The sequence below is a fragment of the Suricata suricatta genome, chromosome 7 (genome assembly GCF_006229205.1).
Source record: "Suricata suricatta isolate VVHF042 chromosome 7, meerkat_22Aug2017_6uvM2_HiC, whole genome shotgun sequence".
NCBI lineage: Eukaryota > Metazoa > Chordata > Mammalia > Carnivora > Herpestidae > Suricata > Suricata suricatta.
This window is the reverse complement of record NC_043706.1, coordinates 112,114,757-112,248,642: the sequence shown is the minus strand read 5'-3', so window position 1 is coordinate 112,248,642 and position 133,886 is coordinate 112,114,757. Positions and strand designations below refer to the sequence as shown.

Here is a 133,886-nt window from a genome sequence, read left to right as displayed (position 1 = left end):
CATTGCCACCAACAGTGTAGGAGGGTGCCCATCTCTCCACACCCTCGCCTTGTTTAACTTTTAATGTTTAATTTATTTTTGAGAGAGAGAGAGAGAGAGAGAGAGAGCGCGAGCTTGAGCAGGGGAGAGTCCTCCGACTCTTCGGATACAGAATCCGAAGCAGGCTCCAGGCTATGAGCTGTCAGCACAGAGCCCGACGCGGGGCTCGAACCCACGAATCACGGGATCATGACCTGAGCCGAAGCAAGACGCTCAACCGACTGAGCCACCCAGCGGCCCCTCATCCTTGTCTTCTGAAGTTACCAGCAGATGCCACAGGGCAGCTGGTGTCCTACCTGAGAACAATGGTGTCCACATTAGGATGCCTACTTTTCCCGGCTCTTGACTCCATTAGCCTCAAGGAGCAGTGCTGTGTTTCCTTTCCTAGAGACTAGGTCAACTTTTGCCTCTAGAAGTACCTACCAGGCTCTGTTTGTCCCTACTCCTTCCCCATTCGCTATTTTTACTTGCGTCGTGGAGCCCTTTAGAAAAACAGCTTCTCTAGCTTCTGCCTGCTGCTCCTTTCTCCACAAGACTCAACAATTAGTGCAGATAATCACCAAAATGGAAGCACTCTCTGGAGCACCACCTGCACCCACACCCTGGCTATGACACTTAGGGCTGTGTGATCTTAGTTAAATTAATTAAACTCTCTGTGCTTCTGTTTCCTCATCGGCAAAATCGAAATGGGAGTTGCAGTGCCCACTCCAGTGCTCCTTGTTGGGATGGGCTCTTATGAAAAGTGAATTACAGACAACGTCCCTAGTACCGTGTCCGTACTCAGGCAAACACTTGATGAATGTTAATTATTGTTTAAAAAGACAAAGAGAAAAAAAGCTTGTGGCCAGGGACAAGACGCCAGGCTGTCCCAGTTCTCACCTACCCCATTCGATGTGTACCTGCGCACAACACGTTGTCATGACAGGCTCCATTATATAAACCTTACATAACCAGACATCGAGCCAAATCCAGGTCTTACATTCTCCACTGCTCAGGCAGGACCATCCTGCTACATTATTCAGTCTCTTTTTATTCCTCCCCTGCTATTCCCTGAAAGCATGAATTTGTCTTTCCTTTCCATGTGTTGCCAGCACTGTGACGGCAGTGAACACAGAGCAGTGTTGATAAGTGGGTGAATGAATGAATGGATGGACGTAGTAGTGTTTATCTCAAAGACTTCCATTCAAGACTGCTTGGTTCCTGAATTATATTTGAATGAATTTCACTTTACAAAAATTGTACTGAGTCTAGAGTAAAATTAAAATAAAACATACAGGGAACCATTTTTTAAATAGGAAATTGGAAGTAAGAATGCAGGAAAGATAAAGAATAAAAATGTACATGTTTTCCACAGAAACGCTGAACATCAAATGAATGCCTTTTCTTCTATAGATTTTTGTTTCGGCATCATTATCCCACCATTTAGAGGATATGATGACTTATGGTCTGAAAATGAAACACTATATCATTAAAGCCTTATTTTCATGAAGATATTTTCTTCTAATTAAATTCAATACCATCCAGTGGAAGAATAGCTTATTCAACATGATACATCGCAATGCTTTTCCATGTAATAGAGAGCTCAAATAAAGAGTTCATGCTTTACTGTGAATCAAGGAAAAACACAGTCCAGTTTTATAGGCTTTCTATGGGCAAGCGTTTTCTCTTAACTGAACAGTTTGGGGTTTATGTTGTAAGTGGAAAAGAAGCCTAAACCTGATTAATTTACCATGGCTCATGATGAAACATTAAAAGTGGGGATAAAATAGTTTCCACCAAAAAACTGTAAGAGTGACCGCTATTCTTTTAATTAGCAGCACAGAAGCCCTCCCCCCCCAAAAAAGCAAGCACATAAAGAACAACAAACACAAATAAAAAGTGAAAAAAAATGCAGACACATTTAAATTATTGATGATAAGTTTCACCATGTTCTAGGAGCCTCTGCAATTTATTCAGCAAATGTTTAGGAAACCCCTGGATCGTGTCAAGCAAGGCTAAGCCCTGAAAACGTAAAGATGATAGAGAGAACACACAGGTGGTACTTTCAAGTGAATCACAGTCTAGTAATTTTGGCACATTTCTTCCAGAAATGTGATCCAATAAGAAGCCTAAAGGGAAACACCTGTATGCATATATACACGTTAACTCTGTTTATTCACTACGGAAACATATTTGTTGGCTGCTGATTTAGTGAAAAGTAAGGTAGTGAAAAAAAGTACATACATGATTTATGATTTCCCTCCAAAAAGCTTTTATCCTGAATTCATACATAAGAGTGACAAACTTTACAAATAGTGATGGAGTAGTGTTAATAGTAGTAATAATCAAAAGCAATAGTTAATAAGAGTGAATCAAATCTTGCTAACCAAACCATTCTTTAAATTTTCAAAGCTATTTAAAAATCATCTCAACTTTGAGATGATGAAGACATGGAAAGGAAAACATTTATGCAAAAACCTACAGAGGAAATATTCAAAGTAACCAAAAATCACACCTAATGCCCAAACCTTGGCTTCTAATACCATTCTCCAGTGAAAAGAACCAGAGCTCCTTTGAAAAATGGTGAAATCTAAGACTGGGCAAGAAATATACAAGATGAGCTCAGAGCACGTATTAGCTTCAGAAAGTAAGGAAGTGTTCCCAAAACAAAATGGTGGAGCATATCAAAGGGATGCAGAAGCCAACATGAAGGAGACTCTAATGGCCAAAGCTAGAAGAATTTGAGCATTAGAATAAATAACATAGTATGAGATTGTAACTAAAAGTATAAAATAAATATCCATGAGTCCATATAATATAAATAAATGACTGATAAATAAACAAATGAGGGAGAAGAGACAAGCTTCTCACACAGAATTCCAAATAATTTATGTGCATAATTCCTGCTCGAGAAGGTAAGTATAACTCCTGACCCCTTAAATGTGGACTCTGCACAGATTCTTCCTTCCAAAGAGTACAGTACAGACAGAAAAGAAAAAAAATGGAGAAACCTGGCAAACACCACTTTGGCCAGATGATCAAGGTTAACATGGACAGTGATAAATCATGTAGATAGTATTACCCTTTAGAATACTGATAAGTCCCCTGATAATACTGATAAGTGATAAGAACGGCACTTACCACCCGTGGTCTTCCTCACAAACAAAACAAAACAAAAAAACCCTATAACCCCAGTCTAATCATGAGAAAAAAAGTCATTGGACAAACCCATATTGAAAAACAGGTTACAAAATACCTAACCACCACTCTTCAAAATTGTCAAAGTCTTCAAAAATGAAGAAGATAGGAGAAATGATCACAGCCAGGAGACTCATAGGAGACATAATTACTAAATGCAATATGGTATCCTGAGTGGGACCCTGGAAAAACAACCAAAAATAAAAAGGATAGTAGGTGAAAACTCAAGAAATTTGAGTAAAATATGGACTTCAGTTAATAATAATGCACCAATGTTTTTGTTTTTCGGTTCTGACAAATGTCCCATAACAATGTAAAATATTAATGGAGGAAACCGAGTACAAAGCACCTGAGAAATCTCTTCTTTGCAAGTTTTCTCAGAATCTAAAATTTAAAACTACTTAAAAATAAGCAGAAATAAAATTCCTGAAACCAGTAAACAACGGACACAATTATTTTCATAAATAATAATAGATTTACAAATGCTTGAATAAATAATAAAAATTGAGATTGTACTTTAATGCTATCTGCCATCTCATTATGGGATTGTGCGATGGACTTCAGTTTAGTGTATGTCCAAACTTTTGAAGACTAAAAAATAATACAGAGTTCTAATACACTGCTTTGTACCTTTGTACCCAACTCTGCCCCCCCCCAGTTTCTTTGATCCCTCTCATCTCATGAGTCTAGGGACTGTAGACATTTTGAAAAAATTTCTAGCCATTTGGCTGATAAAGCTGCTGTATATTTTTATTAAAATACACTTCCATAGCTTGAGTAATTTTCTCTGATTATTGTAGTTTTTCCCATTTTTCGTGTGATTGACTACCACCATATGGTAGAGAAACAATGTTAGAGGTCAAAATCACTCTGATTGTAGACTGTGGTCATATTTTATGCAAACTTGGAATAGTGCAAAACAAACAGGTTAAAAAAGTCCCAATTTATGTACCAAATTCAAAATATTGTTAATTCTTCAAATGAAAAATTGATGAAGAATCATAATTTGAAAACTGATGGTTCAATGCATTTAAAAACTGTTTACTCTATTACCACATGGTGGCACCACATCAGCTGGTGACCAGCAAACCTTGGCAAACCTTGGATTAGTCTTGAATTGAATGACTCTTGAATTACATGACTTCATACAGAGCACCACCTGTATTTGAATTCTATCCTTCATTTTACAAATGATGTCAGTGGAGTCGAGAGAGCTAAATCATTCCCCCAAGTCCACACAAGGGTCTACTACTGAGCCTGGTATAGAATAAAATATACTTTCTTTTACTTGGTTCTGTGCTGTAATACATCTATATGTCTATAATAACAACATTTCATAGGGGGAAATAGACCTCTTAATGTCATTTTAAAATTCATGCATATAAGTATATGCCCAAAATATATTAAAATCTCAATTAAGTCTATTATCTTTCTTTAGGTTCCTGAGAGTTTCAGTATTTTGGGTTTTTGCTTTGCAAATTTTTTTCCGATGCAAGACAATTTAAAAGCTATTGAATTAGAACCATATAATGACTTAGATTTTTCACAAAGTACTGTTAAGTGAAAACATAGTAAGGAAAAAAGGATTATATTATCTCAGTCTCATGTTTATAGACTTAATAATAATAAAATTAAAATATTCTGGATAGTACGCATACAAATGTAAATGTCTATATATCTATGTCTGTATAGAATTATTTCTTTAAACTTTTTTAAAAATTTTTTTTGAGGGAGAGAGAGACAGAGCACAAGCCAGGGAGGAGCAGAGAGAGAGGGATACACAGAATCTGAAGCAGGCTCCTAGCTCTGAGCTGTCAGTACAAGCCCTATGCAGGGTTCGAACTCATGAACTGCAAGATCATGATCTGAGCCAAAGTCAGATGCTTAACCAATGGAGTGACCCAAGTGCTGTTAGAATTATTTAAATACAGTAAAATATATAGATGATATATAAATTCTTTAATATAAGTTACTTTTGCAAGGAAAAGAAAGAGATTCACATAAGAGGAAAAGTAGAAGAAAATGAAGAGAAAGCCAAACAAAATAGGAAAAGAACTGCACACACACAAAATTCCTATCTAGGGTCATATTTAGGCATTTATGTAAAATTTTAATTGTATGAATATATGTATTTATACATTTAAATACTGTGTTTTACAAAATAAAATTTACCATAAATAAGGATGAGTAAATAAAATTCACCACATATCAAAAGAAAAGGAAAATGAAAATCTAGAAAAATTAGCCTAGCGTCGGGTTCTGTGCTGACAGCTTAGAGCCTGGAGCCTGCTTCAGATTCTATGTCTCCCTTTCTCTCTGCCCCTCCCCTGCTTGTGTTCTGTCTCTCTCTCTCAAAAATAAACATTAAAAAAAACCTTTAAAAAATAAAGGAAATAACCCACCTACAAAGCAGTTAAAAATAAAACACAAACAATAGTTTAATAGAAAAGGTAACAGCCTAAAAGTTAAGTCCATTGAAGGGCCATTTACATATAAGAAAAATATACATACTTCTACATAAAGATGCTTATTCCCATTTGTAATCAGGAGAATGCAAATTAAAATCACAATGAAATTCTATTTCAATTTTGTAATATTGGCAAAATATTAATGTATCCTAACACCAAGGTTTGGCACAATCACTTTCAAAAGCAACTTTGCAATATGTAGTGAAGTTGAAGATGTTCAATCCTTATGGTAGATCTCCTCCCAGGTATACGTCCACCTGCATGTTGATGAAGAGACATTTACAAGAATGATCACAATAGCATTGCCTAAAAGAATAACAACTGGAAAAAACCAAAAAGGACGAAAATAGTATAAATTGTGATATACTTATTCAGTGGGGTATAAGAAGTAAATGAATATAGGATATATGTATCATATACATTTGAACTAATATGTATCATGAATAAATTTCCACAAAATAATGTTGAGAATAAAGAGCACACTGCAGAGAAATACATGCAAATGACACTATTTACATAAAGTTTAAAAACATACAAACGAATTATACATATATACATATCATTTGGGAGTACATATGTGTGTTACAAATTGGGGCAGCCACTATAGAAAACAATGTGGCGGCTCTTCAGAGAACAAACAATAGAGGGGCACCTGAGTGGCCCAGGTGGTTGAGCGTCTGTCTTCAGCTCAGGTCATGATCTCAGGGTTCATGGGTTCGAGCCCCACGTCGGGTTCTGTGCTGACAGCTCAGAGCCTGGAGTCTGCTTCAGATTCTGTGTCTCCCTCTCTATCTGCCCCTCCCCCATTCATATTCTGTCTCTATCTCAAACATAAATAAACTATAAAAAATTTAAAACAAACAAACAATAGAAGTACCATATGATCCAGTAATTCTACTTCTGGGTATTTGCCTGAATAAAATGAAAACACTGACTCCAAAAGATTCATGCACCCCTATGTTTATTGCAGAATTATTTACAATAGCCAAGATATGGAAGCAGTGCAAGTGTCCATCCATAAATGACTGGATAAAAAAGAAGTGTTTCATATACGATGAAAACTTGCTCAGCCTTAAAAAAGAATGAGATCTTACCATTCGCAACAACATGGATGCACCTAGAGGGTATTATATTAAGTGAAATAAGTCAGAGAGAAAAAGACCAATACCATATGATTTCACTTACATGTGGCATCTGAAAAACAAATCAAATGAACAAACAACAACAAAATAGAAACAAACTCCTAAATACAGAGTTTCTGGGGGACATGGGGTTGGGCAAAATACGTGAAGAGGGCTAAGAGGTACAAACTTCCAGTCATAAATAAGTCACAAGGATGAAAAGTACAGCAAAAAACATATGATATTATATAGTCAATAATATTTAATAACTTTGTAGGGTGTCTAATGGTAACTATGCTACTGTGGGTAAGCTTTTCATGATGTATAAAATTGTCAAATCACTATGTTATACACCAGAAACCAGTATAATATTATATGTCAACGATACTATATTTTAAAATAAAAACAAAGATGTCTAGGAATGATAAATATTAAATTTAAGGCAGCAAATACTTCTGAAAGAAGAAATGGGAAAATTCAACCAGAAAGCAGCAAGTAGCATCTGCATCTGATTTGTGAGCCGTGTGGTGTGTGCTTATATTTTTCATTATCATTACATCTTAAAATATCTTTTTGCTTATAATTATTACAATACTATACTTATTACATAGTCATATTGTTTGTTAATATTATTTCATAATACTCTTTACAAAGATACTGAACTCCCTCATAAGAGGAGTACTTATTAATGGGCACCTAGGTAGCTCAGTTGGTTAAGCATCTGACTTGATTTTAGATCAGGTCCCGAGCTCGAGGTTCATGGGATTGAGCCGTACCTTGGGCTATGTGCTGCCAGTGTAGGGGCTGCTTGGGGTTCTCTCTCTCTTTCTCTCTCTGCCTCTCCCCTCCTCATGCTCTCTTTCTCAAAATAAACAATAAATAAATTTTTAAAAATGAGTACTTATTAAGATGACAGTGAGAAACTATTTCTCACCCACCACAACAGTAAAGACATACATTTTGCTCGTACATGTTCTGGTAATGATGTAGGGGCACATGTACTTTCAGGAATTGCTGGAAGACTACATTTGTAGAACTTCTGTTTTTATTTTAAAATATAGTATCGTTGACATATAATATTATACTGGTTTCTGGTGTATAACATAGTGATTTTATACATCATGAAAAGCTTACCCACAGTAGCATAGACACTCGCAATGGTTAGCAAAATTAAATGCATACATACACTTACACACACACACTAGCTTACATTTAATCATATACACATCGCTTTAGGGGTGTAGTTTTCAGAAATACTCATGCAAGTACACAAGGACACATACACAAAGTTATTCACTGTCACGTTGTCGATGATACCAAATGACGAGGAACAACCCAACACAACCTTCAGAAGGGGCTGGTTAGAAAAACATGGTTCCTCTATACAATGGATTTTATGCAGGAGATGAAAAAGAATGAGCTACCACTGTATAAAGTAGCCCTTAGGATAAATAGTCAAGAGGGGGGAAAGTGAGGAAAGGACACTTATCTGATAATCACATTTGGCCGAGCAAGTGGCCTCTACTACTTGGGGCTGGGGTTTGGGGGACAGTCAGGAGAGGTGGGTTTTGTCAGCATTTCCATTTGGATGTCTTGAATCTTGTATGCGTGCATTACCATTAAACTAGACGGGTGAAGAAGCAAGTAAATAAAAGAATAAATACTACGATTAAAAGATTACCACCTCATTGGATGATTTTCATTTGCTCGCCTGTTTTATGTTTGTAGTTTTCCTTGTTTCTTGAATTCCGGAGATAAACCCCACTTGGTCATAATGTATTACCCTTTAGATATATTTCAGGATTTGGTTTACCGATATTTGTTCAAGAATGTTGTGTCTCTGCAAATGAGGAATATTCATCTGTAATCTCTTTCTTTTTCTTTATAGTTTTCCCTCCCTCCCTTCTTGCATCTTTCCTCCTTTTTCTCCTTCAAACTCTGTCAGATTTTAATACAAGAGTTTGGTAGCCCAGGGAATCTGCCTGGCACACTCAGAAAAGCATGTGACTCTTGACCTTAGGGTCATGAATTCAAGCCCCACATTAGCAATTGAGATTACTTAAAAATAAGTAAGCTTTAAAAATATTTTAAAAATATTTTCATAGCCTCATAAAACAAGTCAGAAAGTATTGCCTCTTCCTTTATTTTCTTAAATAGTTTGTGTAAGTGTTGTTATTTCTTCCTTAAGTGTTTGATAGAATTCATCAATAAAACTCTCCAGGCTTTGTGATTAGATGCATTGATAAGTCAAATCATTTTTTCTTTGTACTATTTGAAGTCTTAGCCAGATTGAGAAAGCTCTGTGCTTTAATTGCTATGTTCATTGTATTGAATTACAGATTTTAATCCCAAGAGGTGTAAATACACCAAATTTGTTTCTGATAATTAAAAATTTTAATAGATACAGGACTATTCAGATTTTGTGTTTACAATTATTGTAACATTTATATTTATCACTATATATGTTGTTTATTAATGTTATTTCACAGTATTTTGTAAAAGATTCTATTTCATCTTGTAGCAGTTTTGGTAAGCTTTTTATTTTCTTTAAGGTATTAATCCATTCCATCTAAACTGTTGAATTTATTGGCTAAGGTTGTCCATACTATTCCTTTATCATCCTTGATGTTTGTGGAACTAAAATAGTATCACCTCTTTACTTACCAACACTGGTAATCTCTCTTCTTTCTTTTTTCTTTCTTTCTTTTTTTAATGTTTTATTTATTTTTGAGAGAGAGAGCATGAGTGGCAAGGGGTGAAGAGAGAGGGAGACAGAGGATCCTAAGTGGGCTCTGAGCTAACAGTAGTGATCCTGATGCAAGGCTAGAACTCATGAACTGTGAGACAGTGGCCTGAGCTAAAGTCGGATGCCCAACTGACTGAGCCACCCAGGTGCCCCTCTCTTTCTTTTTTCTTTAAGTACTATGGCTACAGCTTTATCAATTTTACTTGTCCTTTTAAAGTACTAAATTTTACCATTCTTGATTTTCTCTGTTTGTTTTCTGTTTTGTTGATTTGGCTTGTTATTATTTCCTTGCACTATATACTTAGGGTTCACTGTGCCATTCTTTTATTTTAAATGTACCTATATCTTTATGCTTAAAGGGACGGTGAAGCCATAGCTACATAGAACGTGGGTCTCTAAAAGACTACACGGAACATTGTCTAACCTCCCCCCCTTCCAACCCATACCCTGCATTAAACTGCAATTTGAAGAAATAAACCTTTATTGTGTTACACTCCTGAGATTTGCAAGTTGTTTTGCAACAACTTATCCTGCTGGAGGCAGGATGGGTGGTAGAAGACTACCACAGGAATCTGGGCATGAGATGGTGAAATCTTAACTCAGAAGGAGGCCCTTGGAAATAACACGGTGAGAAAGATGTGAGAAACATTTTGAATTCAGAATCAGTAGGCTAGTGTCTAGTTGGATGTAAGGGAGGGAGAAGCCTAATATACAGTTATAAAGATCAAATAAAGAAAAGTACATCAAGTTTTTAATGCAAGATGGTGGTCACACATCAGGAGGAGATAATGCAGTGCAGTGGTAAGCAAGACTTTACTTTCACCTTAGGGAGTCTTGGGCTGTCATGGGTGGTCACCTCTGGATGAATAAAATGGCCTGACTCGGAGTTTCAGTAGTGAGATATGGGCCTCTCCATGAACCAATTTTCTTGATTTTTCTTTCTTTATGCTATTAAGAAACAAAAAGGATCATGTCTTACATTTCATAATTTATGTAACTGATTTAATTGTTGTTTACTTAAGCACTTTCCCAATAGGTACTGATTTAATTTTTCCCCTGGAACATCAAGCCATTACTGATGATGTTAGAAGGACACATTCTAATGTATGTGTATGGGACACATGTTGTGACATGGAAGGCATATGTCTTCCCACATTCCCTGAAACTATGCATACTTGTTGTCACCCTCTTTCCTTACGACTCAAGTAATTGCTTTATTAAAACTCTCCCTTTTCTTAGCTTCAGAGAAAAAGTCTGAAACTCACTTATTCTGGGAAATAAATAATTATTAACAGTTTAAGTAGGACTCCAGAAATATTTTTAATGTAAGCTTTATGCCCAACGTGGGGATTGAACTCATGACCCCAAGACCAAGAATCACATGTTCTACTGAGACAGCCGGGTACCCCTCAAAAATATTATTCACATTAATGAGAATAATAGCTTTAGGATAAAAAGGATAAAGATTTAGAAGTAAGTGCATTTGAAAATAGAAAGAAATAATAGATACACTAAGCAAATCTAAGAGTTGATTATTTGAAAACAATAAAATAGAGATGAAATTAGCTAAAGCCATCAAGGTAAGAGGAGAGAAATATTCCAATTAGGGAAGAAAATGAAAAAGTAAATCAATAAAAAGTGATTTAAATAATTGTAAGGGGTTATTTTGTTCAACTGTATAAAAAATAATTTGAAAACCTTTTTTGAGCTAAAACAAATTATAGGAAAACATAAATTGTCAAAACCAACCTCCAATGAGATAGAAAATATAAATAAAAACAAGAAAATTGCACAAAAAGCCATCTTGTTCTTTCTTCCCCTACAAAGTCCAGGCATTTCATCAGGATATTTTCTGAAACTTTAAAGAACAGAGAAATCTAGTCTAATTAAACTGTTCCAGAACATAGAGAAGTAGGTAAAGTTTCAAAATTCTTTTTAAGGAGTTAGAATAAATATCATGACCAAATCTGACAGAAATATTATAAAATTTTTTAAATGTTTATTCATTTTTGAGAGACAAAGCAAAAGAAGTGGAGGGACAGAGAGAAAGAAGTGGAGACACAGAATCTGAAGCAGACTTCAGGCTCTGAGCTGTCAGCACAGAGCCCAACGTGGGGCTTGAACTTTCAAACCATGAGATCATGACCTGAGCCAAAGTTGGTCACCTAACCCATTGAGCCATGCAGGCACCCCCTGACAGAGATATTATAAAGACAGAAAACAGAACTATTCACTTATAAGAATTTATTTTTTAATTAAAAAATAGTAAGTAAAATTGATCATATTTTAAAATAATAATAGATCTTGACTAGATAAGGATCATATCAGAAACTCAAGAGTGTTTCGGTATTAACAAACCTAATAAATAATATAGTTCACTACATTAGTAAATCAGATGAAAAAAGTAATATACTCATCTTCACAAATGCTGAAAAAAATTGATAAAATATTAACATTTACTTGTGATGAAAGTTCTTAACCCTTAAAAAAGACTAAAACCATTAAATTTTTTTTTACTTAGTAATAGCTAACTCAGTAGTCATTAGGTCATATCCTTTCTATTAACAAAGAGTAACCAGATTTAAAATCTTAAATGAAAAAGAAAAATGTAATAGCAACAAAAAGAATATCTGAGGACAAACTTCATAAGAAATGTGCAAAACTCTTAGGAGGCCAAGTTAAAATTCCTACTAAAGGACAAAAGAGACATAAATATGCACAATGTATACCCTATTCTTTTTTTAAATATTTTTTTATTTATTTTTGATACAGAGCATGAGAGGGGGAGAAGCACAGAGAGAAGGAGACACAGAATCTGAAGCAGGCTCCAGGCTCTGAGCCAGCTGTCAGCACAGAGCCTGATGCGGGGCTTGAACCCAGGAACATGGGATCTGACCTGAGCCGAAGTCGGAGCCTTAACCGACTGAGCCACCCAGGCGCCCCTACCCTATTCTTAAAGGGAAATGTACAGTTCAAATATCTCTATTTTGTCTAAAGTAATCTATCATTTTTTCATGGTCCAAATAATATACAAATAGATCTTTTTCACTAAATAAGACTGTAAATTTCATATGGGAAAATAAGCCTACAAGAACAGTTAGAGGGCGCTTAGGTGGCTCAGAAGGCTGATCTCATCTCAGGTCATGATCTCACAGTTCGTGATATTGAGCCCACATGTGGCTTTGTGCTGACAGCATGGAGCCTGTTTGGAATTCTCTCTCTCCTCTCTCTGTTCCTCCTCTGCTCGTGAGCATATGCCCTCTCTCTCAATATAAATAAATAAACATTAAAAAAAATAAGTAGGAAAACTTTGTAGGAAAAAAATCAGGGGCAAGATTAGCCTTAATGTGAAATAAGTAAACTGAACTCAAAATTGGAGTCAGGAAGCCATGAAGGAAGAGCTCTCACAAATGTACCACTCACTGCGGCTTCTCCCAGCGAGAAGAAGCAAGATTTCCTCTTCGTGCTGCAACAGCCAGCCGTAGGCACCTGACTTGTGCAAGTTGCCCATGCCTGCTGCCTGTGAGAAAGTACCGCCATTTTGAACTCTCATTTTTGTCCAGTGAACTTTTGGTTAAAACAACCTGTCTCAACTTCCTTCTTTTCTGTATAAAAGGACGCTCTCTGGACTTGCCTATGGTTCTACTATTCTGGAATAAACTCGACTTTGCTGGCCACTTACCTTTTACTTTTAAATGGTTTAATTAAGGCAATTGAAATAGAGTTGTACCAGCATGTGTACATACAAACAGACCAATGAAATAACAGAAGAGTTTTATTTATTTCTTTTTAAACTTTTTTTATTTTAGAGAAAGAGGTGGGGGAAGGGGAAGACAGAGGGGGACAGAGGATCCAAAGTGGGCTCAGTGCTGACAGCAGTAAGCCCTATGCAAGGCTAAAATTCAGAAACTGCAGGATCATGACCTGAATCCAAGTTGGATGCTTAACCAACTGAGCCAACCAGATGCTCCCAGATGGGTTTATAAATAGAATCCCCAAATAAAATTTAGCAATGCTGAAGTTGGAATTTCACATCAATGGGGGAAATAGAATGTTTAATAATCCTGGGATAATTGAATATTTGAAAAAATAAAATTGAATTTTCACCCGACCCTTACATCAATATAAACTCCAGATGGATCAAATATTCATAAATTAAAATAAAACTGTAACATTATGAGAAGATGTGAGGCATTTTATGTAAATTCAAAGAGGACAAAACTTTTCTAACTTTAAATATATTTTTAAAACATGCATGTCAAAAATTCTTTAGCCAAAATTCAAGGAAATATACAATCTGAGAGAAAATATCTGTGTCATGTTACAGACTGGATGTTAAAGTTGCTACAAAAGAATCTTTAAAAATTAAGACCAGGGACACCTGGGTGGCTCAGTCGGTTAAGTGAGGACTCATGATTTCAGCTCACGTCATGAACTCATGGTTTGTGAGATCAAGCCCCGCATTGGGCTCCGTGCTGACAGTGCAGAGCCTGCTTGGGATTCTCTCTTCCCCTCTCGCTCTGCCTCTCCCACACTCATGTGCTCTCTCTATCTCCAAATAAATAGACAAACTTCAAAAATAAAAGTAAGGGGTGCCCAGATGGCTCAGTCAGTTAAGTGTCCAGCTTTGGCTTAAGTCATGATCTCATGGTTCGTGGGTTTGAGCCCTGCATCAGGCTACGTGCTGACAGCTAGCTCAGAGCCTGGAGCCTGCTTCGGATTCTGTGTCTCCCTCTCTCTCTGACCCTCCCCTGCTCATGCTCTCTCTCTCTGTCTCTCAAAAAATAAAAATAAAAAAATCATAAAGAAAAACTTTTAAAAATAAATAAAAATAAAAATTAAGACCATAAAGCACAAAAGGAAACAGATACAAATAGTCCAGTAATGAAAAAACAAATACAACTATCAAACATTTGAAAAGACTTTCAACATTACACTAAGAAAATTGCCAGTTAAAATGCATCTCACCATATTTCACCCTTATTCTGTCTAAGATCCCTGGATTTGGTATACATGTTTTGGCGAGGGTGTGGAGTAACTCAGACATGGTTGTACAGACCTTCTGGAATCTCTAGCATCCAGTAAAATGAAACATGTAGAAACTCTGGCACATCATTTTCACTTCCAGTAATTAATTTTACAGGTATGCTTGCATATCTGGACAAAAAAATATGTATGAGGATATTTATTGCAGCATTGTTTTTACTAACAAGTGACTGGAAATATCCAATATGTCTGAGTGAGCTGTTAAGTGACTTGTGGTGTCAGAGTACAATGGACAATTTTAACAGAACCAGGCAATGCTATATTCTGTCACAAATGGTCTCCAAAATATATTGTTATAATTTGTGTACCAAAAAAGTTTCACATATGCAAATAAACTTCCATATGCATGCTCATAGAATATCTCTGGAAGTCTACAAAAAAAACTGGTTTCAGTCAAAGCTCTTAGGGGAATGCCGGGAGGTTGGGGGTTGAGGTAGGAGGGAGAATTACTGCCTATTGTCTGTTACTTGGTATCTTCTGAATGTTGTACTATGTGTACTGATTACACATTCAAAAATTAACTAACAGTAGATTTTTTAAATATTCAAGAACACATCAGATGAGTATTGTTACATAGAAGGTTATTATCTGTTCTTCTATCAAAGCACACATAGTTATTGTCTACTTTTCTTTGGGTCCTGAGTTCATTCTGGAGTAAAACTATCATGGCTAATACAAATAGCGATTGAAAAGAAATGTCAACCAAGACAGGACTTTGAAAACTCTGGAGATCTATGACACATGTGTTAGTTGTTATTATCACCATTATAATTCTTTTATAAACTATCTTATGGTTTTTATTATATAACTTTAAAAAAGAAAACCTGTTCCTAAGTTTTCTTAACTCCTGAGTTGTCTGATTCTAGGCCATTGTGTTTGTAAATGCTTTTTGAATCTTCTTCTTCACACCACACTAAGAAATCAGTAAGACCAGTAATCAGTGTATTCAGAAGGGCAAGAAGATGGTGGGGCATCTAAAAATCATGTGAGATGAGAAATTATTGATAAAGTTACTTTTATTCTGTGAACCTTTAGAGGAGAAAGATCAGTGAATCTAATCTCGTTACAGGAGGCCGAAAGACTTACTGTAAGAGAGACACTTCCAGTGATGAGAACAACTTGAACACTTACTGGGCTCTTTTATTATTTGAGTGTTCCCTCTCTAGAAATGCTCAGTCAAACCACATTATAGCAAGAAATAGCCATGCACATTAAAAGAATCATCAGTCCACAATATGAGTGTGCCTTTGGCAACCCTTTAAAAATAAAGTCTACTCCCAAAGTTTCTTATTCTATTACCTCATCTTCCAGGACAAGGTATCCAGAATTATGACAGCTCAGCAATGAAGCAAATGTTTATCTCTTGTAAATTTAATTTATTCTTTGACCTAAAAGATGCCTGGATAATGCTATTATTGACACACTAGAAGTTCAGAGATATGACCAACACAATTTGTCATTTTTGTGCTATGACCAAACATTCTGAGGTTAATGGGCTTAGAAGACAGGACATAATTTATCAAAAGTTATTTAGCAGTGAAAGGGATTTTATTTATTCAAAGTTGAAATTTATTTGATAAGTAACTTTTTAATCTACAGTTTAATTCAAAAAGGAAGAATTTCCCGAAGATCCATTTATAATTTAGTCTTGCCTCAGGAATTCTCTCTATTTATTTACAAGAAAATACACAGAATATCTTGACATCATTTTCTAACGATCAATAAACGAACTCCCCATATCTTACAAAAGTGGCTGCTCCACGCACTTTCCTTATTTGGATAATGATACCACTTTTCATCCAGATATCTAGGCTCTAATTCTGAATTTCCATATAGTCAGCTGTCAAGCTGACAATAAACCCTAAATGGTAAGATATATTTGGAGGCATCTGATTCTTCTCCCCCAATCCATCACTATCTCTGAAGAAAGGGACAGGTCTATACTATCCATGCTCCATATCTTGTACCTGTTACTCTTCTCTGAAACTGCCCTGGCACTGGCCTCAGCTGCTTGGAGACATGTGGTCCATCTGCATCAAGCATAGCCCATCCAGAGATTGGCCAGCGAACTGGGGAGAAAGGACCAATCCAGCTGTCACTCTCAGGAATGTTAGAATTGGAGAGCTTAGAGATTATCGACAATTAGTCAGGAAGTCGCAGCTCAGGGCTCATATCGCTGTGTCGGACCCAAAGAACTCTGAGGCAAGCACGCAGGTAAAGTTATGGACTGGAAACTTCTGGGCAACTATAGAAAGAGGATCAGAAGAGCTGAAGAAGGGAGCAGGCCTGCAGAGAGACATAGAGGCAATGCTGTGTGCCTTTGGCACACATGTGAGCCACGCATGTGGCTTTTGCTTACTCATGTGAGCAGCTGTGGGACAAAATATGGGTTTCCAGCTCTGATTGCTAGAAGGCCCACCTGAATTATAGCTCCCTTGAATTCTCATCAAAGGCCCCTATGCCTTAAAATGCTCCCACCCACTTGTGTTTTAGCTAGCTTGAATGTCTCTTCCCTGCTTGCAACACTAAGTCCTCATTAAAACAGTATCTTTCACAGTATCACCAACATTCCGTGTTGGTGGCCAGCACCCTAGTTGAAGGATCTTTCATCTCCTTACCAAAAATATTATAACCTCAAAGGTATTCTCCTGAAGACTCTAAACCTCCATGTGACCATTTTCCTCCATGCCACCACCAAACACATCTTCAGAAAGCTCAATTAAAATCACATCATTCCCTTGGTCAGAAACTTCTTCCCTATTGTCTAGCAAATAAAGCACAAAATATTGCCATCCATTGTCATATCTGCAGTTTTGTCTTTCACTACGTGTAAATATTCTCTCTCTCTCTCTCTCTCTCTCTCTCTCTCTATATATATATATATATATATATATACACATATGTGTGCTATTTTTGCTATGTGGATAATTGTCAAAGTACATTATTGTGGGTCTGTTCCACTTTCTAGGACATACATGTGTTCCATTGCTTACAGAAGCCACTCACATTGTACTTCATTTTCCATGAGTATCGTGACATACTTCATTATTTCAAGAGGCATAGATATTTATAAGTCTTTTCTCCCAGGCATTACTCTTAAAGAGAAGTGCCCAAGATTTGTAAGTAATACTTGGTTAGAAAATAATAAAGCCTTATTCAAATTAGCTATTTGAAGGTTATCTACCTGTGAAATGCATCCTAAAATTTGCATTTTCTTTCAGACTTTCCTGATTCCTGAATTTATTTCTGATTTCTCTATCTGCTAAATCCCCGTGTTTCTTTTCCTCTTATGACAGTTATTTTATTCTTCCTTAGCATACGCATATTTTCACAGGTGTCCTAGCTCTGCTCATAGACTGTAACCCCTTTGAAGGAAAGTTTTTTGTTTTATTCACACTGATGGCCCTTGAAGTACCTAACATAGTTCTCTGTCCATAATAGTAGTTCAATAAATATTCTGCCTTTAATTTTTTTAGACTCACATTGATCAAATTGATATGAGATTGGGTGGCATATTGCTAGTTAAGAAAACTGATGCAGCTACATCTCTGGGAATTAAAATCTTAATGGGGCGCCTGGGTGGTTCAGTTGGTTGACTGTCCCACTTCAGCTCAGGTCATGATCTCCTAGTTCGTGGGTTGGAGCCACGCATTGGGCTCCATGCTGACAGCTCAGAAGCTACTGTGTCAGTCAGTTCTGTGACACCCTCTCTCTCTGCCCCTCCCTTACTCACTCTCTGTCTCTCTCTCTCTCAAGCATTAAAAAAATTTAATCTTTATAGCACCAATGCAGGTCAGTTATAACACAGAGCTTTCCTTTTTATTTTTAAACATTTTATTTTCTAAAAAAAAGTGATCTCTGCACCCAACATGAGACCCAAACCCACAACCCAGGGATCAGGAGTCACATGCTCCCCCAACTGAGCCAGCCAATATGACTAAGACTTCAAATGGCAATGAGAAAAAGTATTTGGCTTATCAGTGCACTTTAATTGTATCCTTCAAAGTGTGTGTAACTGTCAGAAAATAAACATAGATTCCAAAGAATATGATCTGGTCAACAGGGCTAAAGAAAAACTCCACATTTCCTCTCAAACCTTTGCAGAACGTGCTCTCTTTCACTGACTCCAGAATTATTTGCATTTTGCATGCCAACAGGCCTTTTTCTTTTGTGCTTCCCAATCAGGATGGTGATACTTTGCAATAGAAATATCTGTAAACTTGCATTCTTCAAGAAATATTTATTCCCTAGCAACTGTTTACAAAGCGTTGGGTTGGATCCTGCGTAGAATATAAAACATTCGAGATATCTGCTGTGTGCTGAAGAAATGTGGAATCTAATTATCCAAACAAAATACAGATACCTGCAAAGATTGCAGTGTAGCGTAGCTGTATGATTGTTTTACTTATCTACTATGACATAATAAACCACCTGTTGTATAAATTAACCAAAGATGGCCCTGCATATTGGCCCTTTTGTTGTTGTTGCTTCTCTGTTGTTAGCTCAAAGCCTGTTGGCGCCAGACTCAAATTTTACATATCAAATTTTTAAAAATACAGCCCATATGAACATATTTTTAGCCACTGAGAACCTACCTCTTTTGCATAACCCATAAGGTATACCAAATATCTTCCAACCATGTATAAGACAAAGCCAGGCGTTTTGCAATGCTTCACGCTATTACTGCCCTTTGGAACAGCTAAAAGTATCACCTAAATGCTTTCCAATTCCCCTGTCTCCTGAAAATGCCTTTGTTCTCTTCCCCTTCTGGGTGGTGGCCCCACCCCAGCTGTCTCTTGGAAGGTCTCATGCCATAAGGGACTTCCCCTTCAACTTGTCAAAGCTCCACCCAAATAAAGCTCGTGGCTGCTATTGTCCTCGAATGCTCTTGGTTATTTTCCTTGACGAGCCCTGAAATTCTAAAACTCACTACACCACCCCAAACATAATGGCTTAGAAGAAATGACAGCCTTTATTTGAGTCAATTTGGAATTTGCAGTTCGGGGCGGCTTGTCTCATCTATTTGGCACGAGGTAAAGACACTCAACCAGAGATCCCCTTCTAAGATGGCTTCTTAATTCACATGCTCTTGCACTTCCCTCCCTCTCTACGTGGTGTCTCATCCTTCAGAGCCTTGACCCATGGCTTGGACTTCTCAGGGTTGTCAGTTGGCAATCTCAGCGTTGTCCGTTTTATTCCATGGTAACTGGCCTCCCGAAAACGAGCATTCCAAGAGGCCCAGGAGGCTTCTTATGACCCAGCCTCAGAATTCCCAGGATGACCCTCAAGCACATTCTGTTGGTCAAAGAAATCACTAAAAAGCAGTGCCTCCCCCAAAATTAACTTTCAATGGAAGAAGTAGCAAAGAATTTACTGCCATCTTTAATCTATCACAGTGATTTTGAAATTTTTCAATATACACTGACTAATACAAACTAGAATTGCTTATACTTCTACACAGGGCTTGGCAAACTACAGCCTGTGGTCCAAATCTGGCCCACTGCTTATTTTTGTAAATAAAGCTTTATTGAAACAGAGCTATAGCCATTTGTTTATATATTGCCTGTGGCAGTTTTTGTGCTGCAACCTGATACTTGCACAGTCTAAAATATTTATTATCTGGTCCTTTATAGGATAAATTTGCTAACTCGTGGTTTAACCTATAATTATGTTCTGTCAATGCTTGATTTGAATTGCTTTTTCAAAGTATACTTGTTAACCTCTGACTCCTTAGGAAAGTTTAACTTACAAACCTCCCATTTCCACATTGCTACAGGTGCACACAGAGCTATTCTCTGGAGCTGTAGTAAGTCAGTTTTGCCTGTTGCCAACAGATGATGTCAATAGTTATGCTGTTCACTTTAGCCTTTACTGTCCTTGTGTGTTTGCTGTGTTTGCTGAATGCGTGTTTAGTTTTAAAATGTTTCCAATAGTAGTTACCCTACTGTGACCAAGAAGTACAAAAAAGCAATTAATATGTTAAAAGTGTCAGTTACAAAAGGCAGCGTGTTTATGACAAAAAGTAAAAATAATTTAAAAAAGTGAAAGTGATATAAAAAGACACTTATTATTTGTGTATATAGGATAATTCATGAAAAAGGTCAATTCTGGGGGCACCTGGGTGGCTCAGTAAGTTAAGCAACTGATTTCGGCCTCACGGTTCATAGGTTCAAGCCCCGCATTGGCTCACTGCTGTCAATCGCGAGCCTGCTTCAAATCTGTCCCCCTCTACTCTCTGCCCCTCCACAACTCAGACGTGTGCTCCTTCTCTCCCCAAAACATAATACACTTTAAACAGGGGGGGAGTCAATAATGAGGAAGTAAAAGCTAATCATGTAACATAGGAAAAGTGCTTTGCTTCTGTGATTGGCAATAATTAGCAGGCAAAGCATAAAAATGACACATTTATAAAACATATGCGAAGCGAAAGGAGCAATCTCAGAGCCTTCTATCTGTTATTCTAACATCTGACCAGGAGACAACTGCCAGAGTTTGCAAATCCGAAGGCCAAGTAAGCATAGTAAAAACGATGGTCTTGCAACTTGTAATAGAAGAAAGATATATGTCCAGAGGAGCAAGGCCGCACTGAAGTCTGCGCGATATCAAAGTGGGGAGAGTGTGAACCCCACCAGGATCATCCCCTACATTTGCAGATGCCAACAAGGGAGAAAGTATTCCACCTCAGCGGAGTGTCAGAGTAGACAAAACTGGTCTTTTCGGTGGGTTAGAAAATGATGTGCGACAGTGTGCATGGGACCAAAGATGGGGAAAATGGCCTACTTCCAAGCTGCAAAGAACCAATCGACTCTCATTTGGTATAAGTCCTACCATGAACTAAAAAAATTTTACAGCAAATATGATCTCCAGTATTTTAGAACTATATTTTCTGGGGCGCCTGGGTGGCTCAGTCAGTTAAGCATCTGACTTCAGTTCAGATCATGATTTCACAGTCCATGAGTTTGAGCCCCGTGTCGGGCTTTGTACGGTCAGTTCAGAGCCTGGAGCCTGCTTTAGATTCTGTGTGTCTCTCTCTGCCTCTCTCTAGCTCATGAACACACACACACTCTCTCTCTCTCTCAAAAATAAATAAATGTTAAAATTAAAAATTTTTTATAAATATGTTTTCTGAATTTCGAGTCCTGTAGTTGAAAAAAATAAGGAAACAGACAAGCAAGACACCCCTCCCCCCCCACACACTCTCAAATGGGTGATATATCACTTTCAATCCAGTGACTGCCACTAACGCATTAGCTTACATTGCAAAGCATGGAATGAACTTTTTTTCTTGTCATTTTTTAAAGCAGTTTCTTGTCAAATTAGTTTCCATACAACACCCAGTGCTCTTCCCCACAAGTGCCCTTCTTCATCACCACCACCTCTTTTCCCCCCTCCCCCTTCCCCTTCAACTCTCAGTTCATTTTCAGCATTCAATAGTCTCTCAAGTTTTGCATCCCTCTCTCTCCCCAACTCTCTCTCCCTCCTCTGCTCCCCCTGGTTCTCCATTAGGTTTCTCCTGTTTTCCTGTTAGAACTATGAGTGCAAACATATGGTTTCTGTCTTTCTCTGCCTGGCTTACTTCGCTCAGCATGACACCCTCAAGGTCCATCCACTTTCCTACAAATGGCCATATATCATTCTTTCTCATTGCCATGTAGTACTCCATTGTGTATATATACCACCTCTTCTTGATCCACTCATCAGGTGATGGACATTTAGGCTCTTTCCATGTTTCGGCTATTGTTGACATTGCTGCTATGAACATTGGGGTACATGTGCTCCTATGCATCGGCACTTCTGTATCCCTTGGGTAAATCCCTAGCAGTGCTATAAGGAGTGCATAAGGGAGTTCTATGGATAGTTTTTTGAGGAACCTCCACACTGTTTTGGAATAAACTTTTGATGCAATTTGTGATTCATTGTGATTGTAAACTCGGCTCTTAAAAAGACTTTTATTAATTGGGATTTTTCTCAGATCTATGAAACCAAAATAAGACACAGGAATATTTTGAAAGCTGAAGACTTCCAGTGTAAACAGTAATATTCAATTCCCTTTCTTTTTGTGTGCATCAAAATAGCCTCATGGTTTTTATTAATTTACTTTATCATATGTTCTCATAAAAGACTAGTTTCACTGTTTTTTTTTTTACATGGGGATTCCACATAAAGTTTCCTTTGGGGAAAAAGTCTTCTCCTGTTTAAACGCTTGAAAATCATGACTATAAATAACAGAAAGTATTGAAGATTTTTGAGCAGGAATGTTACATAATGTAAGTGGTGTTTCAGGAATATATTAATCTGGCTGTATGTCATATGGATTGCCCAGAGACCAGTTAAAAAGATACTGTGAACAGTGTCCTGTGAAAATAACCATTAGAATAGAATAGAAAATGGAACTAAGACCTATTATATCTGTTGGAAATCATGAGAGGCATAAAACAAAGTGGTTGAAAAATTATGTTTACATACCTAATAGGCATACAGAGAGGCTTTTTCACCTTCAAGCTCTATGATTTCTTCTATTTTGTTTCAAATAAAAAATGTAAAACAAGGACAGAATGATACTGCAGAAAGTGTTCGGCTAGCTCCCTAATAAAGGAAAAAAGCACTTAGCAATTGTTACTCTACTTCATCTAAAATGCCTTTGATTGGTTTAAGAGCATTGACTAGATATGAAAGCTTCTTTGAGTCAAGTTTTAACAATAAAAGTCTCCCCCGGCTCCATTTTTAACCTCAAAAGCATTTTTTTCTTGATTACAGAAAATTATTGTCAAAGATTATAAAAACTCATCATAGAAATATTATAGAAATGCATATAAGCAAAAATAGAATTACCTGTAATTCTACAACCTAGATAGAGTGGGTTTGGAAGGCTATATGCTTTTTAGAGTATAGTCTCTCCAAAATTATTCTATACAAATATATACCAATATGCAAATAAAGCTTCAAATAAAATAGCATTATTCTCTATATTCAGCTAAATGTTTCAGAAATGGGTCTCATAGATTATTAGTTAAATATTTGACAATCAAGGAATCATTATTTAATAACTATCAATTGCCAGAATTCTAACATGCAATTTTAAGCCAACTGTCTTGGAATTTAAATTTAACTGAAATTATGGTCATCAAATATGCATGATCTGTAAAATAAAATAAATTTCATTTGTATCCAATCATAGGTTTTGAAGTTAAGTGTTACAAACACCAGCCCCTTTTTAACTTCAAAACATCTTGGCCTCATTATAGGCAGAATTTGGTATCCCATGAGTTCATTTGAGCATCTCACCACACTGGAGCCCAAATGGACTTTAGAATATGTCTATTTCATTCCAACAGATCATCAGCAGGATATTTCTGCTGTCTCAAATTGATATCTTTTCCCATACTGCTCCTTCCTCAGCAACAATCATCAAGCCTTTGTTTTTCTCTCAAAACATATGAACAAAGGAGAAAATAAAGGGGGGGGCAAACCAAGAAGTAGACTTTTTCTTTCTTTCTTTCTCCTTCTCCTCCTCCTCCTCCTCCTCTTCCTCCTCCTTCTTCATCTCTACCTCCTGTGTGGGGCTTGAACTCATAACCCTGAGATCAAGAGTCCATGCTATACTGACTGAGCTAGCCAAGATCCCTACAGACTTTGGACTATAGAGAAGACCCTGATGGTTACCAGAGGAGAGGTAGCAGGGAATGGGGGTTAAGGAATGCACTGATGATGAGCACCAGGGGTCATATGAAAGTGTTGAATCACTATATTACATATGAAGCTAATATTACACTAAGTTAACTCACTGGAATTTAAATAAAAACTATTTTAAAACCTCCAAAACTTTGCTTCTCTCCTTTTCTGTTATTCTTCTTACTGACACTCCTACCATATGTGGCTATTCAAGTCCTAGTGATTCAATGATTGGCCCAAAACACACAATCAGTTATTGGCAAATCCAGGGCTTGACTCTTTGCTCCTACATCTCCCTCCTGGCCCAAGTTTAAGGGCTCATTCCACAACACATATTACCTCATACTAAAGAGCTAACAATACAATCCGGGGAACCTGCGTTAACACAGCTCCATGTATAGCCCTGACTTCGTGATAGGAGACCTGAGGACTCTGTGTGGCAAAGACACAGATTACACTTAGAAAACAACAACAACCCAACAATAAACCTCTTCTGCATGTCTCAAAATAGCACATTTTTTTCTGTGAATTCAATAAAATCAGACTCTAGTAACTAGTATCACTTTTTCAATTATCATCTTGGCAATAATCAAAAGTTGAGCAACATTCTGCTTCCAAGGCTAATGGGCAGTAAGTAGTCTCATACACCGCTCACTGGAGGACACAAAGATATGACTCCCATGAAGGACATTTTGGCAATATTTTTAATAGTTACAAATGTGTTTACTCTTTGACCCAGCAATCTTACTTCTGGAAATGTATCTTACTGACAGATTTGCACACATCAAAATGATTTATGTCCAAGGTTATTCACTATTGCTTTGTTTGTCAAAGCAAAAGATGGGAAGCATTCCAAGTACCTATCAGCAGAGGTGTGGTTAAATAGACTATGGTACATGCACATGATGGAATATTAGGTAGCTGTAAAAAAAAAAAAAAAAACAATGAGAAAGCATGAGATGCACTGGTAAGGAAAGATCTCCAGGAGATATTGTTAAGTGAGAAATTCAAGGTGCAAAAGAGGATAACTGATATGCCACAGTTTATACCAGAAACAGAGGAAGTAGGGGCTCCTGGGTGGCTGAGCCAGTTTAACATACAACTTCAGCTCAGGTCATGATTTCATGGTTTGTGGTTTTGAGCTCTGCATCGGGCTCTGTGCTGACAACTCAGAGCCTGGAGCCTTCTCTGGATTGTGTGCCTCCCTCTCTTTGCCCCTCCCCTGCTCATGCTCTGTCTCTCAAAAACAAATAAATGTTTAAAAAAAATTCAAAACAAAAAACAGAGGAAATAATAGCAACAATTAATACAAGTTGCTAACCGTAGGGGTGTTGAGAGTGAGGTAGATAGTGACAAGGTGGTAGTAAATCTTCTCAATGTATACTTCTTTAAGCCTTATTTTCCTTAGTTTAAAAAAAAATAATTTGAATGTATTATCTATTAAAAGTAAAACACTAAATAAATTTTTAGTTTCATTGTTTTAGTTAAACAGAAGATCAAGAGGAGTGCCATAATCCATTCTAGTTTAATGACATTGAATAAGAACACTGAAGGGCGCCTAGGTGGCTCAGTTGTTTGAACGTCTGACTTCGGCTCAGGACATGATCTCACAGTCCAGGGGTTCAAGCCCCACATCAGGTTCTGTGCTGACAGCTCAGAGCCTGGAGCCTGCTTCAGTCTCAGTGTCTCCCTCTCTCTTTGCCTCTCCCCCCTCCCCCCGCTCATTCTCTGTCTCTCTCTCTCAAAATAAAATAAAAACATAAGAAAACATTTTAAAAAATTATAAAAAAGAACATTGAGGTATCTTCTTAGATGAGCTTTTTTGTTACAAGAAAAAAGATGAATAAAAACATTAAAGTAATGTACTGATATATTCCTATGATGATCATTTAGTAATTTGCCATTTTATGGCATTATGAATCTTAGACTGTCCTAAGCAACACTGACCTTGTCGACGTTCTCATTTTTTTAACTCTGCATTTTTTGAAAAGAGTGGTAATCATCAAACCCTCCATTCTCCAAATAGATTTGTGTTATGTCTTAAAAAGAGATGGTAAAACAAGTTGAACCTTGGTATGACTAATCATTATTTTAATAAATACTATAAAATAGAACAGGAAAATGACATGATTAAGCCAAGATATAGAGAATTGCCAAATAAATAGGCTTTTTTAAAAAAGCTTTTTATGCATCAGAGTAATGTAGCAATTTGATTACAATAGATGGTCTAGTTGGATGAAACAGACATAATTCAGTAACTTTACAGGATAATTTTCAAGTCATCATTTTATATGTGACCACATGGACATGTTTTGCCTCACAAAAATACTTCTCCAGTGGAATTATGAATCCTACTTCAAAATAAGATTACTATAAAAAAGGTAAGGGACCTAACAGAGGACCATAGGGAGGAGAAGAGGGAAAGAGAGTTGGGGAGAGGGACGCAAATCATGAGAGACTATTGAATACTGAAAAGGAACTGAGGGCTGAAGGGAAGGGGAGAGGGAAGGGAAGAGGGTGATGGTCATGGAGGGGGGCACTTGTGGGGAGAAACACTGGGTGTTATATGGAAACCATTTTGACAATAAACTATTAAAAATGTAAAATAAAATTAAAATTAAAAAATTAAAGAAAGGTAAGGGAGGGAAATACAAAGATGTTAGAACTGGAGATAAACTTTGCATTGATGTTGCATTATCACAAATACACATCATTATTTCAAAAATGAAATGAACACCAGCTTCATAAAAGCTGTGGGCTTTTATAAAGGTTACTCAGCCATATCTGAGCCTCAGTTGCCTTATTTGTTCATGGGAATGATAATAATACCTTGTACACAGGGGGGTTGTGAGGAATAAATGAGGGAATGTATTCGCAAGTGTGCTCAAACCATGCCTCAGGGGAGCTCAATGCTCACTAAGTGGTGTCTATTATTTCTTTTCTTTTTTTTTAAAGGTTTAGTTTTGAGATAGCCCGAGCAGGGGAGGGGCAGAAAGAGAAGGAGACATAGGATCCAAAGTGGGCTCCACACTGACAGCAGCAAGGCCGACGCAGGGCTTGAACTCATGAACTGTGAGATCATGACCTGAGCAGAAGTTGGACGCTCAAGCGACTGAGCCACACAGGTGCCCCTGGCTATTATTTCAATATTATATGAACACTCTTATAGGATTAAATGCATAGGTGTTTAACATTTAGTCATATATTTATGACTACATATATAATTTATGATATAATGACATTCTTGTTGTAATAACATAGAAGAATGCCTATGATTTGTTCATTGTAAAACTGCAACATAAAATTCGGTGGATACTTTGATTAAAAAAAAGTCTCTGGTAAAATAACAGTAAGAAATATAGAAGCATGTTAACAGTGGAGGAATTTGAGTAGCAGAACTATTAGCGATTATCCTTTTGTTTTCCTAAATATTTTTGTTTAGATTTTGTAATTTTATGACAGTAAAGATAATAAAATACACTTGGCTGAGGGAAGAAATAAATAAAATAAATGGCCAGAAATAATAAACTACCTTGATTCAGATTAGAATTGAGAGTCTAGCCCCACGCTTTCCCAACGCACAAATACCCTGCATTTACCTAGAGTAAATCCTCCAGCTTTGGGTACGTAAGATGTGCATCTAGGGGAAGACCGTGACTACATGAGGAGATGGAAGGAAATATATAATGAGGAAAATGAAAATTGCTTCCATGTGTCAGACACTGCTAGTTGCCTTTCCAGTCTCTTCTGGTTTTTAGCAGCTTAATTATGAACCCCAGTCACGTCATGATAGCCACGTCCTCTGTTACAAATAACTTCTTCCTAGATTCCTTTGCAGCTAGGGCTGGCCACATGACACAGTTCTAGCCAATGAAGCATAGTCAGAAACCACTTGGGGGCTGCAGGTGGTCTGCTCTTTTGGCCTTCTGCCCCTTCCTCCTTCCTGCCGGGAATGCAGGTAGGTTGCCTGATCATAGCAGTCATTTTGCAATTGTGTTTATTGAAGTTAAAAGCTTAAGCATGGCAGGACAGAAATGTAGGAGGCTGGGTCCCTGCCAGGTTCGTCAAGTAGCTGCCCCTTCCTGGACCAGTCTTCTGGTTAGGGGACACCCAAACAGACACTGATACACAAAAAGTTCCAGTAGTGCCAAAAGCTGATCAGAGGGAAAGACTTCTTTTTTTGAACCTTGGCTTACAACAGGCAGAGTCAGAGTTCAGGCGAGAACTGAAACAGGTCACATGGACTCTACTGATGGCCTATGCAGCCTTTTAGTTGCTAGCTGTGTTTAGCTCTGTGGGCTCTGTTCTGGAATGTTATCCACGATCCACTGCACTTGTGACATCTTTTTTAATGTGGAAAACTATACATTAAAAAGGCCCATATGTGACATACATTCTATAACACCCCGAGTCTCTGCCTAAATATAGCCCTTGGATCGTGTGTATGAATGTTAATTGGCTATGACTTGGGTTGCTTCAGGCAGAAGATGTTGTTCCACAGGGTTACACACGAGTGACAAGCAGTCAGTGATTTCTGCCAATAGGAGGATACATTTTCAAAGAATATTCTACCTGGAAGCTGTTTTCTCTCCCAGCCCCCTGGCCCCAAATTCACACTGACCTATAAAACCCCTCCCATTATTATAGCAGAACAGATACAGCCCAAAGGAAACCCCAAAAGAGAGAAGATATTCCTGAATATAAGGTAGCTGTGACCTACCTGTCACAGAGTGGCTGTCCTTCTGTTTCAGCAGCGGTGGCATTAGTCCTGGTAAGAAGCTGTTGTTAGCATATTGTGGCGAGAGGCAGGGCTTACACCCAGGTGTCTCTGGCTCCCATGGTCCCACCACTACACCGAATGGCCTCCTTCTTTAACCGATGACTATATTCAGCATGAACCTTAAGCTGTTATAGATAAGAAAGGAGGATTTTCAGTATAACAACAGGAAATGGCCCTCCAACACAGACCTGTGGGCTACAACAACCTTGAACCCTGCCTTCAGCACAGCCCAGCAGGTAGAGCACCAAGCTGTCACACAGAGTTCTACAGAGATCAGTGGCTATTGAAAGACCAGAACCTGCATTAGGAGACATCCCATGCGAGTCAAAGCTGCCCTATCTCTCCCTTCTGCCCACAGGTATGTGTTCCTTGCGTTTGACCCAGTCACTATTGCTTAGCAAGAGAGAAAAGAATGAGAATAACAAGCACAGTGCTTTCTACTGAGTAAGTTAATATGCATAGACAGCTCAACAGGAGAGGCATCATCTGATGTGGTCATGGGGGAGCCTCTCATCATTTACCAGTCAGAGTCCTGGCAGGTAACATATGGCACTATTAAATTGAGTAATTTGAAGAGAGTTTAATAAAGGGACTATATGCAAAGATGTGGGCAAGGTTTAGGAAAAACAAGGAGGAACAGAATAACACCCTGCAACTTGTAGCAGCACAGAGCCTTCCACACCTCTAAGTCTCAAGAGACAAGAGAGAACGTACATTCTGGGTGTAAGAATGAACCTTCTGAAGGAATAAAGTTCTTTTGGGGGGTGGTGGTAGAGGGGAAGGCCTTCATTTTGACAGCTAGAGGGAGATTATAAATACCCTGGCTTCCTTTCTCTCCCACATTTGATTTGCTGCTGATATCTCTCTTTAGCTGAACTTAACTGGACGCCTTTGGTCAAAGACTCCAAAGGACTCCAAAGAGATCCCTTTGGAAAAGTCTATATGGTTCAACTTTCTGGGGCACAAAACATGGTGGGAAAAGGTGGAGAGTGGTCTTGAAGGGCAGGCAGAAGAAATCCAGCATGTTCCAAAAGGTTCTAATGAAGAGATTTTTAATGAGACCACTTAGATAAATTTTACCGGGGTTAAGAGATAGAAGATACGGTAGAGTGTGGAACAAGAAGTGGAAATAGTGTTCCTGGAGCTCAGTGAGTGTTGTAGTCATTGTGGTTGAGTAGGGGATGAACTACCATCTTAGGAAAATTCAGTTCTTGTCAAGGATGTGGCCCTGAAGCAACCATGAAATAGAGAGGGAATACTCTGGCCCCTCATATTCTCCAATCTCTTGCCAGTGCTCCCCACTGACCCAACTCAACCAGAAACCAACCAGGAAGGGACCTGCATGTAGAAGTCCCACAAGTGTCAGCTTCCCAAGACACAGAGCAGTGCCAGGAAGATTGGACAATGCATCTGAGGAAGAACAACTAGTATAACACCTGATAATATAAATTATTCTCTCTATAGTATCATCTATCTTTTATTTTCTTTGGAAAGTATTCATTCACTTGTACTGAAAAAATAATCACTTAGTACCTATTATGTGCCAGCCACTCTTCTTAGCTCTAGAGATAGAACATGAAAAAGACAAGCGGGGTCTTAGATTTTGGGGAGTTTATCATACAGTGGAAGAGAGAAAGAAAATGAACAAATAATAAAACAATACATATAAGGTGATTTTAGATGGTGGTAGGTGTTAGGAAGGCAACAGATGATGCATCAGGAGTGAAATGATGCTTTAGATGGGAAGAGGGCATGTCTTGGAGAAGGTCATTTGAGCTGATACTAGATGATAAAAAAGAGCCATGTAAGGAGCCATAGGGGGAAAAACATTCCAGGCAGAGTGAAGGGCAAGTGCAAAGACTGAGGAGGGTGGGTTAAGTTTTATATGTTTAAGGACCAGAGAAAAAGGTGCTAGCTGGAGTACAAAAGTAGAATTTACTGTTGATAAGGTAGACAGGGGCCAGATCAAGGAATGCTTTGTAGGCCATGGTAGGTAAACAAAGCAAAGCTACTAGGAGACATACTGTATTATAGAGACATGTTCTGATTTAGATCCTAAAAGATCTCTCTCCTCTGTGGAGAATGGACCGTGGGGAGGGCATGAAGGATGGGGAGAAGAGCAGCAAGAATGGAAGCAAGGAAACAAGTTAGGAAGCTATTACATTAGTCCACATGAAGAATGGTAAGTGGAAGTAATAAAATGTGATTGTATTTGGGTTTATTTTGGAGGGGCAGACATCAGGGCGGACTGATAGATTGTCTATAAGGGGTAAAAGAAAGGAAGTACATTTGAATTAGTCTTAAGCTTCTGGTTTGAATAAATAGTGCCTGGCTCTGAACTTACTGAGCTGGGAGAGATACCAAGAGTCCCCACTTAGAAACATCTACACAGACATAAACATACATTCCAATTTCCCTTCATCTCACATCTCTATAGCTATGTCTGTCTCCTTTTGCTCCTTCCCATTTAACTTTTTAATAAAACATGTTTTCTATATCCACTATTTTCATTCTCTTTGTCTCCTCTCACTCCTTAATGCCTCCACCCATGATGATTGATCAATATTCTTTCTGCTGATATCTTTGTGCCACTAATGCAGAGGACACAAATTAATTTTAGAGTTTTGGATTACTGAATGGCTGTGGTGACTGATCTTCACTATCAAGGATTACTATTATACCACGAGGGGTTGGAACAAGTATGTCTTGGATGTAGGAGATCTTCAAAGGGTGCCTCTGAGTATTCCCATATCCAGTGATCAAGTCAATGGAAAACTACATTAGGCCAACACAGGCAGGAGTTCTAATGGGTCAAACCCTTTAGAAATGAAGGTTTGAGTCACCTACCAGGCGAGGAACCATGAAGTGCTTGGTGAGGGCAGAAAGAAGAGAGAATGGGGACTGGAAGGAGGTAGTTACACACATCTGCTATGACCATATGATCAGTTGCAGAAACAAGGACTGTAATAGATTTAAGTAAGTCTTCCTTGCTTTAATTTTTCCCCCTTTACCATTCCTCTAGCATCTAAAATAAAATGTGTTGATAGTAATTAACCTTGCATTTCAGTATTAAATTATAAGATATCAAAGGTAGAATGAGGTTTAGCTGGAAGAGGTATCACCAAAAGGTGGAAAAAGGGCTTTACATTACCTTTTGGGGAAAGAGTCCACATGTCTTTTTGTTGCATAGGGAATATTTACATTAGGTTAGGCAGAAGCATGGTTTTATTTGTAAGGTAACCATGACCAAAGGAGGTATGTATGGATGCCATCTTGGCAAAGAGTAAACTGTGGTAGCGTTGCAGACTTTAACTAGGACGGAACTTCATTTCTCAGAATTCCCTTTTCTGTGTGGTTCTGCTTTAGCATTGCTTCTAAGAGAAACTTGCAGGAGATTTAGAAGATAGATGTGAAGCTGCAGCCATTTTGTATCTCTCTGAAGGTCAGTGTTGGGCACCAGGCACTAAGGCAATTCACACCCATCATCACTGCTGCACTAGCTCACTGTGTGTAGGACAACACCTAAACCCGTCGCCCCTCCAGCCGCTGCCAGATCTCCTCCTTCAGTTTTTCCAAGTGCATGTGCAGCTCTGTGGTGAAGTGGCTAACTTCTCTTGTAAGTCACCCACTACTCTGAGGTTGCAGGTGGTGAGAAACACACTCAGATTCTGGTTTGTCTTTGCTGTCGTCCACATGCATCTTTCTTTCCTGACGGCTAGACTGGCTGACCTAAAAAAATTTTTGGCTGGGCGCCTGGGTGGCTCAGTCAGTTACGTGACTGCCCAGCTCAGGTCATAATCTCACAGTTCATGGGTTCAAGCCCCGTGTCGGGCTCTGTGCTGACAGCTCAGAGCCTGTAGCCTGCTTCTGATTCTGTGTCTCCCTCTCTCTCTGGCCCTCCTCTGCTCATGCTCGTGTCTTTCTCTCTCAAAAATAAATAAAATGTTAAAAAAAATATTAAAAAAATAAAAAAAAAACAAAAAACAAAAAACAGTTTTTGGCTTACACTAGACACAGAGGCCCTGCCCTGCTTAGACCACTTCATCACCCATAATTGCATAAGATCTAATTCCATAATAATTCACTCATAATGGTTCTGCTTCCCTGGTCAAGCCCAGAACTGTATACTCTATATGTCTGGGTATTTTTTGAAAAACCCAGAAACAATCCAGGATCATGCAACATGTTTAGTTGTCATGTATCCTTAGTCTCATAAATTTAAAATAGTTCCCCAATCATCATCGCCATTGTCTGCCTCCTCCTCTTTCATGACACTGACATTTTTGAATTTGACCTTTTGAAGAACCTGGCCCAACTTTTTATAAATCCTTCGTGTAGGTAGGTTATTGTTTCTTCATAATTAGGTTAAGGATTTTGGCAGGAAGACTGTAGGAGAGGTGATGTTCCCTCCTCAGTGTTCACCTCAGAACACACTTGATTCAGTGTCTCATTATTGTAGATGTCAAGTTTGATCTCTTCATTAAGGTGATGTCTGCCAGATTTTACCTTTGAAAAGGTAACTTTTTCCTTTGAAATTAATAAATAACCTACTGGATGACATTATAAAATTGTATGCACATCCTGTTCCCTGGTAATCTTTCATCTAGTGATGCCGGCCGGCATCCACTGATGATCACTTATTACTATGGAAGTTACAAAAGAGTGATTTCAAATTCTATCACTTAAAAAATGTTAGGTGGCATTCTTTTGTAAAGAATTCTCCCCCTTATTTTTAAATATTACTGCTATCAGCATGGACTCAAAGATTCCTTTTTTTAAATGACCTCATTTTTTCATCTTGTGTTCAAAATTGTTGAAACTGCAACCAGAAAGTGAACCTTCAAATGAGCAACTGAGTTCAATAATATTCTACAAGTTTCCTGAGGAGAGTGTATACATCTTTTAACATATTTTCTTCTAAATTCTTACATTTTTGTGTTATTTAAATTATATCTTTTAATTTCACTTTAATAGGATTATTGCAGATATGTAGTTATAGAACATACAGTTTTGTATATTTAGTTTGTCTTCATCAATCTTGTTACGTTCTCTTATTAATTTTAATAAATTATATCTAGGCTTTCTGTTTACTGAACTATATTGTCTGAAAATAATGATACTATTGCTAGTTCTTTCTAATGCTTATATATTATCTTCATTTTTGTCTACTTGTACTGGTTAAAATCTCCAGTAAGATGTTAAATAGATGTTATACTAGCAGGCATTCTCATCTGATTCCCAATTTCAAAGAGAAAGATATTAAAATTTCATCATTAGAAATATTTCTTGTAGGGTTTGGTTGATACCTTATACTGTATTAATGAATTTTACTTTCATTAATAGTTTGTCAAGTGTTATATATATATATGTAATTGAATGCTGAATATAATTAAATATTTGTTAATCTATTAAAATACTCATTTGATTATTCTTCAATCTGTTATTTCTGATAAATTGTATTTATTTCCTAGTGCTAAATAAATATAACTCTTATAGGCTAAACTTCACTTATTTATGATCTATTATCTTTTTAAAGATTTTTCGAACTATATTCATGAGTTAAGTTGGCCTTTAATTTTCCTTTCTGGTAGTGTGCTGGTCAGGCTTTTATATGAAGTTTATATAAGCCTACTAAACTGATTTGGGGAATCTTTTTCATATGTAAAACTATGTGTGGGGTGCCTGGGTGGCTCAGTCGGTTAAGCCTCCGACTTCGGCTCAGGTCAGATCTCACATTCGTGGGTTCGAGCCCCGCGTCAGGCTCTGTGCTGGCAGCTAGCTCAGAGCCTGGAGCCTGCTTCCAGTTCTGTGTCTCCTTCTCTCTCTGACCCTCCCCCTCTCATGCACTGTCTCTCCTGTATCAAAAATTAATAAAACATTAAAAAAACTATGTGTAAGATTAAAATAATTTCTTCTTTGAACATTTGAAAGAACTCATAATAAAAGTCATATGCATCTGGGGATTTGTGTGTGTGTGTGTGTATTTAGAGAGGTCTTTACTGATTCACATTTGTCAGAAGAACTGTAGGTAAGAACTACCTAATTTTTCTATTTCTTCTCTAGTCAATTTTAGTAAGATGCATTTGTCTAAAATGGCATAATCTGTTTATAATATTTTCTCATTAACATTTTAATTCATCTAGTAATGTTTCCCTCTTCATTCCTGATAGTAATAATTTCTTAATTCTTTCTCTCTCTCTTTCCCTCTCTTTCTCTCTCTGTGTGTGTCTCTCTCTCTCTCTCACACACAGTCGCACACACACACACACACACACACACATACATGCATGAACACATACACATTCACATTCACATTCAGCAGTACCAGAGTTTTGACTGTTTAAACTTTTTGAAGAATCAGATTTTTTTTAAATTGGTCCTCTTTACTTTATGTTTTCTATTTAGTTAATTTCTATTCTTATCTTTATTATATTTGTCCTTAATTTTTTGAATTTATTGTGCTGGATTGTATCTAACATCTTGTAAGATGATTAGATCATTACATTTCAGCCCCCTTTTTTTCTAATATACATACTTAAGATTGTAAATTTTCTTCTAAGAACAACTTAAAATTTTTTTAAATATTCATTTTTGAGAGAGAGAGAAAGAGAGACAGACAGAGTGTGAGCAGGGGAGAGGCTGAGATAGGAGACACAGAACCTGAAGCAGGCTCCCCCCTCTGAGCTGTCAGCACAAAGCCTGACACGGGGCCCAAACTCATAAACCATGAGATCATGACCTGAGCAGAAGTAGGACACTTAACGAACTGAGCCACCTTAATTACATTTTACAAGAGTTAGTTACAAGTGATTCATAGTTTCAAGTATATTTCTTAATTTATAAGCATGGGAATATTTTACATATACTTTTTAAAAAATGATGTCTAGTTTAACTGCATGTGATCAGAAAATATGCTTTCTATTATTTCAGTCCTTTAAAATGTGATGAAATTTGTTTATGTCTCCATATATGATTAGTTTTTGAAAATGATTCATTTGTGCTTAAAAAGACTTGTATTTAAGTAGTTGAATTTGTCCCTTAGGTCAATTTTACTAATCTTATTTTTCAAATCTTATAAAATCTTATTAGTTTGTTTTATCAGTTGCCAAGAAGTTAATTAAAACCATGCACTATAATTATCAATTTCTCTTTGTATTTTATTTAATTTTTGTTTTGAATAATGGAGTCTGAAGTTCTATCATAAGTTGAAGACAGATACAAATTGTTATATCATCCTGGCAAGTGAAACTCCATAATAAATATGAAGTAATCATCTTTTCTCCAATAATGCATTTTGCCTTAAAATTTATAGTATAAGTGCTTCCATGGTATTTCCTTTTTGAATCTCTTCTTTTTCAATCTTTTGTGTATATATATTTGAGTCATGTTCATTATAAACATCATGCAGTTGTATTTATTTTTCTGACAATCTTTATCCTTGGCTCATTTCATCCAGTTATGTTTAATATAATCACTGCTGATATGCCTCATGTAAACTTAGCATCTTATTTTGTACTTTCTCTTTGTCTCACCTAAACTTTTTTTTAAAGTTTATTTATTTATTTTGAGAGAGACAGAGAGACCACAAGCCAATAGGGGAGAGACAGAGAGAGAGGTGGAATCCCAGGCAGGCTTGGCACTGTCAGGACAGAGCCCCACACGAGGCTCGAAAACACAAACCATGAGACCTTGACCTGAGCCAAAATCAAGATCCCAAACTTAACCGACTGAGCTATCCAGACACGCCTGCCACCCCACCTCTTTCTATTTATTTTTTCTTTTTCCTGTTGGCTTTGGGATTGGTTGTGTGAAAGCATGTGTGTCTAAGCCACACGCTTTTAAATTACTTGTTTGAAATGTATTCACTCTTTTTCTCTTTCTTTAGTGGTTGCTCAGAAATTTTAAACTGTATACTTAAAATCAACAAAAAAGGTAATCACTGCTTTTACCTTCCTTTCAGACAATCCACAATCTTTAGAACATTCTCAGTTCATGCCATCCTGATTCACATATTTTAGTTATCATTGTTTTATACTTTTACCTTTTAAAAATTCCACTATTACTATTATCATTATTATTTCATACTGTCAATGTTCATATGGACTTACATATTTATCTATATTTTTTATTCTTCAAAAAAATTTAATGCTCACTTATTTTTGAGAGAGAAAGAGACAGAGTGAGAGTGGGGGAGGGTCAGAGAGAGGAGACACAGAATCTGAAGCAAGCTCCAGGTTCTGAGCCATCAGCACAGAGCCCAATGTGGGGCTTGAACTCAAGAGCCATGAAATCATGACTCGAGCCGAAGTCAGATGCTTAACTGACTGAGCCACTCAGGCACCCTTCTTTATTCTTTTTAGTATCTGGGTCTATTTTCCTGCTGCCTTAGGTATACCCTTTAGAATTTTTTTTAGCAAATATCTACTGGTAGCAAACTGACCCAGCATTTGTATGTTCTTAATTCTTTTTTGCCTTTGTTCTTAAAGTATATTTTCACTGGGCTTAGGTTGAGAATCACTTTTTTCAGTATATTGAAAATATAATTCCATATTTTTAGCTGTTAGAAAATAGTCTACTATGTCTCCTTTGAAGATAACTACGTATTCGCTCATGTCTACCCAGAACCTCAGATGTGACTTCATTTGGGAACATGGTCTTTGAAGATGTAATAAATTCAGAATCTCAAGACATAATCATCCAGGATTTAGAGTAGGCCCTAAATCTACTGATTTTGTCATTAAAAGAAGAGGAGAGGACACACAGAGACACAGACAGGAAGACGTCATGTAAAGAAGGAGGCAAAGCTTGGAGTGATGCCGCCACAAGCCAAGGAATGCCAAGGATTGCTAATCAGCCCCAGAAGCTAGGCAAGAGGCATGAAACATTGATTTCAGACTTCTGGTCTCCAGAATATGAGAGAATAAATTTCTGTTTTTTTAGACCACCTAGTTTGTGATGATCTGTTATGGGAGCCCTAAGAAAACTACTATGAGGTTATTTTTCTGATTGCTTTAAGAATTGTTTTTCCTTGTCTTTGATGTTCCATAGCTTCACTGTGATACGCCTAACTATGGTCTTCTTTTGACTTGTCCTGCTTGGAATTCATTGGGTTCCTTGAACATCCAGGGTTCTCCTTTTTTATTTGGTTTTTGCCTAGATGTTCCTTATTCACTTATTGTCTTTTCAGTGTTTCAAAGAAGGATTTTAGAAAATAGTTGTTCCAGAAGTTCTGATGGCTTTTTAGTAGGAGACTTGTATAGTTTGCCCAGCCTGGCTTTATACCAGGAAAAGATGTCTGCCAGAGTAATCTTCTAATAGCCAAATCTGACCATGTCAATATCCTGCTTAATATTCTCGAATGGCCATTTATTATCCTTATGATCACATCTCAAATCTCACAGCCGGCCCTGGTGATCATGCATGTGTCCAGTTCTTTGTTCTTTTCCTGGAACGTTCCCTCCCCGTGGTGTTATTGCAGAGATTGCTCCCACTGTAGGGAATAATTTTTCTCCTCTCTGTTGTGATTTTCCCAGCTAAATCATCATCATATTTCATTTTTTAATATTAGGATTCCAGGAGATGTAAAATGCTTTATCAAAGGAATTAAGAATAACTGGTAGAGTTAATATTTCAGGGCAGAAAAGTTTTTTCTGTATCTCTCATATCACATCATGCAAATATGATTATTTCTACCTTGTTCAGTGCATTTTTTTTCAATGCATATTTATTGAGAACTCTATAAAGCAAGTACTGGCAGGAAATGGGGGTTCAAAGATGAGTATGACATAATCCTTTCATCTCAAGGACTTCACAGTCTGGTGGAGAAAACAGATAATAAGAAAATGATTTTAATATCTTTTTGCTACATAAAAGTCTGCAGAGAGAGTTATGAATGCCCAGAAGAGGGAAACCTAGTCAAGCTAGGTTTCAGGGAAGATTCCAGGGAAGGCTTTCTCACTTCCTTTCCACCTGTGCACTTCAGGGTCCCTAGAATCTAGCATGAAACATAATTTTAGAACTAAAGATGACTTTGTCCTTGGACGAGACCATGATCATTTATAACTTAATTTAGCCAAGGGCTTTCTTTTTACACACAATAAGTAATGAGTGGTGCATTCTGTCTCAAAAGGGCAACTTGTAAAATAATGATATTAAGTCTATTGACTGGGAAGTGGACTTTGATAAACTTGTAAAGCAAAGCCCCCTTCAGCTATCTCAGGGAAGAACACTCTCCTGACAATAGAGCAGTAATCTTGGGGCGCCTGGGTGGCTCAGTCAGCTGAGCATCTGGCTTCGGCTCAGGTCATGATCTCACAGTTTGTGGGTTCGAGTCCTGCATCGAGCTCTGAGCTGACAGCTAGCTTCTGTGTCTCTGTCTCTCTCTGACCCTCCCCTGCTCACGCACTTTCTCTTACTCTCTCAAAAATAAATAAAACATTAGAAAAAAAGAGAACAGTAATCTTCAAATTGAAGTTTTTGTACACCTGGGAGCACCTGGAGACTTCCCACGGCCTAGATAAACTCCTGCGATTTTAAGGAAATCAATCTCTTAATCTTCAGCTTCCATATGTATGCTCCCTTAAAACTGCTAAAATTGTCTTCTGTGTTTTTCCATTTTTTATGTCTCCTTTTATAATCCCCCATGAACCACCTTTCCTGAACTGAATTGTACTGTATTATATTTGTCTTGGTTGAAACAACTTCACCAACAAAAAAGAAAGAAAACAATTCCAAATATCAGTGATGGTGTTGAGAAAGTGAGTGATTCAAATGATTGGTGCTAAATGTGAAGTTCTATTTTAAAAATTTTAAATCAAAATGAATTGAGAATCTGAGTTCTTAACCAATAGAAGATTAAAAACTAATTTTGGGGGGCTCCTGAGTGGCTCAGTCGGTTGAGCGTCTGACTTCAGCTCAGGTCATGGATATCCCACTCTGTGAGTTCAAGCCCCACATGGGGTTCTGTGCTGACAGCTCAGAGCCTGGAGCCTGCTTTGGATTGTGTCTTCCTCTCTTTCTGCCCCTCCCCCGCTCACACACAGACACACACACACACACACACACACACACACACACACACTCTCTCTCTCTCTCTCTCTCTCTCTTAAAAATAAACATTAAAAATTAAAAAACAACTAATTTTTGATGATAGATTACTATAGATTTTTGTTATGTAACTCAAAAGGAGTTCAAAGAATTGAATAACAGCATGATAACAAATTCCTTTCCAGTTCCATCTACTTATATAGGTGAGCTGTGATTCCCAATTCTCGGATCTATAACAATGAAAACTGGAAATACAATTTTTTAATTTTAATAATAAGAATAGTTATACATAGGTATAGCCCCATTTATCTCATTAAAAGATGTATTTCCAAAAAATTTTTACATTTAATGCATATTTATCAAGGTTTATAATAAATCGTGTTTGAGTCAATTGTACACTAAAAATCATAATGATATGCAAATCTGGGTGAAATTTTTAGCAGGGTCTCTGCTAAATTCAAATTCAAATAATTCAAACTATGTACATAAAATGTTAGAGAATAATATGCTGTGTAAATATATATGTGAAAACTCTCACAAATGAATTAGAAATACGTTTTGAAAAAGAAAAGGATTTAAAATGTCTTACATTTAGGGATGCCTGGCTAGTTTAGTTGGTACAACATGTGACTTTTTTTTTTAAGAACTTAATGATTGGGGCACCTTGGTGGCTCAGTTGGTTAAGCATCCGACTCCGGCTCAGGTCATGATCTCACAGTTAATGGGTTCAAGCTTCGCGTCGGGCTCTGTGCTGACAGCTAGCTCAGAGCCTGGAGCCTGCTTCAGATTCTGTATCTCCCTTTCTCTCTGACTCTACTCTGCTCACATGGTCTCTCTCTGTCTCTCAAAAAAAATTTTTTTAAAGCATTAAAAAAAAGAACTGAATGATTATATTTATTTAGTTAGTTTCAAGTTTTTATTTAAATTCAAGTTAAATTAACATCTAGTGTGGTATTGGTTTCAGGAGTAGAACCCAGTGATTCATCACTTATACACGGCACACAGTGCTCATCTTAACAAGTGACCTCTTCAAGACCCATCACCCATTTAGCCCATCCCCCTGCCCCCTTCTCCTCCAGCAACCCTCAGACTGATCTCTGTATTTAAGAATCTCTTATGGTTTGCTTCCCTCTCTGTTTTTACATTATTTTTCCTTCCCTTCCCCTATGTTCATCTGTTTTGTTCCTTAAGTTCCATATATGAGTGAAATCATATGACATTTGTCTTTCTCTGACTGACTTATTTCGCTTAGCATAATACATTCTAGTTCCATCCACATTGTTGCCAATGACAGATTTTACTCTTTTTTGATCCCTGAGTAATATTGCATTGTATATAGTAAAACCTTGGTTTGCAAGAAGAACTCATTCTGGAAACATGCTTGTAATCCAAAGCACTTGTATGTCAAAGTGAATTTCCCCATAAGAAACAGTGGAAACTTAGATTATTTGTTTCACAACCCAAAAGTATTCATATAAAATGATTACAATACTGTAGTATAATACAAAATAATAAAGAAAATACAAAATATAAAAATAATAAACAAATTAACCTGCACTTACCTTTGAAAACCTTCGTGGCTAGTGTGAGGGAGACCAGAGAGGGGAGGATTATTGTGTAGGATGGTTTCACTATCACTAACGGAGTCACTGCTATCTACTGGCTCAAAGGAATCTTTTTCTTCAACAAGGAACTTACCCAATAACACTTGCTTTGCCTCCTTTTGAAAATTTCATGGAAATGTGACATTGGATTATCGTTAAACAGATTCATTGCTTGTACTGCTACAGCCTTATTTGGTGGTACAAAATTTTGGAGTGTTTTCCACATTTTACAAATCTCCCCCATCTCATTTGAAGTGGGGGATTCCTCCACATTTACCTCCTCCTGCTCTGCAGATGAGATCTCCTCCATAACCTCTTGCTGTTGCTCATGATGCCAATCTACCAGTTTGCACTTCTCAATGATTTCCTTCTTCACTTCCACCATAATCATCTCCTTCTTCTTACTGTCTTTCTTTTCAACCTTTTTCTACATGGGGGCCATTATATACCCTCACATGAACAGTGACTACAGTACAGTATTAATAAACTCTTGTCATATTTAATGTATTTAATGTAACTGGCAATAAGGCAGCAGAGGAAAGGGTCTAGCCTGACTTAGAACGAGGCAAAGCATTCCTAAGCTTACTCTTGTATGGAAAAGTAAGGGATTGTCCATAGGTGCTTTGAAGTGACAAAAATACATTTGTACCAGTTGTGGACACCTTCCAACATTCTGAAAAATCACTGATTTTTGCCTGGGACAGAGAATCTGAGTGTGGGGGTTGGTCACCCACAAACCTGCAGAGAGGGACAGAAGAATCATTGACCCGGTTATGATCACATGATATTTGGTGCCACATACTACTCATATCCAATACATCACTAATTTATCAAGTTAAAATTTATTAGAAATGTTTGCTCACCTTGTGGAACACTCACAGAACCAATTATTTGTAATCCAAGGTTTTATTGTATACACCACATCTTCTTTATCTACTCATCAGTTGATGGACATTTGGGCTCTTTCTATAATTTTGCTATTGTTAATAGTGCTGCTATAAACATTAGGGTGCATGTGTCCCTTCAAATCAGTATTTTTGTATCCTTTGGGTAAATATCTAGTAGTACAATTACTGGATGTAGGGTAGTTCTATTTCAACTTTTTGAGGAACCTCTACGCTGTTTTCCAGAGTGGCAGGCATGGGACTCTTAGTCACAGGGTCTTGAGTTCAAGCCCCATATTGGGTGTGGAGCTTAATAGAAAAAAATAATAAAATAAAATCATTCCTTAAAAATTTAAAATAAGATGCCTTATGTTTTAAAGGAGACCTTATTTATATTTCTTTACATTTATATGTGTAGATGAAATTGCTTTGATAAAAAATTGTATTGAATACAATTAAAAGAGTACAGTAACTGTTTTATTTTAAAATGCCAATGTTCTCAACATACAGATATTATGTTCTCTGCCCTTTAAAAAACTTACAGTATTCAATATAATAAGACAATTTAAAAAATTTTGAAAGAGTAATTATGGTATGATTATTATAGTAAATAACATTATTATTATTGTATATTTGAAAGCTGGTAGAAGAGTAGATCTTAGAAGTTCTCATCTCACGCCACTGGCCACAGCACAAACATGGTCAAGCTTAAGATCTGTAAGATGGAAACAAATCATTGTCTTATAAAAAGAGAAAATTATTATTTGGGAACAATTATACAATCTACCACAGTTATTCAGCTTGTCAGTAGTTGTGCTAATATTCAAACATGGCACTCTGGCACCAAATCTACATTCTTCACTATAACATCCTATTTTTCCTGCTTCCAAGAAGGTTGAATCAAATGGTGAAAGAAAAATCCCAACAGGACTCTTCTTCTTCAATACCCAACATGGTATAAAAACTGAGAACTATATAGAATCCATGAAGCCAGACAAGAAGCCCCAGGACAGCTCAAGGTCACTCAGGGCTATGGTATTCCATCATCAATGTGTCTTCAACCACAGAGAGATGCCTATTTTGAGAGCACAGATGAGATAAACAGTAAATGTCCATGTACTAGTCCCACAGTAAGGACAAACATTAGATGCAAGGCTAAGTGTCTGCTATCCTCATTCTTCCATACAATTTTTTTGACTCAATTTTTCACAGAGTACATTTGTTACTCTTTGAATCATCATGCTTATATTTCCAAGGGCCATGTTATTAACAATGCGTAGACAATACTGTATTAACTATATATTTTTTCACTGTCTAGTATAATATGCATATATGATAGTGTATTTATAATTTTCTCTTTTGTATAATTCTATGTGTAGATTGTTTGCCACCTAGTGGCAGATGTTTTCAACTCAAACATTAATATTCATGACCAATTTTAATTAGTTTGACAGCGTGGGTTTTTTTTTTTTAAGGAAAGATTCCAAAGTCATAAAATGTTTAAAAGTGTTGACAATGACACTATTCTGCTCTAGCAAACTTAAAAAAAATACCTTGCAAATTTGGTTCATATTTAATCCTTGACAATGACAGATGAGGCTGTGTATTCAGAAGCCATTTCCTGTTACAAAAAGAATGCAGAGAATGATAAAATGAATATTTAAATTTTTAGCAAATAATGCTAGGATGTTCTTTGAGTGTGGTGGTTTGCTGGTTTTCACTCAATGTTGCTTAACAAAATGTACACACACAATTGCAATTCTCACTGATTTATCACATGCACATTTCGGATTCTGTGACTCAAATTTCATGGTTGTTCCTATTTGACTGTGTAACGAAGTCAAAAATCTCATAAAACCCTGGGCAGCAGAGTGGGAAAAATTCTCACAAAATTGCCAATAAAAGTGAGGTATTAATTCATATCAATTAGACTTGCAAAAATTAGAATCTGGCCAATAAAAACTTTTGGCAAGAATGTGGTATCAGGGCTGCTTGTCTGGCTCATTCAGAAGAACATGTGACTCTTGATTTCTGGGTTGTGAGTTCAAGTCCCAAGTTGGGTGTAGACAGTACTAAAATTAAATAAATAAATAAAAATTTTAAAAGAGAGAATGTGGAAATGTAGAGTAGTGCAGTCATTTAGGCCAGCTACCTGACAACAAGTCTATCTCATGCAGACCCACAGGGACATATAAGAAGATGATCATCACAGCACAGTTTGTACAGATAGGAACCTGGAAGACTTCTGGATATCTCTCACTGGGCAAGTGAATAGGCAAAAATGAATGAATTTTCACCACGGACTGCTATGCAGGAGTTAAAAGTAATAGCTATGTGTATTCAGCAATATAGTGAATCTTAAAAACATAGTGTGGCGGAGACACGTTAAGACAGGAGGAAATGATGCAACATAAACCATTTTGTAAATTAAAAGACAATATAAAACACTCTAATCCACATATTACGCAAATATAAAATTCTCCAAATTTACATTTAATTATTTGAATACATCAGAATGGTTGGACATGGGAAATGAAATTAGGAAATGGATATAGAAGGGAACAAATGAAAGAACAAATTGATAACCAACCTACATTGAAAGGACCTTGTGGGGTTCAGTGATGATAATGTACTTTAAACTGAGGACTCCCTGCTGATGAAGATCAACTCAGTCTCTGAACATGAAGCACAAATAACAATGATCATCGTGCCAAATTTAAGAGTCAAATGGAAAAGTATTTTTTAAAAAAAAACAAAAGCTCTCCCGAGCAAAGGAGATATCTCCCCTAGTGAGAGGAGATACTTATTTTAGCTGGACGATTTTTGTTTAGAGCTCACTGTAAACACTCTGAAGTTATTTATGTTTCAGGCTCACTGGGCTTTGAGATTTTTGACTATAGTTGTTAAATGGACAAAGTTTTGAACTCAAGTGTAATAGTTTGATACAAATACTTGTCAGGGAATTAGTGGGAAGAGATTAAAAGAGAACAAAGATAAAAATAGAGATATTTAAGGAGAGAAATCATTTGGGTCAGCATGTCTCAAATTTGGGGAGTTCCTCTCCCGTGGAAAACCCATGCGGGGCTCACTGCACAGAAAACGATGGTGCTGTTGGGATATCGCCCGCTCGTCACCGTGCAGACTCCCAGGGAACACGAGCACATTACAGCCTCTGGGGTCTCCCACGCTAAACACATAAAGACCTCATCCACCTTCATGTGTCTCAGACTTACTTGACTAGGGCCATCTTTGTATTCATAAAAGAAAGCCGTCAACATCTGCCAAGTTTACCTTCCACAACCATTGGAAAAATACTAGTTCAGGTGACTTCTTACCATCACCCCTCTGTTTTAACCTGTATTCTTCATTTCGCCAGAGTCTTTGTAATGCCCATAACATACCAATTTCTTTAAAAATACACAGACACAATGGGAAAAGTAGTACACGCTTATTAAACCATTTTAAACGATAGAGAAGCAGGTTTTGTTTCAAAATGAGATCCAACCATGCATTCTGAACTGACCTCACTTTTTCCATTCAGCAATAGATCTTAGACACCCTCCCCCTCATTAGTACATTCACATTATGTATCTTGTGTTTTTTAAAGAGCCACAGAGTATTCCAGAGTAGAGATATACGTGGGGCCTGAGGACAGGCTTTAGTCCTAGGATGGAGGAACAGGGCAAACCCAGCCCTCACAGATGGCCTATTAAGGCAAGAAGCAGGCTAAGGGGCATGCAGACCTGGCCCGGGTGAGGGAATCAAGAGGCAGTTTTAAATACAAGTAGGGTGAGGGCAAGGCTCCAGAAGAGGAAATAGAATGAGAAGTCATGGATATTAGGAAAAGATCAGGGAGGAAAAGGATGACATGTGTGTAGAGGCACAGCAACATTAAATACGTTTTTGAATATTTGCCATATGCTAAATGCTTCACATGTATTTTTTCCTTAAGTTTCACTGCACACACACAGAGGCCTGTGAAATTGATATTACTATCTTCAGTATACCTATGCAAAAAGCAACGATTAGACAATTCAAGCAAACAGGCGGAGGTCACAACACAAGCATATGGCAGACAGAGTTGACTCCCCCATCCACCTGGCTTGAACAACAGTCCCCCACTTACCACCATGCAGCTCAGGGCCCAGTGCATACATGAGACAAAAAAACAAAGGCTGTGTGATAATTCTTACCTGGGGGCTTGACTACATGGCCGGGGACAAGCTATGTATGCATGGTGACGGATTTTTGCAATAGCATGGCAATAGGGGGACGTCAGTGTCAAGATTGAAAAGATGCCTCCAAACCCTGGCTTCTCTACCTGAAGGGGAGGGCTGTTTTCTCATCTCGGTCCTGCTAAAACCCACTGAAGAAAGTCACAAAGCCATGTGGCCTGAGACCCTTACATTCTTCTGATATATTCTCTATAATTCCTGAGTAGCTTTCTCATACTTTCTCAAAAAATAATCACTGACCCTCCCCACTGACACCGTCTTTAGAAAGGACTTTCCGGGAGTGCCTGGGTGGCTCAGCCCGTCAAGTGTCCAACTCTTGGTTCCAGCTCAAGTTATGATCTCATGGTTCATGAGTTCGAGCCCTACATCAGGCTCTGCGCTGGCAGTGTGGAGTCTGCTTGGGATTCTCTCTCTTTCTCTTTCTCTCTCTGCCTGTCCTCTGCTCTTTCTCTCTCTCTCTTTCTCAAAATAAACTTAAAATAGGTTGGAAAAAAACCGAAAGGGCTTTTTTTTCTTCTCTCTACCCACCTCCAGCTGCAGGTCTTTCTGCTGCTCCAACACCCCACCCCAGACGTGTCTCATCTCATTAAGCTGTGAGTGCCCGGAGCAGGAAGTGACTTCCTGCCTGCACGTGCGTTGCTTCACCCTGCTTCTCCTGGCACAGCCACTGGCGTGAGAATGGAGCTCAGAGATGTTTGTTGGGTGAACAGTAAGACATGTGACCACATTCAACCGGGAACAGGAGACAGGTGTGTAAGATGCACTTCCTTGGTTTCCATGGGGATAACAGGACTGGGAAGGCAAAATCATGTGAGTGGATAGAACGCCAAGATGACGCTCCAGGAAAGGAGCTGGAAGATGCACAGCTCCCTTTACAGAAGTCTTGGTTATCATTAGATCAGATATACAGAGTAAGAGTCCAACTGTATACTCTTTATATATATGTATATGTATGATATGTATGCATATCATCCTATATATGTAATATCCATATGTAAATATCTACATGAAATAGACTTTATATGCCTCTAAGAAGCTTAATCAAGGGGGCCTGGGTGGCTCAATCCATTAAGCGGCAGACTTCGGCTTAGGTCATGAACTGGGGGTTCGTGAGTTCAAGCTCCAGGTCGGGCTCTGTGCTGACAGCTCAGAGCCTGGAGCCTGTCTTCGGATTCTGTATCTCCCTCTCTCCCTTACCCTCCCCTGCTTGCGCTGTCTCTGTCTCTCAAAAATAAATAAACATTAAAAAATTTTAAAAAAAGAGGAAGCTTAATCATCTATGTCAAATAATCCAGCTATTGCTGGCATATACAGTTATAGTCATTGACATATCATGGTTTTATTTTATGAAACACTTCATCATAAATTAGTCCTTTCCATATCGAGGGAAGGTTTCCAGAACAAAAAGTTCTCACAATAGAGATGTGGGTGAGTCACCCCATTTTGGTGACTCATGCTAAGTTTGGTTTCATAACCTTTTTAGTAATATGGTAATAGTAATGCTTAATTTGTATGTGCCTCTATAGACCTCTGAAGATCACACAGGGAGTGTGGAGCGGCAAATAGGAGCCTCGGAATTTTAATTTCAGCTGTGCTCCCCTTGAGATTTGTGCATTTGGGCAAGCTCTAAACTTTAATCTTTCTGTATAAAGTATCTAACTTAAAGAGCTATTTTGAGGATTAAAGGAGGAAATCAACCAAAGAAACTAACTCATCATGTTCTCAAAAATGCTTGATATATTGTTATCTTTCTCCTTCTCTTCCCAATGATGGTGAAAGGGTCAGGCAATAGGTATTAGCATTCAATTAAATTAAACCATAGATTTATATACTCTAGCCTATGTTTATTGATTAGCAAAGTGAAGTTAAGTTGCCCATCTGGGTGGTATGTCTACAAGACAAGACTTTAGCTCATGTTCATTGTCAAGGGTTTGAAGTGCTGTCTCATCTGACATCCAGCCTTCCCTGTGAGTCAAGGGTCAGAAAGGATAAAAGCAAGAACCACAGAATCCTCATGACATCTTTGTAGGATTGATCATGTGGAGATGATAAAAGTGAGGCACAGAGAACTTGAATAAACTTGCCCAAGGTTATAGCAAAGCTAAAAAGCATGAGTGGACAAAATTGGAAAACTGGCATTTTATATTCCAGAAGTCTCTGTGTCATGTTATTGTTGTGCCTTGTTTGACGTCTTATGGTCGGTGTGCTGTAGTGATTTGCAATAATAAAGGGAAGACATACCAAAGGACTAATCATGCCAGCCTCCGAATATTTCAGTCCAACCAACAGTCAGAGTCCAAACTGCAAATGGCAATTCTAAATCTGTCCTGCGTTCTGCTCAATCCCTCCCTTACTCTTCCTGCTGATTACTGAATATCTACCGTGGAAATGGGGTCTTTGGATTAATTGTTTGTTCCTTGTTAAAATACAGGGCTTTTTTTTTCTATCACTATTAGGTTTTTTTCCGACAACTAGTAATTTGTGTCTTAAAGTGAATTAGCTTTGACAAATCCTTGCTGCATTTTTATAATGATGAGGAAGGAATGTCACAGGACAGTAAAAAAAAAAGAAAAGAAAAGAAAAGGAAGGTTATGTGGCTACGTTGTGCAGATCACAGGACACCCTGAGTTGATTCTTTGCTCAACGAGGCTCATTTAGACCCTTAAAACCATTCAGGAAAAGGTCTGATACATGTACACGGTAGAACATTGTGTCGTTGTTAAAGTCAAGTTTTTGAAGAAAATTTAATATCATTAATTAAAAATAGGAACGAAAGTTGCATTTATTTCATGATCCTAATCTGTAACACATGGGCATGTGCATGCATGTGTGTGCGTTTAGGCTTGTGAGGGCGTGTGAACGTATGTGTGTGAGAGACTTGGCATTTTCGCCAAGTGTGTGCGTGTGTGTGTGTACGTGTGTGCGTGCACATGTGTCTGTGAGAGAGAGAGGTGGAGATAGAGAGACAGAGACAGTAGTGTGGCCGAGTTAGAGGCAAGATGGGTGAGCTTGGCTTGCGCATTCAGCCTCCGCCTGCAGAGGTGCTTCGTGAGCTCAGAGCAAACCTGGCTTCTGCCTCTCTGTAAAATCTTCCAGGGGCTGTTGCCACAGTCTCCTTTTATTTTCTCATGAAATAGAAATAGAAGCACTTCAAAGTGTACAGAAGGGTGAAAATAAAAGGGCCTTGAGATCATCTACTTCCTGTATATATCACAGAAGTAAGCTCAACGTTTCTTGTTGTGGTTTCCAGAAACGCTGTATTCGTATGCAAACGCGTAACCCATCCCGTCATTTTGGTAGATAGATGGAATTATACTGTCCTGCATCGGTTCACCTTCTACTGCGTGTATTTTAATCAGCTTTCCATATCAGTATTTATTTTATTTTTTATTTATGTTTTTAAATTTTTTTTAATGTTTAATTTTAAGAGCGAGAGAGAAAGAGGCTGAGTTGGGGGAGGGGAGGAGAGAAAGGGAGACACAGAATCTGAAGCAGGCTCCAGACTCTGAGCTGTCAGCACAGAGCCCGAGGCAGGCTTGAACTCACGAACTGTGAGATGATAACCTGTGCTGAAGTTGGCACTTCCCCTTATTTTATTTTTTAAAAAGTATACAATGCTCCCTTTGGGCCACGTCTACCTCCAAACACTTTGGAAACACTGCATTTAATCCCCACAACAACCTATGAGATGAGTATTGTTCTTGTGTTCACCTTGAAGATAAGCGAAGTGAGTCATACAGAGACGACAGCACTTGCTGTAGAAAACCCTAGCTACAGTGGTGGGGCCAGCACTCAAACCCAGGGATGGTTCCAGAGTCTGCACCAAGGCCCTGGAAACTATTCCTAACCACCAACCTAAGCTGTTGCGTGGCATGCGCCGTGTATATAAATCTTGGTATATATACAGATGTCATCATTCTTAACAACTGAGCTATATTTCATTGTATGAATGACCACAATCTATAAATCTAACCTCCTATTTATAAGTTGGTAGACTGTTTTCAGATTTTTATTATTATAAAAATTGTTACAAAAATCATTTATCATCCATCTCTGTGTAAATGTACAGCATAGCCTCAGGATAAGTGCTTAGCAGTGATGCTGCAAGATCAAAAAACAAATCCTTTAAATATTTGATAAATAATGCCAAATTGTTTCCCAAAATATTTGCACCAATGTTTCTCTTGTTAACAGTTTATAAGAGGAGCGCCTGGGTGACTCAGTCGGTGGAGAATCTGACTCTTGATTTCAGTTCAGGTCAGGATCCCAGGATCATGGGATCGAGCCCCATGTTGGGCTCTGCACCTGCTTGGGATTCTCTCTCTTTCCCTCCACCCTTCTGCCTCTCTTCCCAGCTCATGCGTGTGCATGCGCACTCTCTCTCTAAAAGAAAAAAACCAGCTTATGAGAATGCTTAATTCCCTTACACCCAAATGCATTTGCTTGCCAATTTGTCAACAGGGTAGGGAGCAAGCTGAGATTGGCTTCTTGCTATTTGGACTTACATTTTACAAACTAAAAGCAGGATTAAGCATATTTTTGTATGTTTATCAAATAATAACATTTTCTAAGAGCTGCCTTTTATGCCTTTTAAACTTTGCCCGTTTGCCTGGAGAGTTTTCCTCTTATTGATTACTAAGTGCTTTTTGTTCTTTAAGGGTATTAGTCCTTGTCTGTCATATGTAGCGAATATGTATTTGCCCACACTGGAAGAAGTCAGTGCCAGCTAAGCGAGCATTGTACAATCAGTAATCTGGAAACGTTTAGCAACTGGGCATCAACTGAGCAGTAGTACATAATGAGGAACTAAGTCATGGTAGCTTTAGAGTATAGAACAACGCTGAAGGCAGGCGCTCTGAATATGTGCAACAATGTATCACACTGAATCTTCCCAGAGAAAGATGTCATGAGATTCACCTCAGGGAACAATTGAACTTCCAACTAATCAAGTGCATTGAAGGAAGCTCAGTACACTGAACTTAGAAGGATTTTTCATAAATGTGACACTTGTTCTCAATGTAGCACAGAACAGTGGTAAGGTACACACTTTTAAGTTAGTTTGCCTGGACCCAAACAAGAATGTTCATATAATTAGCTCTCAGCCAATTATATGGTCTCTCCATGTCTCAGTTTCTTCACTCATGGTTGGAGGGAGGAGGGTAATCCCTATGACGAGATGTGAGGATGATGTGATATTGTATGTGAACTGGCTAGGTCAGGAGCTTGCACATAGCGAGTGCCCATCTGATGCATAGCCTGTGTGGAGACCAAACACTGAGGAGAACTACCCCAAAACACGAACAGCAGATGTTCCTAGCAGGTGACACTGTGGGAATTCTCTTTTCTTTTTTTAATTCATCTACGTTTTCTTTAACGACTGTATACTTTTACCATCTGCATAAAATATTACTTTTAATAACCCATTCCCTCCCAGTCAACCTTGTTTCTAAATCTCAGCCAACTAGGATTCCTCTCGTGTTCCTCGGATCAATCAATCACATCTAGCTAGCTAGCTAGCTCTCCAGCCATGACCTTTTTCCTCAAAGAATTTAAAGCAACATACAGAAAATATTTAGAGAAAATTAGGAAATACAAATACTAAAGTAAAAACAGGCCCAGGGGATGAAAAAAGAGAACACCATTTGAAAACACATGTAAGCATGTCCTAAGATCCAACAGAGCTGTTCCATTTGGAGAATAACTCTGGCTCTGAGCTTCCAAGAAGGCAAAGCAAAAAAAGAGATGAAGACCTCATTTTCTTGAGAGGAACAAAAAAGAGAGTGCCCCAGGGAGGAAAGCTTTCCCCATCTGAGGAGGCAGGTAGGAGATAAAGCTAGCCGCACCTTCAGAAATGGCGTTTCCTCCCAGTATTTCCGGAAATATCTATCAGTGAAAAGCAAGGTACTAATAACACCAAAGTAAGACAATTTTGTGGGTCAGGAAAATAACAAGGCCCAAGCACATGGCTTGAGGATGGTCAGACATGATTAGAAGTAGTATATATAGTGAAATGGAGACATGGCTTGCTCTTCCAAGGATGCCATTTATTGCAGGAAATTGAGAAACACTTTACTCTCAAAAATTGGGATTGAAATGTTCCTTTAATTTATGACTGCCAATTACTTTACATATTTAGAAAACACTTCAAATTGATGAGGTGCTATCCTCATCAGAATGTTAGATGTTAAAATTTAGTTATTTCTCTGATTTCCCTACACTGTGTGTTTTCGATCTGAAATTTAAAATAATCCCCACGTTTACTTAGCTATGTTAAAAGGGGAGCTTAACACAAAGTCACCTCTTTTTACATTTGGGTAGAACCGAATAATCATAAATTACAAGCACTTCAGTAATTCATCTTAAAAATGAGCATTATAATACTTTGAAGAAAATTCTAATCTTCCCTAAAAAGTGGGAGCAGGGTTGATTTTTTGAAGAGTGCTTTTGTTTCTTTATTTTGTTGATATAAAACCAGGAAAAATTATACCTTTCTAAATATCACAATTTTTGAGGTTGTGACAGTTTTATCTTTTTATCTTTGGTAAGATAGATGATAGATGATATATAGATAGAGAACATAGATTTCTTTTGTATCAGTTTTAGTACACTTGCCCCCTTTCATGATCTCAAATAATGGAGGCTTTTAACATCTTCTATGTTATAACATATTTGCTTTTGACATGGAATACACCATTAAAATACTCTAGCCTGTGCAAGGCTATATATGAATTTGTGCTGATAGCTTATTTAATTTTGCTTTTATCACATGAGAACGAAAGTAATTTAATATATGGTATTAAATTTCAAATACTAAGAAAAACTCTTTTTACAGTAATAATTCTTTTTATGTAAAGCCTTGCTTGTTAGTCTAATTGTCCTCTGGGAACCGCTGAAAGACCTCTTCAGAGTAAATTGTGTTGTAATGAAGTTTTTCTGCCTCTCTAATAACTAACCTACCTCAGAGGAGGAGGACACAAATGAAGACTCAAAATTTACTGTAGTTGATTGCCTAGTCTACTTAATTTTTATTCCACAGAATAACTGATGTGACTCAAAACAACTTATACAAACCAAGGTACAAATTTTAAGCTTTCATGACACTTGAAGCATATTTTAAAAGCTAACTGAATACCATTAAATCATCAATACAAACCACTCTTTCGGGGTTTTTTCTAAAAGCAGGTCCAACACAAGAAGATGAAGAGGAAGTGAAGGCCTCTGTAAGTAGAAAAAAATTATTTTGAAAATGAGAAAGAGTGAGTCGTGAGACATGAAAACAAATCATCAACTGCTGGAAAGATACTGAGCTCAAATAAATAGTGCTCAAATAGGTGCAATAAAAATATTAATCCAAGGATTCCTAAACGAGGTGAGTGGAAGGGTCTTATGTAATAAATTCCTGCCACGTTACGAGCAGTACGTATTATTGACGGCGAACAGTCAGTGGGCACTTACCACAGACGGGCAAGCACCACACGATTGTGTTCTCACAGGAACCGTCAGAGGTTGGTGCTATTGTCATTCACGTTTTACGGATGAAGACACAGACACACAGAGAGGTCGAGTAAATTTCCTTAAGTCCTGTGGTTATTAAGTGGTATACAGCTAGGATTTGAACCTGTGATTAGGCTTCATGGTCAAATATCTTAATCACCATATGGGCTAAACTGGCTCATATCTGCATTCATTAGTGGTCTTTATTTATTATAAATGTCACTTCATACTAAATAAGGAACTGCGGACTAGAAATGTTAAAGGAATTATTCTAAGTCTTTGGTTAGTTAGCAAAGCCAAGAATCGAGGTTTCCCTGTCCTCTGTGCTCCTCAGAACTGTGCTGCCTCCTAGTTCTACGATAAATGAAGAAAGCCAGAAAGTAAATTGAGAAGATAATCTGTGGCAAAATGACCACAGAATAATTAAACATGACCAAATTGATTTAATCATTCAATTTACATTGCCTGGGTGAGTGCTTCCATGCCGTCACCTCCTTCTCCTCTGGCTTTCTATTCATCAGGGCTTTTAAAAAAGTCTCAAGATATTACTTTACTAAATTTCTTAGAAACACATAATTCTGCCTTAGCTCTGAGTTATGGCCAAGGAGAGGAGACAGTTTCAGCTCACTTGTGAATGATGTTATTGGAAGCATGCTATTGTTTGGATCATAGATTAAGAAGGTAGGAACCTTCTGAGCTATTCATCTGACATCTTTTATTAATTTTAAATTAACCTAGAAATTAAACGGAGTCACTTTTATTAGGAAAAAAATTGGTTTGATAATTATCGGAATAGTTACTAGTCTGTGCTTTATTCCTAGGTCATATCTTGAGTTGCTTGTATAACCTTCAGAAAGTACATTAATCTTCCCCAGTCTTAAGATAAAAATTATGAAGCTTAATTTTATCCTGTTTTCTGCCACTTAGCACTGCCCGCCAGTGTGTGTAATCTGTTCTCCTTACAAGATGATATGAAATAAGTAGAGAAAGCTGACAAAGCATGGCTGTGCCCATGTTTAACTGGACTTTCTCCTCTTCCTCTTGAATTCTAATGCCCTCTGAGGCACACTTGCAAGAACTGAGTCTGACGGCTTAAAAAGAGTCACACCTTGCCCATACTGCTGGGTATCAGTTACATAATCTTTCTAGAGAAAAACTCAGTACTCCACAGGGGCCTGGAAAATATGCAAACCCATAGGCCCAGAAATTCCACTTTTGGTTATCTACTCTATATGACGATTTACTCACAACCAGAATCCACCTCACAACATCACTTAAAATAGACTATGAGCAAAAATTCTAACCATCTCTGTATATGGTAAATCTAGCGGTAAGGGATTTGTTAAGTACAATGAGACTTACATACCTTGTGTATTTCATAACCATCTAACCACAGGTTAGTTCTTGGCACATAGAAATGTCAATAAGCATATACCATATGTTTGCACTCATAGGTCTAACAGGAGAAACCTAACAGAGGGCCATAGGGAGGGGAAGGGGGAAAGAGAGTTGGGGAGAGAGAGGGGCACAAACCATGAGAGACTATTGAATACTGAAAATGCACCTAGGGCTGAAGGGGGAGGGGAAGTGAGGAAGGGGGTGATGGTCATGGTGGGGGCCATTTGTGGGGGGAAGCACTGGCTGTTATATGGAAACCAGTTTGACAATAAACTACTATAAAAAATAAAAGTAAACTTAAAAAAAGAAATGTCGATAAGAAGTTTACAGATATATACTGCTTATGAAATAAATAACTCATGGGGATGTAATGTACATTCATGATGACTATATGTTAATTGCACAGTATTATAAACTGGAAAACTATTATGAGGGTATATCTTGAAAGTCTTCATCATACACAAAAAATAGTTTTTGTAACTATGTGCATGATGGATGTTAATTAGACTTCCTGTAGTGATCATTTCACAATAGCTACAAATATTGACTCCTTATGTTGTTCACCTGAAACTACTGTTATATGTCAGTTGTACCTTAATAAAGGAATGGTTACAAATTATGATATCTATTTTTTAAATATGACAACAAAACCCATTATATTAATACTCAGAAATTTAACCAAGATTATATCTGAGGGGTGAAATTTTGTGCAGGTTTTACATTCTTTGTTAATTTCCATATTCCGTATTCTCCTAATTTTCTAAATGAATGTGACACACTTCCTAGACTTATCTCTTTCTAAGTACTGACTCTGGCTTACCATTAAATTTGGTTTCTAGCTCATCTGGATTCCTGCTCCAGCCAGGTGCCGTCACCGTTACATCTGTCCAAGGCAATGGTGACCCATCTGTCCTAGGCAATGGTGACTTGTCTTTTTCTATCCTGCTCTCAGTTTGACCTGTTTTGTTTGGGTTTGATTTTGTTTTCTGTTGTTTCATCACTTTTCTGTTGGTAAGGTCAAGGGGAAGTCCTGACAAAAGTCATTTTTCTTTCCATAATCCTTGAGCATCTTTCTCATCACTGTGTGTGAAGTGATTAATAATTTATCCAAAGCAAAACTTTGGAGTAACTGAGAAGAGGACAAGTCTTTCTCAAATCACATTCGCTAATGCTGTTTGTGAGGGAACCTTAGGGTGTGGAGACGACCAGTCCCATGAATGAACATGAACAATGACAGACTGGTGTGTATAATAATAAGATGTTCTCTTTCTTACATGATAAACATGTTCCCCCAAATGAGCAGGCATAAAAAACCAGGTATGAACTTGCAATCAAAAGGAGAAGGGACAAAAAGCTTATTATGGAGCTAAGTATTTAATTTTAAATTTTCTGTTTGGTAAGTTGAAATCTCATATGATATACTAAGCATTTCATGTCTTAGACAAGGACATGGTAGAGCTTTCTTGGAGGAAATTTTGTTTATCTGAATAGCTTCGGTTTTGTGTGGGTTCAGTTTCATGCAATCAAGTTTCACTTCCTGTAATAGATCATTATTTTTTTTACCCCATGATGAAGTAGCTATGTGAGTCTGTAACATAACAATTCGTTCAAGCTAGCTTAATGTCATTAGTTTGTCAAGTGTTATCTCACCTGAGGTTTTCAGGCAAAACTTCATATTTTCCAGGAATGTCATTAATATCTACAAACATAAATATCTCGTGTTGGCACAAAAATTTCTAAGTAAATTTGTACATATTCAACTATGCTCCACTGAGTTTCTGGACTCAAGAGCCGTTATGGTTGGATTTCACAAGAACACCAGGCTAGAAGTGTAAATACAGAGCTTATGCACTTATTTATGGAACACCTGTCTGAAACATGACAGTCTCAGATGGTGTTTTTGAATGGTTCTTTTCATGAATTTTGAATATGCTCAACTCTGTAATATAGTATCTATCATAAATCCAATGGTAGTTTGGGCTCATTTATTTCCAGGTAGTTTTCAAATACTTTGGGTTTGGTAAAACTCAACTGAAACCTCCTCCCACCTGTTTGGAACTATTCATACCTTAAAGAGTAACTGAATCCTTCCACATATGGATGCTAAGTTAGCAATCGAGTTGTTGGGGTGTTGTTTTATTTTCACTTTATAATTTCTTAAGAAGTTGCAGAACTAACTTACAGCCACTGCTGCTGTTTCTCTTCCTCTCTTTTTAAGTTACTGGACAGACATGCTCCTTAAAACTAGGCAAAGCAAAACCCAGAGAAATTTGTAAAACTTGGTTTATTTAAACATGGATTCCATGAGACTCTGAATGGTTCTAAATTTGGTAAAACCTGTTCTCTCATGCTTACGGTCAGCTCTTTTTTAGAGTCATCTGGACCTGATTTTCAGAAGGAAGAACCTGAAGTTTGAAATTCAGCTGTACAATTTAATGTCAGCCCAATGCTTTGCGGAGATGTGCATGTGCAAGTGCGGTACGTGTGCGCGAGCACTTCTAAGTACCTACATGTAAGTATTGTCTTTAAATAAAAAACAAATTATACATTAAACCTAGTAATTATTCAATCAAGTTTTAAGGCTCCCACCCAATCTCCCCACACTGTGGGTTTGCACTGGAAGGAATAGTGGAAAACTATTAGGAAATGGATCTAAATGTTCCAAAACTGTTTTTGGAATTATTTTGTTTAAGGCAGCAATCTATGCAGAGAATCATTCCTTTCTGTAATTTCTTGGTCAAAACACCAATACTTTTGTTGGCCTAAGTTTTTAAAAAAAATCATTCTTTCATCGCTGCTTTCACAGGACTATGTATATATGTAGCAGTTATTCAATATACTTTAGAAAAATAAATGTTTGGAGAAATGAATGACTAATGATTTTGTCTACAAGGATGTTTGGAATTTTCTACAATTAGTACAATTTTGTATTCTCATATACAATTATGTGTTTTCATTTTTAAAAATATCTTGGGGCACCTGGGTGGCTCAGTCAGTTAAGCATCTGAATTCGACTCAGGTCATGATCTCGTGGTCTGTGAATTGGAGTCCCACATCAGGCTGTGTGCTGACAGCTCAGAGCCTGGAGCCTGCTTTGGATTCTGTGTCTCCCTCTCCCTCTGCCCCTCCCCTGCTCACACTCTATTTCTTTCTCTCAAAAGTAAATAAACATTTTAAAATTTTTTAATAAAATTCTCTTTTCTTAAAGTTTATTTTGAAAGAGAGAGAAAGCATGAGTTGGGGAGGAGCAGAGAGGGAAAGAGAATCCCAACTCAGGGCTCAAACCTACAGACCATGAGAGCATAACCTGAGCCAAAGTCAGATGCTTAACTGACAGCCACCCAGGTCTCCCTAAAAATAAAATTTTATTTTAATTTTTTTATTTTAAAACTTAAGAATATACAAAATATTTTTTAAAATTATGTTTCTAACTGCTGCAATTAATTACTTTTTTCTTAACTTTAGTCATGGAAAAATCCTTTTGTGGTCCTTGGGCATCCTGTAATCATATAATTTACTCCAAATGTTTGGCTAGCTTCCAAAATGGTCCTAAATGATTCACACCCCTGGTATTTACACCCTTGTGCTGTGCCCTTCCATAGTGAATTCAGGCTGACCCTGTGTGACCAAGAGTACAAAGTGACAGTGTGTGACAGTCGAGGTTGTGAAAGGCATTATACCTTCCATCCTGATCTCTTGAATTGCTCACTCTGGAGGAAGCTAGGCACCATCCTATAGGGACACTAAAGCATACCTTTGCAGAGGCCCTATGGAGAGGAATTGAGCCACCAGATCAGTTTGCCACCCATGTGAGGGAGTCCCCTTGGAAGCAGATTCTCAAGACCCAGTCAAGCCTTCAATGACTGTCACTCCAACCAAAATCTGGTGAGTGCATGAATAAAGGGATTCGTGAGTAATGGGTGAAAAATATATGAACCAATGAACAAATTCTGGTGCCTAATATGTGTCAGGTGCCATATTAAATGTTTTTGGATTATACTCCCTGCTTCCATGCCCATTTCCTTATATGTGTGGAGTGCTTTTGGTAGCACTTCACATGCTTTTAATCTTCCCAATAATCCATTGTACTCAGGAAGAAAGGGATCTCATGGACAAAGGGAGTTCGTTAGCACTGAGAATCTTCCTGGCATGATTTTCTTTGTAAAGTGATAATCAGCTTTCGGTTTGTAGAAAGAAACTCTGAGAACTCTCCATTAACCAATAGCTTCAACTTCCTCAGAGGACAGAGGCCTCTTGCTCTCAAAGAGCTTCATTCTCGAGAGGAAACTGATGATCACCAAAAAAGAAAAAAAAAGTAAAGAAAAAAAGAAAGAAAATTACTACAGATCAGTGGCTTCTACAGAGAGATGCAAAATAAGATCATATGTGAGAGTTGTCAGATGGCGGCTGTCGAGGACAGAGAGCCGGAGATCTGACAGAAGGGCCAAGATGAAAGGAAACCCCAGCAGAAGGAGCAGAGCACAGAGGCCACAAGGTGGGACAGAGCGCGGCGTATTGAAGAGGAGATAAAGGCCAGTGGGCAGGAGGAGAGTAGACAGGGTGCTACAAGATGAGGTCAGAGAGAGAGACCAGCCCAGTCAGGAGGCCTTTGTGCAACAGCATAAGAAATCAGAATCTTCCTCTAAAAGCAACGAGAAGCCAATGAGGATTTTTTAAACAGTTGTTTGACTTCTATTTCTAAAGGGTCTTTCCTGCTGCTCTGTGAAAAACGGGGTACCCTCTGGGGCAAAAGTAAGAGCAGGGAGTTGTTAGGAGATGGGTACGGTGGGATCAGGAGGGGTGGGGGCAGCCTGGCTGTGGAGGGGGCAACGCAGAGCGAGAGAAGTTGGTTTAGGCAAGGCGTGCTTTTGCTGATGGATGGCAGGTCGGGGTCTGTCACTGCCTGCCAAACTCTGGCTGTTTTGGCGCTGTCCCTTTTCTGGCCCGTACAAGTGCTGTTTCAATAGTCATTATCATCTTCACCTGCCTATCCCTTATTGTTTTATAAAACAACAAAAACGGGAAAAGTGAAAATGTCAGTGTTAACGATAAGAAGCACGGTCTCTTAATGGTGATATCTGAAGATCAAGATGGCAGTGTGAAAGCCACAAGTTTTAGTGTCCACTGGTTGGTCATTGAAGTCTAAAGCAGCCAACAGGGGGAACAGAGGAAAACAGAGATCGTGTGGAATAGATTACTGTATTGTTGAGAACTGTGTCTAACGGAAAAGATACACTGGAAAAAACTTTTAAAAATATCTTTAGCCTGGAAACCTTTGCATCATAGTCAGGTCTAGTGTTCAACTTTTGCCTAGTCTTGATATTCTTCATGCTTTCATGCTTTCAAATGTATACATATAGTCCTTTAGCAAATATCACATTTTATGAAAGGACTATATATATTTGAATGTAAGTCAGTATGTATTGTGGACTGCCACGTCCTGCACACTTTTCTACATGTCTTGGTTACAGAAATGAACAAATGAGGTCAACACAGTACTTGTCTTTGTAGAGCTTACAATCTAATGGGTATAAAAGTCAGTACCCAGATAATCACAATGGAAAGAGCGATCCTGGGCAATGGTCACGGTACCACGGAAACACACGGTAGAAGTACTAACTCAGAAGGTGGGTCACTTGGGGTAGGAGATAGTTCTAGAACTCCACTGGAGGAGGCCACCTCCTGGCTGAGGCCCCAACTTAGGTGGCAGAGCTCTGGACCTCCCTTGTAAGCACTGGCCACCCTGCTAAGGTGTCAGCCGGTCATTCATTCAGCAGCCACACCTCCAAGTAGCATCTTTTCTTTCTCTAACATGGCATGTGCAGAAGTCTGGTAAAAAGATAAAAAACCATATCTGTTTCAGGACTCCTGTGTGGGTCACTCGGTTAAGCATCTGCCTATGGCTCAGGTCATGATCGCACAGTTCGTGGGTTCAAACCCTGCATCAGGCTCTGTGCTGACAGCTCAGAGCCTGAGGTCTGCTTCAGATTCTGTGTCTCCCTCTCTCCCTGCCCCTCCCCCACTCATGCTCTATCTCTCTCTGTCTCTCAAAAATAAATAAAAGTTAAAAAAAATTTTAGAGCATGTCTGTTTCTTTTTTTAAAAAAAAAAAGGGGGCCTGGAAAGAAAAGTTAATTGTTAAAGGCCACTGATGGAAGTGAAGATGAAGTAAACCGGTAAAAGAAACGAATGACTTTTAGTCAGAAAAATAGATCTCTCTGATATATTGAGAAGCGGTATATTGGGGTTCACAATGGCTTTGCTCTGTGAAGCAACAGAAATTTCTCTGTGGGTTCTATGAGGAAACAAGTAAATGCAAATTGTAAAAACTAATTCAGAAAGTATCAGAAATAGTAAAAAATGTGGTCACTAAGTGAGAAAGATATATGTGTCTGAAGAAGTACATAGATGTTCACTTGTGGTTTTATTTTGTTTTGTGGGAAAAGAGTATATTATGGGGAATTCACAAATTTGGACATTTACAAAGGGTTCAGGACCTCCTCTCTGGAAACATAGAGGTCTCCATCCCCTTTGGATGGATATGAATTTTTCTCTAAAAAAGACTTATACAAATCCAACACTTGCATCTTGGATTTCTCTTAACATCTTTTAAATGAATCCACCCATTTTTGCATTGCTGTTGGCCCTTTCAAAGTTCCCCTTCCCTGCACATGATATTTCCTGAGTTAAGAAGCCAGGATTGACTCTCACCTATATTAAATATTACTTATCCAACCAATTCAGTTTATTCAAGTAATAACATATACACCCAACAGGACCTACTCTATGAATACCTCCCCAGTTCATCTTGGGTTTCACTTAAAAATTATATATTCCTTATATACAGGAGTGCTGATGCATAAGGGCACATGTACCCCAATGTTTTTAGCAGCACTTTCAACAACAGCCAAATCATGGAAAGAGCCTAAATGCCCATCAACTGATGAATGGATCAAGAAGATATGGTCTATATGTACAATGGAATACTACATGGCAATGAGAAAGAATGAAATACGGCCATTTGTAGCAACGTGGATGGAACTCAAGGGTGTTATGCTAAATGCAATAAGTCAGGCGGAGAAAGACAGATACCATATGCAAAACAAGAAAAACTTAACAGAGACTATAGGGGAGAGGGATGAGAAAAAAATAATTAAGGAGACGGCGGGAGGCAAACCATAAGAGACTCTTAAATACTGAGAACAAACCGAGGGTTGATGGGGGTGGGGAGAGGGGAAAATGAGTGATGAGCATGGAGGAGGGCACTTGTGGGGATGAGCACTCGGTGTTATATGAAAACCAACTTGACAGTAAACTATATTTTAAAAATTTCCCTTATTACTAGCCTATTAGTCAGAAAGTGAAGTGCTTTTGATAGATCTGATGGTCATGGGAACCTTCCTAGGGAGCTAGAGCCCATCTGCAAAGTAAGGAAATAGTGAGCCCACTCACCTGGGTTCAAGAGTGCAACGGGAACAAGTCCGTGCTCCGGATAGCCTTGCTTGTGTTCACAGAAGTCTAAATTTTAGTCAGTGGATTTAATACTACAAAGATCATCATACTTTCTTGTCTCTATCTCTGCAAAAGTTCTCACTATGCATTCTGTTCCTCTTTACCTCTATTTTCAACTAAGCAGTGAGTATTTGGAAAATGTCTTTCTCTATATAGCCACTTTCTAAGCTATTACATGAAAAGCTATAGAATAGGATCTTACGAGAATCTCATATTACTATTAGATCCACCAGAAAAAGGCTTTGGGGGAAAAAATCTTATACTGAGAACTCTCCTAAGGCTGAAAAATGTTTAGCGCAGTGAAGACAATAGAACTGAGATTTAAAAAAAACCATATTTTTCTCATAAATCATTTGTAAATGACTGTGTAAATGCTTCTAAAGCAACTTGAAGCTTATTGTGACTTGCTCAAGTGCCAAAGTTTTGTATAAATCTGGCTCTGTCGTACCTGATATTAGATGCACCAGACGGCCTTTACAGCAATCTCAGCCCAAGTGTCAGTTTATTGACATGCTGTGTACTAAAAAAAAAAAAAAAAAGAAAAGAAAAGAAAAGAAAAGGCTAGTAAGGCATACAGCTAAGCACTACCATGTGTTTTCCTTAAAAATCATGCTTTAGTTATCATCCCCATTTATTTTAATTTCATTTAGGTGAGGGAGGAAAATGGCCAGCAAATAAAACATCCTCTCAACAACATCAAGTGCGCACTGCCCTTTGCACCTGTGGGCACGGAACATTTGTGGTCCCCAGAACTACTGTCCCCACTTGATTTAGATTTGCTCTTTAACACCCTTCCCTTGATCCCTTGGAAAGCTGATGCTTCTCTGTAGAACTTGCTAGCTGCTTTACAGACAGTATTCCATATCTTCATTAAATTACAATTAGGTCATTTTTATCCCTTTTTTTTATTGGAGTGCAGTTAATAAAAATGAAAGAATTTGGAACAGTTTTGCGTCCACCAAAGCACCTAGCATTATTTCTCAAGTATTTTGGGTTGGGTAAAATCTCAAACTCATCTTGCCAAATGCCCTTTTCTCCATGACTTCCAAATCCATGCAAATTTGGGGAAAATTTAATCCGTATGTTTCTGATTCATTCACTCTTAACTCATCATATTGTTGTTTTCAAAAAAACAATTTTATATCCAAGAAACCCTAGGGGCATTTTTTAATATAATCTGTTTTTAGTCAAATTTTTCCCCAGTTGGAAGATGGAAGTTGTGTATTTTCAAGTATTAAGCATTGAATTTGAACTTCCTCCCACCCCCATTTTAACTTCAAATTATTCATGTAAGAGGTAAGTTCCAGTCAGAATACGGAGAATGTGAAATGCCTGCACATTTTTGCCAGCACTGCCTTGCCAGGACCTAGGCTGACTCAGCCCGAGCCTGCTGAACAAAGCCAAGTGCGCCCCTTAATCGCCCTCAGCCCTCTCAGGTCTCAGGCAAACTTCCCTCCGCTGAGTCACCGTGAAAAAAAAAAAGTTGCACTTGTGGATCTGAATCTGCCATTTTGCAAAAAGTGCAGGCTGATGCACTTCTGAACTCTTCGGGAACAATGGAGTATCACCCCTAGTAACCATTAGCTTTGAAAGGTGGGGAAGCTTTCTATCGTTCTCTGCACCTACCAAAATATTGTTTGTTTACTCTTTTATATATCATTTTCGGGTCATCAAATCACATTACAGAGGATTTCAGATTTCTGAAAAAAGACGAATATACGCAAAGATGCTGAACACATTAACAAGTAAATAACAAATACATGTTTATTCATTGGCTTCTAGTTGAAGCAATCTGGTTGGCATTTTCTCAAGGGAGTTATTTAAATTTTAAATGGAACAACATCTCATTTAGATTTCTGCAAATATGCTCGGGCACAGAAGTAATTTATATGTACATGAAACTCTTTACTGGAGCACCTGGGTACTTGACAATAATTAAAATACAAAGTAGACTTATTAACTTTCCTTTCAAACTTTCCACCCTTTGGCTTTTCACCGAGAGGGAGAGGACATTTCTACCTACAGGAGATTGTCAAGCACCTGGAGGTCCTTTGTCCTACCTCCGCAAAATGCCTGATTGTGATTTGCCCCTGAATCTTTCCACGGCATCTTTCAAAAGTTAGGCTTGATGCTTCCCTTACACACTCATTGTCTATTTTCAGAACGAGTGTTTTTTATTTCTTCAACTTTCAGTCCCTTTTATTCCAGCTGCCAGAGACCGAACATTTATTTCACTTTAATGCTAGCAATATAATTAAGGAAACAGATGATAGAGAGGATCAAAACGATGGAAGGTGCTGTACATCAGAAATTCCCCCAACCTAGATTCACCAATGGCCTGGGCATGGATAATTCCCATATTTGCGCCATTGGCCCCAGACCTTCACCCTCATCTTCACCATCACTGTCTTTGAGCACATGATTTAAAGCATTGGTTCTCCAAATGCGGTTCCAGAAATGCAAGTGCTGGGTCTGTCCCAGACCTACTGAATCAGAAACTCCTTCAATCTGTACGTTAACAAAGTCTTCAGGGGATTCCCACGCCCCCTGAAGTTTGCCCTGGCCCCAAACTCTGCCAGTTTGCTTCTTATTTCTGATTTTCTTTAACCTCACCATTCTTTTCTTTTCTTTTTTAAGTTTACTTCCTTATTTTGGGAGAGAAACAGCCTGGGGGGGGGGGGGCGGAACAGAGAATCCTACACTGGCTCTGCTCTGTCAGCACGGAGCCCAATGTGGCCCGAACTCACAAACCTTGAGATCATGATCTGAGTAGAAGCCAAGAGTCTGACACTTAACTAACTGACTGAGCCACCCAGGTGCCTCTAACCTCCCGTTTCTTACCAACAGCTTTGCAAACACCTTAGTTTGTTGTCAAAGTCTCGAAGTCCTTTTTCCTTTTCATTTTGCCTTCTTCCTCTCAGCCCATCTCAAGGTTACTGGCCCATTTTCTCACCAAGGTGTTTTTAAACACTGAATCCTTCTCATTCATTCTACATCCACAGAAACTCAAGTCCCAAGCCTTTTCCAATAAGCCAAACATTATCTTCTCCATAGCCTTTCATGCATTACAGCTATTAGAATAATTTTCCTTCTATAGTGGTTTTTATCTATCTTGCCGCTGTTCAAAAACAGAGCTATTTTATTTTGAACCCAATTCCAATTCTTTGCCTTGTACTTTGTAGCCTCCAGGGATCAGCATTTCTCTGCTGCCTCGGGCTCATGCCTCGTTTTCTAGCAAAGCAGTTCTTACTGGCTCGCTTTCACTTTCTCCATATTTTCTGTTTCTCTTGGTTGGAATGCCGTCCCTCTCCTTCTCTTTAATCTATAAACTCTTCCGATTGAGACCCCCAATTCACATTCCTTGTCTCAGGACTCCAGCTTTATCATTTAGTATTTATATTAACTCTGTGATCCCTATACTGAGTTTGCTCTAAGTCATAGGTTTCTTTCCAGGCTTTATTTCAAGTTGATACAATGTATCTACTCTCTATTTGTGTGTGTGTGTGTGTGTGTGTGTGTGTGTGTGTGTGCCTATCCCCTGTATCTTCCTAATGTCCTACTCTCTAATGACATTTCAGGCTCAAATCTGTGGTCAACTGACTAAGTAGGTCAAGTGACATACTGAAACTCTAGTTACTGGTTACAGTTACTAGTAGCCCTGGCTCGCGTTTATGGGAGGCAGGATGAAAATTACTGTCTGATTGGAGTTTGGATATACACAACTACTCACCCATGCCGACTGTTTTTTGATTCTGTGCTGTAACTCTTTAGAGGTGCTGTCCCTTATTGTGACTTTACCTTTCAAGATACGACTTATTACACAGTAAATCCGAAACAATGAAATCAGTGTGCGCTTACATGTATATGCACATATCTTCTCTTTAACATGGGCCCAAACCTAAAGGAAACTCCGTTAAGACTATAAACAGAAAAGAATTTACCTCAACTCTGATTGGTATTTCCACGGCTCCCTGAAATAAAATAGAGCCTGTTTGTTCCTAATATTTTTTTATGATTTAGCAATATCCTATAGAGTATTTTAATTTCAAAAAGGCACTGAACAACAGATGTGGTAGAGGCCGTGAAAGGGAGAAATGGGTTAGAGAAAATCAGTCGAACTAAAAATATACAGCACCAGGCTTCCAGAGCAAAGCCAGCTATAAGAGAAGGAAAAAGCATTAGTGGGAACTGGTTTCATTTCATTGGGGCACTGGGAGCAAAGGAATTTTATTTTTTTACTTCTTATGGATAATAAGATCGTGTTAACACAGCATCTTCACCTTTATCATATCATTTAAAATTATATTTGGAGTTGTATCATCAAAAGCAATCTTCAGGGTATTTTTAAAGATATTTTTTAAGTCATCTCTAAGCCAAATGTGGAGCTCGACTCACAAACTGGACATCAAGAGTCGCGTGTCATTCTGAACGAACCATTTAAGTGCCCCTCAATCTTCAGCTTCTTATTATTAAATTGGTACATGTCCAGAATTTGTTATCTCTATGACCCTAAATCTAAAGCTCTGAAAACTATTTCTAGAACTTATAGGGCGGTAGAGTATTACCTGATTTGAATCAATTTGGCCGTCAAAACCTTACATAAACCAACATAAAATTATTTTCAGTTTTTGTTTATCCCACTTGGGGTAAATTTCCATACACTTAGTTATTTAAACAAAATGTTTGAATACAGAGTAAAGTTTCAGACCCCTCAGGCGTATGATGTAATATATTAAATGGATCCTATTATCTGTTAAAAATTTTAAATTTTCTGAATTTGGAAACATATCTGGCCTGGAAGATTTAAGATCGTGCACCTGAACTCATTTTCTCCTCTGACTTTATCAGGAAGCAGTTCTAAATTATGTACTATTGTCTTGAAAATATCTATTTAATACCTTGAAGTTTCTGAATGTGTCTACTATGAAACAAATAGCTAAGTCCAAGGGAAGAACTCTGAATACAAGTTACACAAAGGGACTGAAAATACTTTACAACATGATACAATGCCAAGGGGCACAAGTTAGAATACAGGAACGTGAGGAGATTTCCACATTTTATTCCTTAGCTTCCATATGGATGTGCTGAATGAAATGTACACACACATACACCTACAATAGGGACATGTGCGTATATTGTATCAATCAAATGGTGAACTTGGCTGTCAAGTATGTGTGTCTCTCTGTCGTACTCTAGTCTCACAAGATTATAGTTCAAATAAAAGATATGTTGTTGTTGTTGTTGTAGAAGCAGCTACACACACATACAGTCTCCACATAATATACTCCACTGGCCCCCTAGTTTTTCTACTGTAATTATAGAAAACTAGGACTTTTTAATATTTTATCCAATGGTTGTCATGAAATTCATATTGGCTCCTGGTGTGTGATGCCACCTTCCTGACAGGATGCGTTTGGTGTGATGACTACGGAACTGAATAATTCTGACAGAGTATGAATTGTGCCCAAAACCCTCTGAACACGTTGGAAAGCACGGGTTCTTTGCTGTGCACTGGCCTGTGACCCCCAGAGAGCTCTTCCCTGAGTTTTTTTTGGGGGGGGTTAGAAAATCTGGCTCACTGCTGTCACAAACAGGACAAGGCTCAGGTTTCAAATAGTCGCACATTTACTGTGGGTTCCCGGTGGGGTGGGTTAGGCCAAAATCTGAAGCCAACCCTGTGTGCTATTATAAAGTTACTAGCAGGCAGGAGGACCTCTCTGCAAGACCTCACAATAGAAACAAACATGCAGGGTAGCCACCTACTAGAAGGATTATCAACGTCCTATTAATACAAGAACATTGATAATATTATTAATAGGCATGATGAGAGTCAAATTTAAAAACATTTCCATAAGAAAACTCCACACCCTGGACTCGCTAAAGACCATCTCTCCCCCTTTCCCAGAGCCGCGCTCTGATGTATGGGGGGAATGCATTACAGAATGGGATGGATAAGAGATTACGAAGGTGCCGGACCAGGAAAAGGCCTACAGAAACAAGTGAATTGCCAACTACACGTTGGAAGTAGGTGCCAATCAAAAGCCATGATGAGGTGCAGTAAGTGAAGGGCCAGTTCTGGAGCCCTGGGGCACCGAGAGAGACCGAGTTCCTGCTCTGAACGTACCCTGGCAATTCTGGGAAACATTTCACTCTCTGTGTAAAGGCCTTTATGTCAAAGCATGAGGATCACTCTCCTTCCCAATCCCGAATCAGAATTTTTATATTCCTTTGCTGCGATGTGAGGGGCCTAATGATTTCTTTCTTCGGCAGGCGGAGGCTCCTACGAGGGAAAGAAAGAACAGGCCATGCTTCAACATGAATGCCAGCAGCACCCTTTGGAGATGATCTTAGGACCTCCTAACTGAAAATCCATGTTTCTAATTTAAGTATGAGACAGTAATTACTCATACAGCCAGGGAGAATTTCAAATCCCTGCCTATTTGCCGTGCTGTCTAAAAACAATCAACTCATCTCTCAAACTTGACCAAACTACAAATGGAATGAGAACTTGGTCGTCTAATAAGGTTGTTCATCCCAGCGCTCAGCAGCTTACGTGTGGCTCACAGATGGCTTCTGTCTCATTCTGTGTAATCCAATCATCCTGCACTACTGCGTCTCACACTTAGTCTTCAGGAGTAATTGGAAAGCTCGCAGTGACAATTGTCTCTCCTTCCAGATGTCATCGATAGAAAGAGTGGCTCTCGCCACCTCTCTGACATAGGATGTGTCCATGCCGCTCCAGACCAGAGTTGCTCCGAGCAAGGTAAAGGGGAATGGCTTCTTTGCATTGGCTTTCAGTTACTGCCTCCCACGGGTGTAAGCAAATATGTTCTATAAATGGCCTCTCTGTCAGCAGACAACTTCTTTCACTTTTGGCTGGGAGCTATGCAGAAAACATTCTGCAGCAAAAGCTTGTGTCTTGTAGGAATGGCGGCAACCTCGAGACACCCATGCCCAAGAGAAAATTCTAAAGCATTCAGAGAATGGTTGTTGAGGAGAGACCCTTTGACTTCCTAGTATTAACACCTGCACTTCTGCTAGCGTTTCCTAAAATCATGACAGTTTGACCTTAATCCGTTTTTAGCAGGGGATGGCTTTCATTTTTCCAACTTCTAAAAGATGTGCAAGATTTTCAAGGAAAAGTATTGAAACATTTTAAGCTGTAGGTTTGTTAGTTTCTTTTTCCCTTGAGGCTAGTGTTAATGGTTGTGTTTTATTTCAGTATAAAAATACCCTTTAAAAAAAATCAAAGCACCTAAAACAAGGAAATATGCAAAGCCTCAAAGCAGCTGTGTAAATTCACACAGGCTTTGGGTCTGTAAAGACCTAGCCTTAAGGGAATGATACTCTGGAAAGTCAGAGTTTTACTTAAAAATTAAATTATATTCTATGAATTAGTGTTACATTTGTTTTAGCAAAATATCAGTGCGGTGTGCGTTTCCTCAAGCTTGTTCTGCTCCCTGCCATCATCACAACATACATCATCAGTTAGAAATGTTAAGTATGGCAACAGCTAAGAAAAATTTTCTAGGTCAGTGAAAATATTATTTCAGGGAAAATATTTTTTTAATCTTATTTTTAAGAGCATTTTAAACTATTCATAATTTATATATAGTTTGGGGATTGAACAAGCAATAATAACTTTTACTGGAAAGAAAAAATTCAAAGGTAATATCCTTTTCCTTAAGTAGCTTACATAAAGAATGAGGACTCTATATTTAGTTTGGGCTTACACACACACACACACACACACACACACATACACACACACACACACACTCCTTCCAGGGGAAATATTCTGGTAATTGCTATAGGTCTTCCTTTTTTATAATCCCAGAGCTTTATGTGTTAGAATCACAGCTATAGACCATTAGGCCAACAGTGAACACATTCAAAATAGGTGAGTTGTTGAAAATCTGGTCTCATGATACATGCCTGTAAGTTATGAGTTAACTTTCCTTAAGTCCTTGTACATTGTCAATATCATCATCACAGGAACTATTCAAATGCTCATAAATTAATACTAATAGCAAAAGTGACCTTTATCCACAGAGAATTCCAAGACTTAACAAACATTTATTGAGTGTACGCAGTGTGCCAGGCATTGGGCTAATTAAATCCCCCCTGTCTCTATACTTTAAATGAAAGAAAAGCTGACTCAGGGGAAAGAGTCATGGCCAAAGCCCATTTAATTAATTTGCTGTCTGGGGAACTAGCAAAGGAACTGGGAAGAAAGCCCAGGTATGAGGACTGCTAAATTGTTATTCCAAATACAATGTATTGTTGTTATTCAGAACTCGGGTAGGATACACATTTCATAACTACATTGAACCAAGGTAAAGCTACAGTTGTAAAACAAACACTGAATTTAAAAATCTCAGAGCCACACCACATTCCTGCGTGTGGTTATTGACGTGAACTAGAGAATTTCTTCCATGCAGACACTTTCAGAGGCAACCACGATCTGAAGTCTGGAGTGTGCTCCTTGACACCACAGGTGAGAGAGATGTATCTCATGATTGCTCTGGAATTGCCCAGAACACTAAGAAAAGTAAGTTTTCATGTGGGAAGTAATAGGTCAAGGAATTATCTGTTGAGCACGTACAGTGCTTAATGCTAGGAGTTTTACGCGTGTTCTGAATTTTAAAAAACCCTATGAGATTTTACCTATATTTTATAGATGAGTCAAACCAAACACAGAGTAATTGGCCAATGTCATAGACTTGCCAGTGAGAAACTGGAAAAGAAACCCTAGTGTCTCTCACCCTGGGGTCTACATGTTTTACAAATAGACTATGGGGTTCATACTGAAGTGAAATTTTGATATTATTTTTATGGCTCTTCACTCATCATTACTCACCAAAAACTAAGCAATGGCTTTGTGGCTAGAGAATTTAACATGCTTAAATCCATGCCTCGCTCCATGAAAGTCTAGAGAAAAGGGAACCTCTATAAATAAGTATGCTACAAACAATGTGATCAGACCTGTAAGACATACACACAATGCTCTGGATGCAGAAGAAATAAGGAAGGATTGATTCTGTTCTACAGTAGGAGATGGAGTGGTAATATGGTATATGAGCTAGACCTTGATGAATATACATATATTTGCTCTGCAGTGAAAGGTAAAGCTCTTCTAGTTAATGGGAGCATTCTGCTTTGCAAAATCACATAAGGGTCTCCAGTTTTCGTAGAATAAACAGAGAAAGTTATTATGAAAGGACTAGACCCAGAATTCACATAGGGGAATTCTATAACTCCAAAGATCATATATTTCTAATGCTACTTAAATTATTTCTGAGTAGAGAAAAAAAAGAAAAGCCACAGATATTTTTATGAAACAAGAATTACATTGTCATCTAAACCTTATAAAGATAGTAAAAGAAATAAACTACAGCTCAATCTTACTTATGAAAATAAAAGTGAAAAGTGAAATAACATACATTAAGACCAAATAGTATTTATTACAAAAATGTGAGGGTGGTTCAATATTGGGTGATCTACTTACATAATTTATCTTGTTTATAAATCTAAGTAGGAAATTGTAGAATCATCTTCATAGATGCTGAAATGGCCTGTGACAAAAGTTAACAACCATTCCTGATTCAAACATTGAATAAAATAGGAACTGATTATTTCCTCTTTAGTGATAATATATTCCTATAACAACATACACACAAACACAAATACTGCATTCCTAAAACCAGTATATTTCTTTAAAATTTTTTAAACATTTATTCATTTTTGAAAGACAGAGAGACAGAGCATGAGTAGAAGAGGGACAGAGAGATAGAAAGAGAGACACAGAATCTGAAGCAAGCCCAAACTCATGGACCGGAAGATCATGACCTGAGCTGATGAACGCTTAACTGACTGAGCCACCCAGGTGCACCAAACCAGTACATTTCTTGGTGGAGAATGCTAGAAGCATTCACAATAGGGCCATGAACAAGGCAATAATACTCACTGACTCCACTATTATTTGAAAATAAATTAGAGGTAATAGACAATGCAATGAGACTACAATAAATAATGGAGCTGTAAGAATTGGAGTAGAAGTGAAACTATACTTACAGATGATATTATAGTGCATTTGGGCAATCCAAGAGAATTGAAAAAGAACACTAACATAATTTTAAAAAAGATTTTATAAAATGATAGAATGTTAAATTCAAAACAAAACCCAGAAATCTTTATGTATATAAACAGTTAATATATAGCAGTTAGATGATACCACAAGATAAATCTGTGGTTACATTAGTAGCAAAAGCAGGATTATTTTAAGAATAAACTTAACAGGGGCACCTGGGTGGCTCAGTTGGTTAAGGGTCCGGCTTCTGCTTAGGTCATGATCTCACAGTTCGTGGGTTCGAGCCCCGCATAGGGCTCTGTGCTGACAGCTAGCTCAGAGCCTGGAGCCTACTTCAGATTCTGTGTCTCCCTCTCTCTCTGACCCTCCCCTCCTCCTGCTGTCTCTGTCTCTCAAAAATAAATTTAAATTAAAAAAAAAAAAGAATAAACTTAACAGAGGACAGTTGAGTGGCTCAGTTGGTTAAGCATCCAATGTCAGCTCAGGTCATGATCTCACGGTTCGTGTCGGGCTCTGTGCTGACAGCTCGAAGCCTGGAGCCTGCTTTGGATACTGTGTCTCCCCCTCTCTCTGCTTCTCCCCCATTCATGCTCTCTCTCTCTCTCTCTCTCTCTCAAAAATAAAATAAACATTATTTAAAAAAACAATAACAGGAAGTGTGTAAAATGTGTATGAGGAAAAATTAAAATACTTTTGAAAGATACAAAAGTAAATTTTGAATGAATATGGAAATTTTTTTGTTTTGTTTTTTGGAGAGCAGGAGTAAACATTATAAAGCCATCATTTATTCCCATATTAATCATAGATTTAATATATCCCAATAAAAATAACATACAGTTGTTTTATAGAGCTATTTAAGACTTTGAAGTTTATTTGGAAATAAACATAAACATAAAACATAGTTATGAGACAAATAACAATGGGGGGCTATATTAAAATGTACTATAAAGCTCCTATAATTAAAACAGTGTGATATTTATCTGTGAATAGACAGAAAGACAGGGAAATCTATGGAAGAGACTAGAAAGCTCACAAATAGACAAAAATGCCTATAGAAATATAGTAATAAAAAAGGCAAGTGTCTCACTGGCATTTCAGGTTGTGACAGGAAGCAAGGACGTACAAAGAAAATGATGACAATACATAAAAAGAACTAAGGAGGTATAATGTAGGTGCTCAAATTGGTCACATTTGGGACAAATTTAACATCAATAAGAATCAAGAATCCTGATTATTAATGTGTTATAATACATGGAAAATAAAAAAAATACTACAAGTTACCAAAAATAGATGAATAAATAATATATACCTAAATTCAAGGCAAGAAGGAAGATCTCTATGAAAGAATGTGTACTAATAGGTAGAAGAAAAAATAAAATGAGAAAATTACTGTTTTCCAACACCGATGTAAATAATTGATTGAGACAAAGTATATCACTGGGTGCTAGCGCCCATAAGTAAAAAGTTTTAGGGGAACAGAACATTCACATAATCTCAAGTGTCACTCCACAGATTACTTATTAGTTACAAAGGATAAAGACGACAAGGATGGAGAGATCAGCAGGCATCATCTTTACCAAGTGATCAAACTGATGAGACAAAAATGATGTCATGTGTCTACTCATGAGATACAATGGGAAATACACAATATTACCTAGGTGGAGTTCTTCCCCAAAGATTCTAATCAGAAGGAAACCATCAGACCAATCTAGTATATGCCACTGAAGAGGCATGACAACTGAATGTAATGTGAAAATTTGTTTATTCATTTTTAAATGTTTATTTATTTTGAGAGAGAGAATGCATGTACATGCATATGCAAGCAGGAAAGGGGAAGACATTGAGGGAGAGGGAGGGGTGGGAGAGAGAGAGAGAGAGAAAGAATCCTAAGCAGACTCCATGCTTCTCATGAAGCTGGACATGAGACTTGATCTTTTTTTTTTCTAATTTTTTAATGTTTATTTTTGAGAGAGATAAAGAGAGAGAACACACTTGCGCATGACTAGGGGACGGGCAGAGAGAGGGAGGCAAATCTGAAACAGGCTCCAGGCTTTGAGCTGTCAGGACAGAGCCTGATGTGGGGCTCAAACTCACAAACCGTGAGCTGAAGTCGGATGCTTGATGAACAGATGACCCATGAGACTTGATCTTATGATCATGAGATCATAACCTGAGCTGAAATCAAGAATCAGACACTTAACCGACTGAGCCACCCAGGCGTCCCTGTTAATGTGAAAATGTAATTAATTCTAGGTTTTGAGGACAGTTGGAGAAATTTGAATATGAATTCTATATAAATAATATTGTGTGTCCATTAAAATTTCTTGGGTATGTTAATAGTTTTGTAATTATATAGAAAATGTCCTTGCTCTTTTGAGAGTTCTGGTAAAAAACACCTAAATTCATTGACAATTTTGGTTTCACGTTCTGCCCTTGAGAAATATGTTACAATTTTCATATTGCCTCTTAATAATTTACCTGCTTGACTATTTTTTGAGTGTACAAAAGCTGTAGTTAATTTTAAGCCATTGGAAAGTGGGAAAATATGAATATTAACATAAAAAGATCAATTTTGAAAATATACATTTTGTGTAAAATACAAAATACTCTGGTAGAATGTAGTGTGAGATATGTGTGCTTAGATTAAGCTTCATCTATACTCCAGTAGCTGTTGGTTAGCATCTGAAGTATCCCTATCAGGAATCTACAGCTGAAAAGATTCTCAAACAGTTTAAAAGCTATTAGTGAAAACTATACTAGAGTCTTTGTCAATGAGCATGTAAAAGAAGTTATAGTTTTTTACTGATGGAATGAGTATTGTTCAAAATAGGCAACATTGAACAGGCCTCACTATCCCTATGGGAATGAGATATCAGAATCTGGGAAACTTAGCCACCTAAATACCATCACAGGAGGCCCCGAGATTTAGAGCCCATATTCTTGTGTTGTCCCCGCCTCACAACTCTGTCCCCAGCCTGCCGCACCCTCAACACACACACACACACACACACACACACACACACACACACACACACAGACACTTTATGAAGAAATCGGTCAACTGATCTGGCCAAGATGGCGGATCCAGCCTTCAGGATATCATTGTGAAATCCTCAGAATTAACCTGGCAAACACAAAGTATTTGTCAAAGATCTGAGAGACAGAGTGAGAACTCCCTAAGCTTTCAAAAACAGGTTGTATCAATATTTTGGTGTTTGTCTGCTAATGAATTTTTGTATATTTGGCGTGATGCTAAGAATGCCTTGCTATGATTACAGCATACGACATAGAAACCTGGTCTTTTCTTTTTCATTAGAAATTTATAAAATACAGAAAAAGTAGAAGGAAATGCCATGATTTTAGCATCTAAAGACAAACACTCTTAAGACATTTAGATACTGAATTAAGGTTCTGGGAGAGAAATGGAGAGCCCCCACTTACATCTAATCCTTGGAAGGTATAGGCATTGACAAAAAGAACCTGACAGCTCAGGGTAGCAGTTTAATTTAGATTTGGGAGAATAATGGATTATGGTGATGTTCACTTTTTTTATGCTTCATGTTTGTATGCTTTCTAAAATTGTCTCAATGACTCTCAAGTTTACAATAATATTTGTGTATATTTTTATCTTTTGCACTGATTATTTTGGGGACTTAATTAATGAAGAATGTGTATTGTTTTAACAAGAGATGAAATTTAGAAAGTCGAAGAGGCAATTGGAGTCCTAGAGTATTTTAGATCCTTTCGAATGTTAGAGATTGGATAAGAAATAGTGGAGACGTGAACTGACCAAAAACTCTAAACCAATTCCTGAAAACAAGAAAATTTGTTTCCTCTTCTCCCCCCACCAGAACTACCCCCATCCTCAGAACCTATGCTATCATATTAATTTTAATAGAGACTGTATCTGAACTTGTTTTCCACATGTTTGTCTTACTAATAGTTTAACAGGAGCAAATATGCCAGAAGCCTTCTCTTTCTAAGTATTCTGGGTACTGGCCCTTACCTCAACCCTATTTGTGGGATGCCATTTACACAGGTCACCACACTTTATGTGAGGTGAATTCTATCATTGGACATCTCTGGTGCTTTAGAAAGGTTCATTTGACTGAAAGACAGCCATCCACGGTCCAGTCGGCTATCAGCCCCTGATAATAGTGCTCTATCCACCCTGGAGACCATATACCAGGCAATGATTGGTTTATCTAATCAAGTTCTCTTTTTGAATGTAAGAGAGTTCATTAATTGGAAGAAGAAACAAAGAAAGAAACAGAGACCAGAAGAGGTTAGTCCTCACATGGAAGATTGTCGAAGTGTTGTTGGGTCTCCAGTGCCACCATGTACAGAGTTGTGGCCCCTGAATGGTAGCTAAACAGCTGCTGAGTCCATTTTCTTAATTGATTCCAACATTGTTCCAATAATCATCATTAAGACAGTGAGCTTTTCTGTTCCCTTCAACTAGAGAAACAGCCTAATGGACATACTGAAATTTGAGATATAAGTTAGAGTACTAATCCTGCAAATAATTTTTATAGCTTGTAGCATCTGCCACAGCTGCAGATATGATGACTAGGTTGATGGTTTCCTTAGTTCTTCTAAAGAGGATAAGGATACTCTCTTCCCCATAGGATTTTAAGTGCTAATAGTTAGACTTGGAATAATCCGTTAAGATTAGTGATTCTTAACCTGGGATCCATGCATAGACTTCAGCAGTTCTGTGAAAGCCCTGAAATTGCACATGATGCTTTGTGTATTTGTGAGCATATCTATTTTTATGCATAGTCCATACTTTGCATTAGACATTCAACAAAATAATGAGCCCCTAAGGGTTAAAAACACCGTTGCTTTATTCTACACATAAAAACATTACTCAGAGTAACTTGCCTGCGATCATACAAGCTGTGATAGCTAGAAACTAGGTCTCTCTCTTTCATTACAAATTTATAAAGTACAGGGGAAAAAAGGCGGGAGAAATCACCAATGATTTCACCAAGTGAAGATAGACACCTTTAAGACTTTTCTATTTTTGGGGCGCCTGGGTGGCTCAGTCAGTTAAGTGTCTGGCTTTGGCTCAGGTCATGATCTTATGGTTCGTGGGTTCGAGCCCCGCTTTGGGCTCTGTGCTGACAGCTGTCTTCAGATTCTGTGTCCCCCCTCTCTCTGACCCTCCCCTACTCGTGCTGTCTCTCTCTCAAAAAAAAAAAACATTAAAAAAATGACTTCTCTATTTTCTACCAGAATTTAGGTTCAAATCACCCTTTTGAAAACTGTATATTGATTTACTGCTTCCTATTAGACTTGTACTAAATTGTATTCACATCAGCAGTCTAGAACAATGTCTTTTAAATTCACCAGAACAGGTAATTTTTCTAAATGTATGCATATACACACACACAAATGTGTGTGTGTGTGTGTGTGTATGTGTGTGTGTGTGTGTAGCCTATAGGAGAACAATGGTGTCTTACTGTTGTTTCAGTGTTCATTTCTTTATTATCCACAAAGTAAAAGATTATATTTGTTCATTCGAGCTGGAAATCTGTCTCTCATCCGTCTTGCCCATTTTGCTCAATAATCCAGTTTTCCTAGGTGTCCATCCAATTCCCATTTAAACATTCTACCTGAGGAGAAAACTATAGGAGAAACCTACATTCTGTTTATCATGTGGACCTGTTTCTGTGTCCTCAGTAGATCTTTGCATTGCAATCGCCTAAGAGGTTTGTTAAAATGAAGATACCCGGGCTTTGCCCAATATCTACAGAATCCTAGTATCTAGGTATGGAGTATGAGAATTTTGCACTTTTCACATACAACACTTGGTATTTCTTAATAATAATAAAATTTGAGAAGCCCTTTAAGGGCATGTGGGCTGATGCTTTCTATGAAGAGTATGGACCATTATGATTCTCACTATCAGCCCTATATCATTGTGAATCCTGGGTTATCTCTCTTCTGAGGTCATTTTGCCTTCATCATCAGAACTGCAAAGTTTACTTTCTGACCTGGAGTTAATAACCTTGATAGAAAATTGCAACTTTTCCATTGATGAGCTTTGTGTATATTTCTCCCAACCTCTGTTTCTTCATTTGAAAAGAGGTGAGTGTAATCCTAGCTCAATCTTTGTGCTTATTTTGAAGTATGGGATAATCTAGACAGGTATACTTTAAATAGTTGTGTACATATTGGATATATTTACTTGTTCTAATTGTTTAGCATGTGATAGTTTTGTTTGGCTCACTTCCTCTACATCCCAGGAAGTCTGAAATAAGTTTGGGCACAATGTCAACACTCAATAACTACCTGGCGATTGATTATTATCTTACTGTTCAGCAAAGATCACTTTTATCCGAGGTGGTGTTCCACGTGGCCTGGGCTCTGCTCAGTCATAATGTATACTCCTTACCACAGGTGCAGGCTGAAATCAGTCATGCTTCTCTCAATTCTAAAACTGCAATGAGTGAGTCAACTCATGTTCACTGAAAGTCCATGGGTGCCACGAAGCAGGCCAGCCACTGTGAATACCTTAGTGATCATAAAGGATATAGCCCAATCCTCCTCTAGATAAAATGGGGTATCACAGAACAGTTAGACCCCATGTCTTTTAGCCAATTGATTGAAGAAATACCACAAAATATGTGGAAGTCATTTCTCTGGGGGTGTTATGAAATGATACAAGAAAAATTCAAAGACAAATGAAAACAAGGATGAAAAGTAGCAGTTGACTCCAGGAGAATGAAATGAATATGAACTTTTCCTTTTTGAATTATGCCCAGAGTTAAAAGGTGGAAGAGGCCAAAAGTATCCTCCAGACTGAGAAGCCACTCCGAGACTGCCAAATGAAGCTAGCCACTCCATACCATATACGCAGAGTTTTATTCATGATAACTTACTGACAGTGGGGATCAGGTGAATAATGATCCAGGTGCTATGCAGCTATTCTCCACCAAATCCAGACCTTAGCCCACAGATTTTATAGAGAAGAGAGTAATTATCTACAGTGGGCAGATCCAACAAGCCTTCCCACATTCTGGTCAGAGCATACATTAACTTCCAAGGAGCCTGGAACACATAGGCCCAAGGGGGGGTCATTGGGTGGGCATGCACAAGATGCAGGACCAAAGATGGAGTCAGTATAGTCAGCACTTTTACATCCAGTCAAACCAGTTTGGAAACTGGAAGGAAGGCTGAGTGAGCTACGCAGCCAGAGCACTCAGTCTCCACTGAAGGTCTGAGGTCTCAGAGACACAGTGGGCATATAGTAGTTCTGGTTTGGGGCACTCTGAAGCCTCAAGCAAAAAGAATTTTATTCCTTCTTAGAGAATGTAGTCATTCCTTAATTTCAGTTCATTAAAAAGGGCTTTGTTGTTTAGGACAGTAGAAGGAAAGCTGACATCACAGTACTTTTCATCAAAAAAGAGGACTATAAAGATCACTTTTAACAGACGGTTTTTTAAAAGCAACTTAAGTATTTACCATATCCTAAATTTGCACATTTTGCAGACTTGTGCAGATATATTCTACTCTCAAAATAGTTCTGCAATTATGCACAAATAAAACAACATGAGAGCTTTTTAATAAAGAAATTGCATTTATAATGATCTTGTATTTGCATATGATAAACCTCTAATCATTATGACACCGGCAAATAGTAAGAATATAGCTTTAACATCATCAAATATCCAGTAAAGTTCAAATAGCCAAATGTCGTATTTTTTTCCACACTCTATTTGGTTCAGGATCCAAATATGTTTTTAAAGAGTAATAAAATTTTTGGCAGTTACTAAATTTCTAGACTTCTACAAATTCTGCTGCTTATATATTGGATTTTCCTAAAGTGCAATAATAATTACATCATAATAAAGTTATATATTCAGTCATTTGGGTAGCATTAAGTGTCTTTCCTTTGGTAATTGAATACATTTTTTTCTTCTATCTCTGTCACTAAATAAAAGAATGACCTTGGGCCATTCACTTAACCTAGTTAAGAATCAGTTTTCAGGTCACATGGGTGCTCAGTTGGTCAAGCATCCAACTCTTGATTTTGGCTCATGATCTCACGGTTCGTGAGATCAACTCCCACATCAGGCTCCAAACTAAGCATGGGGCCTGCTTGAGATTCTCTCTCTCTCCTCTTCTCTTTCTCCACCTCTCCCACTTGCTCTCTCTCTCACTCTCTTCTAAAATAAATAAACTTTAAAAAAGGAATCAGTTTCTGTAAGTTTAAAAAGAAAGTGTTGAACTGGAATTGATTATTCAACATTCTTTAATCAAGGGCCTACTAGGTCGGAGGCTGGACAGCACAAGTCAAAGAAGAGCTCTAACATTCAGCATCTCTGAACCAGAGCCCTGCCACATCCAGGCCCCTCGAGCTGGGGTAACACTAACATCTCTTTTCCTCAGTTTCCAAATCTGTGAAATGGAAATGATAGTTACCCATACCCAGAAATTCTTTTATGTATGCATACCTGGTAGGGTGTGGGGAAGGATGGATAAAATGAGAACATATGGGGTTACACTGCTTGACACTTAGTTATTACCCAATAAATAGTAAATATCGACTATCAACTGCTTAGGACACGGTTGAGAGGGTAAGTATGGAAGGAAAGGGAATGGCAATGGTTAGTAGCCATGAGCCACACTTGGCCCCAGGGCACTTGAAAGGCGGCCAAATTGAGATGTGTTGTGTGTGCTTTGGGTTTCTATGACACAGTACGAACAAAAACCATAAAACACCTCATTAATAATTTTTAACCTTTAGTACATGTTGAAATTATAGTATGTTGGATATATTGGGTTAAAGAAAATATGTTATTAAAATAGCCCTCTGTACACTCTTCAAGAACAGACATCTCTGTATTACAGCCATCTGTTTACTGATCATTCTTGCCTGTAGGTCAGTGGTCCTCAAAGTGTGGTCATAGAAACAGATGGCCCAGCATCCCCTGGGAACTTGTCAGAAACACAGATTTCTGGGTCCCACCACTGCATCAGATACTCTGGAGCTGGAACCCAGAAATCTGTGTGTTGACAGGCCCTCAATGTGAGTCTGTAACTTATGCATTTGAGAAACATTGCTAGACTGCATTTCTATGTCTGGGACCACATCCAATTCACCCTGCATTACCACTCAGCCCAGTGACTATTTGTCAAATGGAAAAATGGATGAATGAATCCTGACGACTGTGGGGCCATCGGAGGATATCCAACAGGGGAATGTCATGGCCTGATTACCTCTTAGAAAGTTACTTTGTGAGCTGTGCAGAGTGAAGATTATAGAAAGAAGTTACTAAAGGCAACTGAATTTGTTCATAGGAAAATTATTATTTGAAAATCTAAATATATTATGCAGGTAGAGAGAAGGTAATTATTTTCAAAAATTATGCCTTGCTTTTCAAAATAGTTCTTTCAAAAGAACTTTAAAATGTGTAATTCTATTTATATGTAGTGTTTTGTAAATTTTGGGGGGATAGTAGATATACCTATATGTAAAATTTGTCAGTAAATATGTTCTCCCACAAATTATGATTTCATTTTTAAGAGATAGTTCCAAGTGTCTTACACATATTAGTATTTGCAGGTTTTCTAAGTATGTATTACAATCCCCTGTTTGGATGATAAAGGTCAAATTTTATAGCAAGTGAATAGATTTAAAATTATTTAGGGGTGCCTAGATGGTTCAGTCAGTTAAGCGTTGAGTTCTGCCCTGGTCATTATCTCGTGGTTCATGAGTTCGAGCCCTGAGTCGGGCTCTGTGCTGACAGTTTGGACCCTGGAGCCTGCTGTGGCTTCTGTGTCTCGCTCTCTCCCTCTGTCCCTTCTTCACTCATGTTCTCTCTCTCTCTCTCTGTCTCTCTCTCTCTCTCTCTCCCCAAAATAAATAACCATTAAAAAAATAAACTAGGGGCTCCTGGGTGGCTCAGTCGGTTAAGTGTCTGGCTTCGGCTCAGGTCATGATCTCAGTCCATGGGTTCGAGCCTGGTGTCAGGCTCTGTGCTGACAGCTAGCTCAGAGCCTGGAGCCTGCTTCAGATTCTGTGTCTCCCTCTCTCTCTGACCCTCCCCTGCTCGCACTATCTCTCTCTGTCTCTCAAAAATAAATTAAAAACATTAAAAAAATTTTTAAATAAACTAACATAATAAAAATTGTTTAAATTTTAACATTAACATAGAAATAACAGTAATTTTGTGTTTGACTGTATATTAACATAGGGACAATATATTATTTATTTTGGTTTGAATTGAAATAAGGCAATCATCTCAAAACATTTCTGCTAGAGGCTATTAATGCTCAAATTAAAAGGAAAAAATGATATTAATATATAGAATAAAGAATAAAGCAAACCCAATGACACACGACCCTTGAGAAAATTATAAGGCTGAAGAAGCATCCATGTAGTTCCCTACCATGTCAGCAGATTCTTACCTCAACATTTGGGAAAGAATCCCACCAACTTAAATGTGGACACAGTATTTGGACCCTAAACTCAGGTAAAGCTTTTACGTGTTCTCATAACCTTTAAATAATCTTCTCTCCAAATGAGGTCTTTTTACTACTTCCATATTGATTCTACCACTTAGAAGACACTATTAGTTACCTACATTGTAGCAGACCTCACTCTCCTTTTTCCTTCTTTGCTAGTATTTGCTAATAATTTTTATTTTATTACAACAGTAAATGTCAGTCCCCAAAAGCAAAGTCCCGGTGGTCTAAACCTACCATGGTAAACCCTTTTACTCTCTGCCTGTGATCGTTCAGGAAGTGAGCACATGACCCCAAGTGGTGGCCAGTAAGATATAATGGGACTTCTGATGGGGGGTTCTTGAAAATATTTTTATTCTCTAATAAAAGAAAGAGAGCTATGAGAAGAAGTCTCATCTTTTTCATTATTCCCTTATAAAGGATTGTGTCAGCCTTCATGAAATCACAAGGCTGTGAAGGTCTTAAAGAAAGATTGAGGTGCTAAGGGTACAAACTTGCAGCTAGTAGGGAGTCCCAGAACTCTAATGTGCAGTATAGAGAATATAGACAACGATATTGTATTATAGTCATCAAACTTGCTGACAGACTAGATCTTAAATGTTCCAACCACAAAAAAGAAACGATAATTCTGTGACATGATGAAATACCAGCTATTGCTGCAATGGCACTTATGGTACAATACACAAATGTATCAAATCAACATGTTGCCCACCTTAAATTTATAAATGCATCAAATATATTTCAGTTAAAAATAATAAAATCCAAAAATAAATGAATAAATAAAAGAATGGGGATAGGAGGAGATTAAGGGCTATGGTGGGGGGGATTAGGCAACAAGAAGTGGGAAGCACTGAAGGGAAAAAGGGGAGGAGAATAATAGGCAGAGGGAGAAGAGACTTGGGCTAAGGGGAGTCTACAAGGAAAGAGTAGGGATTGGCTAGGCATGGCATGAGTGTGGGCAGGTGGGGGGCATGGGACCCTAAAGGTGCTAGAACCCTTTAGTACTGATTTCCTATGGTTCCCTTAGGCCAGATGATCCACCCATTTTTAAGTAGTTGAAAGAAGTAAGTTCTTGGTAAATCTGTAAAGTTGGTCCAGTTAGCGAATTGGTTGTGGTGTGCTCAGTGCTAACTCTCTTCTCTTCTTGCCTCTAGCAGAGGATTCCTCTGTACCCAGGCCAATTAAAAGATTTGGTAGATTTGGTGAATTGGTCATTCAGAGAAAATGAATAATGCTCAAGTGTTGTAAGTGTTGACCAAACAAGAAGACTTCTAAAAGACTCCAAAGGGGAAAGAATAAACTGGAAATTTTCCATGTGAAATGTTGACATTTTTATTATATTCACAAGAATATATTTCAAAAGATTAATAGTGAGGTTCAGACATTTTCAATTGTTTATTGGTTTTTTTAAATGTTTATTCATGTGAACTGCCTATTTATATACTTTGTCCATTTTTCTCTTGGTTTGTCTTCTTTTAAATTTGTATGTGTTTATGTATTGTGAATATCAATCCTTTGCTTGTAATATATATTGCAAATATTTTCTCCCATTTTATTTCTTGGCATTTAAGTCTTTAATCCATTTCAAGTTTATTTTGGTGTCTAGTACAAGACTAGAATCTAATGGGATTTTTCTGTCTAGAAGTTAGACAATTTTCACAACACTGTTGAATAGTCCATCTGGTCCCCATTAATCTGCAATGCTTCCTTAGTAAGACTCATATGTGGTAGAGGCCATTTCAGGACCATCTATGGTGCTTTAGTCAATTGCTCTGTAAATTCTTGTACACAGGTTCAATTATTCTTGTGCTATTATGTACTTTTTTGTTCACACTTTTCAAATTTTCTTAGCTGTGCTCATATTTTGACTATTATGAGAGCTAAGATTTAAAATCATTTTGTCAGGGGCTCCTGGGTGGCTCAATTGGTTAAGCCTCTGACTTCAGCTCATGGGTTGTACGTCTGAGCCCCATGTGGGGCTCTGGGCTGAAAGCTCAGAACCTCAAGCCTGCTTCTCATTCTGTCTCCCTCTCTCTGCCTCTGCCCTGCTCTTTCTCTCTCTCTTAAAACTAAAGATTAAAAGCTAAAAAAATAATAAAATCATTTTGTCAAATGAAACTATGAATGTTAGCATGTAGGAAGTATGTTATGGTAGACGGAATGTGAGTGCTATGGATTTTTTTGTACTGCATTAATCCTTGGGGCAAATGTGGACCATGCTAGCTTTTCCAGTTTGGAAAACTTTCATTGTGGGCTTTGAAGTCCTTTCCACCCCACAGATCTCCAAGCAAAACAAAGGTAGCCAACACTATCTAGCGGCCATTCATCATCTTTTGTTTGTCAAACTCGTTACCGACAACTGTGTGAAAAAGCCCAGGTTCCTGGAGCTCACGCCTGTGTTCTCCGCAGGTTGTTTTGCAGAATCTCCTTATATGTGTCATTCTCTTCTACACTGTGTACTACGCAGTTCTGGGTATGTGTTGCATGATGCTCAAGTAAGTAGCACGTTGCCTTCAGACAGAATTAAAGAGCTGACATTGAATATGAAAGGAGTTTATATATAATTCTTGATATGTCTTTATGGAATAGAGGATGCAATTAAATATGGTATGCTTTTACGCCATTCTTAAGCAAAAACAAGCAAATGTGCCATCTTCGAAAATGATCAAAGCAACAATCAGGAAATGATGTGGATAGATGGGGCCAGACAGGACTGTTCCCCTTACTTCTTTGGAAGATGGTCATGGAAAGAAAATGAAGCTCCCTGGGCCAGTATTGAATCAAAGCAGATTTGAATTAGAAGGGAATTTAGAGATCATCTACATCAAATTTAAATATTTTTTGATATATACTGAAATATCTCTTGGACTCAAGTCAGGAGACCTAAATCCTGCCCCAAGTTCTTATTAACTTTCTGAAACATCTTAACTACGCCATAGAGCTTCTCTTAATTTAATTGTCTTCATTTGTCAAATGGAAGTAACTGATTAAAGGAGGACTATTATGAGGACAAAGTAAAACGTGTATTTTTAATGACATTTCTAGGTAAACAGGAGGCAATTTTTTCAGATAAGTTTTTTAGTCTCGCTGTGGTTTAATTTTGTCTCTACAAATTTAAGTTGCCAATACATTGATTGCCTTGAAATACATTATGTAGATTTACAAATAATTTTCTAAGAAGCTGAGCGTTTATATAATTTAATTTTATTGTGCAAGCAAGGAGTTAGGACCCTTTGATTTCAATATGCAAATGAGTACCCAGAAATAATTATACTCACTTTTGCAATGGGAATAATGCTATTCAGGATGCTTGCAGACAAACCCATTGAGGAAAGATCTGCTGCTCATACAGGGTCTCAGCAAGACGGTGAGGCCAGGCCTGGAGCAGGCAAGAGCTGAGAATCTTGAGGGCTCTCTAAGCCTGATTTCAAGGATTTGCAGTTAATGTGAGTCAGAGGAGAGGAATTTTAAGTTCTTGGGCCTTAAAGCTCCAGGAGACTGCTAACTGATGGACCAGCTGCACACTGCTACAAACAGGCACAGTAGAGGGGGTATATTTATAGACTCCAATTTTACAATGGGAAGAGACCTCAGAGATTAACCTTTTCAATTTACAGATGAAACACCAAGGCTCAGCTCCAAACGGAACTGTCTTGCCCAGATTCACAGTTTCACAACACCATCAGGATTAGAACCAGGGTCTTGTTTGTTTCCAGGCCTATCCTTTTAACACAGAATTTGGTTCTCCTCCCCTATTCGATGTCAAAGACCTCCAAGATTATAGCAAAGACCTAAAATACAATGAAGTCCACTTGGTGGGCTAAGTGGACTTAACTGGACAAATAAGACAGTGTGGATAGAAAGATTATTTGGTTGTTATACAGGTCAGCCAGCGTCTAAATGTCCCACAGCATGGTAAAGCTAATGAGGTATGTTGTAGGTGAAGAGTGATATTCAAGGCCTTGATGTATGAAGCTGTGAGCTGCTTCCTCGAGGGTAAACTTTTTTCATTTGTAACATCTTCAGGGTGTATGAATTGGATGTTCTGGCACCATTTGATTTCAAAACATACCCCTCGTGGCTCAACACAAATTATAAAGGTAATTGGTTTTAATTTCCAATCTTTGTCAATTAGCGAATGAAATGCCACCGAAATCAGAATAGTTTTTGTTCCCTAAAAATATATAAAATATCAGGCCTTCCTCTCAGCCATCTGTATCTTATAACTGACTTCAAAAATTAATGTAGAAAAATGCCATCACAAAGTTTAAAGAGGCGATTCCTTAAAGGATGGAGCAGTGGAATAATCGAATAGAATTATTCCCTGAATATATACTTGGTGATTTTGTAAGTAAATTTTTTGTGCATTAAATATTTTTCAAATGAAATGAAGAATGGTTTAATATGTTGATGTAAAACTGCTCATGAGATGTGGCATGGAAAATGAAGATGACAATTGTGTTTGTTTAGCGTGATTATTCATTTTTGTAGAACAGAGTAAAATACACGGTGTCAGTGGTAAGAAATCTGGAGAATTATGCAACAAACTGTTATCTCCCAGCTGGGATGACAGAGGACTTTCATTTTCTGCTTTGTACATTTCTGCTTAGTTTGATTTTTCTTCCCAAAATAGAAAAAAAAAGAGGGGGGAGTAATATGAAAGTGTATACTAAGGAAAAACTTATCTCTTTTAAACTGATCATTTTTGTTGAAAAAGTAATCATTAATTAATAGCTGCTACACTCATAAGCCTTATGTATGTTGATAATAGCAGCTATTTGTATTGAAAATATGTCAAGCATACTTGTTTGGGAGGTATTCAAGGTAAGTTTGTCCCATCTTTAGAAAAAGAAGATTTTAATGTTATTTCCATTATAAAATAATATACATAAATTAATGAAAGCTAATAAAATACCTACAAATCGCAAGGAGAAAACAGAAATTCATCACAAACTTACATTCAAAATAGAATCATTCTTAACATTCTGTTCAACTTCTTCCTACCTTTTTTTTAAGTCAATGGTGGATTGGTGAATTCTTTAAACATTATAATTCTTTAAAAAACCACCGGACGTGTTTTCTAGGAACAAATATGCAAATATACAAAAAAATTGCCTGAAGTCAAAGAACCCGATTTTGAATATGACTTGTACAGGAAACTTGGTCAATTAAAATTACTTAATTCAAGTAGAAAAGCTTTAGAACAACCTCTTCAAATGAGTAACCTTGTTTGGTGCTATTATTGATTGAACTTTGGATAGAAAGAATAAGTTAGGAAAAAGAGGCTTTCATTCTAATGAGACACAAGAGGTCTAACATTCTATTTTAACTTTCTCTTTATGCACCTCCTATTGTATGTAGACTTCACTTATTTTTCTGTCAAAACTGTCCACAGTAGATAAGGAAATAGTCACAGTAAAGAGTTAAGTAAGGGGATGTGTATGTATTTGGGGAGGGGATTCAAAACTCAACGGTTTCTATTTAATTCTTGCCTTTGGCTCAGTCACTGAAAGATAGGAATGACCCAGCTTATTGGAAAGGCCATGTTTTTACATAGAAGAGATTAGTGAAGATTCCCAGGATGCCAGGCACAGTTTATACCACTCTCTCCCCTCACAAACCACTAACATTTGTACAAAGATATCAATAAAACCTTAGCCTATTAGATCTTTAATTTTGGGCTTGGGGAGATAACTGCCATAACTCTTCAAAGTTGTTACTTTGAGAATTTAGACTAATCTCGGAGATAGAGTGTAAGAGTAATCTCAGAGCCCTGGGCATGTATCTGGGGTCAAGTTTCTTGTCTGTTTCAATGATTTTGTCACCCAGGAGAGTCGGTTTAGCAAGGACACTGAAAAGTTTAAGTCTAGTTAAAGCATTTTGATTACTAATAGCTTTCCTCTGCATAGCAGAGAATAGGTTACAAATTGCTTTCAATTTAAATTAAAATCCTCCCAACGTTTTTTTTGAGGTAGATAAGATAGCACTCCATTTCCCAATTATAGAAAAAACTGACCTAGAGGTTAAAATTGTGCTCAAGGTTTTATAACTCTTAGGCTATGAGGCAAGGCTGTAACATTGGTATCCTGACTTTAAATTGTGTACTGCTTCATTTAGATCATGCTTTCTTTCATTTCATAAACAAAGCATAAGCTTTATTTTAATCAATATATGCAAATATAGCTTGTTTGAGACTAAAATCAATGTCTCCAAGCAGTTGCAAGTTAACCTATAAAATCTGTAAGTGCTGATAAAGACGGCATCTCTATTTCCCTATAATAATCTGGAGGCTCTGTGAGCCACTGATAGAGGCAGTTGTGGAAATGCAGGGGAAAGACATGGTGTCACTATGACACAGCAATGCAGTTTCTTCCACAGCCTTGATTTTAGGGAATAGGACATGCTGAACTCAAGTTCATTCCCATATGATACAAAAGGAGCTGGTATGAATTCTCCATTCGACTTTTGAAACTAAGCTACATTAAATAACATCGAAGAGGAATAAGTGGAATGCCTTTAAAAAGGATGGCACTTGGGACTTTCTTACTGGGTTAGGGTCTTGCTCACCCATGAAACAATCACTGGCTTGCTGGTTAATAAGTGATTATTTAACTCTTTGTTTGGAAAAATGAAGCGTTTGCCTGGTTAGATTCATTGATTCCTGAATTATAAGAATGAATTAATCATTTGCTGTGTTTTGTTCTGTCTTGTTTTGTTTTCAAAAAAAGAAAGGTAATTTTTATGGAAAGTGACACCATCGCAAAGGGACCTTGATGTGTGTCACATATATTTGTCACATATGCTTGATGGATCTCTCCTTTGAAAGCACTCCAGTTTTAAAGATCCACACCAAAGACAAAAGGCAAAGGTTGACCCTTCACACATTCAAGGCTCTTAGAGATTTGTGGTCCTGACCTATAAATAACAAGCTCTTTATACATGTTCAGGGAAAGCGCTCCAAGACAATTGGGTGGATTTAGAAGAGTGCCTCCATCCACATGAGCAATTTATGAGGCTTCTTTACATCCATGGTTATCAGTTATGTGTCCCAAATGACTATTTGAACATGCCATTTTATTATAAAGACACAAAGGAACTCATTTTCAAGTTAGGCAATGATTGGTACCAAAGAAATGTTGTAAGTCAATGAACTCTTACACTTCTTTTTTTTTTTCATTTCCTAAAAATGAGAACTGAATTTCTCATTAGTTTTTAATATATCTTAAACTGAGATTTGCAATCCAGTTGTAGATGAGCAGGTATTGATTCCATTGTAACCTTTCTTTATTGTACTTTACCTTTAAAAATGGTAAGCACAAAGAAGTACAAATTAGATACTGTTATTTTTACATGAAGTCTGAGGATTATTAAGAAATACAATATGTTAACAAGTTCTTACCCAAACTTGAGGATTGTTAAGAGATGAGATATTTTAAAAGTTCTTGCCAAAACGTCTTCACAGAGTAAGTTGTAATGGTCCTGTTACTAATTGTGTTTCAGAGTTGTTAGTTTTTCTAGTTCCAAATAATTATGCTCTCCATTCCATTTGTAGTCCTTTTAATCTCTACACAGCTCACCTACTTGGTGTGTGGATTGCTCTTTGTTCTGGTTGTAGAAGAATGGGTCTGGGATTATGCTATTTCAGTAACTATTCTTCATGTTGTCATCACTTCAACCGGTAAGCAAGATAAAATAAAGTATATTAAATATGATGTTGTACTTAAATTGATTCATAAGAGTAGAACTTTATTATATGCATATTGTCCTCTGATGACTAAATAATAAAAATTGATGATAGTTCTTTACTCCCCTCCCTCCACCTTCACCTCACCAACGAAGTTCTTCTACCACTTCCTGGGGAAGATTTTGATTGGCTACATCTCCAGTTCAAAATGGTACTGAAATGTAGATAGATATGTACTATTCTCCTCTCATGTTCAACTTGCCATCAGCTCATACAGGCTTTGCCTGTGTTTGGATGACTTTTCCTCCAACACCTTCCCTTGAGGCAGAAATTGGCCAAAGCCTGGGACCTGGGACCTGAGGAAACCCATTCTGTTAAGCTTGCAAACTTCCCAACAATAGTTCATTTACCAAGAATACTAGGTTCTTAAACTAAGGGGTTTTATTTCTACCTGTGATCTTTGGAGTCAAAAGAAAATGGATTCAAATTCCAATTCTACCTTTTTAAGAAGTGTATGGTCTTAAGGGAAGTCACATCATTCACATTAGTTGAATCCTCTGGATGAGGGAGAGACCCAGTGACATGTCAATGAGAATGAGAAGTTGTCTGACTAGTGTCTAAGCATGTATTTATTCAGTAAATGACAGTTGAAACATTCTTTCCTCCATCCATTCAAAATGTCCTCTTCTATTTTAATTTTCTCCCTTCGTGTCTTCCATTAAAAAAAAAAAACAAATCGAAGTATGGGTAGTAATCAACCACAAGTTATAATTCAAAGTTATTATTATTTATTAGCAACTTAAATCACTCTTATATTTTTAGTGCTGTGGTCTATGAATGGTTTAATCAGTCTCCAACTCAAACAATTTCCAAATGAATTTGCTACACCCCAGCATCACTATTATTGGAGAATGCTAGTGTATCAGTATCCTACTCCCAGGCACACACCCTCCCTTAGTAATTTTCGGAACTCCTAACCTCCATAACTCAAATTCTCTGTCTTACTTTGGGGCTTGAGTTCACATGGAAGACAGTCATAGGATATTTGCAAAAGGGCTCTGGAGCATATGGTGACTTAATCTTCAAGGGTGAGATAGGCAACAGATTCTGGACCCAGAAAAGTTACAAGTTAATTGTCTAACACATAAGGCAAAGAAGGTGCTTAACAATATTGCCAAACAGAATTGAGCTCAGAGCAAAGTAGCTCAGAACTCCAGAGTAAGTCAGGCTTTAAGAATTCAAGATGGTCTTAGGCTCACCTCTGTTGCATAGCACTCAAATCAACTCATAATCAAATCAACACTCAATCAGTTCATAACATCATTCCTAGTAGAGGAGTTTCAGGTATCTGATTTCACAAATGACTTTTTGGACTGTGAATTAAATACAGCTTTGGGGATACCCAATTTCATGAATGGAAATAAAATTTCTCTTTGCTATTTGGATATGATCTGACCAAACAGAAGTATTGCTTCGTGAGTAAAAAAAAAATTTTTTTAATGAACAACATCTTTTTTTTCTTTTGCAGTTATGTTGGAATTCCCTTTGACATCACATTGGTGGGCTGCTTTAGGTATAGACATGTGATGCCATTATATTACACACATATGTGTATGTATTATGAACATGTATACATATGTATATATATATATATATATGTATATACACACACACATAATGGGGGCATCAAAATATTTTTTGTGTGGGCAGGTAATTGGACCAGAAGACTGCTCAAAGTCTCCATTATTCTAAAATTACACAGAATAAAACACTGGATATATATTTGTGACATATTTTGGTTCTCTTTTAGCATGAACGACATGCATAGTAGCACAATTTCATTTCATCTATTTTTTTTCTTCCCACAAATTGAACAACTGAATTCATCAATTATATATTTAGTAAGAAAATTAGCCAATTTACAGTGGACTCTTCTAAAGTTTTTTCTTTAGCTGAAGCCATATATGGACCACAAGGATTTTTACATTTCCACTTTTCAGTAAATTTGGCAATAGTTTCACCTAAATATCATCATGATTAATAAAGAGAAATAGAAATGCAGCATTTTACTGCATTGTTTTCCCCAAAGTCAAGTTATCTGTTTATAGTATCAGGATTATTTATATTACTCATTAGCTCCTGTCATTGGAATTTAATTTTCCACTTCCCTTACATCTCCATAAACCTTACTGTGTACTCTTCTCTAATATTGGTCAGTACATACAGAATACACATGTAGAGAGTACTGATATTTTATTTTGCATGAGGCTTTTAAAAATGCACATTTTTAGTAAATCATAAATAAAATTCTGAAAGACATGCTATAATTAGAAATGCTCTTGTCTCTCCATGAAAAACAAGAACTTATCTCTTGGATTTTTTTTCACAATACCATAAATTTACTAAAGACTTGGGCAACTCAATCACATAGCAAAGGCCACCTTGATGACTAGTAGAGTCTATTGACGAACTGGAATGGCCAATAGAATTTGCTGCAAAAGTTGGGCCACTATTTCAGTTTTAAGAACTAGGGTTGGCACACTCAGTGAATGGCTGCCAAATGATGTTTGAGGTAAGCTTCTTTTGTTTTCTTTGAGTTAAAAAAAAATTAGCTATCAATGAAATGTGGCTACACAACTTGGAAATTCTATTTCATGGTCTCACACTAGATGTGTGTGTGCATGTGCGAGGAGGTTGTCCAGTCCTGCAGAGCCTTTGATCCACTAAGGTCTCTTACCTCTGGGAACTTTACCTTTCATGGGAATTATGCTGTTACTGCCATACAAGGAATCACAGATTTACTGAAGCTCTGTTAGGCTGGATTAATATTAAAACAAAACAAAACAAAAAAACAACCCAAGAATCATTGGGCCAATGAAATCAGTGCTAAAGGCATTTTCATATAACCAAACAGTTCAGGTAGGTAGACTTCTGTTTTCAGAATCTCTTCTAGACTAAAACGTATTTTCCATGTTAGAAGAGAGCACATCTTCCTTTTATAATTAGAGAGAAAATACCTTATAAAATATTTTTAAATAGCAACAACACAAATAAAATGGCAGGTCTGAAGAGCTAAAAGAATTGAGAATTGTAAAATCCTTGGCATGTGCTTTGACTTCATTGCCTTTGAATTTCTGAGTTTTAAGAACTCCTTCCTATTAATTTGACAGAACCACACATCTATTCCCTGAAGGAAGTTTTGAATTTCAACAATTTATCAGCACAGAATATATACCTACTGCCTCTTAGCTGAATCTATAAACTACCTTATTTCAAATGCTATGTCAGTTTCAGGAACATTATTTTAGTCATGACAATTGTTCTTATTCATAATCTCACCAATGAATTATTCATTATTGGTAGTTAACCAAAACTTCCCTTTCATTACTTGCAGGATCCGGCTTAATTTCAATGATAGGTGGAGGCCAGGCTTTCGCATACTGTTTGTTCAAAGACAACTTTATCTACCCAGATCTGGAGGAGTTTTAACCAAACAGCTGAATTAATTTGCCTCAGACTTTCTACATTATTACATACATTGTGTCTACATTGCGTCAAGCTAAATTGTATTTTTTTTGTTCACACCTAAATAAATTCAAGATTGAATTTGTTTTAGATACTTTATAACTATAAAAAGAGAAAGAGAAGTTAATGGAGAGCAGAAGAATCCTAGTGAGGCATTCATGAGCAAAGTGTTGCAAATTTATAAAATGCAGTATTTACCAAAGTGTGTTCCATAGAACACGAGTTCTAAAATATGTTAATAGTGCCATGCAAGGGAAAAAAACATTGCATGTTTAAGTGTATTTGAAGAATCTTGGGTTTATGTAAAACAGATGTTTATTTTAGGACTTCTCAGAATCTTTAACATACTATTGAGAACAAGGCATGTCTAAGTAGTAGTATACATTATGCACTGTTTCTCAGACATATTTGGCTAGGAACACACTTTTTTTTTTTTTGAGAGACACATAGAGACAGAGCACAAGTGTAGAAGGGGGAAAGAGAGAGGGAGCCACAGAATCCAAAGCAGGCTCCAGGTTCTGAGCTGTCAGCACAGAGCCCTATGCAGGGCTCAGACCCATGAACCATGAGATCATGACCTGAGCCAATGTCGGACGCTTAACTGACTGAGTCACCCAGGCGCCCTGGGGACACACTTTAGAAAATGTTGATGTATCATGTGGAAATTACAACATAGAAGAGAGTGGAGTTAAAACTACTACAAATCCCTATAAGCAGAATTAAATTCTATTACTGTCCCACAGTATTTGTTTCTGGGATAGAGCATTTCTTGTCAAGTTATTACCTTTTAAAAAATATCAGTGTCTATTTTTTTCCTTAGACTATGTTAGAAGAATATGGTGCTTCTCAAAATTTCATATGCATTTGAATCACCCAGAAATCCTATCACAGTGCAGATTTTGATTTAGAAGGGCTGCGATGGAGCCTAAAATTCTGTATTTCTCACAATTCAGAGAAAATGCCTGTGCTGTTGGTCCATGGACCGCGGTTTGAGTAGCAAGGTACAAGATTATGTACTGGCAGCCCTATGTTTTTTTAAATATCATTGTTATTCAATGTTTGTTGAATTGGATTAAAATTGAGACTAACTAAATTTATATAATTTTCTTAAATATTTACCACTCTTAAATATAGATTGCAGTTTTTTTATATAAAATAAGTGCATACCATGGTTACAGCTAAAATATAAATATAGGAAAAAGGATAGGAAAGTAATATACACCACTTCGCCTCCATCCACATATTCCCCCACACAAACATTTTGGGCAATAATTAGAAACTAAGTTACACCAGCTTTAGAATTGTTTCCTAGATGACTCTTTTTCACTCTAAAAACATAATTCTTCCAGAAAGATTTGCATTCAACCACTAAGAAATGTCATGCTAATTATATGTATTCATACATACACAAAAACTACATTGTGTTGATCAGTTTCTGGTTAGATAATTCAAGCTTCTCATGCACACAGAAGAACAAAAGTATTGCCACTTTCTTCCTTGCTTTTTTCTTGCACTTACTATTTCCACAAACTTTTGCCTTCCATTCATCATTCTCAATCTTCCCATTAATTTCCTCCAAAATATTTAGTCATGGAAGTAGCAAAATTCATAACTCATCTAAATCAGTCAAAGGGCTGTCAATTCCAGTTTTAATTTAGATTTTTCTTTCATCTTTAAAGAAAGGCAGCATAAGGGAGCTATGAACAGGTCAGCATTATGATCTTTGGTTCTCCAAATAAAACCCCACTGAAGCACACAGAAAAGAGTGTACTGTTAAATATATAATAAAACTCAATCCTGCTCTATGAAAAATACAAACCATATCAAACAAACCATGACTTACTAATGAGAAAGTCTGCCCTTATAAAAACTCACACATGGAAGAAATTTACAGAAACATTAAAGCTGCCTAAATAAATTTGATAATTAAAAAAAAGATTTGGTTGATTAAGTACTTTTTAATATATTGAGAATTAAGTTACACTAGTAAATTAGAAAAACAATCTCTCCAGATTCAGAAGACCATAATATCATATCATTCTGTAGCGTAGCTTAATTAGCATGTTTATTTCTAGGATTAGGAAGCCATCTGCTCAGGTAGTCATTACTGTGTGAATCCTCTTTATTTTTTTCTCCTGATCACAAGAATAATCTATGATTTTCTTCTTTTACTCATTAAAATGATTATCATTATCTATTTGATGACACCACTTGATACACAAAAATTAAAAACAGAATTACACTGCATATGTTAGCTTAAAAATATTATATATCAAATATATCAATTAATATTCACTTTAGCTTTTATTACTTTGAATTGCATATAAACTGAAAGACCAAGAGTAGTGCCCATTTAATGTATTTTTACAGTGTCCCTTACAGAATCATAAGAAGATAAAATCCTAGCCAGTATTTAGATTCATATTACTCATACAGGACTGAAATTATGTACATATTTAAAAACTAATATTTTATGTCATGATTTTTCCATAAACATCCTCTATTTAGTTATTAGTTTTTTTTTTTTTTTTGAGAGCGAGAGTGCGAGCATGGGTGGGGCAGTGGGGGAACGAGACAGAGAATCTTAAATAGGCTCCATAGCCAATGCAGAGCCCGACATGGGGCTCAATCTCACAAACTGTGAGATCATCCCTTGAGCTGAAATCAAGACTCCAAATGAGCCACTCAGGTGTCCCTCCATAAATATCCTCATAAGTTGTTATATCATTGTGGTATAATGTAAATCAATTTGCATATTCCTTTAATAATGTTTTACTTAAAATAATTATTTCCCAAATGAATAAACAATATCTTTACTTTTACTGACAATGATCTATATATACAGATATTGTCTTTAAGTCCTTATTTTATTATACTCCTCCAACATAAAAATTGTCATTATTACACTATTCATGTGCATTACATTTTTACAATGCATACCAACTCCTCAGTTGTTACAACAAAATGCTTTATATAATTGAGACCTAAATTAAGATGGTCTAATTTAAAGAATTTAATTCCTTCCTATCTCTGGAGTAGCCTTTAACAACAAATATAGATCACGTGCCTACTGTATATGGGGCAACCAGTTACCCAGGCATCAATCCTTTCATTTAACCAGTTGACAAATATTTTGCTAGGTTCTGGAGCTCTCATGCTTGGCACTAGAAATGTTCAAATGCAACGCAGGTAAAGCAACATGCTTTGCACTTGTTACATCTTTAACTGTAGTTGGGTAAATGATAGGACATAAAAAGAGAAGAGATTTAAGCTATTTGATGGCAGGGATATGGTTTGTTCAATGTCATATAGCCTGCTCCTCGAACAGGGTTTAGAACATAGCAGACATATCATGTGCACATAAATATTTGTCAAATGAGGAGAAAAAACAAGTTCATTTGTCCTTGCTTAGAAGCAGTCGACTACAATCCATCAAATTAGTTGCATGTTGGAAGACTGTGAAAACATGTCAAACACTAGCACACCCGGGGAGGGATTGATCTTTGTACTGATCCAGCCAAAGTCTTTAGAGTCAAAAAGAAAATACATGTACAGATTGTCCTTGGAGAAGGAGGATACCCAGGAGCAAGGAAACAAAGTGCTTAGGCTGAACATAATTGGACACATTATGCCTTCACCGTATCATGTTAGAACAGACTCAGAAAAACATTTTCAACTCCCAAGTATTGGTGAGTAATGTATAATTTACAGAAGAGTTTTTGGGAGATGGAGGAGAGGGTTGTACTGCCCTCATCACAGCACACTTAACTCATCTCCTTGTGAGACATCTTGGTTCTCTTCCCTATCTGCTGCCGATAACCAGGTCTCTCCTTTCTTCTTTGCCTTCTCTCCACAAAGCCTCTAAAAATACTCTGTAGGTTCTGAGCCAATCAGGTTCTGAACACAACTGATCTAGATCACAATATACTCCTTATTGTTCCTTGAAGAACAACTATGCTTTGTTCTTCCGACATGCCCCTACAGGTTATTACCCTAAATGATCCCAAATAACTTTGCAAAATATCCATCTCATCAAAAGACGTCTAGTCTCTTTCCAGGGCCAAATTTTGCTGCTGGAAAGGTAAGGCTGTATGTAAGTTTTAGAGTAGTTCTGCTTCACACATGTCTGCAGTGACAAACCTTTTTGTGTCCATGTTCTCTAAACATTTCTAGAGCTGTGCTGCCCTGTACAGGAGCCACTAGCTACCTGTGGCTACTGAGCCCTTGAAACATATTTATAGCAATTTAGGAATTGAATTGTTGGTTTAATTTTAATTATTTAAAAAGTGAACTAGTGGTTGCTGTACTAGGTGATGTAGATCTAGACGCTCTCCTTCCCATTTACAGGGAATAATAGTACCATCTGCAGACCTTGTACCTCCCAGTCATGTTGAGTTTTAGGCTACTATGAATGGTAGAAAGATCCATTCACAAAAAGAAGCATTAGAGATGAAAGGTATGGGTCCCTCCATGGTCACTGCTAGATCTGATACCCTCAGTTCTTTGATTCTCTGATTGCACTGAGAAATCAGAGGATTAAAAAGCCCATCAGTGGGGCGCCTGGGTGGCTTAGTCGGTTAAGCCTCCGACTTCGGCTCAGGTCAGATCTCACGTTCGTGGGTTCGAGCCCCGTGTCAGGCTCTGTGCTGACAGCTAGCTCAGAGCCTGGAGCCTGCTTCCGGTTCTGTGTCTCCTTCTCTCTCTGCCCCTTCCCCTCTCATGCTCTATCTCTCTCTGTATCAAAAATGAAGAAAACATTTACAAAATTTTTTAAAAAGCCCATCAGTTGCATAGTAACAGATGGAGATGTACACACTGGACTCTGTCTTGGTGTAGGGGAGATTTTGTTCTCTGTCATGGCCTGGCATGAATACACCAGCACCTGAACAATCTTGAAGTAGCTTATGAAAAGTCATTTCCCACCATATACTACATTCTTCAGAGGACTGTCAAATGAGCAAAGCCTAACTGGGAATAATGGAGCCCAGTCCAGTTTGCTGAAACTCAGGATGAACCGAAAGAAAACGTGTATAGAAAACCCAGAGATTGTCACCAAGGCCAGTACGCACAAGGACTGTGTGTACATTGTTCAGTATTGTATAATGTATCGGTGACTTTATTTTCTTTCCTATTAAAAATGTAACTTCTACCTTGGAGCTATGACTGAAATTTATTTTTTATTCTTTCATGTGTCTAGTATCAACAATTCTTAAATGTAGAACTCGGCTGGCTGTGCTTTTTTAAAAAATCACAGAAATTTATCATCTGGAAACCTAGCTCCGCTTTCCCTTCCGTTTAAAGTCCTCTTGATCTTGCCTGGGATAACTAATGCCATGTTTTCAGACTGTGAGGAGCACTTCAGTGGTAGTGTGTTACAAACTATCAGCCTCCAGTTGGATTAATGGAGTCAAGGAAAAACTGCATGCTCATAGGAATATGAGGACCATATTATGTAGCTTTATATAACTATTACGGCTTGTGTATCATCCTACATCTTGAATGGTGTGAGAACCTTAGTTTTGAGAACAATTTAGGTTTTAACTGGTTGTTTTCAGGAGAGAATGTTAAATACATTTGATCTCATTGTAATAACTACCCTCTTTGATTTCTCGAAAAATGTTTTATAACACTTTCTTCATTTGCTGCTCTTCTCTTTAGATTTGGTATTTTCAGTCTTTTACTTGATCCTAAAAATAATTTTAGCAAATTATAGTTTATATGCAACCTATCAAGTTGGACTTGCATTTTATTTTCTAGCAATTCAAAATAGTCGGCAAGTCTTCTAATGAGTGTGTTAGTGGTACCTGTTTGTAAATTATAGGCATCTCTTTCTAGGGTGCTGCTATAATAAGAGGACTAAGATGCTATAGAATGAGGGCTGGCATTCAGCAGAAAAATCAGTATTTGGTGCCTTTTAAAATTTCTAAAAAACAATGAGCTTTTTCTGATAACCACAGTTTGGCACAATATGGTACGAACTGCAAATGACATATCATCTGACACAGGTACTTGTTTACAGACAGATACAAAGGCCAAGGTCAGGTTTTTGACCTTTCTGTTAACATCCTCCCACTGTGGAATTGTTATATTTATCTGATCCAGTGACTAGTGCTCTCCCCTTCTTTTTTCCATCCTTCTGTACCAAGTTTTTTGGGCAGGATTATTCCTTTGCAAATAGATTAATGCCTGCTTCAGGTCTTGACAAATGCCAGGGAGTTTTGTGTCAAAGCCGGCAGCAGATCCCAGCCACCAGGAAAACTTCCAGGCATAAAGGAAGATATTAGCATCAAGAGCAGGGCTGTGAACAAGCTGCCTTTGACAGTCCAGATTGGCAAAGACTGTGGGAAGATTTGACACAAATCCAATTGCCTTCCATATCAATGCCTTCACTTTACCTAGAATGGGCAGTCATCCTAACTGTCTCTGCAGGTACAAGGCCTCCTGAAGGCCTTGGCTTGCCTCCCTGTCTCAGTCCCATAAAAGAGATAATCTAACTCCCCCCCTCCCCCGCATTCCCATCACCTCTAGGTCTTAACCTTGGGTATTATTTGAAGTGAAGTAATGACTCTAAGAAGTAAGTGAAAAGCCTTTCATTTTTAGAAGCCCCAAGCCCCATTAGAACCATTGAAAGAGTATAGCAAAGTTGTGGGAAACAAGACAAACATACAAAGTTTTGGAGTATCTCTCTCCAATAGCCAAGTAGAAAATATCTCAAATAAAGGTCTTATTTAAGGGGTTCCTGGGTGGCTTAGTTGGTTAAACGTCTGACTTTGGCTCAGGTCATAATCTCATGGTTTGTGGGTTCAAGCCCCACGTCAGGCTCTGTGCAGACAGTTCAGAGCCTGGAGCCTGTTTCAGATTCTGTGTCTCCTTCTCTCTCTGACCCTCCCCTGCTTGTGCTGTCTTTCTTTGTCTCTCAAAAATAAATAAAAAACAGAAACAATTTTTTAAAAATTCCAAGTAGGTTAGACACCTAAAGTTTAAAAAAATTAAATAATACTTTATATTAAGAAGAAAATTCAAGACCGAAAAGAACACAAGAAAAATTAATTTAAAATAGTTATAAAACATAACATTTTGCTAAATGAGTAAATGCCTAAAAGAAAAATTTGACATAATCAAGGTATATTTGCAATTGTACTTGATGTAACCAAATGGCACATCAAAGTCAGTTAGCGCTTCCATTAGCAATTCATAAGAGTGCTTGTGCACCCACATTCTGGCCAACACTTATTTCTCTCCATTTTCCTTTCAATTGTACCCCATGGAGAATGATATTGAGGGCCAGCAAAAGACATCGCACATGTTTAATTGAAGTTCTTTAATGACTAAATTTATAAGGTGGATGAAATAGGATTTTCAAATGGAAATACTTGGTGATGTATGAACCTAAGACCAGGCAGCCCATTTCAAAGAGCTTTTCTAATGTTGCCTATGAATCTAAAGTGAATAATGATCAATAAAAAGACAATGTGCAGAGGCCTATCATAATTTGAAAACTTAATGAATGTTATAAACTCACTGAAGGGGCGCCTGGGTGGCTCACTAGGTTGAGTGCACCTCCTTTGTGATGCACTGGGAAGAACCCAGCATCACTTCTGTGACATTCCTGCCACAAATGAATAATCTGGATCTATTCTTAATAATTAGATTTTAAGGGTACAAGAGACAACCCCAAAGTTCAGGTACATGTTACGAAATAACCGGGTCATATTTTTCAAAAATGCCAATTTCATAAAATTCAAAGAGACACTCAAAAATGTTTCCATATTAAAGGAGATTTAAAAGACATGACGTGGGCAATTTGGCAGAAAAAGAAACAAAAAGGATGCAAATTGAAAAGGGAGAAGCGAAATTGTCACTATTTGAGGAGACATGATTTCAAGTCTAGGAAAAACCCTAAAGATTTCAACAAAAAGGTGTAGAGCTAATTAATGAATTCAGTTGTGTTTTTAGACACTAATAATGAACTATCGGAAAGAAAAGTTAAGAAAGTAATTTCCTTTATAATTGCATCAAAAAGAATAAGATACCTGAGGTGCCTGGGTGGCTCAGTCTGTTAAGCATCCAACTGTTGGTTTTGGCTCAGGTGATGACCTCATGGTTAATGAGATGGAGCCCTGTATCAGACTGTGCTGGGAGCACAGAGCCTGCTTGGGATCCTCTCTATCCTTCTCTGTCTGCCCTTCCCCTGCTCATGCTCTCTCTCTCTCAAAATAAATAAATAAACTTAAAAAAAAATACCTAGGAATAAATTTAACCAAGTTGGTGAATGACTTGTACACTGAAAGACCAGTTCACTACAATGATAAAAGAATTTGAAGAAGACACACATAAAGGGGAAGACATACCATGCTTATGATTTGAAAGAATTAATATTATTAAAATGTCAGTATTACCCAAAGCAACCTATCGATTCAATGAAATTCATACCAAAATTCCAATTGTCTGTTCACAGAAATAAAACCATCTAAAATTTTTATGGAACCACAGTAGATCTCAGATAATGAAAGCAATTCTGGGAAAAAAGAACAAAGCATCACACTCACCATACTAATAAGCTATCGCAATTTAAACTGTATTGTATTGGCATAAAAACAGACACCTAGATTAATGGGACAGAATAGAGAGCCCAGAAATAAATCCATGCATATATGGTCAGTTAATGTACAACAAAGGAGCCAAGAATACACAACAGGAAAAGGACAGTCTCTTTAATAACTGCTTTTGGGAAACCTGGACAGCCACATGCAAAAGAATAAAACTGGACCACCATCTTACACTAAAAACAAAAGTTAACTCAAAATGGATTAAAGACTTGAATATAAGACCTGAAACCATAAAACTTCTAGAAGAAAACATAGGTGGTAATTTTATTGACATTGCTTAGCGCTATTTTGTTGGATCTGACTCCAGAAGCAATGGCAACAAAAGCAAGAATAAACAAATGGGACTACATCAAACTAAAAAGCTTCTTCACAGAGAACGAAACGATATACAAAATAAAAAGGCAACCTACTGAATGGGAAAAGATATCTGTAAATCATATCTCCAACAAGGGGTGAATAACCAAACTATATAAAGAACTCATACAATTCAATATTTTTAAAAAGAAAATCTGTTTTTCAAAAGTGGGTAGAGGATCTAGACAGACATTTTTCCAAAGAAGACATACAGATAGCTAAGAGACATATGAGAAAATGCTCAATATCCCTAACCAATAGGAAAATGCAAATCAAAACCACAATGAGATATCTCCTCACACCTAGAATGGCTATTATCAGAAAGATAAGAAATAAAAAGTGTTGGCAAGGATGTGGAGAAAAGGGAAACTTCGTGTATTGTTGATGTGAATATAAATTAATGCAGCCACTATGGAAAACAGTATAGAGGCTTCTCAAAAAATTAAAAACAGATATAACATATGGTCCAGCAATTCTACTTCTGAGTATTTATCTGAAGAAACTTGAAATACTAATTTGAGAGATCTATGTACTCTATGTTTACTGCAGCATCATTTTTAATAGCCAAGCAACCCATGTGTCTGTTGGCAGATGAATGGGTAAACACAAGGGAAACATATACAATAAAATATTACTCAGCTATAAAAAAGAATGAGATTTTTCCATTTATGATAATATGGATGGACTTGAAGTTACTATGCTAAGTGAAATAAGTCAAAGAAAGACAAATACTATATGACTTCACTTATATCTAGAATCTAAAATACAAGACAAATGGGCAAACAAAACCAAACCTGTGCATACAGAGAACAGATTGGTTCTAGAACAGATTGGTTGTTGCTAGAAGGGAAGAGAGTTGAGGGGTGGAGATCAAGAGGTACAAACTTCCAATTATAAAATAAGTCATGGAGATATAATGTACAACATGGTGACTATAGTCAATAATATTGTATCACAAGAGCACCTGAGTGGCTTGGTTGGTTAAGCGTCTGACTTCAGCTCAGGTCATGATCTCACAGTTTGTGTGTTTGAGCTCCATGTTGGGCTCTGTGCTGAGAGCTCAGAGCTTGGAGGCTGCTTCAGATTCTGTGTGTGTGTCTCTCTCTCTGCCCCTCCCCCATTCATGCTCTGTCTCTGCTTCTCTCTCAAGCATAAATAATAAACATCTAAATAATAACAATGTAAGTAATAAACATTTAAAAAATAATAATACTAAAAGTTTTTAAGAAAATAAATTTTAACAGCTCTCATCACAAATAAAAATGTTGTAAATGTGTGTGGTAATGGATGATAAATAGATTTAATGTGGTGAACGTCTCACAATACGTAGAAATGTTAAATCATTATGTTGTACATGTGAAACCACTATCATGTTCTATTTCAATTACACTTCACTTTAAAATTCTTTTTATGTTTTTATTTTGAGAGACAGAGACAGAAAGTGAGCTGGGGAGGGACAGAGAGAGAGGGATACAAAGAATCTGACGCAGGTTCCAGGCTCTGAGCTGTCAGTACAGAGCCCCACGCGGGGGCTCGAACCCACAGACAGTGAGATCATGACCTGAGCCGAAGTCGGACCCTTAACCGACTGAGCCACCCAGGTGCCCCTACACTTAACTTTTAAAAAATAAATAAAATACATGATTTAGGATATTCTTTTGCTATCAAGAACATTATTGGGACAATTAACAAAAGCTCAATAAGGTCTATAGATTGTATAATACTATTGTTTTAATGTTAATTTCCTGATTTTTATCATTGTGCTACAATTACAGAATTCCTTGTTTGAAAACAAACAAATAAAACAAAGAATTCCTTGTTTGTAGAAAGTATTTACTGGAGAATTTATGGGAAAGAAGACATTGTATCTGAAACTTATTCTTAAATGTTTCAGAAAAAAAGTTGATAATGTATGGTGTGTGCATACTCAAGTATCCACAGAGACTGAGAAAAGAATAAAGCAATTAGAAATTGCTAACATTTGGAAAATCTAGTTGAAGGGTATATGCTTTGTACTATTTTTGCAGCTTTTCTGTGAATCTGATATGTCAAAATAGAGACAAATATGGGCGCCTGGCTGGCTCAGTTAGTAAAGCGTATGACTCTTGATCTCAAGGTTGTGAGTTCAAACCCCACGTTGGGTTAGAGATCACTTAAAAATAAAATCTTTAAAAAAAATAGAGAAAAATAAAAAAGGACAGAGAAATGGAGAATCATAATTTATGTGACTTGTCTTAGATCACATACAAAAAAAAGCAAAAAATTGTCTGGGGCTCAAACTCATGTTCTTTCTACCACACTTCTCTCTGTGTCTCTGTGATGACATCTCCATATGTAGTATTACATTTGGGAGAGGAAATGATCTGGGCTAGCAGCTGGACTAATTCCTAAAGAACTTGCTTGAACACCCTGTGAGTCATACTGAGAGTCTAAGGCATCCAGCACAGGGGGCAGGAGTGTGGCCAGTGCTAGAGACAGTTTTGGCAGCATGCCTTGGCCACCAGAGCGTGTCTAGTTGTTGAAGATACAATGTCTGATACAAGCATTCCATTATGAGTATTGATAATTATCAGCAAGTCACTCCTTAGTTTCCTCATTGGTCCTGTTTCTGTCCTAGGAGACAACTCAGGAGTTCTAATTGTTCTTTCTTATAATTTAGGTATCCAAAAATCATGCTCTAATATTTGAAGATATGCTTACATTTTTTCTTTATGAAAACATAAATGCACCCATGTTTTCTTCCTTTGTTTCTATTGCCATGAGGTTCCTCCCTCCATCCGTGTTCTGTATTTCATCTCTACCCATCAGCACTGAGCTCCCAGTCACTTTCCAGCCTATTGAAGTCATCACCCAACTGGCAGTATTCTCATGAAGCTCAAGACCCTCTTCAGTAGTACAATCAAGAGACATTTTCAGCAACAATTTTGCTTCAGTCCTGCATGGCATTACATTGGCACAGAGGACCACTTACTCACGCTTGGCTGACTTCCCTTCTCCCTCCCTGGCAGCTCCTCTTAGCCTCTTGGTGGGGGCTTCTCTTCCTCCATTCCTTGCTTAAGATTTGCTTTCTTCAGGGTCCTGTCCTAAGCCTTCCTCCCCTTCCATACAATCTCACTGGGAGATTTTATTCATTCTCTTCACTTTGCTTAACCCTTAACAAACATAAGCTAATAAATCATAAATCTCTATCTTTCTCCCAAATTACTTTCTGGGACTCTGGATCTATTTATGTACCTATTTACTAGACCCCTCCAAGAGAAAACCTTACTGGTCCTCAAATTCAGCACTTGTAAGATAGAAGTCTCCTGTGTTCCTTCACAAGCCAGGAATCTGGATGTCTTTCTGGAATCCTCTCTCTTCTTGCCACATCCCCCACATAGCCACTCATCACCAGGTCATTCTCCTAGGTCTGTGTCCACCACCATATGGCTCTAGCCTTGATGCTTGCAATAGCCTCCAATACTACTTCTTCTCATCTGTCCCTCACATTCTGGCCCAGAGTAACTCTTCTGAATTCAAACAGATCTCCACCCTAAGCCTACTAGGGTGGTTCTGCCTGGACAAGAGATTGACATGGAAATACCTTTCTAGAAATAGCAAGGCTCCTCAAGAGTTTCAGCTTCATTTCCTTCCATGGCATTCTATGCTTTGACCATGCTGAACTTCCTCTAGATTTCCAAATCTACCCTACTCTCTCATTTCTATATCTTTAAGAAAGCTGTTCCTTCTACCATAATGATTCTCCAAATGCCAGGTCTCTTGTCTTTACCCTGCCCCTCCCTCTGCAACAATATAGGCTCATCCTTTGCCTGGGTAACACTCCTTGGTCCTAACTTGGTCCTAACACTCCTAACTTGAATGTTACAGGTTTCTTACATCAGACTACTGACAGTACCTCTTCTGTGCATCCACACAGCACCCTCGTCTTTCCTCATCAAAACATTTGCCATATTACATTGGAATTGGCTACTTTCATTACTATACCCTGTGAAGGCAGGAACAAGTCTGCCTTATTTAAAGCTGTGTCCTAGAGCCCAGCACAGAAGCAACCCTAAAATACATGCTTTTTGAAAAATACATGATTTATATATACATCCTCAAATCACAAAGGAACACTTGTTTAATTTTCTAAGGGAGTAGTTTTTAATCTGCTTCTTGGGACACTGGGGATATCACGGAGATGCTCAGGAGAAGACAGGGAAATTAGAGTGGGCAGCCCAAGTTTCTACTGCTTTGTGTACTAAGGGACTTTGGTTTATTTTCTAAAGCTTTCATATATTCCGATACAGCAAGTACCCACATAGCTGAATCTTCATCTGCGATACATGTATGTGCACTAGTTTCCTATTGCTGCTGTAATGAATGACCATAAACAGTCCCTTAACACAACACAAATTCATTGGGAATATCAAAAGTCTGAGTCAAGTCTCATTGGGCTAAAATCAATGATGAAGGTGCGGTCATCTTGGGAATTACTGTTCAGCCTACCATAGATGGGTTCCCTCCAAACCTGTGTACATGTAATTTTCTTGAGTGCACACCATCAGGAAGATGGATGTCCACGTTTTTCCAAAATTATCAAAAAGGGTCATGGACCCTGCTAAAACATAAACCATATCCCCAGTACATTTAATGTTAAAAGATCTATTTTAACAACTTATTTACATACACGTTTTCAGGACCATATCCATTTGCATAAAATACCAAGAAAGTATCTTAGTGCAAACTTTTTGGGAAGGTAGTTCAGCAAAATACATTTAGGTAAAGAACATACATAAACTAACTCAGAAATTCTACTGCTAGAACTATTCCTTACAGACACAATTGCAAAAACAAAAACTAAAAAAGATCAGTTATATGACTTACAGTTCATTTATAGAATGGAACATGACACAGTTATTACAGAGAATAAGGGTGATGTATAGGTGTGTGAGGAGAAAGACATTCAAGATAAAATATTAAGAGACAAAAGTACAAGATAGGATTTAAAGTCTGATCTTACTGTATAGTTTTAGAAATGATTGTATATATGCTGATTCCCAAACCCATTTTGGGGCAGGACACATGAGAAACTATTAATAGAGTGGGGGGAGGGGAGAGGCAAGGAAAGAAGACTATTTTATGCTTCTCTACCATCTACATTTTCTTTTTTTATTATTAAGAAAATTTTTAAATGTTTATTTATCTTATAGAGACAGACAGAAATAGAGTGAGATCAGGGGAGGGGCAGAGAGAGAGTGAAACACAGAATCTGGAGCAGGCTCCAGGCTCTGAATTGTCAGCATAGAGGCCATCATGGGGCTTGAACTCATGAACTGTGAGATCATGACCTGAGCCAAAGGTGGGAACTCAACTGACTGAGCCACCCAGGTGCCCCTACCATCTACATTTTCTATTATGAGTGGATATTGCTTTTATTTTATTTTATTTTTTTTAATGTTTATTTATTTTTAGAGAGAGAGAGCACGTTAGTGCAAGTGGGTGTGAGTTGGGGAGGAGCACAAAGAGAGGGAAAGAGAGAATCCCAAGCAACTTCCATACTATCAGCACAGAGCCCAACGGGCGGCTCGATCTCATGAATCATGAGATCATGATCTGAGCTGACACTGAGTCCAGTGCTTAACCTACTGAGCCATTCAGGTGCCCTGGTACTACTTTACTTTTATAAAAGAAGGTCAGATGCAGCTCACAGAGTTCTAAGTACTTTACACAGATAATTTTATTTAATTCTCAAGCCTCTATGAGAGGGAAACATTATATACCCATTTGGCAGATGAGAGAATTCAAGCCTATGAAGGTTAAGCTCATGTTCAAGGTCATACAACTTGAGGTCTATTTGACTTCAACCAATACTCTCAATGGTTGTGGCTCTTTTGTTTTCTTGCTTATATTTTTTCATGTTAAATGAAAAATCCGAATAAATATTATCACACATGTCTTAATACTGGTAAAAATGTTCTCACTTGTCAAAACTAAAAGCATCCTTTCCCTGAACATGTTGTAAATCCAAACAGAAATTACTATATCATGAGGACCCCAAATTTTTGAGGCTTAATGTGTTCAAGATGTGAGGAATATTTTTAAATTTTTAATAAGAAGTATTACTCACAATGACAGCATGGATAAGCATTCATAAGGAAAACAATAAAAAGAAATAAAGGGAGGGGTAATGTAAACAGGGAGAAGAAGAGAAGGAATGGGAAGAAAATTTATGAGATTGTGCTAACTCCGGTGATTTACAGCTTTAAGGAAATGCTTTATAAAAGAAGTCCAGGCTATCATTTCAGACAGCTGTAATTTTTTTCCATCATTGCCACTAAAGAAATACTCTATTTCCATTACAGATAGGCTGAGGTTGCGGTATTTTTCAATGAGAAGATGATACCACTAAGTCACATCTAGCATGTTCTGTTCCAATTGCTTCCCACATCCTTTTCTCTTTTTTTTTTTTTAAGGAAAATAATAACAAAAATAAAAAAGCAGCTCATTGCCACTCCAGATTTGTATATAATCTAAAAATAATCTGCCCAAACCATTTCCAGGTGAACACTGTGATGAGTCCTTGTCAACTTTATTCAATGTTTCATGAAGGTTCTGATGTGACCCAGTGATTCTGAGATTATCTTACATGCATCCTGCCTTTCTGATTTCTTTTACCCTTGCTGAATCTCTCAGGTTAATTTGCTTGCATTGTTACTTTCAAAATGCTCCCAGTGCGGTTTTAAGAACGGTTATTGGGTAGTTCTCTTAAATCCCTTGGTTAAATTATGACAGTTAAATTAATGTGGTTAAGTTAATGGATTCTGATTTAATAACTGTTGACCGGTCTCTAGTCCAAGGCTAATTACTAAACTATCTGTGGAAACAGTGCAAATGGAGACCCATAAACATTTCAACATTAAAATCAAGCTATCAAACGGTTAAACACAAAGTGTCTATTCCCTATCTTGACAAAAAAATGTCTTCACAATAAAATACTTTGAAATAAGTGAAACATGGGGGCCCCTGGGTGGCTCAGTCGGTCATGTGCCGGACATCAGCTGGCGTCATGATCTCACAGCTCCTGATCTCAAGTCTTGCATCAGGCTATCTGATTCTGTCTCCCTCTTTCTCTGCTCCTCCCCCACTCACACTCTGTGTGTCTCTCTCTCAAAGATAAATAAACTTAACAAAACTCTTAATATGTAAAATGTGACTTTTATATAGATGAAAGAGAGCAAGCTTTCAAAAAAATGTAATTTTATTGTTATTGTACACGTTTGGGTGCTTTGTTGACGGCTGGTGATGTTTGAGTGACTGGATGAAGACATTTCATTATTTACAATTTACTATATAAGTATTCTATATCATTTGCTTGTTGGTTTCATTTCAGGAAAAATACTCATGGTTACTAAAATTAGGATTGTCTCATACTTTGTGTTCTACTAACAGTAATGTCATATCAGGTCACCTTTCACCATTTTTAATCAAATTGCTCAGCTGAGGAATAGCATATAAAATTATTAATAAAATGCGCAAATCTATGTGTTTGCGAATGAAATGCCAATTTTACAAAATTTAAATTAATAATATTTTATTAAGAAAATTTTATGAAGTATTTTATTTTTATCATAGAAGTGTCTATCAATTATGTAGTAATATTTACTATCTCATAAAATCTCAGGCATTTCATTTGATTTGTTCAACTTGTTTATCTAATAAAAGTAATTTTAGCTCATTTACACTGTTTTGATCAATAATTATATCTGTCTTTAATAAAGGATTTATAATGTCCTGTTTGCAAATTTTATGTGGGTCATATTCAATATAAAGTTCACTTTGTTGTTTCCAGTTTTTAAAAACTTAAGCAAGCTGCCTCTTTGAACATTTCTATTTCTTTATGCTTCTCAGCTTTTCCCCTTGAGCCCTACTTTTGTATTTTTTATTTCTACTATGATCTCAGCATGAACTCATTCTCACTAACCTAAAGGATTAGGAAATAAATTGCAATTATATTCAAAGTGAATTTAATTTGAATATATTTTCATTGAAAATGTAAAATAAAATTTTGTTTATATGTTTTCAAAAATGTTATGTTCTAAAATATTTAGAACAATATATAAAAATTAAAATTCAGAACAAAGTATAAAACATTGATACACATTTTAGTGTAAATTATTTGAATGAATCTGAAATGATTTATTTTGGGGAAAATTAATAAACTCTAATTAAACTTCCACAAAAGCAAATTTTCTTGTGTGATTCCAGCAATTAATGTCCAGCTAGTCATCATTTAGGAAATTTAGAGGCCTCTGGGTGGCCCAGTCGGTTAGCCATTCGACTTCAGCTCAGGTCATCATCTCACGTTTGTAAATTCAAGCCCTGCGTCGGGCTCTGTGCTGACAGTTCGGAGCCTGGAGCCTGCTTCAAATTCTATGTCTCCCTCTCTCTATGCCCCTCCCCCACTTAGGCTCTGTCTCTGTCTCTCAAAAATGAATAAATTTTAAAAGTTTTTTTAAAATTTAGATTATGCTTTACTCATATGTAGACTTAGGTACAGGTAGATTTAAATATATACACTCACAAATATAAGAGTGATACATCCTGTTTAACATTGCAAAATGTTGCCTTGGTGCCGTGTGCAACAATGAATTGCAGATGAATGTGATGAACGTAGAAGACTAGGAAAAGAAGAACACGGAGTTTTCATACCGCTTCTTTTATCCGAGAGGAAGGATTGAACAAACTGGTTAATTTGTGTCTTCTGTTTCCTAAGTGCTTCCACATCCCAAATCTTCCTCACGCTCAGAGGATGTGTCAGTGACACAATGAAGAAATTTTGATGGCATTCAGTGGCATCAGTGTTTGTCTAGAGATGTGAAGTGTTTGCCCAAGGATGGAAAGTGTGAGTCCCCAGAGCACACGTTTAGGACTCTGCTTTCCGCCATGTCAGCACTGAGTGCTGCTCGGATCCCGAGGGCCGGAAGTGACGGCGCCCTCTTTCACAGAAGTTTGTGAAATGAGGGGCCCTCTGAAGTGTGAAGCTCAAGTTCCAGCGGAGAATGGTTGGGAATCCTGTTCTCATGATGTGACCCATCCATGGCTGTGTCTTCCCAATGCCTTTGTCAGGCTCCTTTCCCCAGAGGTATACTAATCATCACGCAGTGTTTAGGACCAAACGCAATGAGAGTGTAGCTCTTCCATGATGAAAAGCGCCTGAAATAACTGCACTTACATCTGACTCTGATCCCAGACATCGTGCTTTTCTATTATGATGCAACAGTCTGTCTTCCATTTTCTGCTGAGAGACCTTGGGCAAGCTACGAATTCTCTGACTCTTAATTTCTTTAGCCATAAAATGGGCTCAATAAAACTATGTTCTAGAGTTGTTACAAAGATTAAAGGAGTTGATGAATCATAAAATAAATTGTTCATTGCCTAATAGCTATTTTCATTGTTTCTGGTGTAAAATTTATCCCTCCTCTCTCCATGCCACTGTTTAACCAAATAAGCTCCATCAATTGTTTCTGACATACCCTCAGATAAAAAAATAGATAGGCTGTTTTCTAAAGAAAAACTTCATGCTCAAGATAGTCACTGTACTTCCCCCAAACTGTAGGGAACAGTGACTGCCAATCCTGGACAACTGCTTTCCCCCTCTCCCTGCCCCCATCTTTGCTGCCCCCCCCAACTGGGGATCAACTTCTTGAACTCTGCAGAGTCTCCTTCTTTAAATTCATGGATGTAACCTATGCAACCCCATCCAGTGATTCTGCCAACGAGGCTTGTTAGCCCAGTGACTATTTCAGATCTTGTCTGCCTCAGTCTAATATTCCACCCCTCCTTATTCTCAGCAGCTAACCCTGCCATACTTAACAGAGAAGATAAACCATAAGATAGGAACTCTCTCAAGCAAACCTGTAAAATCAACTTTATTGTATCCATCTGTGTCTACACCTTCTCACTTCTTACCTAAGTGCCTCTGTCTGCTTGTGCTCCTGATCATGCTTCTCCTGATGTCTCATGGATTTCTTGTCATAAATTATTAGATTCCTTTACTTAAATTTCTCTCTTTTCCTTAGGTCTTTCCCATCAGCACTTAATTATATTCATGCTTCTCTTCTTAAAACAAAAAACAAGAACAAAAAAAATGTTTCATGGACCTGTCACCTGTTACCATCTATATTATCTCTCTGTTACAAATCTACTACTTGAATGAGTTTTCTCTATTCATTGTCTCAATTTTTCAATCTTCCACATATTCCTCAAGCCAATTCCAGCAGGTTCCACTTCACCAAAACTGCTCTCACCAATGTTATCTTCAAGGTCAGCCCATGGTGCCCAAAGCCAATTTTTTAATGTGTTGATTGACCTTGGGCAGCATTTAATGCTTTTGATCCCTCTCTCCTTCTCAAAACACTGCCTTCTTGTGACTCTCATGGAATGACCTTTCCTTTTTTTGTCTGTCTATGCAGCAGTGTCTTCTTTGTTGCCTCTGGTAGGTAGGTCTTCCTCTACTTCACTCCAAGGTTTGCAGGGTGCTCTTCTAGATACTATTTCTACTTACTCCTCAGATTCTCACACAGCAACCTTACCCATCTTCACCCCCATGGCAAGACACTGTCAGGAGCAACCCAAAACCATCTGAAGAAGAAAAATTATCAGCTCACAAGCATGGGGAATTCAAAGGATAAGACTTAGCTCTGTTCAGGAAGGTGACTAGTGATCGGAAGAAACTGTCCTATTTTCTCTGTCCTTTAGCCCTGCTTTCCACAATGTCGTCTTCATTCTTAGCCAGGCTTTCTCCCTTAAACAGCCAAGAGAGCCACTGGCAGCTCCAAACTTATATGGCCTAGAATTCTAGAAGGAAAGAGATCAACATTTTTCTGGTATTTGTTTCCACTCTTCCCAAGAGGGTTCTGATAAACTCACCTCGGTTCACCTGCTCACCCTGAACCAAACACTGTGGCCAGAGTGATGGGGTACCTAGAGAGTCAATCTTGGTCCCACCCCTGAGGTAGGGTAGGGCAGAGTGAATCCTATCCAGGACACCTCAGTGTCCCCACAGGTCTTCTTCTGAGTAAAGGGAAAAGACACTGGTTAAGAAAACAAAGTACACATCCATGTTCTCATTTAACATTTTTTGCCAGTAATTTTCCTGCCTCTACATCTAGCTTAATTATGAATCTTGAGCTCTAGAACTTCATATATCCAACAACCTTCTAGCCCTACCATTTTGTTTTGTTTTGTTTTGGAGGGGTTTTTTTGAAAAATATATAAGCAAATGAAACAGTTCGAGAAACAAACTCATTATTTTGCCCCAGAAAATTTGCTTCCCCCCCGACTACTCTCTTTCAGCAAACAGCACCTCTGTCCACCCAGCTGCTCACGCCAGAGACCTACTGGTCCTCTGGGAAACTTCTCCCACCCCACTAGATATCCATATTTAACGGATTTTCAGGTGCTGTGACTTTCACATTGTTTTCTGTCAAAATCACATCAAACATCTTTTCCAACCATAATGGTATGAAATTAGAAATTAATTGATAGTCCATCTGTCCATTCCTGACGTGCCCTCTGCCATGACCCTAATTTAAGCCACTATCACTTCTGCATAGACGTTTAAAAACATTTTCTTGCTGATTTGTAACTTTTGGCTCCTATTTATTCTCTTTTCCCCTCTATTTTTAACTTAAAAAATGTTAAAGTTATACCTGTACATAAAGTGACAAAAGATTTCACAAAGTTTGTTACAAAGACCAATTCCTGTCACCTATTCACCCTTTTCATCATTCTTCCCTAAAGGCAGCAACTATCCCAATTTTAACTGATTATTTAAGTATTTATCTCCTAAATAATACACTGTATTTCTACTTTTTGATATTTTTCAATTTTAGGCATTTCTTATTGACTTCCCACTGAAAGGATGAGGGTTTAATTTTCTTTCCTTTCTTTGCTCCCTATTCATATATATATATATATATATATATATATGCCTGTGCCATCCACCTTCTACTAGTATAGTTGTATCATAATTTTGGCTTGACATTTTTGGGTTGATATTCATAATTTTGGTTTGACATTTAAAAATTTTTTTTAAGTTTTTATTTATTTTTGAGAGATAAAGAGATAGCATGAGCAGGGGAAAGTCAGAGAGAACGGGAGACACAGAATCGAAGACAGGCTCCAAACTCTGAGCTAGCTGTCAGCACAGAGCCTGATGTGGGGCTCGAACTCACGAACCGTGAGATCATGACCTGAGCTGAAGTTGGCTGCTTAACCAACTGAGCCACCCAGGCGCCCCTGGCTTGACATTTTTGGACTGATAAAACTACATAAAAACTATTTATAGTTGAAGATATGAAAGATCGTTTTTCTTTTCCTATTTAATATGTGTCTCTCGTAAGTGGCTTCCGTTTTTCTTTTTTAAAAATTTTTTTGTAAATGTTTATTTATTTCAAAGAGAGAGCGTGAGGAGGGGAGGGGCAGAGACAGCTCTAAGCTGTCAGCACAGAGCCTGATGTGGGGCTCGAACTCACGAACCGTGAGATCATGACCTGAGCTGAAGTTGGAGGCTTAACAGACTGAGGCACCCAGGTACCTCTTTATTTTCTTTCTTACTTACTTCTTTTGTGTGTAGCTTTCGTATCAGATATGCTAATACTTGCCTGTCTATGTGTATTGGTGAGAGAGGGATGATTAGAACCTCTGCGTCTGTGCACAGGACTTGGGAAAGAAGAGCTTCACTGTCATGGGATCTGACCAAGCCATTTAATGGTGGGGCCTCTGATGATGGTATTCTGGGGGCTTATCCCAGGACCAGGAAGCTTTCTTGAAGGACACCATTGCACCTCCTGCCTTGTGAACAAAGGCCTGGATTTCAGCACTTCCGGAGTGGAGAATGAAGTCACCAGATCTCAGTATGCAGCTCCTTACATCTTCTAATTGGCTGGTGTTTAGCAAGTCACCCCTTGTTCTCAGCTGTGCCTGGCTCTCTCCAGTCCAGAAACCTTCTCTCCAAGAGAACAAGCCGCCAATCTTTTTCCAGGGTGGGTCAGAGACAGGTGCCTAGCCACATGGAATAAAGGAGTGGATCTGACTGCTTCTTAAACAGATGAAAGACGGGTTCTCCAGTGTACTTAATGAAAAAAATGTTGCTTGTGATGGGGAAAATTCCGGAAAGGGCTAGCCTGAACTGGGAGGGGGTAACCTGAAGAGAGCCTACAAATAAGTCAAGACAAAATTATGGCACCACTATGTAAAGGGGCCAACATTTTGAGTGGAGAGAGCTGAAACTGACCCAGAAACACAGCGACAAAGTTACAGAATGAGCCACAAGGTTCAATGGAGGTTGAGAATGTAATAAACTGAAGATGCAGAATGGATTAAGTATTTGCATTCTGCTGAAGGAGGGTCATATATCTACTTTGTAGGGGGTGTTGTGATAGTTATAGATTGTATATGTAGCCTGTTTTACATTTTAGGTTTTTAATAAACGGTAGTATTATATCATTTTTAGTTAAGATATTACCCCATTCACATTTTTTTTTAAAACAGGTATATTTTTAGATTACAACCAAGATGAACCATCTGGAAAGTATTTATGAAGGGAGATACTGCAAATAGATACTGGTAAAACATTATAGCAGGAATTCATGATCCTCTGTATCTAAAATGACTCATGGCACTTTCTTTCCTACCTCTTGTATCTCCACTGCAGATTCAGACACCCACTAGGAGAGTCTAGTTAGCTTGGATCTTGGTACCTAACTTAAAAGGGTAGTTCCCCACATGATAATAACAATAAAATAGTGATAATAATACATAACTCAATGTTCTATACATAGATTCTATGCCTAAAAAAGATAGCATCAATAAAATGTACCCCAAAATGCTACAACTGAGGGTTTTTTTCTTAAATGGTAATTCTTTTAATTACTAGAAAATCTGAGTCATCTCAAGTCAGTGTTTTAGTGCTTTCTTTATAAGCCCCATTCTAGGTTCTCAAGGTACTGAAGAGAACGTGCCCAAATGCCTTTGTGAAATCCACTCTACTCTGATGGTACACGGGACATTGGTTGGAATGAGGACACCCTAAATCATTCTGTAAGCTGCGCATAACCCCCATCTCCAGAAGTCTCTGCCTCAGTGCAGAGGAATTTTTAACTGAGGACCTTAGGCCACTCCAGCTGTGAGGGCAATTTGTCTTTGGAATCATAGCAATAAAGCCTAGGTTGTTATTTTTTATGTTACTCTATCATGGCAGTCCGATGCCTTATTCATATTTCAGTACGTAGCACTTTATTGCAATAATTATCTCTTCACGTAGGGAAGTTTTTTAAAAAATCTATTAATGAATGATTAGAGATATTTGCTAATTTTGTAAGTGTTCATAAATCATTTATAATATTTATGTTCTCATTTCAGCCGAACAAAAATGATGGAAAAAAATCAGATCACATACTTAAGAAAAATAATAATAATAACAGGCCATGGTGACGTTGAGCACCAGCATATTATCTCCTTTCTTGATTTACCTATTCATCTATATGTAAGTTCCACTAATTTAAAAATTGCATCAATTTTATTAATAAAAATAATCGGGTTCTACTAAATTTTAGAGACTTAATGCATTTATTTTACATTTATCATTTTTATACAAACACCAGTGGACATTTAATACCATGCTGAAGTCTGCCAGATTTTCCCAGAACATTCCATTTCATCAAAAAATAAAAGAAACAGCAGTGGCTTAAAATGAAGAATTTCTTAGTGTATATCAACGGCAACAAACAAAAACAAACAAAAATAAATGACAAAATTTTGTTCTTTATAGAATGTATTAATATAAGTGATAGTAAAATACTCATTACTTATACCAGAAATGTCAGAGGAAGAAATTGACACTCTTATTCTGTTATGTTTGTTTTTAGTTTGGTAATGTGGTGATGTTAAGTTTTGAATATGTGCATTTCAGGCATGAACTCAACTTGGGTCATGATGGCCTTTTTAAATGTTGCTGGATTTTTTTTTTTTTTTGCAAGTGTTCTGCTAATGTTTCTGAGTCTACATTCATCAGGGATATTAGAACATAGTCTTCTTGGGGCTTCTGGATGGCTCAGTTGGTTAAATGTCTGATGTCGGCTCAGGTCATGATCTCATGTCATGATCTCCCGTTTCGTGGGTTCAAGCCCCATGTCAGGCTCTGTGCTGACAGCTCAGAACCTGAAGCCTGCTTTGGATTCCGTGTGTCCTTCTCTCTGTCCCTCCTCTGCTCACACTCTGTCTCTTTCAGTCTCTCAAAAATAAATAAATATTTAAAAATTAAAAGAAAACATACAGTCTTTTTTGGTAGTGTCTTTGCCAAGTTTTAGTATGAGGATAATGATGGTACCATAAAATGAGTTAGAAAGCATTCTCCCCTCTTTTAATTCTTGAAGTGTTTGTGTATAACTTAGATTATTTATTTCTTAAATGTCTGATGAAATTCATCAAAGAAATCTCTGACCTTGAAGTTTTCTTCATGGGGACATTTTCAACTGTGAATTTTATTTCTTCAACACCTATAGGGCTTTTCAGGTAATCAGTGTTTTCTTGAGTAGGTTTTGTTAGCTTGTGTCTTTCAAAGAACACATTTCAAAGAACAAAGAACTTCATCTTGGTTATCAAATGTCTTGGCATTCTAATTTCCATAATATTTCCTACTGCCTTTTTATTTAAAATTTTTAATGTTTATTTTTGAGAGAATGAGAGAGAGAAAGAGAGAGAGAGAGAGAGAGAGAGAGAATGAGTGGGAGAGGGGCGAAAGAGAGGAAGACACAGAATATGAAGCAGACTCCAGGCTCTGAACTGTCAGCACTGAGCTCGATACAGGATTTGAACCTACGAACCATGAGATCATGACCTGAGCCAAAGTTGGACACCCAACCAACTGAGCCACACAGGTGCCACCTTTTTTTCTTTAAAAAAATTTTTTAATGTTTATTTTTGAGAGAGAGAGAGAGGCCTTTTTAATATCTGTGCACATGTAATGATGTCCTTTTCTCTTTCTTAACATTGGTAATTTGTGTCATTTCTATTTTCCTAAACAATGCATCTAGAAGTTTATCAATTATATTGATCTTTTTAAACATGATGGTTTCATTGATTTCCTGTATCATCTTCATCTTTATTTTATTGGTTTCTGTTTTTATCTATATACTTTAATTTTTTTGTTTTAGGTTTAATTTGCTTTTATCTTTCTAGTTTCTTAAGGTGGAAATTTAAGTAATTCTTTTGAGATCTTTATTTTCTTCCCCTATAAACATGTAATATTCTCAGTTTTCTTCTAAGCACTACTTTTGCCACATTGTATAAATTTTGATATCGATTTTAATTTTTACTCTGTTCAAAATATTTTCTCATTTTCCTTGTGATTTTTTTTGTATCATGGATTATTAAAATTTTAGAGGTGTGTTTTTAAATTCTACTAGTGTTTTTTTTTTTAGTTTTGATTTCTAGTTTAATATCTTTGAGTTTAGACATCATAATTTGTATGATTTGAATCTTTAAAAGTTTATTAAAACTTGTTATATGGTCCAGTATATGGTGTATTTTGGTGACTATCCCATTTGCCCTTGAAAAGAATGTATATTCTATTTGCTGGGTTTAGTTGGCTGATAGCATTGTTCAAGTATTCTGTATCCTTATGAATATCTGTCTAAGTACTCTTATCAATTATGGAGAGAGAAGTATAGTTGTGGTTTTTGCCTATTTTTTCTTTGAGGTTTACCAATTTTTGTTTTGTGTGTTTTAAAATTCTGTGTTTAGAGGTATATATAAAAAATTTTATGTGTTCTTGATGAGCATATAAATGTTTATCTTTATCATTAAGAAATGTCCTGCTTTATCCTTGGTAATACTCCATGTTCTAAAATTTACCTAAGAGAATAATATCTATTCTAATATTCTTCTGTATAATGTTAGTATGATATATTTCTCATCATCATTGCACTTTTCACTTGTTGGAAGTGGCATGGGTCTTTATATTTAAAGCAAGTTTTTCTTGTACTCAGCAGATAATTGTCCCCTGTTTTTTATTCAATTAAATAATTCTGATTTTTAATGGAGTGCTAGGCCATTTATGTTTAATGAAATTGTCAATACATTGGTTTAAATCTACATATTTCTATTCATTTTCTATTTGTCTTACCTGATCTTTGTTTCTTTACACCTCTTTTCTTGCCTTATTGGATTTATTTAATAATTTTCAAGATTTTAGTTTATCTTTTCTATTTATTAGCACTAAAATATTTTAAAGTATTTGTTCTAGAGTTTACAACAAATTATTAAATTTGTCCCAGTGTACCTCCAAATAACACTTTACTGTAGTATACTTCCATCATGGCTTTTTAGCCATTGTTGGAAACCGTTGTTGCATCTATTATACTTCTACATGTATTATTAATCCCACAATATGCTATCTTTTGCCTTAGACCATCAGATATCTTTTAGATGTTTTTAATTGCAAAATATGTTTTATATTTACCTACACTTTTACAATTTTTGGTGCTCTTCATTTCTTTGTATAGATCCAAATTTCCATCTGGTATTATTCTCCTTCTACCTGAAGGACTTTAACATTTTTTTGTAGTGAAGATCTACAGGCAACAAATTCACTTAGCTTTTGCTTGTCTAAAAAAGACATTATCTTGACTTTATTTTTGAATGCTATTGTTTTAATTTTTAAAAAATATTAATTTTTTATTTTGAGAGAGAGAGGAAAGAGAGAGTGAATGGGGGAGTGGCAGAGAGAGGGTGAGAGATTCCCAAAAGGCTCTGCACTGTCAGCACAGAGTCTGACATGGGGCTTGATCTCATGACCATGAGATTATGACCTGAACCCAAATCAAGAATCAGCGCTTAACCAATGGCCACCCAGGAGCCCTTGACTGCCATTTTCTTTGAATAAAGAATTCTAGGGTGACAGTATCATTTTTTTCCCTCTTCAAGATGTCTCTTCATCATCTGATTTACATTGTTTTCAGACAAGAAGTTTGCAAAATTTCTAATTGTCTTTCGTTTGTATGTAATATGACACTTTTTCTCTGGCTGCTTTTGAGATTTTCTCATTATCACTGGTTCTCAGAAATTTGATTATAATATGACTTATTGTCATTTTTTGTTTGTTTTATTTTTTTTACTTGGAGTTTGTTAGATTTCTGAGATTTGCAGATTTATAGTTTCATCAAATTTGGAAATTTTTGTTGCTTTTCTCTTTGTTTGTTTCTCCTGCTCTTTCTGGGACTCCATTTACATATATGGTAGACTGATAGTTTTCTTCATGTCACTGTGCTCTGTTTACCATTTTCTGTCTTTTATCTCTGTACTTCATTCTATTCACCCTTCCTTCTATCCGCATAATTCATTTGGACAGATTCTGTCACTAGGTCTTCCACTTCACTAATCTTTTATTTTTGCAAAGTCAAATATGCTGTTCATTCCCTTCAATGTATTTTTAATTGAGAGATTGTGTTTTTCATCTTTAGGAATATCATTCTTTTTACACTTTCAATTTCCCTCTTCTTTATGATCCTACTTTCTTTTACATATTTGAGCATTTGTATCATGTTTGTAACAATGCCTCAATATCATTTTCTGCAAATTCTGACATCTCTGTCATTTATTTTTTATTTCTGTTGACTGACTTTACTCATGGTTATAGTTACTTTTTCCTTCTTCACGTCTACTGACTTTTGTGAGAATCCTGAATGCTATGAATTTTATATTGTTGGCCACTAGATTTTCTTGTATTTTTAAAATACCATTTGATTAGTTTCTGGAAAGCAGTCAAGTTTCCTTTAGATTAGTTTATTCCTTGTGTGATTTATTTTTAAGCTCTTTTAAGTTGGGTCTAGAGTAGCCTTTACTTCTAGGAACAATTTTGCTCTACGTCGAAGATGTGGCCCATCTAGTCTCAAGGTTTTTATGCAATCTCTCCATTCTAATTTTGGGATACTTGAACAATTTCAGACTCTATGTGAGCTCTGAGAATTGTTTGTCTTTCAAATTCTTAGTAATCACTCTTTTCTTGAAAGCTGTTTTTGTCTGGCCTATGTATGCATTCCCTCTATGTATGAACATTTTGGTATTCAGGTAAAGATTCAAGGGTTCCTTCTTATAGATTTCTGGAGATTTCTCTCTGTGTACCTCCCTTCTTTAGGGTAATCTGTCCCATGAATTCTATTTGACTCATCCTCTTAGACCATCAACCTTGGTTTACCCAACTCAGAATAATTGTCAGACTTCATTAGGCTTCCCCTACCAGGCTGCAGAGAATTACCTCTCGCCAGAAAGGTATAGGTGACAGATTTAACATCAATTTTTTCACTTCAGAATTTACAGTCTGGTGTTGGCAGTTTTCCAATGTTTGAAAATAGTTTTCCTTATAACTTTCAACTATTTAGATATTTATGGCTGGAAGTTAATTTTGACTATATTACTCCCTCATGGAAGAAACAGAATTCCACATATTCATTATTAATGTTTTTATTGTATTCCTTTGTATTGATGTTGGAGGAGCTTATACAGAAAATAATTTGCTGTTATAAATTATCAAGCTTTTAATATCTTGTATATAATACATCTCCTTGGGGCAGGATATGAGTGTGAAGATAGGAGGTGAAATCTGTCATATAATTAGACCTATGGCTTCTCAAGGGAAAATATAATGTCTAGATTATCTTTCTAGTCATAGAATAATAATAATACTTTGCACATAATTGGCTTCCCAAACACTATTGGCCAATGAACAAGGAAGAGAGGAATCAATGGATGAAAATGGAAGAAAGCTATATAATCAGAGGTAGCATTCTACTGTCAAATATATAAATATATTTTTAAGATTTTGTTACATATTGCCCTTTTGCTCTTTAAAAAAAGTGGCACTCGTTTATATTACCATCAGTCATAAAAGTATTTAGTCATTTCCTTGCAGGCCTGCCAACATGTAGCTAAATCATTTTTATGTTTCTAAGAATTGATGAACAGCAACCATTAATTTGCACATTAGACCTTCAAACTTCTATGCCAATTTTCTTCCTAGATTTAGGATCTCTTAATAAAAAGTTTTGCCTGAGAGGAGTTTAAGTTATTTACATAATTATTCCTTCTTTGTCATTTCTGTATTCACAGTTTTCTTTCAAAGATATCAGCTGCAAAATTCTAGATTACCATTATGTTTATTAACCTAATATCAGCATTTTAGCTTTTAACATGAACCATTTATTAGCCACATTGTATAATTTTTTCCTGATCTAAAGTTATAAAAAAATCTTCAAAATTAATATCAAGATATTTTAAAGAGTTTGAAAGATGTGAGCAAATCAATGTGTTTTAATATCATGTAAAAAGAGATTTCCTGAAAATTAGGGTGGTCAAGGGTACCTGGGTGGCTCAATCGGTTAAGTGTCCTACTTTGGCTCAGGTCATGATCTCATGGTTTGTGAGTTCGAGCCCTGTGTTGTGTTGACAGCTCAGAGCCTGGAGCCTGCTTCAGATTCTGTGACTCCCTCTCTCTCTTTGCCCTCCCCCACTCACACATGCTGTCTCTTTCTCTCTCAAAAATAAATAAACATTAAAAATTTTTTTAAGAAGCATCTTAGTTCATATGTCCTTCTATATTGTTGTCTTTACTTAAAAACAGAAAATTAGTGTAGTAAAGATAAACTGAAAATCTTTCCTATAAAAAGAAATGATACATAAAAGATAGCAAACATCATTTTGATATAATTAAACTTATAAGAAAGTGAGGAAAATCTCCAGAAGATAAAAATATGAAGGAAATTGAACACAAAAAGATTATGTGTGAGTTGATACTTAAGCTTTCTTAGAGGGGTTGGTGGATCTTCATAAAGCAGAGGCTTGGAAAGTGAGCATTAATCCAGGTTAAAAGAGCATGTAGAAATTGGTACTACAGAAAGGTAAGGAGTTAGAATCTATATATGCGGAAGGATAGACTAAAAATTATTCATCCCCATCACAGGTAGGTGTAAAGAAAACCTCAACTAAGACTCTAGTTAAAAAAAAAAAAAAAAAAGAATAATCCCTTGCAAATTTACAATCATGAATTTATAGTCATGATAATTTATAATCATGAAACTGATGACACATGTTTGAGGTTTGAATTGCCACCATCACTATAGTCTGGTAACCATTTACGAATTAATCAATATAAATTTTAGTTCTAGACCAGTTATAATCCTGAGATACCTCAAAGCAAGTCACAAAGGATACATAAAGTCCTAGGAAACTAAGCTCACAGTCTAAAATTATAAAGAATACATAGAAACAATCTACTGTGAAAGAGATCAGCAGAGAAAAAAATAGGATTGGACCCTAAAAATAGGATTATCAGGCACACAGTATAAAATAAGTGCATATAAATGACTAAGATATTATAAACTAAACAAACAAGAACATGAGAAAACTAGAAGTCACTATGAAAATTGTCCAGCAAATTTTATATAGAAAAAAAGGCATTTGTAGAAAAGAAATAGTCACTAGACTTTAATAATTACTAAATGTGTTAAACATAAGATTTATGAATACAGAAAGAGATTTAGCAAATTGGTAGATTCTACTGAGAAAACTGTCCTAAAAGCAACACAGTTAAAGAGATAATGTGAAAGAGCAGTGAATAGACAAAGGACAGAAGGAGAAAGTGTAACATATGTGTAATTGATATTCCATGAGAAGACACCTATAGTGAATAAAAGAGAGGCAAAATTTTGAACAATATATGTGTAGAAGTTTTCCAAATTTAATGTAGGTAGGAATCCATGGTTTGTAACTCAAACAAGGGATCAGTAGGATAACAGCACTACATAAAATCCTACATGTCAGAAATGATGATATTAGGCAATGAAGCACAAAACTCAGACATACAAACAGCATCAGTAGAAACAAAAAGTGGAATAATATATTCAAAATGTTCAGAGAAAAATAACTGAGAAGCTAGATTTAATCTATTATCCAAATGGAGGTCAAAATGAAGGGCTATTAAGATAAATAAAACCCGAGGGAATTTGCTGTTAACAAAAGTTGCTGAATGAATTATTAAGGAAAGTACTGCAGAAAGAACAGTAATTGTGGAAGGCAATGAGATGCAAGAAGGAAGAAAACAACTTTTTTGCATATTGGCAAATTTTAAAAAGAGGGGATTGAATATATAAAACAATAACAAATTTGATGACCAATTCATAGCGATAAAAACAAGGTGATATGAACATCCTGGAAAATATTAGCAGGGAAGATAGGTGGTCGATCATTAAAGTTAAATTATTCTATAGGAAGAGAAAATAGATTAATATTTAAAAATCCTTTAATCTTGATTTTTTAGTTTACAGGATGTAAGTTCACTCTATTTGCTGTACAGTTCTGAGCTTTGGCAAATGGCACAGCGTCATGTAGTCGTACCACCATCAAGGTACAGAATAGCTCCGTTTCTCAAAAAATTCTATTGCGCACCTCCTTCGTAGATAACCCCTCTCCCTACTCCTAACCGCTGACAACCATAGATCTGTTCGCCATCCCGTAGTTTTGCCCTTTCCAGACTGCCGTATAGATGGGATCACACAGAATGCATGCACTCTGCTGGGTCTGGCTTATTTCACTTCACATGTGCCGATGAACTTCATCCTCGTGGTTGCCTACTTCACTGTTCTCATCTGTTCTATTCCTGAGTAGTAGTCTTTGTTCAACCATTCCAGTATCTCATCGTCTCAGGGTCGGCATCCAATGATTATCTTTTATATATCTTTTCCTTTATGTATCTTTTTTTAAATTTTTTTTTGAGAGAGAGTGAGAGAGAAAGAGAGAGAGAGAGAGAGAGAGAGAGAGAGAGAGAGAGAGAGAGAGCGTGAGCAGGGAAAGGTCAGAGAGAGAGGGAGACACAGAATCCGAAGACAGGCTCCAGGCTCTGAGCTAGCTGTCAGCACAGAGCCTGACGCGGGGCTCAAACCTACAAACCTGTGAGATCATGACCTGAGCTGAAGCGGGACATTCAACCGACTGAGCCACCCAGGCGCCCCTCCTTTATGCATCTTTTATGTATTATCCTTTATGTAACGTTTCCTGATATCATTTATAAAATTTGTATTGGAATATGGGCATTTGGAATATTATACCATGAGAGTCTGGGTTCTCTTAAAATCCTGTGGGCAATGTTGACTGGAATTGGTCAACATCAGGTCAAAAGCTCTGTTGCAAACTGTGGGCTGTGGTTCTGCTGTCAGTTCAGTTTTCAGACGCATGCTGTGCTATGGGGTCGGCTCTCTGCACACTCCACTTCTAGGCCAGCTTGGAAATTGGGCACTATTTTGTATCACAGTTCAGTTCTCTGAGCATTTGCTGTGCTTCTTTTCATCTGTTTTGCACATAGATCAGGTGTGAGTTTGGTTGGTATCAAATTACACACATAATTATGGAGCTCTCTCATTTCATGCTCCTAAGGCTCCCTTTTCTCAGTTCTTCTGGCCGGAAAAAAATGTTCTTACTAAATTTTTACTAATATAAAACTGTTTGTTTTTCCTTTTGTCATTTTATTCTATTTTATTATTATTATTATTTTTAAATGTTTATTGTTTTGAGAGACAGAGCATGAGCAGGGGAAGGGCAGAGAGAGAAGGAGACACAGAATCTGAAGCAGGCTCCAGGCTCTGAGCTGTCAGCACAGAGCCTGATGCAGGGCTCAAACCCACAAACCACAAGATCATGACCTGAGCTGAAGTCGGCCACTTAACAGACTGAGCCACTCAGGCGCCCCTCTTTTTATCTCTTAACCTATTAATGGGATTAAACTTATTTTCTGTTATTGACCTGTTTTTGCATTCATCCAATGAACTCCACTCGCTTATAATATTTTATACCACTAATGTTCTGTTAAATTCTATATGTTAATATTTTCTATAGGATTTCTGTATTAACACATACACACACACACTCTCTCTCACCCCCTCCACACACATGCTACAGATTGAATTATATGATTCTCCTCTCCTTCATATGTTGAAGCTCTAAGCCCCAATATGATGGTATTTGAAGATGGAGCTCCGGGGAAGTAATTGGATTTAGATGAGGTCCTGAGGGTGGGGCCCTCATAATGGGATTGGCGGCCTTACAGGAAGGGACACCGAAGAACTTACTCTCTCCATCATCTCTCTGCGTCGTATGAGAACCCAGCAAGAAGGTGGCCATCTGCAAGTCAGGAAAAGGGTCTCCCCAGAACCTGAGCACGCTGGTACCCTGATCCCTGACTGTCATCCTCCAGTTGATTAAACCACCCAGTCTATGGTGCTTTGTTATGGCAGCCTGAGCTGATGAACATTCTATTGATCCTATTTCTCTGGAGAGCCCTGACTATTGCAGAAAACTTCCTTCTTTCCCTGTGCTCTGAGACAATTTAAATAACACTGAAATTCTTTGTCCTCTGAAAGTTATCTGATTGCTTTTTGAATTTCCTATGTAGCTGTTCATTTGTTAGGTTTCCTAACTTTTCTGGAGTCAATTATTACTTTTTACATTTTTAGAAAATGCTCTATTTCAAGTTTTCCCATTTGTTTGCATAGCTCTGTAAATTATTATCATATAATAATATCTTATGCTTCTTTTTCAATTGTGGTTATTCTGCCATTTTTCGTTCAAACTGAATGTATCAGAGTGAGATTTCAAAAGAAGTTCAAATTGCATCTCTGTCCCTAATAGTTCTTAATATCTTTTGTTTATGCCTGGGTGATGTTTTTCAAACATTAGTGAATGTTACAGCAACCCCCCCATATTGTTGTTAAGTAATTTTTGTCTTTCAAGTTAAATTTTATACTTCTGCTCTTAGTCTATTTCTTTAGACATTTCTGATTTATTTTTTAATGTGCTTATTTATTTCTTGGCACATTACTACCAATTTATTTTGTAAAAGTAAATGGTTTATATTTTTTTAGTGGCGTATATATTAATTTAATGACACATGGTAACAGGATCTGTAAAGGCTGAACTCAATTCTCTGTCTAACCATTAAACATATTTCGAATAGTTAACATTATTTTTTAATCAGCTAATAATATAGAATTTAAGTATTCAACATGTTTCTAAAATGAGGACTACTTAAAACCACGCAACAGTTTTAATGATATCAGAATAAAGAACAGTGCACAGCAGAGATGGCTAACTTTCTTTATCTCCCACCTTCCCTTTGAATACAAACCCCCATCTAGTTAGAGGCTACATTTCCCATCCTACCTTGCACAGAGTTATGACTCCACGATTATGTTCTAGCTAGTGGGATTGACTGGAAGTCAACATCAATATTATTTCTCCTTAAGGGAATTACTTATCCTATACTTTCCTTCTTTCCTCTTTTATGTGGCCTAGAACCAAGAGGTGATGTTCAAGACAGTATGAGCACAATGCATCTTTGTTCAAATTTTTTAAAAAAATGACTACTCTGGAAAAGTAAAGACGTCCTTGCTTTGCCATTGACTTGATTAAAAACACTCACCTTACTAAGATGATTTATTAAAAAGTGCCCTTTTGGGTTGACTAATGAAAAACAGTTGCTGTTTCTCTCAATGATCCCTAAGCTAATGTGACCACAGAGCGTGGTCAGACTTTTGCCAACAAGCCACCTTCTACATGGGACAAGACTGTACCCAAGGGAATGGTCAAGCAATGAGAAAAAAGGAATCTGAGTCCTGGAAGGCTTTATGGAGCAGAGTCAACTCTATGAGAAGGAAACTGATTTATATCTTTTTAGAGTCATGTATTTTGGGGTTCCATTATTGAAGTAGCTAAGTCTATACCTTACTTATACTTTCGTTCCCATTCTATAGGAGGCACTGATTTAATACTTTTATGTTGATTAAATAAATCCATCTCTATTCAGTTCCCAAACTCATCAAACTGCAGGTATCTTCAACATATTGTAAAATTCAGTTTTTTAATTAGACCATCACAAAAAATGGATCTTGTTGATGCGTACTTAAGTACAATGAATTTTTGTTATATATTTGAATAGTTTTATTTTTATTTTTCTATTTTACTAGAGTCTATGTAAAGTGGGCATCATTGAGCTTACTAGTATAATTACTTTTATTATTTTCTCAGTAAATCTGTGCGTATAATAATCTGCCTCTAAAAAAAAGAAAGAGGTTTTTTTTTCCCTCTAGTGAATCATGGAGGAATCCAGTCAGTCAACCCCGACCGAAATTCTTAGGGACTACAAAAATCCCATTTTTAGAAAATAGTGACTTTACAGATGTGCATTGTGTCAATTACCAGGATTGCCAGTTTCCAAACAATGAAGGTAATGGTCTCCATTCATGCCAGCTAAATTTGGGCAGGCCACGTGCTTGTCAGACCAAGTGAGTCTTTTAGTTCAGGGTGCACTATTTATCTATGCAGTACCACATTTCAACACATGTTTGTTAAACACATAATATTTGCCAGGCCCCGTGCCACACATAAATTATAAAAATTATCCTTACCTTGAGACACTTACCCACTGGCTGTTTGTAGAAGAGATAAATGAATAAAGAGATAATTTCAATATAAAGTAGTGATTTTGATAAAAACCACAGTGCCAGTCAGTTATTAATTTATTGCCTTTCAGCTCCCAGTCCATCCTTCATTGCCTGCTTGTGACTTGGAAACATTGGTCTCTTGCTAGCTATTAAGCTTTGTCAGTAGAGGGTGCTGGAGGGACACTGCAGGAGGTAGAGAGGTCCCTGCCAGGTTCAAGTGTGCATTCCAGCATTCTTGTTCTGGCAGGGTTGGGCTGGCACGTAGGAAGGACACTCAGCGGAGTTTGCCTCTAGGGAGTTTCCACAGCATTGCTGCAAAAAATCAGAACGGGCAGTACCTCCCAGGCAAGCAATAGGTGAGTTCTGCTTTCCAGCTAGCCTCCCATCCGCAAGTTCAGTGGCACACCCTCACCGATGGAATCAGGCGGGGTCTGTGGGTGCTCAAAGAGTTTAACGATACTTCTTGAAGGTGACTTCCTGGCGGTTTTCTGGTAAGTCCAGCTGGTATCTGCCTGGCTTTGCAACCAGTTCAACAACAGCCTTTGGAGGCAGCCTCCCAGCAAAACTCATCACTATGGCAGTGGGCAATGTCCTGTAACTAGCCTTAGCCCATTGGCGCTGCCGCGGGAAGCTTGTGGGTTGTGAGTCCCAGCCCCTACGGTTCATGCCCGCCAGCCTCAGCTTGTGGGTTGTGGACCAGCTCTGGGCCGGGGAAACCAGCAAACATCTCCAGCATCCAATGGGCCGCAACCATCCCAAAGAGGGCTGGGTCCCAGGCTTGACCAAGGCCTCCTTCCTTGAGTAACCCCTCAGCCTTGGGCTTGTCAGGGAGCAAGACCTTTCTCTGCCGAATGGTCCTCTAACTGGACTTAGAATCAGATCCACACGAGACAGATTAACAGGAGAAAATCTAATTTAATAGGCGTGCATATGTAGAACCCACACAGACATGAAATTCCAAAGACAATGAGGCAAAAGGAAATTTATATGAGCTAAGGAGGGGGGGTAGAGGTATGGGAATACAAAGGGGAGAAAGCTCATTAGCAAGAAGGTGAAAGGAAATGTTTGGAAAAACAAGGTTGCCCTATAATGCAGATAAGTTCCTTAGGTGAGGGGGAGCCTCTGTTAATAGCTCTTTTCTCTGGTTACAGGCTCTCCTTTCCCATGTAAATACAGGCAACTGAGGCGGAAGCAGAGGGCTTTTCTTGCATTTGTTGGGTTTTGATTACTTTTAACTCAAAATCATCTTTTTTCTGAAGTTTATTTATTTATTTTAAGAGAGAGAGCAAGCAAGCATGCTAGCAAGGGAGGGGCAGAGAGAGATGGAGAGAGAGAATCCCAAGCAGGCTCTGTGCAATCAGCGATCTTACAAACCGTGACATCATGCACTGAGCTGAGATCAAGAGTCAGATGCTTAACCAATTGGCCCAATCAGGTGCCTGGTAACTCAAAATAATCTTTATGTCAAAGTGACCCATTTTGGGGTAGCCTGCCTTGGGTCCCTGCAGGATATTCTCTACATTTCTCTTTATTCCCTTTTAATAATGGATAAATGGATAATAATTCTTTATATTAGCCTTTTCTTTTCAAATTACTGTGAGGTTTTTGTCTCCTTACTGGAAACTGACTTATAAGCACTATTATCATTCATCATCATTATCATCACATCATCATCATCATCATCATCATCATCATCATCTTAACCATAAATAAACAATAACCATATTGTCCCTAAATTAACAATGATACATAGAATGCTATTTATATGGAGTTTAATGATATGCCAATATACCTATATTTGCATAATAATGTACAGATCTTAAGTAATCACAGATTTTTCTAATCTCTTTTGTTTTAAAAAATGTTTAGCATTTATTATTTTTGAGACACAGAGAGACAGAGCATGAGCAGGGGAGGGGCAGAGAGAGAGGGAGACACAGAATCTGAATGAGGCTCCAGGCTCTGAGCTGTCAGCCCAGAGCCCAACGCAGGCTCGAAATCATAGACTGCGAGATTTTGGCCTGAGCTGAAGTCAGATGCTCAACTGACTGAGCCACCCAGGTGCCCTTCTAATCTCTTTTTCCCAGTTAGGGAATCACTTTTAACTTATTTTTATCTGAAAAGCTTACCTGAAAGATTCATTCTCATATCACCCAAAAATGAATGCTGAGGAAATAGTACAAAGTGTAACATACCAGAGAAATTTATTCTCCCAGTCAAGAAGCTAAGTGCAATATAAATTTAACCCAAAATTTCAGTAATCCACTGGCCTTGGGGATTGGGTTTGTGAAAAATGGGGTATTAATCAGCCAGTATTCAACTTCACTGCCTCATGGACACTGAAGGTTCTGAATAGAACTTCTATGTGGAGACTCAGAGACCTGTAAGAGTTTAGTAGCCAGGGCAGTAAGATTTAACTTAAAAAAAAAAAAGAAATTAATCATGGAATAGTATTTCATATCTTCTGGAAGTAAGTTCTCATGGATGTCCCTATTCTTTTGCAAGGAGTTATGAATACAGAAGTTTGAGGCCACATATTCTAGAATTCAGCTTAACACAATAATACTCTGCAGGGACCCTACTATGTGAAACGTAGAAGATGAACTGAATTCCTCCCTTAAGAAGTTTATAATCTAGTAGAGACTCATATAGGTGACAAATAGAATGCAGGAAAGACCGAATGAGTGGTCAACAAGAAGCATGGCAGCCATGGGAAAGTGCCTCCTACCCCTCCAGCTGCACGGAGCATAGATGACCAAGACCATAACCCCTGACAGTCATATGGCTTTTTTGCTGACGCCACACATCCCACAGACTTCTCCTAGGCAACCACTGACTGACGGTGGCAGTGACACTAAAGCAGCTCATTTCTGGGAGAAGCTAGACTTCTCCAATGGAAGACTTTGGCTTGAGGATTCATCAACCGCCTCACTGAACTTTCCTTAGACTGCACCACATCCAACTTCTTCCCTTCCTTCTCTCTCCTTCACTCAGTGTCAGAGTTGCATATAATCTTATGGCTCCCAGCTTTTCCCAGCTGTCTCCCCATTTTTTTTCAGACATCTTTCTTTAATGTTTCTTTAAATGTTGCACATTTAATCCCATCTTGGCTCAGCTGCTTGGAGGATCCGCACTTACAGAGGTACATGCAACATGTATGAAAATATTAATTCTGAAAATTCATTTCAGAGAAAAGTATCTTTTAATCTGGGCATGGGAGGAAGAGTTGGATTTTAGTAGTAGAAAATGCAGCATGAAAGCAGACTGGGCTATGAGATAGCAAATGACATGGTGAGAGCAACTAGCCCAGAATGGCCAAAATGTAAAATGCAGACCAGAATATATGTACAATAAATGTATAAACACAGAGGGGCCAGGAGGACGTTCTCAAATGC

The 133,886-nt window shown here is 37.4% G+C and overlaps 1 protein-coding gene across 1 annotated transcript; it reads left to right on the top strand.

Annotated features, from left to right (window-relative positions):
* Positions 1-16,616: 16,616 nt before the first annotated feature.
* On the top strand, positions 16,617-94,961 carry TMEM244 (transmembrane protein 244). The gene is made up of 8 exons (XM_029943225.1): positions 16,617-16,811; positions 69,128-69,239; positions 69,899-69,985; positions 86,166-86,283; positions 87,815-87,888; positions 91,341-91,466; positions 93,001-93,045; positions 94,867-94,961. Exons 1-8 carry the CDS (start codon positions 16,617-16,619, stop codon positions 94,959-94,961), a joined length of 852 nt encoding a protein of 283 aa, XP_029799085.1.
* Positions 94,962-133,886: the final 38,925 nt, after the last annotated feature.

Excerpts from the sequence above, each read along its gene's own strand:
- TMEM244 (XM_029943225.1), top strand. The coding sequence starts at position 16,617 with ATGTGGTCCATCTGCATCAAGCATAGCCCATCCAGAGATTGGCCAGCG. Across the intron at positions 16,812-69,127 it reads ACTCTGAGGCAAGCACGCAG|AGCCGCGCTCTGATGTATGG; the intron begins GTAAAGTTATGG and ends CCCCTTTCCCAG. Across the intron at positions 91,467-93,000 it reads TGTTGTCATCACTTCAACCG|TTATGTTGGAATTCCCTTTG; the intron begins GTAAGCAAGATA and ends TTTCTTTTGCAG.